General features: G+C 44.3%; 1 protein-coding gene across 1 annotated transcript; it reads left to right on the top strand.

Annotated features, from left to right (window-relative positions):
• Positions 1 to 31860: 31860 nt before the first annotated feature.
• On the top strand, positions 31861 to 121079 carry LOC120916180. Its single transcript, XM_040327013.1, has 8 exons — positions 31861 to 32014; positions 70914 to 70976; positions 76181 to 76261; positions 87544 to 87663; positions 92656 to 92742; positions 113722 to 113739; positions 113826 to 113980; positions 120796 to 121079. The coding sequence occupies exons 1-8, from the start codon at positions 31948 to 31950 to the stop codon at positions 120841 to 120843; spliced, it is 639 nt and encodes a 212-aa protein (XP_040182947.1). The 5' UTR covers positions 31861 to 31947; the 3' UTR covers positions 120844 to 121079.
• The last annotated feature ends 23100 nt before the right edge of the window (positions 121080 to 144179 follow it).

Below are 144179 nucleotides of genomic sequence, written 5' to 3'. Positions count from 1 at the left end.
TGAGTTTTTATATGTGGACGTGGGGAAGAACGGCCGGCTGTCTGATGGGGGAGTTTTCGCGTGGACTGAATTCTACAGGCGTCTACAATCTTGTGGTCTGGAACTGCCATCGGATGAAGACAATGTGGAAGGACTTCCGTTTGTTTTTTTAGCTGACAAAGCTTTTGGGCTTGGACCTCACCTCATGCGGCCTTTTCCCCAGAGGACCCTCACCTCAGAGAGGAGGGTGTTCAATTATCGGCTGGCCAGAGCTCGGAGGGTAGTCGAGAATGCCTTTGGGATACTCGCCAGCCGGTTTCGCCTGTTCCAGACAGTGATACACTTGGCGGAATATAAATTGAACACCATTGTTTTTGCCTGCTGCATTTTGCACAACTTTCTACGCAGGCACTCCCAGGCGTATCTACCCAACATCGGTGCTGAGGCAGGACTACTCTCAGATACCCTTCCTGGGCTGGACACTGGTCGCGCTGGCTTGGCCACCCAATCTGCTCGTGAGGTACGCGACAAATATGTTGAGTACTTCATGGGTCGGGGGGCCATTGCTATGCCTGATCATATTTCTTTCTAATTCGGCCCCCAAAAGAAGGAAATATTCACAGAACTAATAAATAATTTGACCATTGGACTTTATACAGTTGTTTGTCATTATTGCTTTTTCTTATTTTATCTGTCTTCCTGGTTCTCCAACTAACTAGTGCACTTCTAGTGCCAAATTTAGTTCTCCTGTTTTAGTAAATAACCACAATTGCACATTATTCACTCATCTACAAACTGGGTATTGAGCATAGAAATAAGAAGCCACTAATTTTTCATATTTTGATGTCAATGTTTTTATTTTCAGCTTGTTCATTACCCCCAAAAGTAGGGTTTTTATCATGAAATCATGGCTTTAGAATTTTTATTAAACAATTTGTTTGTTATTTTTATTTTTTGGGGTTTTTCATTTATTTATTTTTTTGCCATTTTTTGTTATTTTTATAGTGATTATCAAGAATATAGATCTTAAAAAAACTTTCAAATTTTTTGGTATCAAATATATATATATATTTTTTATATATATATATATATATATATATATATATATATATATATATATATAATTAATATATATTTTTTATTTGTTTTATATATATATATATATATATATATATATATAATGAAAAAAAATGTTTTTGTTTTTATATATATAATTAAAATATTTTTTTTTTGGGGGTTTTATATATATAATTATTATTTTTTTTTGTTTTGGGTTGTTGATTTTCTCAACTTTTTTTTTAAGTAAAAATGTAAAAATGTACAACCAATAGAACTTCCAAAGTTCAAACTTTTCTCTATTCACAACAGCAGTCAGTCATGGTGTGCTTTCACACTGGAACACGCCAACATTTGAAGATGCACACATTCAGTGTTAATTCGCCAAATGTCATTTGTTCAACAGACAAATGGCCACATGTGCTATCTGACATCATGGGTGATCAATGTCTGTGTTTTGTGGGAGCAAACCCTTCCTCTCAACTACTTGAGGATCGAGGAGGGGGTTGTACCCACAAAGCACAGACAATAGATATTCTGTGATGGCAGATAGCACATGTTGGCACACTGTGTGTGCATCTTCAAATTTTGGCGTATTTTATAAAAAATATAAAAATGGTTGGGGGCGGGGGATGGCCGGGGGGGGGGGGGGGTGTTTCAGTCTTTGACATGGCCCATCATGTCTATTATATTTTTAAAATTTTGTTCAATGACCAACATCCTTTGACGCATATTATCCATCTCTGTGCTGCACTCCATAATCTGCTGGATAATTATTTGTGCACTTGCACAAGAAAAATGTGCAACACCATCTTCATCCCCTAAAAACGAAAAAAATGAACAAAAATTACTATTTTGCAGGCCAATCTAGATATGTTTTGCCCTATAAAGCTGGGGTAACACTGACCTGATGGTGTGCTAATTTCCACCTCCACAACTTCTCCGTCTTCGATAACTCCTCCTTCTTCAACCACTTCCCCCTCATCTTCCACGACTCCTCCTTCTTCAACCACTTCCCCCTCATCTTCAACGACTCCTCCTTCATCTTCCATAACTGCTTCTTCTTCATCCATCAATCCACCTTCTTCCAAAACTCCAAATTCTTCTTCCTCAACTTCCCCTTCATCTTCCATAACTCCTACTTCCAAAATGGCTTCTTCCTCCTCTCTTCCTTCCTCCTCTCTTCCTTCCTCCTCTCCTTCGACATCCTCCTCCTCCTCCACATGCCGAGATGGGCGATTTCTGGCGTGTCTGGCCCTTCGTGCCTCCTCCAAATGCTGTCGTCTTCTTTCCCCTAAATAACACAAAACAAAAGGTATACTCATCAGCAAACAGATATTGGAGAGCAGAAATCGCACACATTGCTTATAAGAGGCTTTAATTTATTATCTTTTTTTGTCTTCTTCCACCAAACCTACATTTTTAGCTGACTTCTAGGCCAAGCTCTGATCCTGCCCCTTTTTGGCGAAGTGACACACATGGATGTCCCCCCTTAAACTTTCTTTCTCGGAGACCCTACAAAAAATTGAATATTTATTGTGGAGACACAGGTGCTCTGCATTCCAGATGGGAAAACAGCTGCTTATTATCACTGTTGAGAATGAATCCTGTTTGCCTTTCACATTCTCTTAATTTGATTTGTCAGAAATAGCTTTTACACAATGTTTGCAAACAAAGTTTTTTGCCAGAGAGCCATGTCCAGGTGTGTTGTTCCTGGACCAACATCACATTTCTGAGAAACGATGTGATGTTACGAGGTTTACTATTAACGATCGTTGCAAAAGGTAGGTATTTTCTTTAAACACATACAATTTCAACATGTGTTCAAAAGTACAACCAGGCCAAGGAGGCAGATGTCGAAATATACATGTCAACAAATTCTTGAAGACAATTGCCCCCCCCCCCTAAAAATAAGGACTCACTTTTCTTGAGAATTTTCTTGATCTTCTTCAACTGATGTGGCTCCCGCAGTTTCAAGTCGGACCAACGTTTCCTGAGCTGTTCTTTGGACCTGATGACACCAAACATCTCCTTCATTCTCCTCGCCACCTTGTCCATAATTTGGGCCTTTCTGCGGTTAGGGCTCTTGTATGGCCCATATTGCCCGTCATAGTCCTTCCTCCGCAGTATGTAAACTAACTCCACCATTTCTTCAAAAGCCATATTAGTGGCTTTGTAGCGTTTGGGCCTGGATCAGGACGTTCCTGCCTCTGTCCCTTCACTTGCGGCCTGAGAGCTTCGTGCACGCTCGTGTGACATCGCCATTTTTCCTTCCCACAGTGATTATGGGCGTGGAAAAGAGGAAATGTTCCGTCATGGGCGGTGACGAGGGCGGCGATTCATGCATACGCGGAGTGTATAGAATGAAAACGACGTGTTTACGTAGGTTACGCGGAGACTATTCGAGCGTTTAGAGAACCTACAGAGTTAACGCCATCTTTACGATTCACATTGATTAGGGGCATGGCAAAGGTGACGAGGGCGGCGTTTCATACATACGCGGAGTGTATAAAAGGAAAACGACGTGGTTACGTAGGTTACACGGAAATTATTCGAGCATGCTAATCGAGGAGCTAGAGAGACGAAGGTAAGAAATTACAACATGGGATCAGCAGAGGCCTAGAAACTGGAGAGCCATGGGATGGGGGTTTGGTCTGTTGTTTGCACCCTTTTAACGCTATTATGTATCTTGGGTACCACAATGGTATTTTGTTATCCAAATGCTTTTGGACACATCACAAAATCTAGATGGGAACAATGCTCTACCTCATTTAAATTTTTGTCTGGTGTATTCAGATCAGGCCAAGTATTGTTCTGTGTTGGTTGGACAGAGGTCATTAGGAAGTGTCTTTTATGTCATCAATGCTGAGGGGCAGGATATCTACACATGAAATAGTGCCTTGATGAATGCTCTCATTAATAATAATTGTGTATGGTTATAGATTCCACGTATTTACTGCAATGGAACCAAAGGGTCTGCATGTAAAATCAATGTTTGGTACAACCAATGGGGCAGAGCTGGCCAGCATTTTAGCTACAGGAGACACTGTGTTTGTATTTATATATAGGTCCTAAATTTTGGCCCACATATTCTAACAATGTCAACGCTGAGCCTTTTTTAAATCGTGTTTTCTGTTTCTTTGTCTTTTGTTAATCTAGAATAAAATTCTAAAACTAAAAATCTACAAGAAAAGGATGGACCTACTACAGGGACAGGACAATATCCAGCGCTTGCTGGAGAAATATAGGGAAATGCCCATCCTGTGGGATTCAAGGGAGGCTAACTACCACCGAAAAGAACTCAGAATGGCAGCACTTGAACAGATAGCAACCTACATGCAGACATGGGTTCCAGAATGCACTTCCAACATGGTCAAGGATAAAATTGCCAACCTCAGGGGCACATATCGAAGAGCTTACAAAGCTCACGAAAAACAACAATCAGGAGCAGCAGCAAGACAACCAAAGGAGCCCAAGCTGTGGTACTACAAAGAGATGGCTTTTTTGCGCGATCAAATGGACGGCAGGGAATCTATGTCGAGTCTTCCTTCCAGCCATCCTTCCATGCTACCTTACAGCGGAACTTCCCCAGATCCACACAGCCCTGCAGAGTCCGAAAAAGAGGGGCTGGCTGACAGAGACCCAGATATGCGAGTCTTCAATGATGAGGTATAGTAGTTTCCAAAATATTTCTGGGCTACTAATTATTGTTGGTTTATTGACTTGATATTGTAAAATAAAAGCCAAGCTGGGAAAAAATAACACAAGTCGTGGGCAGACAAATAGGTGTCAGGGATGACAACTGCAGGGGTCAGAAGGACAGTCTGTTCAAGTTAAATGAACAAAAAATAAAAACAGTCTCGAGCATGAAAATGTGTGTGATTTGATTGTGCAAAATATTACAACATGTCCCTTTTTTTGACACAGGAAGAACAGACCAGCCAGGAGGTGGCAGCTCCTCCGGAAAATGTCAGCCAGGCGGAAGGGGTCAGTGGCAGCCAGGAGGAGGCCGGGCCCAGTGGCGTACAGCAGGTCCCCAGGCCCAGGCTCAGCACCACCAGCCAAGTCCCTCCTCTCCAGATGAGGCAACCAGGCCGAAGGAGGCACTTGAGGCAAGTGGAGGACGAGAGCCTCCGCATGATACGGGAGGCCAGTGCATTCATGAGGGCCCCCTCAACCCCACAGAAGCCTACAGTGCCTCCGTGGCTCATGATCTGAACCAAGGGGGGGAGGAGCAAAGGAGACTGGCAAAGGGCCTTATTAATCAGGTCCTTTGGTGGATGGAGAGGGACCTGCTGACCACAGACACTGGGCTATGTGACCCGGCCCGGCTTGCTGAACATCATCCTCCTGCTGCAACATCATCCCCACCTGCAAGGGGCCGTGGACGGGTCCGTGGAAGATCCGCTGTAAAGCAGCCTGGAAGGAAGGTTGCAAGGAAGACGAGAAGGTGATTCCCTGCCTTCCATTTGCTTCCCCACAAAAGTCAACTTGTTTGGATTACCACAGCTTGGGTTCCTTTGGTTATGTGCTGCTGCTGCTGCTTCTGGTTTTTTTTGGGTGCCTCCTGAGGTTTGCTATTTTATCCTTGATCATGTTGTAAATCCAAGTCTGCATGTATTTTGCTATCTGTTCAAGTGCTGCCGTTCTGTTTATTTTGATTTTGTGAATTTGCCAAAATAAATGGCTTTTTGCTTTAATTTCAAACCTTGTCTATTGTTTGTTATACTGTGGGAATTAGGCATGAAACATTAAAAACAAATACAATGGGTCATTTACAAAGGACACAAACTCCTTGGGGGGGGGGGGACATTTGGTGTGCCAACATGGTAAACAATTTAAATTAAAAATAAATAAATTGACATAATAACTTGACCAAAAACCAAAATATACCAAGTACCAAAATGAAAAAAATGGTGACATAACTAGAAACACAAAAAAAAAAAATGAGAAGATGAACATTAACTAAAAATAATATTAATATATACATGTGGAGGACCAAAAAAAAGATGCTACATCTGGGCTAGCAAACATTTTCAAAAGATTACATCACAAGCAACAAATGTCACATTTCAGTATGGGACAACTCAGTTGAAATAGCATCAGCAAGAGAACGGGTTTATTCTAGCAAGAGAACAATGAATAAAACGACGCAATAAACGACACAATAGATCTTTAAAATGACGAATGTGCCATATCCCAAACAAACGCGAGTTTTACCTGAACGAGCGCTCCCGTCCCCTCATTTTGTCTGAGCATGTGCGGGTTTTTTGTACGATGCTTTTGTGTACTAACCAGCGAACATGTCCGACGGACAGGTTTCCAGCGGACATGTTTCTTAGCATGCGAAAAAATATTTGTCCGCTGGGAAACGGTCTGCTGGACAAATGTACGCTGGAAAATGGTACGCTAGGCCCTACACACGACCGAACTTGTCCGCTGAAAAGAGCCCGCGGACCAGTTTCAGCGGACATGTTCGGTCGTGTGTACGGGGCCTTAAAGTTAGTGTACGTGTTATACACCTGTGTGTGTTATACGCCGATAAATACGGTAGTTCCCTTGTACCCCCTTCTACCGGAGAGGAGACCCCCCACAATCCACTGTCCAGGAATCATCCCTTCTGTTTACACATCTCACTGGGAGAGTAATTTTCTCCTCCAAACATGCCTACATACGGGAAAGATTACGGATTCCTCTGGGTCTCTGGATACTTGGAACGTTTGTGATGAGTCATACTTGACCCTGAGGGGTTTACTGCTTTATATGCCAAACACGAGAGTGTGGGGAAATTAATGCTGGTGAGTGTACATCTAATTCGGGTGTCAAGACACAGTAATGAAAAAGTGGTGTGGTGTCGAATCAGTCTATCAACTGAACTTCTGATCAAGAAGATACCACTTTGCCTTTATTGTCTTATTATATGGACTATTTTCATATTATTTTCTTCTCATGTTTGCACAGCACTACTCATTGGGTGTGTAGTACACATCTATTTGTTGTTGTATAACTAAGCACCACTATTTACCTTTTAATTTACACTTGGTAGATCTGGTTTATAATATTGCTGCCTTTTTGTACAGTATCTCACAAAAAAGTGAGTACACCTGACATTTTTGTAAATATTTTATTATATCTTTTCATGTGACAGCACTGAAGAAATTACTTTGCTACAATGTAAAGTAGTGAGTGTACAGCTTGTATAACAGTGTAAATTTGCTGTCCCCTCACAATAACTCAACACACTATTATGTCCAAATTGGGCCCAAAGTGTCAATATTTTGTGTGGCCACCATTATTTTCCAGCACTGCCTTAACCCTCTTGGGCATGAAACACCAGAGCTAAGCTACACAGGTTTCCACTGGAGTCCTTTTCTACTCCTCCATGACAGAGCTGGTGGATGTTAGAAACCTTGTGCTCCTTCACCTTCTGTTTGAGGATGCCCCACAGATGCTTAATAGGGTTTAGGTCTGGAGACATGCATGGCCAGTCCATCACATTTACCCTCGTTTTAGAGGTGTGTTTGGGGTCGTTATCATGTTGGAATACTGCCCTGCGGCCCAGTCTCCGAAGGGAGGGGATCATTCTCTGCTTCAGTATGTCACAGTACATGTTGGCATTCATGGTTTCCTGAATTAACTGTAGCTCCCCAGTGCCGGCAGCACTCATGCAGTCCCAGACCATGACACTCCCACCACCATGCTTGACTGTAGGCAAGACACACTTGTCTTTGTACTGCTCACCTGGTTGCCACCACACATGCTGAAGCAAATAAGTTTATCTTGGTCTCATCAGACCACAGGACATGGTTCCAGTAATCCATGTCAATAGCCTGCTTGTCTTCAGCAAACAGTTTTCATGCTTTTTCGGGAATCATCTTTAGAATAGGCTTACTTCTGGGATGAGAGCCATGCAGACAAATTTAATGCAGTATTTGGTGTATGGTCTGAGCACTGACAAGCTGACCCCCCACCCTTCAACCTCTGCAGCAATACTGGTAGCGCTCATACGTCTATTTCCCAAAGACAACCTCTGCATATGACGCTGAGCACGTGCACTCCACTTCTTTGGTGAACCATGGCGAGGCCTGTTCTGAGTGGAACCTGTCCTGTTAAGCCACTGTAGGGTCTTGGCCAACATGCTGCAGCTCAGTTTCAGGGTCTTGGCAATCTTATAGCCTAGGCCATCTTTATGTAGAGCAAGAATTATTTTTCCAGATCCTCAGAGAGTTCTTTGCCATGAGGTACCATGTTGAACTTCCAGTGGACCAGTAAGAGCGAGTGCGATAACACCCAATTTATAACACCTGCTCCCCATTCACACATGAAAGAGACCTTGTAACACTAACAAGTCACATGACACCAGGGAGGGAAAATGTCTGATTGGGCCAAATTTGGACATTTTCACTTAGGGGTGTACTCACTTTTGTTGCCAGTTTAGACATTAATGGCTGTGTGTTGAGTTATTTTGAGGGGACAGCAAATGTACACTGTTATACAAGCTGTACACTCACTCACTTTACATTGTAGCAAAGTGTAATTTCTTCAGTGTTGTCACATGAAAAGATATAATAAAATATTTACAAAAATGTGAGGGGTGTACTCACTTTTGTGAGATACTGTATGTAATTAAATCTGCGAATTTAGCAGTTTGCCTGGATTTCAGCTTTAACTTACTTAGGACATCTAGTGGTACAAGATGTGTATTACACCCCAATTTACCATTCTATTGTACTAATCATTCCATTCGCACACAAATCTTTGTTAAACTTTTAGTATTGTTACTTAGTCTTGTAATTAACCACACAGATTACTTCAATGTATAGATGCTATAATACAATGAAATTAAATCCGTATTAGGCTTAATTGAATGATAAAAACGTATCTAACACAAGCATCAAGTCTGAAGTTCAAAGATTCAAAATACTGCCACATTTCAGGGCTGGTTCACAGCATGAATTGCACAGGAAAGGATATTCACAGGTGCACTGCGATTTTACCCCATTCATTTGAATAGGCTGAAATCGTGCCAACCACACCAAAAGAAGTGCATGCACTACTTTAAAAACACATAGCAACCTACAATAGTACCATGCGATCCGGTGCTGGCAAGCATGCTTCATTTGTGACCTGCATTTGAGGTTTCAGTAAGTTAACACTGACACTCACTGCAGATTGCAAGGGCAGTGCGTTTTGAATGCGGTGTGGGGGAATGCGGGTTATCCGCACCACGTTCTGATGTAAACTGGCCCTCAAAATCTTTGAAACATGTCAGCACCACTACTTTGAGTTTCGATTCACAAAATGTTTTAAAGTCCTATTCACGTATTGTATGTTACCTCTATATACACGTAGATAATCAAATATAGCACATAGCATGTCTTACAATTGATTTAATTCTAGAGCAGAGAAGGATTAAAGGGGAGTTCCAGCCATTTGTATGTTTATTAAAAGTCAGCAGCAACAAAAAGTGTAGCTGCTGGCTTTTAATAAACAGACACTTACCTGCTCCAGCGCTCCAGCGACGAGCCGGCCGGGGCTCCGCTCCTCTCCCCCCCTCCCCGGCCGGCGTTTTCATTCTCAGTGTGGGCACCCGGCCGTGACAGCTTTCGGCTTCACGGCCGGGCACCCACTGCGCATGCGCGAGCCGGACTGCGCATGCGCGAGCGGCGCGGCTCGGCGCCGCGCCGTGTAATTGGCCAGGAGATCGCCTAGGACCTGTGACGTGTCCTAGGCGATCACCTACAGCAGCCCCTTCCTGAAGGCGATTAAGCTAAGTCGCCTACAGGAAGGAGGAAGTGGGACAGGAAGTCCCACTCTTGCTGAAGCCCCCACTCCCCCCCAAAAAAAATTACATACCAAATGTGGCATGTAAGGGGGAGAGGAGTGGGTTGAGAGGAAGTTCCAAATTTATGTGGAACTACTCTTTAACTACTTCCATACAGGCCTATTTTGGCACTCCTCTCCTACATGTAAAAATCTATTTTCTCTTTTCGTCCATGGACAGACACAGCCTTCACAAGTCTTGACATATGGTTATGTTCCTGTTCATAGGAGAGGACTAGGCAGAACATGTTAGATATTTAAATACATGTTACTTTAACAGAGTTGAACAGCCCCGCCCAGGGGGCGGTCCCTCCTTACATAACCCTCTGCCCTGTGGATAGCAGCTTAGTTTTTTTCTGCCTAGCAGAGGAGAAGGACGTGGCTCCCTTTGGGCCCAGTGCCCTGAAGAAATTTTTTTTTGTTTTATTTTATTTTTGGGATTCTTCTATCAACTGCTGGCTGGGTGACAGGCAGGATAATATAGATCCTTGTTGTGTCCCCAGTCCGGCCATCGAGCGTGAGCAGACCTTAGCTACACGCTGGGTCGGCCACGACATACCCCATGGCTCCAGGGGTGGCCGGTGGGCTTTTTGCTCCAGGGTCCACATATGACTGGGCTGCTTTCTGCCTCACTCACAGTGGACCGGGCCGACATCTACTCCGACTCAGTTGTAGGTCTGTCAGGAACGCACCAGTGGGTCCTCGCATGGACGGGTAAGTACGGTTCCTCCTGCCTCGGCAGGTTGGAACAGCTGGGCATTCCTGGGATTAGGGGGTTCTCCTATCCTCCCTTTCCCTGCTCTCTGTCATTTTTCCCCTTCTGCTCTAAAGGGCTCGCTGCGGCCGGGGCGGACCTGTGGAGAGACTCTGGGTCCCAGTAGGGGACTGTGGGGTGTCAGGCGTCAGGTTTTTTCTGAGGGGAGTGCTCTGCCTCGGGGAAGTCCCTACCTCTGCCTTCTCATCCACATCGAGGTGCTCCGGCTTCATTTTGGCGGCGCCGACGCCATTGTTAGTATGCCTTCTGTTTCTATTGTATTTTCCCATTGGGGGCCATTTTATCATGGCCGCACTGTGGCGCAGGTTGATATTGCGGGCGGCCATTTTCTTGTGGTCGCACCCTTTTTTCTCTGAGGCGTCTGCTGGCCATTTTGGTGTGGGTTTTTGGCCTCTAGTTTTGGCTTCCTGAACGGCGCGCAGCATAATTCTCCTCACAGAGTTTCCTCACACTTGCTGTGTACAGAGGGCGGGCAGCGGCGCTGAGCGGTCTCTTGCTGGGTTGGTGAGTCCCCTGGGCAACCCCCCCCGGTCAGTGAAACAAGGAGGGTGGACTTTTCATGTCTTGAATTGGTCCCTGAGAGCTGTCAGTGTGTGTTATGGAGTCAGTATCTGGTCCTTCTTCCCCAAACATGCCAGAGGTCCTGCACTGACCCTCGTCCGGGTCAGTGCAGGACAGGGCACTTGTCAGTGCGCTTATCAATGCTGTGAGGGACTCTCTTAAGCTGGAAGGTGCAGCTGAGGTGTCTACAGAGCGGTCGGTCTCATTTGGGTCGCACAAATTGGACCGCTCTGTAAAAAGTTTTTCCCTATGTATCTTTCTTTGATGAGTTCATAGATAAGGAATGGGAAAAGCCGCAGAAGGCGTTATCCCTTTGAGGACAGCCTCTTGAAAAAGTGGGCTTCTCCTCCGGTGGTGGAACCCCCGGTCATTTGGTTGAATAAGGTCACCACTCTTCCGGTAGTGGGGACCCCTGCGTTTAAGGACCACACTGATAGGAGGTCCAAGGCGGTGACCCGCTCCATGTTTACCATGCTGAGGTCTGCGTTGAGGCCTATTTTGGCTGCAACTCTGGTGTCTCAGACTCTCACTGAATGGGCAAAGATATTGCACCAGCGTCAGCTCCCTCCTGAGTGTGTAAGACTGGCCGACCAGTTGGTCCAGGGCCTTGGATATGTCTGTGATGCCACTCTGGATGCGGCCCCCTTGATCTCCAGAGCCTCTGTATCTGCAGTGGTATTGTGCGCCGCCTGATTTGGCTGAAATGCTGGTCCGCTGATCAAGCATCCAAAAAAGGCATCCTTGGACATCAAGGACACATACTTGCATGTCCCAATTTGCGCAGGACACCAGAGGTTTCTGCGTTTTGCGATCGGCGAAGACCACTATCAGTTTGTGGCTCTTCCCTTTGGCCTAGCGTCAGCACCAAGAGTTTTCACCAAGGTACTCGCCCCGACTTTAGCTTTGTTGAAACAGCGAGGCATTGCCATCGTGGGCTACTTAGACGATATTCTTCTGAGAGCTGCTTCTGGCTCAGAATTAGAGCTAGATGTGTCTATAGCCAGCCAGACCCTCCAAGAATTAGGTTGGGTGTTAAGCATCCAGAAGTCGGTCCTGGTACCGACTCAGCGTTTGAAATACCTAGGGTTGATTCTGGACTCCTCGGAGGCTGAAGAGTCTCCAGGAGAAATTGCAGACTCTTCATTCTGCGGTGAAGCTGTTGGCATCCTGCAAATGATTGTCTCTCTGTTTTTGCATGCGAGTCCTGGGCCTCATGGTAGCCGCCTTCGAGGCGGTACCGTATGCCCAATTCCACACTTGAGTATTGCAGAGGGAGATCTTGTCCAAATGGAACAAATCTCCGTTGTCTGGATCACCAGATTCAGGTAGGTCACCTAGTCAGAGTCTCTGGGGTGTCTGGGGGGTCCAGTCGGCCCAGGGTTGCTGGACTCTAGAAGAATCCTGTCTGCCGATCAATGTCCTGGAACTTTGGGCGATCAGGCTGTGCCTCTCCTCGGGGAGGTTGCAAGGTCGCCCAATCAGGATCCAGTTGGATAACGCCACGCCGGTGGCTTATGTCAACCCTCAGGGGGAAACACGGAGCTCGGCTGCAGCGACCGAGGTCGCTCACATCCTGCGGTGGGCGGAAAGAAACGTGCCGACTCTGTTGGCCATCTACATTCCGTGCATAGAAAACTGGCAGGTGGACTACCTAAGTCGCCAGATGCTGGACCAGGGGGAATGGTCATTGCATCCGGAGGTGTTTCAACAGGAGGTGGGGCACACCGGACGTGGATCTGCTGGCTTCTCGCCTCAATCGCAAGGTGTCGAGGTTTGTGGCCAGGTCCAGAGATCCCTGGGCAGACCGAGGGGATCCCGATGATTCTAATTGCTCCAGATTGGCCCTGGCGTCCTTGATACGGCGAACTCGTGTGCCTGGTGGCGGATGCACCCTGGCGGCTGCCAATGCAGGAGGACCTTCTGTCTTAAAGTCCCATACTTCATCCTGCTTTACAGTTGCTGGTTTTAACGGCATGGCTATTAAAAGTCTTTCAGACTCATCTCAACCATGCTGAGGGCATGGAAGTCTTCTTTCAAGAAGATCTACCATCGCACCTGGAAGGCCTACATCTCTATGTGCGAAGAGATGGGGTGGTGTCCACGGACATATTAGGTTTCCAGGGTCCTGCTGTTTTTACAGCGTGGAGAAGTTTTCAGAAACTTGCCTTAAACACCATTAAGGGGCAGATTTCAGTCTTGGCTGTGTTCTTTCAATGGCCTTTAGCGGCCCATTTCCTGGTGGGTACCTTTGTGCATTGGGTTCGTCATGTGCTTCCCTCTATTAGACCACTTCTTCCTCCATGGGATTTAAATCTGGTGCTTTTGGTTCTTCAGGAACCTCCCTTTGAAAACATCAGAGAGATTCCTCTCTTGACACTATCTGAGAAGGTGGCCCTTTTAGTGGCCATTACATCGATCAAACGTGTTTCTGAATTGGCGGTCTTGTCTTGCAAGTCACCATACTTGGTCCTCCATAAGGATAAAGCGGTGCTGCGCCCGCAGCCTTCATTCCTTCGGAAGGTGGTTTCGGCCTTCCACCTTAACAAGGACATTGTACTTCCGTCCTTGTGTCCTCGGCGGGCGCATCCTAAAGAGGTTGCGCTACATACTTCAGACGTTGTACGTGCCTTGCGGGTATACCTGTCTGCTACGGCTCCGTTTCCGAAGTCTGACTTGCTATTTGTGTCGGTGTCTGGTCCACAAAAGTGCCTGGCGGTCTCGTCGGCCACCATTTCTCGGTGGATCAGGCAGACCGTCATACAGGCCTATGCTCTTAAGGGGCGGGCACCCCCTTTCCGGTCACGGCACATTCAACCAGGGCAATTGGTGCTTCCTGGGCTTTCCGACATCAAGCGTCTGTCCACAAAGGTGTGCAAAGGTTGATGTGAGTGCATCTTCAGATGCTTCCTTTGGCCGCAAGATTTTGCAGGTGGCTGTTTAAAGTTGCACCTCCTCCGTTGAGAATCTCTGCTTGTTTTGGGGTGAAGTTATTTGTATTTATTGATACTGTTGCCACCCCTCATTTTTTTTACACTGCTTGAGGACGTCCCATATGTCAAGACTTGAGAAGGCTGTGTCCGTCCATGGACGAAAAGACACCACATGATTGATCGTCCTAGTGTAGTTTTCATTGGAGTGGAACTGCCCTGGAGGCATGAACTTTCTCTTAAGTCTAAAGGGGGCTTGTGTTGCCTTTCCGGGTGTATTGGGTTGTGTGTAGAAGAATTGTTTTATTTTCAATGTTCGTTTAAATCTAAACATTTCTACTTTAAAGCCAAACAGGTTAAGTCTATTTGTGAGACAAAATGAGGACCAACAGAGGTAAGAGGACAAAGATCAATAGTCAAGTTAAGCTACATAGAACCACAGATGTAAGCCCAGACCTACTGCTCCAATGACACATAAAGGGTCAAATAATCTTATAAAGCCTCACAACAGCAGAATATGTCCTTTATATATAAACAAATTCAGCTTTAGGAACCCACACACAGCAGAGAAGACATCCATCAAACCACGATACACTAAGGGGAATATGCACAGGCTTAAGTTGCCATAAAAGAGAATAGAAAAAAAAGGCACACCAGTTTTATGCATTATTCTTTGAAATTTCTTTTAAGAGAGAAAGTATTAAAAACTACTCACAAGCATGGAAAGAAAACCACAATGTAACAACAGTCTTTGGCTTATGACAATCCGTCTACTGGTAGCAGTCTCCAGATCCTAGAAAGAGGTTGTGTGAACCACTGCTCTAGGATCTGGAGACTGCTATCAGTAGACGGATTGTCATAAGCCAAAGACTGTTGTTACATTGTGGTTGTCTTTCCATGCTTGAGTTGTGAGTAGTTTTTAATACTTTCTCTCTTAATAAATATATCAAAGGATAACGCATAAAACTGGTGCGCCCTCTTTTTTTCTATTCTTTTTTTTGACTGCTAGGATACCCCTATCCTGGAGGGAAGCAAGGCCTGAGATATTATCCACACGCCCTTTTGACAAAAATTTGACGCTCGGTTGACTAACAATCGTACCATGTGTACGAGGCTTACAAGGTTGAGTGGGCCTTAGGTTACCAATCACACAAAAGCGCTTCCATGCTGGTGGATGACAGAAGGAGTGAGGCTAGATTACACTGGAAAGTGCAAGTGTGACACAGGTCCCTCAAGACCGTAACTCCTTTGGACACCCAGACTACAGGGTCAAGGAGTTGAAAGAGGTGGTGAAGATTCAGATTGTTCCACAGAGGGGTGGGCCTGAGGCGAGCAGTGATTAGAATGAATTAATGGAAGCACCAAGTTCTATTTTATGCCCCGATGGTGGCCCACATGGTGCGAGTAAGCTTACGGAGTCCCTGAAAAAGGGACTGTAGCACTTCATATGAGCCCAAAACCATGGCTTCTACCGCAACTGATGCATTATCCTGTCGCTGTCATATAAGGAATTCCACGCATGCGTCGAATCATTACGACGCATGTGGGGGATCCCTTCAGACGGATGGATCCGGTGAGTCTATACAGACCAGAGGATCCATCCGTTGGGATGGATTCCAGCAGATAGATTTGTTTGGCATGTCAGCAAATATTCGATCTGCTGGAATCCATCCCAGGGGAGAAATATCCGCGGAAACAGATCCGCTGGAGTGTACACACCATAGGATCTATCCGCTGAAACCCATTTGCTGGGATTTTTCAGCGGATGGATTCTATCGTGTGTATGGGGCCTAAGGCAGTCGTTCTCATGCACCAGTTACCCAGATAAGAAATATTCAAAAAAGTTTGTGAGGTCTAAGTCCCCGGAATCTGAAGGCTGTTTCAGGGCAGTCAGACCAAGTCCAGGTGCTTTTTTTATTCCACTAAAAGGAAAACAGAGCATTTCTAAGAAAATATAGAAAGACAGAAAAGAACTTCAATTTTAATTAGGTTAATTTTACTAACGAGCTAGGAGGTAATGATTTCCAAGCCTCCAACCTGGATTTCAAAAGTTGCAGGAGAGATAAAAAGTTTGCTACATCGTTAGCCATCTGAATACCAAGATATTTTAATTTAGTCACCCATAGAAAAGGCAACGACCCCTCTCGGTCCACTTGCGATACAGAGTCGAGGGGGAGTATCTGAGACTTGCCCTTAATTTTGGGACTTGAAAGAACCAAGTGCTCATCCAGAGTCCTCAGGACAGATCAAGGAAATATTTGGACCCTGTAGGAACAAGAGCATGTCATCTGCATATAATGCAACTTTCTTCTCACGTTTATGGAGTACCTAGACTTTAATTTAAGGATTAGTGCAGAAGGCCACTGCAGTAGGTTCCATCATAAGGGCAACAATTATGGGTGAAAGGACAGCTCTGACAAGTGGCTCCTGACCAAAAAATAAGCAGATACCATATGCCATATTTTAATGGCTGCTTGGGGATATTCATAGCCAACTTTAACTACGGCATGACTTTTTCTAAGCTCACTGGATTCTGTGCTTTTGATCACAAGGTGCAGACCTCAAAACAGCACTAATGCACGACAATTAAAGCAGTGATAAACCCAAAAACAGGCATGTATGTAGCGCTACCCCCGTAGCAGCCTCTATAAAGATGCACAGGATTCCTTTTCCCAACAGCTGCCCCACAGCCAGGCACATGGTCACAGTCACTCTTCAGCTCAATGAACAGTCCAGGGGTTTTCTTTTTGCTGTTCTTATTTTTGGTTACCTTGGATGGGGTTATCGAATTGAGTGGAATACTTCAAAACGTCCTCCTCTCCTGCTCTTCCTCTTCTTCAATCAACACTGCGGCAGTAGATGTAACAACTGCTTCCGTGACCATGACTGCTTAACCACCATATAACACAAACAAGGAAGGAAAAAAGGAAGGAGGACACCTTTAAATTAATGTTACAGCAGATATGCATACCATTAGCCTTAATTGAAACCAAACGCAGCCACAGTAGTGTGAACCTAGCCTGAATCTTTATGCTGCTTAAAGTGGTAGTAAATCCTGGAAAAAAATAAAAAATACGGGCCCCCTGCAAAAGGTAATGGCATATTCATTGCATACTAGCACATTATGAGAGACTTACCTGTAAAATGAAGTCCTTCAGTGGCGTGTGGTCACCGCTGACAGAGGTTTTATCTTCACCAGCTTTCCCTTCCATATTTGCAGGCTCCTGCTGTTTGAATTGGCGAGCCGCGACGGTCACTCCCACGCATGTGCATAGGATAAGGTGACCAGATTTTTAAAATGAAATCCGGGGAGATATTTTTTCTTTACTAGTAATGGCAACAATCAGCGACTCTCTGCCCCTCGCCGCCCGCCTCACAGCCTCTCAAGTCTTACTCTTTGGGCCCCGGCTCCCCGATGGGGAGCGGAAGATCTCTCCGCCAGGGAAGGCAAGGAGATAGGCAGGTGGCTGGCCAGGATTTGAGCCAAGGCAGAAGAACATGCGAGCGAAGCTGAATGGGCATGCCCCCCGAAACTGAAGAAATATTCCCTCCACTCCGACCAGCACATGATCATCAGAAAGGGGCACAGATAATGGGAAAAATACAACCCCCCTATGCTAGTAGGCACGGCGGAGCGGGGGTGTATAATTCTATTTTTTTTATTTTAATTCTGCACTGATTGTCTTTGAAATTGCCCCTGCCCCCTATTAAATCCAAACTGGGGACAAAACCAGGGACAGACTTGGTCCGGGGACAGTGTCCTCAATCAGGGGACTGTCCCCTGAAACTAGGGATGTCTGGTCACCCTAGCATAGGAGCCATGATGGTGGCACAAACCCTCCTATCCTACAGACTAGGAGCTGCCATCTTGGCCTCGGTTTGATGTGCACATGTGATCAGTTAGGACACCAACCATTTGATGACTTGACAGTCAATTATCAAGAATATAAGCAAATGTGACAAATCATTCACAGAATGCCTCGAATGTAACTTTTTTGAAAGCAGTTAATCAAAAAGTTTAGTTCTGCTTTAAGTTTGTCTATATTTGAGCACTCGAGGCTTACCCCTAGCCCGGGAAGACAGTGAGGGTCTTGCTGGAGAGAGGCACTTTCAGTGTCACTCAAACCGTCAGGCCAGGGAAACAGCTTGAGAGCCGCTGCCTATGTTCTGCATACTCTTGCATGGTAGCTCCTCCCCTTTCAGCCTGAAGTCCCCCAACTCTTCTAGTCTGCAGTCCTCCACTTCCACTCCTTGACAAGTCCTGTTGGCTGCCTGCTCCTGAGTATTTCCGAGCCTTTCAGAGTTCAGCTGAGCAGTCCCCGAATATTTCCGAGGCTCTCCGGCGCCCCCCACCTCTGGACGTATACAGTATTGCATGCAATAGAAGTCAATGCGGAACAAATTATCTTTGTTTCCATTGACTTCTATGGGGAAACTCGCTTTGATATGCGAGTGCTTTAGATTACAAGCATCCTCCTGGAACAGATTATGCTGGTAATCCAAGGTTCCACTGTAAAGTGGCCAGGGGGTATATAATATACAACATACAGATCTCTGCATCCATCAGTCACGTCCGGTTTGCCAACATTGTTATAACTGTTCATAGACCTGGGCTTGGCAAAGACATTTCTCACCTACCCACAGTTTAAAGTATTAGCCAAGCATTTTCCAAGCTGAATCAGTGTTGGGCCTGATTCACAGGTTGCAGTTTGCATATTGCAGATGCATTTTTTAAACCATTGAAGTCTATGGCACTAAAAACAGAAAAAAAACCTTGCCCTTTCCATAAAATGCACAGATGTGAACTACATCCATAGGAAACCACTGTAGTGGGTTTCTGCAAAACTGAAAACATAAAAAAATGCATAGGTGGGAACCAGCCCTGACTGCATGTTTCTTATTAACTATCAGCATCAACACTCCTTTTCCACACCTAAATACAGTGGAACCTTGGTTTACGAGTAACGCGGTTAAGGAGCGGTTTGAAAGACGAGCAACTTTTTTTTTTTAAATCCTGACTCGGTTTGCAAGTGTTGACTCGCAAAACAAGCAGAATTCAAGCTAATGGGGTGTGCAGTACCGCATTTGACCAGAGGTGCGAGGGCGCCGGTGACACTCGAACGGTTCGGAGCCGTTCAGGAATACTTAGAATCCCTTGGAAAAACGCAGAAACACTTGGAAAAACTCAATTCTTGAGTGTTTCCGAGCCTTTCCCAGGGTTTCCGAGATCAGCTGAGCAATCTCTGAGTAATTACGAGCCTCTCCGGCGCCCCCCCCACCTCTGGCCACATGCGGTATTGCATGCCATAGAAGTCAATGCGGAAAAAATTATCTTTGCTTCCATTGACTTCTATGAGGAAACTCGCTTTGATATGCGAGTGCTTTGGATTTACAAGCATTCTCCTGGAACGGATTATGCTCGTATTTCCATTGTAGAGGGATAGGGTAAAAAAAAGCACATCCAGTCCATATCCCAAATGTCATAGTATGCTGTTCACTGCTAATCTCACAATTTTGTGCCAGTGAATAAACAAACACCCATACTGGCACTGGCCATATTGCCAGTGCATTTATCCAGTGCAGAAAAACACAGGTCAGCGCATGCACAGCTCAGTTTACAGCATCAAAGACGACAGCGAGCGGACAGGTAGGGGCATCTTATTGCAGAAAAAAATAGTACATACCTCTTCTGTAATAAGAACCTGCCTGCTCACTGTTTTGTACAGCGGAACTCCATTTCTGCTCTAACCTCTTTAGGACTGCGCTATAGCCAAATGATGGCTACAGCAGGGTCGCACATTGCCAGGTGAGCGTCTACTGAAGCGCATTGGCAGTGATCTGTGATCACAGGTTGGGGCAAAGAGCCAATCACAGTAGCTCTTTACCATGTGACCAGCTGTGGTAAATCACAGCTGATCACAGTGTAAACAAGATTTGGTGGTTATCGGCAGTCGTCTCCTTACACTGAGAGCGCATGAGAAGCGCTGATAAGCGGCAATCCACACACGGGACAGCTACACTGATAATCAGGGCACTGATCATCAGTGCAGCCTCAAAAGTCCCCACCAGTGCAGCCTCATCAGCACACATGACTGAATGAGAAACAAATACTTATTTACAACATTTTATGACAGAAACTAAGAAAAACTTTTTTTATTTCAAAATGTTTTTGTTTTTCGTTTAGCAAAAAATAAAAAACCCAGTGGGGATTAAATACTACCAAAAGAAAGCTCTATCTGTCTCAAAAAAATGATAAAAATGTAGTTTGGGTACAGTGTTGTATGACGGCACAATTGTCATTTAAAGTGTGACAGCGCTGAAAGCTGAAAATTGGCCTGGGCAGGAAGGGGGTAAGAGTGTCCTGTAGGCAAGTGGTTAAAAAGGAACACCAGACTTACTCGCAGGATCAGCAAGTAATACAACGATGTTACAGTGAAGACTCAGAAAAACAAAGACTGCTGTTTGTTTTTTTTTGCCCAGAGTGCCACTTAACATAACGAACATTAGGTGGCATTGTAACAGGTCATTGCATATTATATTACGTTAATTGCCAGTTAATTCAGCGAATCCTTTTTTGTGTGGTTAAAGTATAAGATGAATGAGGGATGGAGGGAGAAAAAAGAAAAAGAAAGAGGGAGAGAAAGAGATAAAGAAATAGGAAGGGGGGGAAGGAGAGAGAAGGTAGAAAAGAAAGAGGGATGGAGGGACAGCAGGCCGAGATCCTACACCACAATAGAAATGTGTATTCCAGAAAGTTTAACAAATCAGCAGATAAAGATATTTCACCTGGTGTTAGCGCTTCAATCATCCCGGCACCATGGTTGTTATGGTGTCAGGATGACTGAAGCACATTATTACTATTATTACATTGTAATATAAAATTAAATTATTCAACTCACCATAATGCTGAATCAGTGGAACCCCCGGGCGTGTCACCTGCCACCTGATGCCATCAGGTGTCCCCAGCAGAGTCCCTCCTTACATAAGACATTCCCAGCAGAAACCCTCCTTACATCAGGCATTCCCAGCGGAGTCCCTCCTTACATCAGGCATTCCCAGCGGAGTCCCTCCTTACATCAGGCATTCCCAGCGGAGTCCCTTCTTACATCAGGCATTCCCAGCGGAGTCCCTCCTTACACCAGGCATTCCCAGCGGAGCCCCTCCTTACATCAGGCATTCCCAGCGGAGACCCCCTTACATCAGGCATTGCCAGCAGAGTCTCCCCTTACATCAGGCATTGCCAGCTGACTCCTCCCTTACATCAGGCATTCCCAGCGGAGACCCCCTGGGTCGGGGGTGTGTAATTCTATTTTTTTTATTTTAATTCTGCACTGACTGTCCTTGAAATTGCCCCTGCCCCCTATTAAATCCAATCTGGGGACAAAACCAGGGACAGACTTAGTCCGGGGACAGTGTCCTCAATCAGGGGACTGTCCCCTGAAACTGGGGATGTCTGGTCACCCTACCCTTACATCAGGCATTGCCAGCTGAGTCCCCCTTACATCAGGCATTGCCAGCTGAGTCCCCCCTTACATCAGGCATTGCCAGCTGAGTCCCCCCTTACATCAGGCATTGCCAGATGAGTCCCTCCTTTACAGTACATCAGACATTGCCAGCAGAGTCCTCCCTTACACCAGGCATCCCCCAATGGAGCCCCCCCTTTCCTTACATCAGGCATTCCCAGCAGTGGAGACTCTCTCCACCGCCATTACTAAACAGAATGGGACAAAATAGGCGGGGTGGCTGCCAATAGCAATTAAGCTGCGGCGCCGCCCACCCCTGCCCCTTCCCACATCAGGTCACAGACAGACGGCAGCGGGGCGGGAGGTGGTCGTGTCACAGCTCAAAATCTATTGGCAGCCACCCGGCCATTACTAAACAGTAATTGTTGTGGTCTTCGGGAAAATGGCGGCCGGTGGAGATATTGTCTCCGCCGGCAACAGACCTCTAGCCGCGGCGGCGGAAACAAATCTGGAAAATTCAAATTTGCCGGGACATTTCCCCGGGAATGGCAAAATCCGGGGAAAGGGCCCAAATGTCCTAGCAAATTCGGGACAGTTGGTAAGTATGCTGCTCAGGCTTTGTACCTTGATCCTCCTGACCTTATAACACAGCATCCCTTTATGAATGCTGTACCTCTATCAGCTCCTTTCCTCACAGCTTCCCTGCTGCCCCAGCTCTCAGTTTTGCTCCCTCTGTCAGTTCTATTGCAGACATGCACACACTTGTAGGCGGCTTCTCTCTTGTACCCACATGGACTCCTCAGGAGGGTGGAACCTAGAATAAGGTGACCAGATTTTTAAAATGAAAACCGGGGACGTATTTTTTTTTTACCAAGTGACTCAATCTCAATAAGTGACTCAATCCCCGTCGCCACTGCTGCACCACCTCACAACCTGTCAAGTCTTACTCACCGGTCCCCGGCTACTACTCGGTGGGGAGCGGAGGAAGATTACAAAGAAAGCCAAGGAGATAAGCAGGCAGGCGGTTGGCCGAAACTTGAGCCAAGGCAGAAGAACATGCGAGCGGAGCTGAATGGGCACCCGAAACGGAAGAAAAATTCCCTCCGCTTCGACCAGCACACGATCATCAGAGGGGGCGCAGATAATGGAAAAAATACACCCCCCTAAGCTAGCGGCGGAGGGGGGGGTGTAATTCAGATTTTTTTTTTTGCACTTGCCCCAACCCCTGTTCAAATCCAATCCGGGGACAAAACCGGGGACAGACTTGGTCCGGGGACAGTGTCCTCAATCCGGGGACTGTCCCCTAAAACTGGGGATGTCTGGTCACCCTTACCTAGAACCCTAGTCCTAAATCTACAAAAAAAACAGCTCACACCTGTATAGTAAGGGTGCTGGTTGTAACCAGGACCCAGGATTGGAGAATTCATCCCACACAGATCACTACAAAATCTCCAGTTTCCTCCAATGCCCTTGGGGGCACCATTCCTTCCACTGACACCAATGATGGGCAGTATTCCTCCCACTGACACCAATGATGGGCACAATTCCTTCCACTGACACCAATAATGGGCACTTTTCCTCCCACTGACACCAATATTGATCACTATTCCTCCCACTGATACCAATGATTGTCACTATTCCTCCCAGTGACACCAATGATGGGCACTATTCCTCCCACTGACACCAATGATGATCACTATTCCTCCCACTGACACCAATGTTGGGCACTATTCCTCCCACTGACACCAATGATGGGCGCTATTCCTCCCACTGATACAATGGGTCACTATGATTAAAACCATTGATGGGGCATAGTTTACTTCCACTGACACTGGCCATTGTCTGGTCCCCCTAAAGTCTGAAGGCTTAGAAAGTTTAGAAAGTTTGGAGACTCATGCTATATATACATACACACATTCCCCATATATTATGATATTTAACTCAAAATCATCATTGTGACAGTAGGGGGAGCTCAAACATTACTTCTCGGAAGTCTTCTGAAGTTTGTATTTTTAGTAAGAACGCTCGTTTCTCATTCAGCTATGAGGCTAGGTTTACACTTGCCCGCAGTTTGCAGGCTGGTTGCAGATGCAGGGATCACACCTGTTTCCGCAAACGCAGCCAAATCGCGATGCACCCAATTTTTTTTTTTTTAACATTAGATTGATGCTCATTTTGTCAAGGGGAATCGGGTGTTATTTTTTTAATCGAAGCCGTACTTACCGTTTTAGAGAGCGATCTTCTCCGCCGCTTCCAGGTATGGTCTTCGGGACTGGGCTTTCCTATTTGATTGACAGGTATTCGACGGTCGCATACATCGTGTCACGAGTAGCCGAAAGAAGCCGAACGTCGGTGCGGCTCTATACGGCGCCTGCGCACCGACGTTCTGCTACTTTCGGAAAATTGTGACGCGAAGTATGCGACCATCGGAAGCCTGTCGGAAGCCTGTCAATCAAATAGGAACGCCCAGTCCCGCAGCCCATACCCGGAAGCGGCGGAGAAGATCGCGCTCTAAAACGGTAAGTTCGGCTTCGCTTTTAAAAAAACTACCCGATTCCCCTAGACAAAATGAGCATCAATCTAATGTTAAAAATTAAGTTTTCGGGTGAACCTCCACTTTAAAAAGACTATGTGGTTTCTCTGCAGCCACATTTTTAACTAGTTCCCTACTGGGCCAATTCTGCCATTTCTTGCTACATGTAAAAATCATAATTTACACCAATTACTCAGAACCCCCCCATACATTATATATATTTTTTAAGCAAAGGCCCTACAGAATAAAATGGTGGAAGTTGCAATTTATGTCACATCATACCAGTTTTAATAAAAAAATACAATTTAATGTATTTTTAAGAAAAAAAAACCCACAATATATAACCCAATTTTTGGTTAAAATATAAAAGATGATGTTACTCCGAGTAAATAGATACCTAACATGTCATGTTTTAAAATTGCACTCACTTGTGGAATGGCGCCAAACTACGGTACTTTAAAATCTCTATAGGCAATGCTTCAATTTTTTTTACTTGTTAACAGGCTAGAGAGGTCTAGAGCTAGAATTATTGCTCTCGCTATAACATTTGTGGTGATACCTCACATGTGAGCCAAATGACGGCTACAGCGCGGTTGTCCAGTTCTAGGAGGGCGTCTATTGATGGTGGGCACCGGATTTTAGTCTTGCCTAGGGCAGGGCAGCACAAAACCAAAATACACCAATGATGACAGATCCTCTTTATGGAGACATCTGGGGTCTATATATTTATAAATAAAAAAAATTATAAATAAAAAACGCCGGATTGGTTCCCGGGCTCTCCTGTGTGAGAGGCACTGGTGGGTGGCTGGAGGGGGAGGGACATCCCCTCTCACTGCCTGTAAAAGTAATCCAGCAGCTAATCAGCTACTTTTACAAAAAGAAAATTACTGGCTGGAAAAAAAAGATAATAGGATGATGCCTGTAGTTCCAGGCATCATCCCGGCATAGCCACTTCAACCTAAGTACATCCATTGACATCCTATGGTCGGAAAGTGGTAAAAAGCTGCATGATCTTTTTCCTGCAGGAAACGGAAGCACAGCAGCTCATTTCACACATATGCGTTTACTACGTTTGCGGTGCGTTTTTAATATGACATGTGGGGACATTTTTGCTGCGCTTTTAATTGATTTTAATGGGAGGTACATTTTTTTTTGTGCATTTTATTTACAGCACCAAACCTGCAGCAAAAATGCAGCAAGCAGGATTTTTAAAACCTCAACAGATCAGTGTAAAGAGTTCCATAGGAATACACGGTCACCCGTTCTTTTCTTCTCTTTTTTTGGAAGCAAAATGGGTCAAACAGTGTGAAAACAGCTTCAATTTGGGAGCTGCTGACTTTTAATATTAGGGCACTTACCTGTCTAGGAATCCAGCAGTGCCCTCACCCAAGCTGATTTTTCAATCATTCTAGGTGCTGGCGCCGCCATTTTGATTAAAGGAATGGCGCCGCCATTTTGATTAAGGGAAACAACCCCTCCCCCTCCACTGTATAGTATGCACTGTTGGCCGGAGGTGTAAAAAGAGATGCCGGGCACCACAAAACCTCTCCCCACACCACTTTATAGCGGGCTGGAGTCCTCTCATGACTGTCTGCCTCTGAATGCCTCACTCCTGGCACATCGCTCAACTGCAACGAGAGAAGGAGCGGAGCTGACAGCCTGCTCCATGGAGACAATATAAAAATAAAAAAACAACTATTTTACTTCACGGTCTGCACCCCCCTCAATGTGTGGCACCTGGGGCGGACCGCCCCCCTGCTTCCCCCCGTTGGTACACCACTGGGAGTGAGTTACAAGCGTTTTGGATATCCACCAAATACTGCAGCATGAAAACCATTGGTATTTGTACTGTCAAAATGATGTACTATTATGTGTACCGAGGCTATGCGTGAGTTGGGATTAAACTCTTTTTATTACAAGTTACAAATCCTTTAAATTTCAGGTTTTGAAAATGCCCAAGGCCTTGTTTACATTCACACTGTTCCCTACTTTTCAGATGGGAATGGGTCGCAGGTGGTGCGTTCCATATCGAACGCAACAGTGGGGATAATTTCACCACGATGCACAACATTGCGGCCACAGAATATGTATACCCTCCCTTTGCCACCTTTGCAGCTTAAAGTGGATGTAAACCCGATTCATGAAATTTGAGCTGGACACATATATCTGCAGTATTTTTTCTCTCATCAATGAGCTAAGTCCCATAGCTCTCTCCTGAACTGTTCCTCTGTTATCAGCCAGATAACTCCTGACAAATTCTCGGACACTTTAGACAGAAGCAGCCTGAATCTGCAGTCTGGGGAAGTTGTTAAAATAGATTAGCAGGGAGCAGGTTCTATTAGAAAACACCTCTGATGCCGCGTACACACGATCGGTTCGTCTGATGAAAACAGACCGTTTTCATCAGACGAACCGATCGTGTGTGGGCCCCATAGTTTTTTTTCCCATCAGTGAAAAAACTTAGAACCTGTTTTAAAATGATCTGATGGTTAAAAAAACGATAGAAAAAAATTAAAGTCTGTGGGGAAATCCATCGGTTAAAAATCAACGCATGCTCAGAATCAAGTCGACGCATGCTCGGAAGCATTGAACTTCATTTTTCACAGCACGTCGTTGTGTTTTACGTCACCGCCTTCTGACACGATCGGTTTTTTAACTGATGGTGTGTAGGCAAGACTGATGAAAGTCAGCTTCATCGGATATCTGATGAAAAAATCCATCAGACCGTTTTCATCGGATGAACCGATCGTGTGTACAGGGCATTAGAGTCTCTGCCTATGATGAGAGGGGGTATGTGCCTTTCCTCCAATCAGCAATGTTAGCTATCTTGGCTGTATGCCCAGACATTACACAATGTGTTAACCAGGAAGAGAAAATCTCCTAACACAATCTCAATTTTCTAAACAGTATATAAATGTGAAGACAGCAGATATGGATGTAAAACCTATGTAGGGAGATTTGGTTCATCTCTGTGTATCATCTGAGGCTGTTCACTTCACTAGGTGTATGGAGGGTTTACATCCACTTTAAAGCGGTTGTAAACCGCATAAACTTTTTTTTTGTTTTTAAACCTGCAAGGCAAAAGGCATAATCGGCTAGTATGCACCGCACACTAGCCGATTATGAAATACTTACCTCGGAACGAGGTGAACACCACTTACCTGGTCCACGCCGAGCAGGATGTCATCTTGCTCCGGCGTGTCTTCCGGGTATCGCCGCTCCAGCGCTGTGATTGGCTGGAGCAGCGATGACGTCACTCCCACGCGTGCGCGCAGGAGATTTAAAATCGGCAGGGTCCGGCGGATGCCGGTCCTTTCGCCGTGGATTCCCCCCCTGAATCATGCGCATGCGCATTGCGAGGGGAATATCTCCTAAACCGTGCAGGTTTAGGAGATATTCTCCTTACCTACAGGTAAGCCTTGTTATAGGCTTACCTGTAGGTAAAAGTCAAAATAGTGGGTTTACAACCACTTTAAGGCACAGGTAGCTGTGGTTAGGAAAAGCACATTTATTCATGTTATACATATTCTGCTGAATTTTCAGTAAAAGTTATTTCAGCCTGGTCTGAAATTATTCGAGTGGTGCATGTTGGGTTTTGGTGTATTCCTAAAGAACCTGGGTCTGTTAAAGCACTATGGGGTTTGCATAATACCACTACATAAGGTTAACTTTAAAGGCAAATGAGAGGCGGGAGTTGTCATGGGTAACCGAAAAGGAAGAACAGGTACAGCAATCAGCTGTTTGGCATGGTACCTAGATAGGTGACAGGTTCTTCCAGTGGTGGCTGGTGTGAAAAGTTTTTGAGGGGCGGCAAACCGTATGCCACTCCCTCCCACTCAATCTACCCCCCCCCCCCTAGGTCGGTTGGTTGGTCAGTCGGTCACTTATCCCATCACCAGCGACTTCCCCCTGCTCGGTGGCCGCCTTCCGTTCTCCATAACCGGCTTCTTGTTCTCCTGCTCTCCACTGCGGCGGCTTCCGCTTCCTCCCTCCTTGGCAGCCAATCGGGAGCCTTCTCTCAAAACCGCTTCTGATTGGCCAGATTGAGGATCAGCGTTTCAACAGCGAATATTCCATGGCTCTAATCAGGTGCTTCAAAAAAATCCCCTGCCGCTGTAATTCATGCGCCTGGTGACCCAAAAAGGGGCCGGACACATGAACAGGGGGTGGCCAAGGCAGCCATTCATGCTACCTATAACCATTTGGCTCCCGGGGCATGGCGCCGAGTCCTGCATTTAGCGGCTACGGACACTGAATGCTGGACACGGAAGTGCGCCCGCAAGGTAACCCCCTTGGTCAGATCGCCTCCCAAAGGGGGCTATCTGATGCGGGGAGGAGCCGAGAGAGCCGTGGGACCCCAGAAGAGGATATTTGGGGCTGCTCTGTGCAAAACGAACTGCACACTGGAGGAAAGTATGACATGTTTGTCACTTTAACACATTTCTGCTGCTTCTGACTGCATTTAGCCCTGTTGGCATTGTATGCACACAAGACCTTCTCTAGTCAAATGTACCTATTTTTTTTCCCTAGCTAAGGTTCCTTCATCTGTGGTGGCTTCCCATGTCGCTTGGGCAACAATAGCTTGTCTATCAGCCTTTCAAAGGACCAATTCGAAATTTGAAGTTGGATTGAGTTCAAACTTTGGAATTGAGACATGAATCTGAGTTCGACCCAAATTTGTATACGAGCAGCACTATTCATAAACAAAAATCATCTCCCATTGACTTCAGTGCAAAATAAAGAGTGTAGAATATAAAAAATGTGAGTCAATTTAAATGTTGTCACATTCGCTTATATAGTGGGTATAGAAAAGAATCACCCCCTTTAAAATAATCACATTTTGTTTCCTTGCAGCCTGAAATAAAGACAGACACAGTTTTTGTTTTATCCAGCTGTATTTACCCAGTGCAACTTATAACATCCAAGTGAAAGATATAACACCAACATGTCAGAATTTTTATTTATTTTTTATTCAAAAACACAATCAGTGAGTTGGAAAAAGGAACACCCCCTTGTTTCAGCATTTTGTTGAACCACTTTTTGCTTTAAAGGGGTTGTAAACCCTCAGGGTGGATTCACACTAGTGCATGTGAATTCCAGCTATGTTATCTCTGCAAAAAGATAAGAGAGCTGTTCAGCAGATCATCTTCGTTTTAGCTTGCGAATTTGGAGACCTGGGAGAGGGGAGGGGGAGGGGGGAAGTGTATTGAGTAGAATGAGAGAAATCCTGAAGAGAAATGAACACATCGGCGAATCAGATGCGTACCCATAGAAGATAATGGGCCTGAATTCGCACCTGAGCCGCACCGCAATGCCTAGAAATCGCACACGTTTTTTCGGCAATGCGCAGTGCGAATGGATCGCACATATGTGAACCAGCCTCATTGAAATTAATGTATTTAGAAATGTTCTGCCAATTGGATGCGGTTTAAGCCGCACTCAATACGCATAGGTGTGAACCCGGCCTCAAGGTTTTTCACCTTGTTGCATTCCATGCATTAAGGTGAAAAACTTCCTGTGATGCAGCTGCCCCCCAGAGCCCCCCTTTTACTTACCTGAACCCATTCTTTCCAGTGACGAGACAAGCACACCAGCTCCAGCTGTTGTCTTGGGTCCTGATTGGATAGATTGATAGCAGTGCAGCCATTGGCTTCCGCTGCTGTCAATCAAATCCAATGACGCAGTAGCCAGGGGCAGGGCTGAGTCCTGCTGTCTGTGTCAATGGATGCAGCAGCAGGACACAGTGCCCCTGCGACTCTTCAATCGGGGAACTCGGGAAGAGGAGGAGCCAGAAGCGCTGCTAAGGCACCCCAGAAGAGGAGGATCAGGGCCACTCTGCAGAGGCGCATTGCCGACGGTATTACCGCGGTTTCCCATTGATTTCAATGGGAAGGAGCTGTATAGGAGCGGTATAGGAGCTCCAAAGATGCGGCTAGCAGGTCTTTTGGGGCAGTCCTGCTTCAGTGTGAAAGCCTTCGGGCTAAACCGCCTGAAAAACCTGTCAGTGTGAAAGGAGTGTTGTGCAGGAGAAGAGAGAGTGATAGTCTGTAAGCAAGTGTTGTGCAGAAGGAGTTTGAACAAGTGTCTTGTATAAAGCTTTAATAGTTCTGTCCCAAATTGACTGTTCAATTCCCTCAATAAAAATACAAAAACAAACATGTGGACTGTTCATCGACTCATGGTGATTGGGACGTGAATACTGGGCTGGGCAGGGTGACAGGTGGACCACAACTTTCACCAGGGGTATCACTACATTAGTGATTCTTTTTTTGATTTAGATTTTTTTGACATGCTGGTGTTATATCTTTAACTTGGATGTTATAGGTTGAGTAAATACAGTTGGATAAAACATAAACTGTGTCTGTCTTCATTTCAGGCTACAAAGCAACAAAATTTGATAATTTAAAGGGGAGTGATTATTTTCCATACCCACTGTAACTATGTTACCACAAGCTGCATGGGCTTATATACTGAAGGGGGTAGATTCAGAGAGAAGATACGTCAGCGTATCTCCAGATACCCCGTCGTATCTCTGAGTGTGCAGGGTCGTATCTATGCGCCTGATTCATAGAATCAGTTACGCATAGATTTCCCTAAGATCCGACCGGCGTAAGTGTCTTACACTGTCGTATATTAGGCTGCATATTTACGCTGGCCGCTAGGTGGCGCTTCCGTATATTTACGCAAGGAATATGCAAATGAGCTAGATACGCTGATTTATTTATTTATTAAAATGCTTATAAAACACAGCGCAGTCTTACACACGTGCCTCGATGCGCTGGCGGGATAAATACAGAACAGAAAAGGGGCAAAAACTACATCGACCAAACAAGTGACAATAAAACAATAACAATCAGCGAATAAAAAATATAAAACATACAAAGCTAAATATATAAAATTTTTGAGCTATCAGAATACTTAAAATTTAAGTCACCCCGAAAGCCTGGATATATAGCCAGAAACGTACGTCAGGCCGGCGCATTTTTTTACGTCGTTTACTTTAGGCTTTTTTCGGCGTATAGTTACCCTTGCTATATGAGGCGTATCCTATGTTAAGTATGGCCGTCGTTCCCGCGTCGAGTTTTGAAAATTTTATGTCGTTTGCGTAAGTCGTTCGCGAATAGGGCTGGACGTAATTTACGTTCACGTTGAATGCAATGACGATTTGCGGCAGAATTTCGAGCATGCGGACTAGGATTTTTCTTAAAAAACTTCAAATACGCGGGGTCACAGTTAATATGCATAAAACACGCCCACATCATCCACATTTGAATTAGGCGGGCTTACGCCGACACAGATACGTTACGCCGCCGTAACTAAGGGCACAAGTTGTTGCTGAATACAGAACTTGCGCCCTAAATTACGGAGACGTAACGTATCTAAGATACGTTACGCCGGGCGGATAGATAGACCATTCTATCTGAATCTAGCCCAAGGACTGTATCTTCAGACACTGGCAATATTGCAATAACTAATTTAGTTGCCTACAACTTCTCTACTATATCTGCTAAAAATACACATGACGCAAAGTCCTAGAGATTTTTTTCAGCATCTTGTTAATTTTTTAAGCAGAGCAGAGTCAATAAAAAGTTAAACTAATGGAAACTAATTTCCACAGTAAAAAAAAAAAAAAACATCTGTCTTCATATTTACATGGACATTTCTATTCTTTTTTTTCCTCGCATGATGCAACTACTGTGTACTTTACAAAGAGTTAAGAGTAGGTTTTACCTATTCTCAGATTACACCTGTTCATATCCTTGCCAGTAGGATACACAGACGTGGTAAGAAGGTATTTGTCAAGCAGGTGCCGGACTCAGCCTTTCTACCATGGCGGAACCTCACTATCTCTACTCCTTATTACTTCTAGTTCTGCTGAGTGTCCCATTTGTTCAAGGTAACAAGTGTGTGTGTGTGTGTGTGTTGTACAATTTGTGATACAGGTTGCATCAAGTATATAGAATATGTAGCACTTCGCAGAATATGGATTCACACAGTTATTTCTACACATTAGATGATATTTTCTAGAAAAAAAAGTAACTCTTGCCTAGCTGTACCTGGATTTGGAAAGAATGTAGCATAGATGTAGATCTGTACTAGAAACAGAATGTAGAATAAAGTAGGTCTATAAAAAAATTCTACTTCTACAGGAGTTTTGTGTTTTGCATGTAGAAGCAGCTCAATGTTATCCTAATCTTATCCTATAGGTGTGCGCAGCCTATTGCATTAGGGTGTGCACCCCAAAGTTCAAACACACATGTACACCACCTGCTGTCACAGGAAGGGGGCTCTGGTGGTGGGAGAAGGTTAATTGGGAGCATATTGTGGTACACCCTAAATACAGGTGTAACGTGTTCCTAAAGTTGAACCTAGACTTTAATATATTGGGGGCATTTACACTTGCCACTGGCACCCCCAACCACCTGGTGCTGCTCCTGGATAATGCTAATGCACATGGGTTGAATAGGGTGTGCCCAGGCACACCCGGCACACCCTGTGCGCACACCTATGAACCCCCTATATTTCCATGCACATTATGACAATTAGAGGCATATTAAGCTCAGCGTTTAGAGGCAGAAAAAAAACCTTCTGGTTTGCGTTTCTGAGAGCAGTTTTCTGGCAGAAAATGACACTGGATACTCTAATGCCGCGTACACACGAAATTCCGCCAAGAAAACCGTGGATTTTTTTCAGACGGAATTTTGGCTCAAACTTGTGTTGCATACACACGTCACACAAATGTCTGAAATTCCGACCGTCAAGAACACGGTGACGTACAACACTACAACGAGCCGGGAAAATGAAGTTCAATGATTCTGAGCATGCGTCGAATTGATTCCGAGCATGCATGTTTTTTTGCGTATCGGAATTGCATACAGACAATCGGAATTTCCTTCAAAAACTTTTCTCATCGGAAAAATTGAGAACCAGCTCTCAATTTTCTCTTGGCGGAAATTCCGACAGAAAAATGCCGATGGCACCTACACACGGTCGGAATTTCCATATCGGACTTTTCCTGTCGAAATTTCCGAGAGTGTGTGTGCGGCATTAGGCTCTTTTAGACTGCACTGGAAGTGCAGTCGCTGTAGATCCGAGGGGGACATGCAAGGAAAATATAAAACAGCATTTTTTATTGTATATGATTGGATGATAAAACCAGCAGAGCTTCCAAGATCTCCTAAACTCCTGTACAAAAATGGTCTATATGCAAGTTTTTTTTCTGCCATAGGAATTGGCGTTTTTTTTTTTTTTAACCCAGTGTGCATGGACCTTTATGAATACAAGTACAAGCAATCAATTTTGCATTGTTTTCTGCTCTGTTTTTCAATGTTTTGACATTTGTTATCAATTAGCTAACCATAAAGTTATCATGTGGGGTGTTTGGCCAAAACCTCAACTCATGATCTTTGAATGGGTCCACACTATCCTAATTTTTTAGCCAGGAGCACAAGCAACACCAAAATACCGTAATTACATGCATAGTAGTTACATACGTAGGCCATAAGGTTTAATAAAGACACCCATCCATCCAGTTCAACCTGAGTATGTGTGTGCGTGTTTATGTCAGTACCAATTTCTACATTCTTGTGCAAGTGCATCTCATAACATTAGAATATCATCAATACGTTTATTTATTTCAGAAATTCAATTCAAAAAGTGAAAATCTTATATTATATAGATTACACACAGAGTGATATATTTCAAGCATTTTTCTTTTATTTTGATGATTTTGGCTTACAGCTAGTGAAAACCCGAAATTCAGTATCTCAGAAAATTAGAATATTACATAAGACCAATAAAAAAATAAAAAATAAATAAAAGGTTTTTAATACAGAAATGTTGGCTTACTGAAAAGTATTTCCATGTACAGTATAGTATGCATTAAATACTTGTCCGGGGCTCTTTTTGCATGAATTACTGCATCAATGCGATATGGCATGGAGGCAATCACTACCCAGGTTTCTTGATGCACATACTTTTCAGTAAGCCAACATTTCTGTATTAAAATCCTTTTCTTTTTTTTTATTGGTCTTATGATAGTGGCTTTCATCTCATCTGCTGTGTTGGTTCTGGTGTCTTTCATCTTCCTCTTGACAATACCCCACAGATTCTCTATAGGGTTTAGGTCAGGCAAGTTTGCTGGCCAATCAAGCACAGTGACACCATGATCATTGAAACAGGTATTGGTACTTTTGGCAGTGTGGGCACGGGCCAAGTTCTGCTGGAAAATGAAATCAGCATCTCCATAAAGCTGGCCGGGAGAGGAAAGCTTGAAGTGCCTTAGAATTTCCTGGTAAAGGGCTGCGCTGACTTTGGACTAAAACACAGTGGACCAACACCAGAAGATGACATGGCTTTCCAAATCATCACTGACTGTGGAAACTTCACACTGGACATCATGCAACTTGAATTCTGTGCCTTTCCACTCCTCCTCCAGATTCTGTGGCCTTGTTTTTCCAAATTAAATGCAAAATTGTCCACAGTCCCTGAAGACTAGGGGAGCAATGTCATCTGCTGGTGTTGGTCCACTGTGTTTTAGCAAGTCCAAGAGGGCGCAGCCCTCTACCAGGAAATTCTAGAGCACTTCATGCTTCCTCCTGCTGACCAGTTTTATGGAGATGCTTATTTCATTTTCCAGCAGGACTTGGTATCTGCCCACACTGCCACAAATACCAATACCTGGTTTAATGATCATGGTATCACTGTGCTTGATTGTCCACAGTCCCTGAAGACTAGGGGAGCAATGTCATCTGCTGGTGTTGGTCCACTGTGTTTTAGCAAGTCCAAGAGGGCGCAGCCCTCTACCAGGAAATTCTAGAGCACTTCATGCTTCCTCCTGCTGACCAGTTTTATGGAGATGCTTATTTCATTTTCCAGCAGGACTTGGTATCTGCCCACACTGCCACAAATACCAATACCTGGTTTAATGATCATGGTATCACTGTGCTTGATTGCCCAGCAAACTCGCCTGACCTAAACCCCACAGAGAATCTGTGGGGTATTGTCAAGAGGAAGACGAGACACCAGACCCAACAATGCAGATGAGCTGAAGGCTGCTATTAAAGCAACCTGGGCTTCCATAACACCTCAGCAGTGCCACAGGCTGATCGCCTCCATGCCACACCGCATTGATGTAGTAATTCAGGCAAAAGGAGCCCCGACCAATTATTGAGTGCATACTATACTGTACATGGACATACTATTCAGTAAGCCAACATTTCTGTATTAATAATCCTTTCTTTATTGGCCTTATGTAATATTTACATTTTCTGAGATACTGAATTTTGGGTTTTCACTAGCTGTAAGCCATAATCATCAAAATTTTAATAAATAAATGCTTGAAATTAGACATGTGCAGACTGGAATATTTTGTTTCGTTTTTTCGTTTTCGTTTGGAAAATAAATTTATTTAGTTACTCCCGAAAATCGTTTTGATTTATTTCGTTTTTCGTTGGGGAATAGCTTTCGTCCGAAAATCCAATAATACTTGGTTTCTGTCGAATGGTCAAAAGAATATTCGCCGGAACGTCGAATCTTTTTGGTTTCTGTCGAATGGTCAAACGAATATTCGACAGAACGTCGAATCTTTAGGTTGAATCGTACATTTCCGTTCGAATATTCCGCCTACAAGAATTCTAATGTTGTATGACTAGTAATAATGTCGAATCTATTCTCTATAATGTCGAATCTATTTTCTCATAAATCGAAATCTATTGTCTGTAATGTCTAATCTATTATTTCTATAGTGTCGAATCTTTTCTCTATAATGTCGAATCTTTTCTCTATGGTGTCGAATCTTTTCCCTATAATGTCGAATCTCTCTATATCGAATTTTTACCGCAACAAAAACGAAAATAAAGCATTTTTTATGTCGGATCTTTCGGTTTTCGTTTCTTGCACTTTCGTTATCGTTTGTTAAAACGATAACGAAAAAGCCCAATTTTCGCACGAAAATGCATTCTAACTAAAACGAATGCACATGTCTACTTGAAATATATCACTCTGTGTGTAAAGCATCTATAGAAAAAGAAGAAATGGCTGCACATCCAAAGTTTCCAAAAGTGCCTTTTATTGCAGACGGTCAAAATACAACAGGGACTTCTTTTTCTCAAGTTTTTACATTGGCGGGCCGGGGCTAGCACTCCTACTTGGTTCCAAACAGGGTATTCCACACACCTGAAGCAGCAGATTCTTCTTCTTTTGTAAAGCCTTCATATACAGTAAAATATATGAGTTTCACTTTTTAAATTGAATTACTAAAATAAATGAACTTTTTGATGGTATTCTAATTGTATGAGATGCACCTGTATATTACATTCATCATGAAACACATCTAAAGGTTTTTTAAATGTATCTACACTCCCCACTGACACCACCAACTGTGGAAGAGAGTTCCACATCCTTATTGCTCTAACAGTAACACATTGGCGTTCATTTACTAAAGCTGGAGAGTGCAAAATCAGGCTCACTTCTGCATAGAAACCAATCAGCTTCCAGGTTTTATTGCCAAAGCTTAGCTGCCTGAACAAGCTGAGGTTAGAAGCTCATTGGTTTCTATGCAGAAGTGAGCCTGATTTTGCACTCTCCAGCTTTAGTAAATAAACCCAATTGACTCTGTGGGGTTTATTTACTAAAGGTAAATAGGCTGTTCTCTTTGCAAGGGAAGTTGTACTTTGCCAGGGAATTTGCCCCAGAGCTTAGTGGATGAGGTGAGCTTCTGCTGGCTTCCAATTTCAAGCATTGTGCAAGCAAAAATGCTCTTTTTTTATTTCCTTGCACATGACTTGAGCTCTGGAGAAAATTCCTTTGCAAAGTGCAACCTCCCTTACTTTTAGTAAATAACAGCTGTGTACTTAAAGCATGCACAATCCTTACTTGCATAAAGCTAGCATGTGTGCAAAACACTAAATGGGCCTCATATTAATCACACAAATGAAAGTGACAAACCCTTATTTAATCTAATCTAATTTGCACCATGCAGAACAACAATACTGGCACCTGATGACTTGTTTAAAGAGTAACTCCACTTTTGTTTAGACAAAAACATTCCCCTCTGGGTGACCTATGTACATTGCAGGGCTTTTACCAAACTTTGCTCCAGATTCCTACCTCCTTATCAGCTGCTGCACCCGCAGGGCTCTAATGAGGAAAATTGCAGGGTGTGCATCCCTTCAGACGTGATTTCCTATTGGGAGTATCTCACCAAAAATGACATTTTTGTTTCAGGGGATGCCTGAAATCTGACTTGTATATTAGGCAGACTTCTGGGAAAATCAGTGAGCCAATCACACAAGCAGGAAATGATGTTTCTGGCGGCGTTCTGTATACAGAACACCTCCAGGTAGCCATGTTGCATTGCATTTTACAGAAAATTACAGAGCTGCAGTTTGAAAAGGAAAGGTACTTTTTTTCTAATAACATTCAATTTCAATATGACTTGTGACACAACTGTATAAGTTATATTATTATTATTTTTTCCGACTAAAGTGGAGTTACCCTTTAAGCAGAAGGTAGTGTAGCATTGTGTGCTGCGTGTACAGTAGTAGAACGTTGTTACAGCTTCTAGTGCTAATATTATTACCTAAAACTCGCTTTACGGGAGTAACTACATACTGGGTGAGTCAGGGTTGGAACCTGATATAATCACGATTTCATACAGATAAAACATGCAAGTGTTGTTTGTTTTATTAAACTCTTTCCTTATACAGTCAAGAACATTACCAAACCATCAAAGCTTTGAAATATTAAACCATTGAACTTTCAGTTCAAATGAACTAAAAAATACATTCCAGACATGACACTGAGGCCCTGTACACACGACCGAGTTTCTCTGCAGAATTCAGCCAGAAACTCGATCGGAGCCGTATTCTGCAGAGAAACCCGGTCGTGTGTACACTTTCGGCCGAGGAAACCGACGAGGAACTCGTCGTGCCAAACAGAGAACATGTTCTCTATTTCCTCGTTACTCAATGAGGAAATTTGGCTCGCCGAGATCCTCTGCGGCTTCACAAGAAACTCGACGAGCAAAACGATGTGTTTTGCTCGTCGAGTTTCTCGGCCATGTGTACGGGGCCTCACATTTGTAAAATGTTTTGATAGTTCCCATTTTAAAACGTATTCCCAGTAATCTGTTAGGATCTAGAAATATAGCCGTTTTACATGTTGTGCATGTTGATGTAGTTCATGTGAATGTTGAGGGACAACTTCTGTACCACCTACAGCATACTGTATATGTAAAAGTTTTAGGAGGTTCTAACCACACATATTTGAGAATAGGGTTGTAATTATTGAGAAGATATTTTTGCTTCACACATTAATCCCATTAAATACTACTGTAGATATCCTCTGGTCAATACATCCTCTGCATGAAATGTCTGATAATTAAAAAAAAAAAACAAGGATGTATCACAAGGAAAATAATTGTTAACATTATATACAGTATCCTGCGTTCTCTTTATGCATTTATACTTGTACATACTCAAGCACTCATTTGTGAATAGTTATACTAGTTTGTCATTTGTAAAAATGTCTATATTGGGTTACGAAGCCCTGTTTTAGGTTTAGGGCTCCTTCGACGGGCCACCACTGGGTAAAGGGGTTCAGGGATCAGGCGTGAGAAGGATGGTTTTTAATGTGTGGAAGAAATTTCCACACATAACATTTCCACACATAAAAAAGTTGTAAGTTTGTTTTTGTACACAAAGAGCTTGTAAGCGTAAAGCGTGTCCTCATTCTGTGCTCTGGATCCTGCTGTTTGTTTATCTACAGCTTGACGTCTGTCATTGTGTGGCTCAGCATAGCATGAATTACAGCTCATTTACAGACTACAGATTTGCTTGTGGTCTCAATATTTCACTTCAGTTACCTACCTGCATGTCAGCTGTCACCACCAATAAGATTCTATTCACACCTAATGCCGCGTACACACAATCATTTTTCGGCATGAAAAAAAACGAAGTTTTTCGGCATGTAGAAAAGACGACGTTTTTCCAACTTCATCATTAAAACGACGTTGCCTACACACCATCGTCTTTAAAAATGCTCTAGCAAAGCGTGGTGACGTACAACACGTACGACGGCACTATAAAGGGGAAGTTCCATGCGGATGACGCCGCCATTGGGGCTGCTTTAGCTGATTTCCTGTTAGTAAAAGACGATTTGCGCTTTTCTCTCTGTTACAGCGTGATAAACATGCTTACTCCATTATAAACGGTAGTTTTACCAGAACGAGAGCTCCCATCTCATAACTTGCTTCTGAGCATGCGCGGGTTTTAACGTCGTTTTAGCCCACACACGATAATTTTTTACAACCCGAAAAACGACATAGTTTAAAACGTCGTTAATAAATGCAGCATGTTCGAAAACAATTTTTGACGTTTTTCAGAACCGGAAAAATAATGTGAAGCCCACACACGATCATTTTAAATGATTTTTTTTTAAAACAACGTTTTTTTCATGCCGAAAAATGATCGTGTGTATGCGGCATTAGTGTTTTTTTTTATTTTAGCTCAAAGCTCCAATATGCTTAAAGGGGTTGTAAAGGATTTTTTTTCCCCCTAAATAGCTTCCTTTACCTTAGTGCATTCCTCCTTCACTTACCTCATCCTTCGATTTTGCTTTTAAATGTCCTTATTTCTTCTGGGAAATCCTCACTTCCTGTTCTTCTGTCTGTAACTACACACAGTAATGCAAGGCTTTCTCCCTGGTGTGGAGAAAGCCTCTTGAGGGGGGAGGGGGCGAGCAGGAGTGTCAGGACACCCACTAACACACAGCTCCTTTCTCTATTTGCAAAGTAGCGAGTGTCCTGACTTGCCTGCTCGCCCCTCCCCCCTCAAGAGGCTCTCTTCACACCAGGGAGAAAGCCTTGCATTACTGTGTGTAGTTACAGACAGAAGAACAGGAAGTGAGGATTTCTCAGAAGAAATAAGGACATTTAAAAGCAAAATAGTAGGATGAGGTAAGTGAAGGAGGACTGCACTAAGGTAAAGGAAGCTATTTAGGGAAAAAAAAATTCTCCTTTACAACCCCTTTAACTTTCAAAATCCTGTGCTTTTCAATTGCCACCCTGACCTGTGCATTGTGTCACTTGAAGCTTGTGGCTCAAAAAAGTTGCGTGATGAACTTCTGTTGAGCTTTTTGCCCCAATAGACTACAATAGGAACACCTGAAATATGAGTAAAAAACATGCAAAAACATGTGTTTTTCCCCCTAGTAAACAGCTTTCCATTAGCCAAAATGGATTAAAAAAAGAAAGAAAAGCAAAAATGCCTGCAAAATATCTCAAAAACCCCTGTACCAGTGTTAACCCAGCCTAAACCAATCTGAGGGCTGCAGGTTCATGCAACAAAAAAAGCGTATACTATGTAATGGGCGTTCTTAATTGAATTACACATAATATTCTCCAAAGTCTATGCTTACTACACTAGGTGCATAATTATTAGGCAAGTTGTATTCTTGAGGATTCATTTCATTATTGAACGACTACAGTGACTCTCGGTCAATCCAAAATGTTAATAAACCTCAAACCTGAATATTTAAGAAAGTAAAAGTGAGGCTTTGGCTTTCTTAGGAGAATATCTATGTGTGCACAATTATTGGGCACCTATTAGACCCCTTTCACACTGAGGAAGTTTTCAGGCGTTTTAGCGCTAGACATAGCACCTGTAAAGCGCCTGGAAACTGCCTCCCATTCATTGTAATGGAGGCTCTCACACCCTGGCGGTGCTCTTGCGGGACGTTAGAAAAAGTCCTGCAAGCAGCATCAATGAATGGGCAGCGCTTCCCAAGCCCCTGAAAAGAGATTTGGAAGCACCGCAACACTGGAGGTTTTAACTCTTCCTTTGAGGTTAAAGGTGCTCTGCGAGCGGTTGGAAAGCATTGCAAAAGCGCTGCTTAAACAGCGGTAAAGCCCTGCAAAAACGAGCAGTGCTTTACCACTAACGGCCGGCACTTTCAGTGTGAAAGCAGCCTTATGGCCCTCACACACAATCCGAAAGTTCGAACGACAGATCGTCCGACTTTTTTCGCTTAATAGTCGCAAGTAGAAATTGAATAGTTTACTAAAGTGACGAAAATTCTCCTAAGACAAAAAAAAAAAAAAGATTGTGTCGTCGTGTGTTGTAATGTATTTGTATTGTATTTTCGGACAACAACTATACTGACTAAATGAAAATCGTACGATCTGAAATCGTACGAGGAAAAATTTTTCGTGCTTGTCCAATCTAATAATATCGGATGAATTGTCGTGATCAGCTCTCGAAAAGCTCTGTACTAATGATCCGATTATCGTATGATTGCGTCGAAATCGGTATTCTTTGTACGATTTTTGGATCGTGTGTTTGGGCCATTAGTGTGCACAATTATTATGCAACTAAATGAAAAACAAAATGTTCCCCATCTCACTTGTTTATTTTCATCTGTTTAGGTGAAAATAATAAACAAACAACTCAAAATTTACAAATAAACATTTAAAAAAAAGGCCAATGTAGCCACCCTTCTTTTCAATACCAGTCATAAGCTTTCCATTCATGGAGTCTGTTAGTTTCTTGATCTGTTGATGACCAACTTTTTGTGCAGCAGCAACCACAGCATCCCAGACACTGTTCAGAGAGGTGTACTGTTTTCCTTCACTGTAAATTTCCTGTTTCAGAAGGGCCTGTAAGTTCTCAATAGGGTTTAAGTCATGTAAGGAAGGGGCCATATCATTATTCTTTCATCTTTTGGGCCTTTACTGGCTAGCCACGCAGTGGAGTACTTCAGTGCATGTGATGGAGCATTGTCCTGAATAAATATCATGGTCTTCTTGAAGGATGCAGACTTTTTCCTGTACCACTGCTTGAAGAAAGGGTCTTCTAAATACTGGCAGTAGGTTTGGGGTTGATCAAGTTATTTTTGAGTCCATCTTCAACCCAAAAAAGGTCCAACTAGCTCACCTTTAATAATACCAGCCCAAACGAGTATGCTACCTCCACCTTGCTGGCATCTGAGTCAAATTAAAGCTCTGTGTAGGTTACTGATCCAGCCACAGGCCCCTCCATTTGGTCTGTCAAGAGTGAGGCCTCGTACACACGACCGGTTTCCACGGCAGAATCCATCAAGAAACTTGGTGGGAGAGCTTTTTTGCCAAGGAAACCGGTCGTGTGTGTACATTTTTCATCGAGGAACTCGACGAGCAAAAAAGAGAGCAAGTTCTCTTTTTCCTCGACGGGAGTCTGAATTTGCTTGTCGTGTTCCTCGTCGGGCTGGTTTTCGACGAGAAACTCGAGCGTGTGTATGCCCTTGCGATTAGCTTAATCGCCTTTTCACAGCCCCTCCCTGTAGGCGAGCACCTGTCCAATCGGACGGCGACGCGCCGCTCACGCATGCGCACTGCCGCTCGCGCATGCGCAGTGGGTGCCCGGCCGTGAAGCCGAAAGCTATCACTGCCGGGTGCCCACACTAGTAATGAAGACGCCGGCCGGCGAGGGGGGGCGAGGAGAGGAGCCCCGGCCGTCGCGTCACTGGAGCCGTGGAGCAGGTAAGTGTCAGTTTATTAAAATCCAGCAGCTACACTTTTTGTAGCTGCTGACTTTTAATAAACTTAAAAAAAGGGTGGAAAACCCCTTTAATATGGTTCCATGGCAGTCTCCATATTTTGGAGTCGTTGCTAGCTAGCAAAATATTAACCTATGAAATAAAATGCTCTAATGTAAGCTTACATGTTAGGCCCCTTTCACCCGAGGCGAAATCCGTCCAAGCGGATCCACCTGCTCAGAGGGGGATTGCTCTGCTGATCCCCTCTGAGCAGGCAGATGACAGGTCCACATCCGTTCCGCTATACAGATCGGACACGGACACAGCCCACTGCCCTCTATGGGGTGATTGGATGGAAACGGACTGCATGTCCTTTTCCATCCGATTGTCATCTGATCCGATCTGCTGGACTGATGGAGAATGTATCCCCATCCATCTATAAAGTAAAGGGTTCTTGCGCAAAATCTAAACACACTCAATAAAATCGAAATTAAGGACAGTGAATGATCAAAAAATAAGTGTGAACAAATAAAGTCCATATAATATCGATATCGTGCCAATGGTGAAGGATCATATAATATGCACTGGTACATATTCATTTGTGCACTGGTACTGTATGCATTGGCACAATATTTATAATATATGAATTTCATTTATTTACATATTATATGATCCTTCACCATTGGCACAATATCGATATTATATGGACTTTATTTGTTCACACTTAGTTTTTGATCATTCACTGTCCTTAATTTTGATTTTATTGAGTGTGTTTAGATTTTGTGCAAGAACCCTTTACTTTATATATATTTTTTGTGCATTGTAATCACTACTAGTTTTTGCTGCATTTTCACTTTTGTCACTGTTGACATTTAATACTCACAGTAGCGCGAAAGACATAATTTATTCATTATCCCCATCCATCTGTTTTTAGTGGATTTTATCAGATCGAATGCTGGCGAGTGTGAGTGGACACATGTCCGCTTACATCTGCCGCCCCATAGAGAACAATGGGTGGTTCCGCTGGTGTGAAAGGGGCCTTAGTGATAGAGAAATCTATCAGGAGGTTCTTTGTTTGAGTATTAATAGTGGCGTCAAGGCGAAGAACTTGTTTTACATCTCTTTACAGTTACAGGTATACAAGCGTGAAATTTCCATTTCCATTGTGTGCATAAGTTGTTGTTTAAGTATGTACGGAATAAGACTGAAAATTAAAGACTGTCAAGTGATGACAAACACCTGGTTCAATATATAAATTCTCTCCTAAAGTAGAACTGAAGGCAACACTTTTATTTTTAATTTTGAATAATAAGAGGTGTTTATAACCTTGGCAGTTTTTTTTAATTTTTTTTGCCACCCGTTACCCATTGGGGAGATTTCTGTTTACACCCTGCCCCATAGCTAAAACAGGAGGTGAGAAGAAATCCCTCCAAATTGATGGAAACCCCCAATAGTCACCAGTATCACCAGACAGTATCCTCATTGGAAAATGTCCACTATTTCTTGGTGACTACCAACATTTGGGGACTTTCTTTCAGTTTCAATTTTAATGGGCAAAAGGACAAATAAGGTGACTCTCTCATACAGTGACACACAGACAGCAATGCAAACCAGACATGACAGGTGATCTAATCCCTCTCCACTCTATCTAAAACTAAAAAAATATTTTTGTTTGCCTTTAGCTATACTTTAAGCGCTTTTGTGTTGTAATAGCAGTGTGCAGGTTCTTACAGTGTATTTTATTTCTGTAATCTTTGAATGTCACAGATAATGTATTTTAATAACTGCATGTAGTTAATATAAAAACATATTTATTTTTTAATTTTACATGCCCTTATATTTTCTGCACATTTATATGCAGACCAAGATGTCTAGAAAAAAGTGACATAGACAGGGTTGTGATAAAGTTTAGCTGCCAAGGCATGAAATATGTCATATTACTGTGCTACCACTGGCCAGTACTTTACCTATGCATAGCCTAGGACTGTAGTTATCATTTTATAGCAATACAGACACCTCCCTGAGGCTAGTGTCTCTTCATTTAAACCTCTTGGAACTGCCATCAAAATATCCAAGGATCATTGCTCTAATTTTAAGGGAAGACAGACACCATCCTCTGATTAGTGTCTCCAAATTTAGGTCTCTTGGTGCTGCAATCAAAATACCAGAGGGCTGTCGCTTTAATACTATAGAAGGACAGTGGCCTCCTTTTGCCTAGTGTTTCTGAATTTAGGCTTCTTGGCACTGCTGTCCCTCTGGCTAATGTCGCCATGTTTGGGCCTCCTAGTTATATAATACAATTATGTGAGGGTTGTAGCTATATTTTAATTAGGCTGCTGTCTGTAAGCAAAGCTTTTTGTAAAAGAACAAAATATAAATTTACAGGAAAATATTTGCTGCCAAAGTATGCAATTCCTGAAATGCATATGCTTGCTCCTTAAAGGGGCTGTAAAGGTACAATTTTTTCCCCCTAAATAGCTTCCTTTACCTTAGTGCAGTCCTCCTTCACTTACCTCATCCTTCCATTTTGCTTTTAAATGTCCTTATTTCTTCTGAGAAATCCTCACTTCCTGTTCTTCTGTCTGTAACTACACAGAGTAATGCAAGGCTTTCTCCCTGGTTTGGAGAAAGCCTCTTGAGGGGGAGGGGGCAAGCAGGAGGGTCAGCACGCTCTCTACTTTGCAGATAGAGAAAGGATCTGTGTGTTAGTGGGCGTCCTGACTATCCTGCTCGCCCCCTCCCCCCTCAAGAGGCTTTCTCCACACCAGGGAGAAAGTCTTGCATTACTGTGTGTAGTTACAGACAAAAGAACAGGAAGTAAGGATTTCTCATAAGAAATAAGGACATTTAAAAGCAAAATCGAAAGTTGAGGTAAGTGAAGGAAGAAGCTATTTAGGGAAAAAAATGTTTACCTTAACAACCCCTTTAACGCCATATACTGCTTAACCACCTTCTGCTCGGCCACTGCACATAAGTGGCCAGGTGGGAGCAGCTTTCTACTGGGAGGACATACCGGTACATCCTTGGAGTGTTTGCTTTCCAAACTGGGGTCATTTTGTTGGTGTTTCTACTGTCCTGGTGCTCCAGGGCCTCTATAAATGTGATAGGTAGTCAGGAAATTAGGTGCATAATGTATCCTTCTTAAAAGCTCAAAGTTGCTCCTTGGATTTTGGGCCCCTCCCTGCAACTAGGCTTGATCATCAGAAAGGGGCACAGATAATGGAAAAAATACACCCCCCAAGTTAGTAGGTGTGGCAGAGCGAGGGGGGGTGTAATTTAGATGTTTTTATTTAATTCTGCACTGACTGTCTTTGAAATTGCCCCAGCCTCTGTTCAAATCAAATCCAGGGACAAAACCGGGGACAGACTTGGTCCGGGGACAGTGTCTTCAAACCGGGGACTGTCCCCAGAAACTGGGGATGTCTGGTCACCCTATCTAGTGAGCGTGGGGGGGGGGGCAGAACAGAGAGTCAGTGACTGACAGTCTGCAGCTCTCAGCTCAGGAAGCCCTAAAAGCCAAGCGATCAGTGGTGTTAGATCGGTTCTCAGTCTTAGAGGCTCTGGGGGACAGATGCAGCATCAGAGCGATGCTGCATCCACCATGGTAAGTATGATTCTACAAGAAAAACTAAACCCATACTTCTCTTTTAAACCTAACTGCTATTTTGGGTATATATGCCAAAATGGCCCTAGATAATATTGCTTACCACAAGGATATGGGGCTGCTGGGAATGTGTGTTTTGGGTGCAAACATTTACTTACTGATCACAAACTGTGCTGATGTCAGTATATTACCTATCCTTATCTGTGGCTTGTAGCTCTAATTTTATGGGAAGACAGACACTTCCCTGTGACTACTATCTCTGCATGTAGGCCTCTTGGTGCTGCCATCATAATACCTATGTTCTGTAGCATTCATTTTTTTATGAAGACATCCCCTTGTGGTATGTGTCTCTGTATTTAGTCCTGTTGTCACAGCCATCAAAATACCTGGTATTGACAACAGGCTTTTTACTAGAGGAAACGCACCCTGTGGCTCCCCACTCTGCATGTAGACCTGTTGGCATTTCATGCAAACACACCAGTTTCTGGTCAAATGACAAGACAAAAGTATTTGGTAGCTACTACTTCTGACAGTCAAAGTAAGCCTAGTATTACAAAGTGAAAACATATATTGTAGCTGCTATTACCATACTTGGCAACAGTCCAGTTTTTCTTGTGAAAATCCAGATTTTGGGACCCTTGTCCCGATCGGAGGCAGTGCCAATTAAAATCCTAGGATTTCGCTTTTGTCCCAGGATATCAGGACTGTTTTTGGCACCGGAGCTGCGTCAAAAATATGACCACGAGATCTCTTTCCATTTTCCCCTGGCTCTTGGCTCAGATTCGAACTCCACCCCTCCAGCCCTCTGCACTGCAGCTCCTCCCACTCTCCCTTGAAATGTTATTCGGCCATCTATCACCCCCGTGCGCGCCCCCTGTTTTCATGGTGTTGTAGTGAGACAGTTTTCCCCCATAAAAACAAGAGGTGGAGATTAGGAGAAGCTGGAGCGCAGTAGGCTGGAGGGGCTGAGTTCTGATCTCAGGCGAGAGCCAGGGGAAAACGTTTTTTTGGGGGAAGCCGATTTCGGCACAACAGGTGTTGTGAGAGGCAGAGCCAAGAGACTATACTGCACCGGGAACACCTGATCTAAGGAGGCACTCGGCTGGGGACACCTAATGCAAGGAGGCACTCCACTGGGGACACCTGATCTAAGTAGGCACTCCGCTGGGCATGCCTGATGTAAGGAGGGACTCCGCTGGGGATGCCTGATGTAAGGAGGGACTCCGCTGGGGACACCTGATGTAAGGAGGGACTGCGCTGGGGGCTCTCTCCTTCCCTCCTTATTGCTTTCTTTCACCCTCTATCTCTTGTTCATCTCAGACTCGGACCACACCCCCTTGAGCCTCACCCCATTTAATCCACGCCCACTGTTTTGTTTAAACCACGGCCATTTTTTGCTGTAATGCACTGCGCGTGACACATTTTTCTTCTCCCTCTACACCACGCCTTAAAATGAATGCCCCCCTAATTATAATAAGGCTCCACCAACAGACGAAAAAGTGTTTGTATAAAAAAATGTAATGTTGGCAACTATGTATTACTACCAGTAAAAAACCTCAAGTAATATGAATCAAAATAAAAGTAGACTGCAATGCTACTGTTGTGTGCAAGCAAAACTAACTGTAAAAAAATAAAAATAAGAAGAATTCCGCAGTGTAATTTGTGCTGCCAAAATACACTGTTGCTGAGGCTGTCTCTGAAAACTGTGGTTCCACTGCACTCCATACAGATTTAGGGGCCCAACATAACTGCAATTTAAAAGATTTGTGTATTTTCCATTTCACTATTGAAGCCACATTGAAAATGCCCCTCCCCTACTGTACTCCCCCCCCCTCCTCAGGTGTCATTTACGTGACATTGACTTGCTTGTTAGTCCTTCAAAGGACCATGAGTTACCATCAAAATTCACCTAACATTGAGTTTTAAGGCATTTCTAACTGCATCTTGTCTTTTTCACCTGCATAACATGTGCTTTGATCATATAGTTTCATGATGTCATTTGTTGCCCTGTAGGCATACCTCCCAACTTTCTGAAAGGATAAAGGGGGACACCTTTTAGCACACAGTTTATAGACAAAGGACATGTCCATGTCACCGATCACGTTACACAGACCTAATATGCAGAAAATGATTGGCTAAACTACACAAGCGCTTTTTAAATCTATTTTTCCTTTATATTGGCTCTTCAAAATAACAAATGCAGTAAAACAAAGGTTGGATAAAAAGTTAAGCGCAGCATAACACTTTTGCTAATAAAATTGTAAATGAATTATAGAGATGCACACATCAGATCAAAAGAAGGGGCACCTAAGCCTGCACTAGGGACCAAGAAATTTGGTCTCAAAAGAGGGGCAGTCCCTCTAAATGAGGGACAGTTCATAGCTATGCTGTAGTCACAGCCTATAGTGGAGTAAATCTTCACATTCCTATTTCAACAGTTTCTGTTTGAGTAGAAATGAGTATGAGCTCTTCGAACAGGACTACACAAGTTCTTGCATGACCTCTGTAGTGTGAGAACCACTTGCTTTAAAGAAAGTACCTACTGTATGCCACAACCCCTGAGTCTTTCTGGGTCCCTAGTCTCTCTAGTTGACCGTCTAGTGATCAGGTGGGGACTAAACAGTAATTATATCTGACACAGACACAAGCAGGCAAAGGAATTGAAGACACAGAGAGAGTTCACAATGCAGCTTGAAGATTTTTTTTGTTTACATTAACACTTCCGCATTTGAGATGTCACAAGTAGTGGATGGCAAGGCATGCACCGGATACCGTGTGACCATGAACAGGAAGTTGTCTTGTCCCTTTGCAATAGAAAAATAATTACATAGGCATGGCACTACAAATCGCAGCCACAACATATGAGCTCATTATTAAAAGTTAAAGGGTTACTAAGAGCAATTTTTTTAAATGAAAATATTAAACATGGTATGCTCACCTGCTCGGTGCAATTGTAGTGGAAAGAGCTGCCCGAACCTCCTTTAGTAGGGTCCCCCGCCAGCAATCTTGGCTCCTCCTCTTCTCCATGTGCCAACCTAGCAAGTCGATTACTTTGGGGGCACACGTGTGTAGCACCCTCTAGTGTGTGCTAATGTGTATAGTTGTAGTGTAGAGATAAGAGCCAGGCCTGGGTTAAATCTCAGGGCTGAGTGACTCAGAGAAGCTGGATGACTTAGCAAGCAGCATCTCTGGTGACTCCACCTGCTCTCTAGATTTTGGAGAAGTTTCCAGAAGTAGAGAGTGGAGTCTAAGAGGAGCTGCTTGTAGTAATGATGAGGGCCCTAGCCCATCAAAATGGGTTGGCAGAGGGCAGGCACCTCATAAATACTCATGGGTCATGCCAGCAGGGGCAGTCAGGTGGAAGATAGAGAAGGAGTGCTGAGGAGGCTGAAAGTGGCCATTGAGGGTGCCATTTAGTCTGGGAGGGGGGTAACCTTAAGTTTTCCAGAGAAGACTAGTGAGTGAGCAGTCTGGGAGGACTGCTGAGAGAGAGAGAGTGTCAGTCTGGGAGGACTGTGGAGAAGTAGCCAGGAGGGCTAGTGAAAGGGACAGCTGCAGCCAGGCAGGCTGGCAGTGCCTAAAGAGGTGGAGCTGGGATCAGTAGTCACAGGGATTTAAGCTAGACAATGGACCTTGCTACACAACTAAGGGGCCCAGGTCCCTTCCTGTAAAGGGCTTTTGCTTAGATCTGGCTGACTGTCCAGTCAGATCCACTAAAGTGTCCCAGCTGAGTTTTTCTGCAAGCAAGTGTGCTGGAGGAAGTGACAAGTGTATATAGACTGTACATAGGAGACGTCTCTGAAGTTGTTTAAAGACAAGAGGGCATCTCATAATACCCCTATTTCCTATCCAAGTTAAAATCCCTTAAATTGATTGTAAAGTTATTTTTTTTAAATAACAAACATATCATACGTACCTGCTCTTAGCAAGGGCTTTGCACACAGCAGCCCCGATCCTCCTTATCTGGGGTCCCCCGGTGGCGCTCCTGGCTCGTCCTCTTCATTGGGTGCCCCCTCGGAGAGCTTATTTCCATGGGGGCACCCATGCGAGCTTGCTCCCGTGTCTTGCTGCACTGTGCGTCCATTGACACAGACAGCAGGACTCAGCCCCGTCCCCTGACTCCCGTTTCACCGGTGTTAGTTGACAGCAGCGGGAGCCAATGGATCCTGCTGCTATCAATCTATCCAATGAAGACCCAAGACAGCAGCTGGAGCTGCAGGGCTCGTCCTTGATGCTGGAATGATCTGGTTCAGGTAAGAATAGGGGGGCTTTGGGGGGCTGCTGCAGAACAGAAGGATTTTCACCTTAAAATGCATTAAGGTGAAAAACCTTGAGACTTTACAACTCCTTTACATAAACGAAAAAAAAACAAAGTACTGAACTGTTTTCTGACTCTGGGAGACTGAAAATTTGGTGTGCCTGCCTGTGCAGAACTTTGGTCTCCCCCCGCTGTTTATATAATTTTAAATTGTGCCTTTGAAATGGTATTTTCAATCGAGAGATACCTCCTTCGATGTGCGCCATGGCTATGTCAGCCCAGCCGATTGGTAAATCAGCTTTGGTGCTATGACGTACAGCAAATGTACTGCGGGGGGTGCCAGGGAGTAAGGCAGGAGCCCCAGGGCAGAAGGACAGGCATAGGGAGGCAGCAAGAGTGGCATGTGGAGAATCAAACAGGGCTGGTGCAAAGATTTTTGACACCCTAGGCACAACCTCATTTTTCCACACCCCTTTTGGCTCCACCCCCTTTGCCTTGCCCATGTATACCCAACCTTTTTAATGAAGCGCCCATCAATGCAGCCTACCAGCATCCATCAATGCAGCCTCACCAGCGCCCATCAAATGCAGCCTACCAGCGCCCATCCATGCAGCCTCACCAGCACCCATCAATGCAGCCTACTAGTGCCCATCAATGCAGCCTACCAGCACCCATCAATGCAGCCTCACCAGCACCCATCAATGCAGCCTACTAGTGCACATCAATGTAGCCTACCAGCACCCATCAATGCAACCTACCAGCGCCCATCAATGCAGCCTCACCAGCACCCCTTAATGCAACCTACTAGTGCCCATTAATAAATGTTTGCTTGCTTCCATTAATTCGGGATTTGGGACACAGACACAGTCCTCTGCCGCCACTGCGCCTCTGACACTATGTGTGAACAGAGCGGCGGCTGCCTGCTGATGCTGAGACTTAGTTGTTTGTTGCCAAGAGAAAAGGAACACCAGTGGCCGGGCGCCTTTAGGCAGCAATGCGCCATAGGCGGCTGCCTAGTTTGCCTAGTGGTAGCACCGGCCCTGGGAGCAAATGCTCTCCATTTCCCTCCTGTAGCCACTGAATGTCTGTGGGAAGGAGAGGAGCGTTCAGCAGCTGCATAACACCGCCCACGTATTCAGGCATACAGGGGGTCCACATGGTCCGAGGGCCGGGTTGCAATGGTGACGTCTGTGACCCCTGAATGTACGCCCCTGATAAAAAGTACTGTATTTATTGGCGTATAACACTCACTTTTTTACCCTGAAAATAGAGGGTAAACTGTGCCTGCGTGTTATAAGCAGGGGGCTGTGGAAAGTATTTTTCCTGAAATTTCCCTCTAAGGCCCCATACTCACGAGCAAACATGTCTGCTGAAACTGGCCCGCAGGCCAGTTTCAGCAGACATGTTTGGTCGTGTGTGGGCGCGAGCGGGCCGAATTCCAGCAAACATTTGCCCGCCGGGCCTTTTCCCAGCAGACAAATATTCCTGGACTTGTTTTAAAACAGTCCGCTGGAATTCAGCCCGCTCGGACATGTACGGTCGTCAGTACAGACCTACCGTACATGTCCAGGCGCCCGCCGTCCCTCGCATGCGTCGAATGACTTCGACGCATGCGTGGAAGCATTTTAAAGGCGGGCCGCCCACGTCGCCGCGTCATTGTCGCGGCGACACCGCGTCATCGACGCGGCGACACCGCGGACACGCCCCGCGTATTGTTTACGCGCGGACTTCTGTACGATGGTGTGTACAACCATCGTACAGAAGCCCTCTGGCAGACATGTATGGTGGAAACGGTCCGACGGACCGCTTTCACCATACATGTTTGTCCGTGTGTACCCGGCCTTAAAGTTACACTGCGTGTTATACGCCTGTGCGTGTTACACGCCGATAAATACGGTATTTGCTGCAGGAAAGGGAGAGTTTCTTTGATTTATCTGTAAGGGGTCATTCTGACAGGCGCTGGCACCTGACTTGCACGCAGGCTGCCTATGTCATCCGCCCCTAGCTGTATGCAGGTATTTTATAAAGGTTGATGCAGACACTGCCACGTGTCATAATTTGACAGCCAAAGAGAAGCATCTGCAAGGTCCTGAGCACATGTGCATTCCAGAGCGCGCAGCTGCTTCTCTTCCACACTTCTCCAAATTCAAAACCAGCAAACAAAATTGGGTGAAGTTTAGCTTTAAACAGATCAGGAATGACAATCCAGTATATTTATTGTACGTATTTGCCTTCCTTACAAATCCCTGTAAGTATGTGTACATGCTTACACTACCTGGGCTGTTATAAAGTTCATATTTAAAAAGAGGGTGTGCATGCTTGTTTAGGGCAATGGGTGTAACCAGAGGCTTGCAGAAATAAAACTGAAAACGACTCCTTGCACTTAAACGCATTAGAACTACTCTTCTTATTATTGTGCCTCAGGTACAACCAATGTGTGTCAACACTTTAAATAGCCACTTTGTCTAGACTTTGTGTCATTTAACCACTTCCATACCAGGCACTTACGCACCTTCCTGCCCAAGCCAATTTTCAGCTTTCAGCACTGTCGCAATTTGAATGACAATTGCGCGGTCATGCTACACTGTACCCAAATGAAATTTTTATCATTTTGTTTCCACAAATAGAGCTTTCTTTTGGTGGTATTTGATTACCTCTGCAATTTTTATTTTTTGCGCAACAACTAAAAAAAGACCAACATTTTTGAAAAAATTAAGTTTTTATTTTTTTCTGTTAATTTTTTTGTAAATAAGTAAGTTTTCTTCTTCAATTATGGGCACCGATGAGGTGGCACTGATGGGCACCAATGAGGTGGCACTGATGGGCACCGATGAGGTGGCACTGATGGGCACTGATAGGCGGCGCTGGTATGCTGCACTGATGGGCATTCATAGGCAGCACTGATGGGCAATCATAGGCGGCACTGATGGGCACTCATAGGCAGCACTGGGCACTCTTTGGCGGCACTGATGGACACTCATGGGTGGCACTTATGGGTGGCACTGATGGGTACTTATGGGTGGCACAGATGGGCACTGATAGGTGGGCACTGGGCATATATGGGCACTAAGAGGTGGCACTGATGGACACTGGGTGGCACTGATGGACACTGAGGGGTGGCAATGATGGCATTGCTGGGCATCATTTGAGCCAGTGCCCATGTTGCCAGTCAGTGCCCATTTGTGGGCACTGATTGGCATCGATTGTGTAATTTTGTTTTATTTTTTTATTGGTGTTTTTTTTGCTCTATTGAGCACCAGGGGGGAGAATCCCTGGTGGTCCAGTGTTGGCATCCGAGGGGGGGCTGCGCTGATAAACAATCCGCGTGAACCCCCCCTGTCAGGAGAGCCGCCGATCGGCTGTCCTCTACTCGCATCTGTCAGACACGAGTGAGGAAGAGCCGATTAACGGCTCTTCCTGTTTACATCGTGATCAGCCGTGGTTGGACATGGCTGATCACGTGGTAAAGAGTCTCCGCCGGAGGCTCTTTAACGAGATCGGAGATGCAGGGTGTCAGACTGACACCGCGCATCACCGATCGCTGCGCGCGCCGCCATGAAATCCTGCAGGACGTCAATAGACGTCCAGTAAGGATTTCACAACCACTTCCCGGACGTCAATTGTATATTGACCGGGCGGGAAGTGGTTAAGCTCAGATTGTCAAAGCTTTAAAGAGACCCAATATATATATTTTTTTAATTGAGTAAGACAGTAAATAAATATACTTGTCTTTTATTAAACATCTCAAAGATTTAATTAGCAGCCTATTTGTGTATGCAATAATGTATCATCAGGCTAAGAATAAATCATATAGCACATACAGAGTAAATTTAATTAAATATTAACTAAATAAAGAGTCATGGGTTTTCTTACTTCTGCAATGAATGCTGGGCTGCCCTCAGCACAGGCTATGCACAGGACAATTATGATGCCACTGCTACTTTTACAATTTAATATCTGGCTTTGCAAAGGCATTTGGTGCACAAAAAGGGGATTTATAAAATTTGAGGCTAATAAAGAGGATCTTCACTGCATCTGAGCACCACACACAAAAAACACTATTTAATTCATTTTTAACCACCTCCTGCCTGTCGTATAGACAAATGATGGTGGCGGGGTGGTTTACCTGTTCTGGGATGACGTGGCCCAATTTCACAACACTTGCGTCCCTGGGACACGCCGCAACCCTGATCTCAGTAAACAGCCGATGACGAGGCTCTTTGCCCATGTGATCAGCCGTGTCCAATCACAGCTGTAAACAAGAAAATGCCGGTTACCGGCCAATCAGTGCCTATTAGTGATGCCAGTCAGTGCTACATTTCAGTGCCTGCTCATCAGTGCCGCCCATCAGTGCTGCCCATCAGTGCCCATCAGTGCTGCCTATCTGTAAATTTTCTTTTTTTTTCTTCAAAATTTTGGGTATTTTGGGTATTGGGTATTTCTGGCCAGGGCCATCTTGAGTAAGGAAAGATGATTCATGTAGCATTTACTTCCTGGAATTCATGTTCCCTTAGCTCAAGCATACATGCAGGAGAGTATGCTTAGCTGAGAAAATCCCACCTCCTCTCCTCCCCTCCTGAAGACTCCTGGGATGTATAGCATTTGCCTAGGAAAGGAACCAGGAAGTAACTAAAGAAATGTTAGAAAAAAAGTTTAAAACGGGTACAGTAAATATGATATACTGTACTTTCCTATCTATTTATTAATGATAGCAGCATGACGATCAAAAATAATCATTGTTGATTGGGAGAGTGAAGTTCCACTTTAAGGAATATTTTTTATAGACAAGTGTTTTGTGCCTGGAGTTCAGGTTAAGTAGCTTTCTGATTTTACAAAGACCAGGAACACTTTTTTTCCAATATCATCTACAACATCATATGCCGGTGATATAGTATTGTGTTATTATCACAATACAGTCCACTTGGTTCACGCTAATTATTCCACCAATCTTTGAAAACAAGGGTAAAACAGCGTCCCACAGTGGGCTCTGGGAATGTGATGTACCTGGAATGAAGGATGCCAGGTACAAGGAGATGTATAGCTAGATTCAGGATGGCGAGCGCATAGTTGCGGCGGCGTAGCGTATGGCATTTACGCTACGCCACCGTAATTTAGCGAGGCAAGTACATGATTCACAAAGTACTTGCCTGCTAAGTTACGGCGGCGTAACGTAAATCGGGCAGGCGTAAGGGCGGCTAATTCAAATTTGGCTGAGGGGGCGTGTTTTATGTTAATGGGGCTTGACCTGACGTGATTGACGTTTTTTTGGAACGGCGCATTCGCCGTCCGCCTACATATCCCAGTTTGCATTGCGGCTAAGTACGCCGCACGGTCCTATTGATTTCGAAGTGGACGTAAATTACGTAAATCCCTATTCACGGATGACTTACGCAAACAACGTAAAATTTTCGAATTTCGACGCGGGTACGGCGGCCATACTTAACATTACTATTCCATCTATTAGATGGAATAACTTTAGGCCTGCTAATGCGTTACGTAAATGGCGTATCTGTACTGTGTCGGCCGGGCGTACGTTCGTGAATAGGCATATCTACTGATTTACATATTCTACGCCGACCGCAATGGAAGCGCCACCTAGCAGTCAGCCTAAAAAATACACTTTAGGATACGAGGGTGTAAGACACTTACGCCGCTCGTATCTGAGCCTAATTTAAGCGTATCTGGTTACCAGAATACGCTTAAATTAGCGCCGATGCAAATTCTGACTTAGGCTGGCGTATCTACTGATACGCCAGCCTAAGTCTCTCTGAATCTAGCTAGTATTCTTTTGAACAGTGGCAGCCCGTCCATTAGGGGGTGCAGGGACACTGTCCCCCTAATCCATGCGCCCGGGCCTCTAATCTACATGTAGGAAGGGCACCGGATGCATGGATTCCAATGTTTTTTTTTTAAGCACATGATTAAAGCCTGAGGCTCTAACTGGCTGGAAAAACAGGAAATTAGAGGAAATCCCTCCAAAGTAATGGAATCCCTAGTTGTCACCGGTGTCACCAGAACTAGTGTCCTCATTGAAGGATTTCCCCTCTATTGCTGTTTTGCGGGTCAACTCAAAATTTGGGATTTTCTTTCACTTTCAGCGGTAGTGGTAAACAGAAAAAATAGAGAGGCCAAAAGAGGGACAGCAATAAAAAATAAAATAAAAATGAATAAGTGTTCTAATCCCTCTCCACTCTATACAAAACTAAAAATAGAATTTTGCCTTTAGTTATAACTGAAACCAGTTTTGCAACTTTGGTATGAGTTAGTAAAGGGAATATCAATTGATATCTTTTTTATTTATTTTTTTGTATTAGAGGAAACCTGACCCAAAATTGTTAAAAACAAATTTCTTTATTAAACTTTAAGTGTATGTTTCTTGCAATTTACCACCACCAAAGGACAATGCAAAATAAATGATTCTACCGCTGATTGCAGCGATAGCACATATCTGTGTAGCACTACCCCCGGAGGAGCTGCTGGTTATTTTTGGGTCTGCGCTTGGTGACAAAACCCTCCTGTGACACACCTGGTAATATGATGAGAGTTGGGGACCCCAGTAGCTTGTGGGGAAACACAATGGGGTTTATTTACTAAAGGCAAATCCACGTTGCACTACAAGTGCACTTGGAAGTACAGTTGCTGTATATCTGAAGTGCATATGCAAGAAAAATAAAAAACAGCACTGTTGCTTGTATATGATTGAATGATAAAATCAGCAGAGCTTCCCCTCATTTCACAGCTTCTCCTCAGATCTAAAGCAACTGCACTTCCAAGTGTACTTGCAGTGCACATGTAGTGCAAAATGGATTTGCCTTTAGTAAATCAACCCCAATGTCTCATTACACAACAACAGATTATGCAAATAAAAGGGGTTACCTTAAATGGAAGCAGGGGTCAAGTCCTGGGAAAAAAAGTGTTGGAACTCCCACCCAAGATCCACTTCCCCACCAAAAAAAAATGATACGCTCATATGCATAATTGCTAAACCGCATGTTTGTCATTGTTCCCAGGAGACATTGCAGGGGTCTGCCGCAAGTTATCGCGGGTTAAGTTATCGATAACTCGCGGCCGACCTCCGCAATGTCTCCTGGGAACAATGACAAAAGCTCCCAGGAGACATTGCGGCATCGAGGAAGTGACGGAATACCCGCACACTATCCGATGAATCCATATACAGGAAGCGGCCAGTAACATAAAGGATTACTAAGGTTCGCCTGCCCCTGACAGTGACTCGAGCTGGGCATCGCCGCTTAGTGAAGGATTGGCTCAGGCGGCTCGGCTGCTCTCCGCTGCTCTAGTCCTGCAAAGGGAACTGCGTTCCTGCTGTGAAAAAAGTGCAGGAACTCCGTTCCCACGCGTTCCCGCAGGACTTGAGCCCTGGATGGAAGGATCTTGCAGTATGAAAGATAGGCTTCACACAGACTTCAAGATAACCAAATCAATGCTTTACTTAAAAAAGAACAAAGAACATAAGCAAACAGTGACACTATTTGCAGATCCCTGCAGTATCAGCAACAATATTAAGGCTTTAGAAGAAGTTAGGCTGCAACGTCAAATAGACCTGTGTGAGCACACAGCAAGGGGGGACTCCTTCAACAGAACATATACATTGAAAGGCCCTCTTGTCAAACCTCACCCAGCTCCTTGCCTCTTATACATTACAATATAAAGTAGTAGAACTGGTCAAAGTAGTAGAACTGATTACTCGGTCAACGAGCAATGCAACGAATATAGTGAATATACAATTTTAAATAGATAACCCTAGGGAATTATGGCTATAGCTAATTAGGATGGCCTGGCGTGCCAGGCCAAACTTCAGTACAGTCTCCTGTTAACAGTTCGTGCACTTGGTCGTTGGCATGCGATGGCGCGCTAAGAACAACTTGTAATCCAGAAAGTTAAAAGTAAACTGCTAAAGTTTCCTGGATAGTCAAACCATAAAAATGGGTGTGAGCGATCCGCCCTTCCGCAAGACAAACAGTACTTTCAGGCAAGTGCCCGTCTCACCCAACTGGTTTAGGCCTTGTCCATCTACGGCACACCGTCCAGTCGATCAGCAGACTCTGGTCGCAGGGTTAATGGGATCTCGTCCGATGGCTCCGGTAGAAGCTCCGTCTCTCCATCTCAAAGCCGATCCGCCCGGGCATATGTAGGCCTCAACTGCGGCCTACTTCTCGTGGAGACACCCCATGACAGTGTCCTCCTGGGTTGAAGAGGCGGTCCCGAGAGAGCGCGCCAAACACGTCCTCTTCCTTAAAATACCTCCTTTAGCAGGCGGTGCGGAAGGCAAAGCATCCTGGGGTGGCCCAGCTGCTTTCTTTATAATGTAGTTCATTACAGGCCAGGGCAAATGGAGTATCTTCTCCTTCTGAACTCAATTCCCCAACATTCACTGCGGTACCAGGATGAATTGTAAACAACAGGTGGTTCTAAACCAACTCGGCCACAGGAGGGAGCCGAGATCCTTCACGGTCAGCAAAGGTAGTCTTTTTGTATCACATCAGAAAGGGCAATACCCCGCTACATGTGTATGTTATTTGTTGTTTATACTCCTAGTAGGACCCAGAAACAGTAGTGCACATTTTTATTTATTTTTATCCTACCTAAAATGCATTGGCCCAGATTCAAAGAGATCTGCGCTATATTTGCGGAGGCCCAGGGCAACGATTTTGCCCTTCGCCCACGCAAATATTTTGCGCTGCTCTCGATTCACGGAGTAGTAGCTCCGTAAATTGCGAGGGCGCGCCGGCAAAATTGCCCGGCGTAACCGCGCGCAATGTAAATGATCCCGCGGGAATCATTTAAATTAGGCGCGCTCCCGCACCGAGCGTAGAGCGCATGCTCCGTCGGGAAACTTTCCCGACGTGCATTGCGGCAAATGCCGTCGTAAGGACGTCATTTGCTTCAAAGTGAACGTGAATGGCGTCCAGCGCCATTCACGAATCACTTACGCAAACGACGTGAAATTCAAATTTCACGTCGCGGGAACGGCGGCTATACTTTAGCATTGACTGCCCCTACTATTTGAAGGGGCAGCCTTACGCTAAAGATGCCGTACGGAAAATCCGTACCTTGCGTACGCAGGGCCCGTGCAACATTGTGAATCTGCGTAAGTATGCAATTTGCATACTATACGCTGACCACAATGGGAGCGCCCCCTAGCGGTCAACGCAAGAATGCAGCCTAAAATCTGCGTGGCATAAGAGCCTTATGCCACTCAGATTTTAGGCTGCAGTCGGCGTAACGAGTTCTCTGAATCAGGAGAACTCGTTACGCCGGCGCAAGTCAGCAATTGCTTACTGAATCTGGGCCAATGACACTAAATCCAACTGACACAAAGCCCTCGTTCATACATAAGTGTTGTAAAATCGCAACTTTTTGAAGTGCGATTCTTCCCTGCGGTTGTGGGTGAACACCAGCGCGTTTTTAATGCGGTTTAACAGCAGCTTTGTTTTTCTTTCTCTATCTCTCTCTGCAAAAGCCATTGTAACCTATTCTCTATGATAAAGCCAGTGGAACATGATCACTATGATAAAGCCATTCAAACCTGATCTCTATGAAAATCACATTGGATTTTCACGGTTCCCATTGACCTCTATAGGATGCAAATCCAAACCGCACAGTCCAAAAATGCACTGCGATCCTCCCGCGTATTTCTGAACAGCAGCCATAGGAAGCAATTCCTTTTCACTTGTAATGCGAATTTGCACTCTCAAAATGCATCCAATGGGTGAGCCAGGGCTAAATTAAAAAAAACGTTTTAGTTGTAATTTTTTTCCTAAAACACACTCATTCTGACTGTGATCTTTGACCCTGACCTTGACACTAACCCTGAAAATTACCCATATCAAACCCTGATCTAGCCATTTTATTTTATTTGTATATATTTTTTTCCGGGTAATTTACATAGCACCATCAATTTACACAGCGCTTTACACATATACAGTACAGGGAGTGCAGAATTATTAGGCAAGTTGTATTTTTGAGGATTCATTTTATTATTGAACAACAACCATGTTCTCAATGAACCCAAAAAACTCATTAATATCAAAGCTGAATATTTTTGGAAGTAGTTTTTAGTTTGTTTTTAGTTTTAGCTATTTTAGGGGGATATCTGTGTGTGCAGGTGACTATTACTGTGCATAATTATTAGGCAACTTAACAAAAAACAAATATATACCCATTTCAATTATTTATTTTTACCAGTGAAACCAATATAACATCTCAACATTCACAAATATACATTTCTGACATTCAAAAACGAAACAAAAACAAATAAGTGACCAATTTAGCCACCTTTCTTTGCAAGGACACTCAAAAGCCTGACATCCATGGATTCTGTCAGTGTTTTGATCTGTTCACCATCAACATTGTGTGCAGCAGCAGAGGCGTTGCTAGGGGGGTGCGGGGGGTGCGGCCCGCACCGGGTGACACCCGCTAGAGGGGTGACACCCTCCCGTTTTTTTTTTTTTTTTTCTTTAAATTTTTTTTTTTTTTTTTTTTTTTAGCTGACATGCCCAGCACTGCTGGGCATGTCAGCTAGAAAAAAATTTTTTTAAGAAAAAAAGCACCCCCCTAGCACCCACCAGAGGGTGACACCAAGAGCAGGACAGGAGGGGCGTGAAGAGATGAGTGCCGGCTTATGTCTGCCCGATGGCAGTTTAACATCATGTACACAAATCACTGCCAAAGTCAGACCCTGAAGAGCACTTGCAGAGCTGCAGTGGGGTGCCGAGTGCAAGAAAGCTCCCTGTGTGCCTCCTACACTCGGCACTAGTAGACATCTATTACACTTCTCTATCAGGAGTAAACTCCACTGGACAGATCATTTCTAGTCCCCGCCTCTGTCATGATGTCATTCAGAGGCTGGGACAGGAAGAGAGGCACCGCGAGGGAGCTGCATGTTGCTGTTATTAGGTAAGTGAGCAGTGACATACAGAGCAGAATGTATTTGTAATGTTGCAGTGACTCAGCACTTTCTCAGTGCACTGACTGGACTGGTTACTGTCTTGAGAACTGTGGTGGGTTTTGTCAGTGGGTTTCAATGAACTAACACTGCCATTAGCTAGTAATGTGTAGCATGAAGGGGTTAATGTACTGACACTGGCCTCTAATTCAGTATGAGGTGTTATTGAACACTACCATTGATCTCAAATGCATTAGTAACCAGTAGCAGTTAATTAAGCCCTTTGTGCTGCATTAGTGGCCAGTGTTAATTAACCCATTCATGCTCTAATACAAAGTGGTTAAATAACACTGACCACTAATAAAGCACAAAAGGGTAAATTAACCAGTTCCCGACCCCCGCATGTACATATACGTCCACAATATGGCACGTACAGGCACATGGGCGTACACGTACGTCCTCGCCTATTAGCGGGTGGGGGGTCCGATCGGGCCCCCCCCCCCCCGCTACATGCGGAGGTCGGGTCCGCTCGGGGAGCGATCCGGGACCACGGCGCGGCTATTTGTTTATAGCCGCTCCGTCGCGATCGCTCCCCGGAGCTGAAGAACGGGGAGAGCCGTGTGTAAACACGGCTTCCCCGTCCTTCACTATGGCGGCGCATCGATCGCGTCATTCCCTTTATAGGGAAGACACGATCGATGACGTCATTCCTACAGCCACACCCCCAAACAGTTGTAAACACATACTAGGTGCACCCTAACTCCTACAGCGCCACCTGTGGTTAACTCCCAAACTGCAACTGTCATTTTCACAATAAAGAATGCAATTTAAATGCATTTTTTGCTGTGAAAATGACAATGGTCCCAAAAATGTGTCAAAATTGTCCGAAGTGTCCGCCATAATGTCGCAGTCACGAAAAAAATTGCTGATCGCCGCCATTAGTAGTAAAAAAAAAAAAAATAATAAAAATGCAATAAAACTATCCCCTATTTTGTAAACACTATAAATTTTGCGCAAACCAATCGATAAACGCTTATTGCGATTTTTTTTACTAAAAATAGGTAGAAGAATACGTATCGGCCTAAACTGAGGAAAAAAAATGTTTTTATATATGTTTTTGGGGGATATTTATTACAGCAAAAAGTAAAAAATATTGCTTTTTTTTCAAAATTGTCGCTCTATTTTTGTTTATAGCGCAAAAACTAAAAACCGCAGATGTGATCAAATACCACCAAAAGAAAGCTCTATTTGTGGGGAAAAAAGGACGCCAATTTTGTTTGGGAGCCACGTCGCACGACCGCGCAATTGTCTGTTAAAGCGACGCAGTCCCGAACTGTAAAAACACCTTGGGTCTTTAGGCTGCATATTGGTCCGGGGCTTAAGTGGTTAACACTGGCCACCACTGCATTAATGATCAATGGCAGTGTTAAATAACCCCCTTGTGCTGAATTAGTGTCCAGGGTTAATAAGCCCCTTCATGCTGCAGGATTTAAAATAGCCTAATGTCACTGACCATCTATGCTGGGGGCTATTATTGTAGCTACTGCACCAACCCCTTGTGCAGCCAGAGTCAGACCAGTGACACTAATGTGATGCCAGGGAGCTACTGTAAGAAGCAGCAGAGCACCTCCCAAGAAGGTACTTGGCATCATACATGGACACAGACCTATCTTCAGATACCGTCCTCTCACTCTCTCAGCCGTCCTCTCTCTCTCAGCCGTCCTCTCTCTCTCAGCCGTCCTCTCTCTCTCAGCCGTTCTCTCTCTCTCAGCCGTTCTCTCTCTCTCAGCCGTTCTCTCTCTCTCATCTGTTCTCTCTCTGCCGTCCTCTCTCTCTCAGCCGTCCTCTCTCTCTCAGCCGTCCTCTCTCTCTCAGCCGTTCTCTCTCTCTCAGCCGTTCTCTCTCTCTCATCTGTTCTCTCTCTGCCGTCCTCTCTCTCTCAGCCATCCTCTCTCTCTCAGCCGTCCTCTCTCTCTCAGCCATCCTCTCTCTCTCAGCCGTCCTCTCTCTCTCAGCCGTCCTCTCTCCTAGCCCCCACCTCTCTCTCTCTCAGCCCCACATCTCTCTCAGATCCACTTTCTGACCACTACCCTTTCTCCCAGCCCCACATCTATCTCAGCCCCCTCTCTCTCTCAGCCCCCTCTCTGTCCACCACCCTCTCTCTCAGCCCCACATCTTTCTCAGCCCCCCTCTCTCTCAGATCCACCTTCTGACCACTACCCTTTCTCTCAGCCCCTCTCTCAGCCCAACCTCTCTCACTCAGCCCCCCTCTCTGTCCACTATCCTCTCTCTCTGCGCCCCTCTCACTCAGCCCCCTTTCTGTCCGCTACCCTCTCTCTGAGCCCCTCTCTCTCTCAGCCCTCTCTCTATCCACTACTCTCTCTCTCTCTCTCTCAGCCTCACCTCTCTCTCTCTTTCTCTCTCTGCCTCATCCCTCTCTCTCTCTCTCTGCCTCACCTCTCTCTCTCTCTCTCTCTCTCTCTCTTTATCTCTCTCAGCCTCACCTCTCTCTCTCTCAGCCTCACCTCTCTCTCTCAGCCTCACCTTTCTCTCTCAGCCTCACCTCTCTCTCAGCCTCACCTCTCTCTCAGCCTCACCTCTCTCTCTCATCCCCACACCCTCTCTCTCTCTCATCCCCACCCTCTCTCTCATTCTCTCAGCCCCACCACTCTCTCTCAGCCCCACCGCTCTCTCCCTCTTTCTCTCAGCCCCACCTCTCTCATCCCCTCTCTCTGTCCACCTCTCTCTGTCCACTACACTCTCTCTCTGAGCTCCTCTCTCAGCCCCTCTCTCTGTCCACTACCCTCTCTCTCAGCCCCACCTCTCTCTCTCAGCCCCTCTCTCTGTCCACTACCCTCTCTCTCTGAGCTCCTCTCTCTGTCAGCCCCTTTCTCTGTCCGCTACCCTCTCTCTCTGAGCTCCTCTTTTTCTCAGCCCCCTCTCTGTCCACTACCCTCTCTCTCTCAGCCCCCTCTCTGTCCACTACCCTCTCTCTCAGCCCCACCTCTCTCTCTCAGCCCCACCTCTCTCTCTCAGCCCCTCTCTCTGTCCACTACCCTCTCTCTCTGAGCTCCTCTCTCTGTCAGCCCCTTTCTCTGTCCACTACCCTCTCTCTCTGAGCTCCTCTTTCTCTCAGCCCCCTCTCTGTCCACTACCCTCTCTCTCAGCCCCACCTCTCTCTAAGCCCCCTCTCTCAGCCCCCCTCTCTCTCTCTCTCTCTCTCTCTCTCTCTCTCTCATCCACACCTCTCTCTCTCTCTCTCTCTCTCTCTCAGCCTCATATCTCTCTCAGCCTCACCTCTCTCTCTCAGCCCCCTCTGTCCACTACCCTCTCTCTCAGCCTCACCTCTCTCTCTCTCATATCTCTCTCAGCCTCATATCTCTCTCAGCCTCACCTCTCTCTCTCAGCCTCACCTCTCTCTCTCAGCCTCACCCTTCTCTCTCTCTCTCAGCCCCACCTCTCTCTCTCAGCCCCACTTCTCTCTCTCAGCCCCACCTCTCTCTCTCTCTCAGCTCCACCTCTCTCTCTCAGCCCCATCTTTCTCTCTCTCTCTCAGCCTGACCTCTCTCACCCAGCCTGCCCTGTACCACCCCAGCCTGCCCTGTACCCCCCCAAACAGCCCTGTGCCACCCCAGCCTGCCCTGTACCACCCCAGCCTGCCCTGTACCACCCCAAACTTTCCCATGCCACCCCAACTTGCCCTGTGCCACCCTAACTTGCTCTGTACCACCCCAATCTGCCATATGCTACCATAACTTGCCCTATGCACCCTAACTTGCCCTATACCACCCACAACTACCCTATATCACCCCAACATGCCCTATACCACCTTAACCTGTCCAATACCACCCCACGACACCAACCTGCCACTATACCACTCTATACTACCCTAACCTGTCACTATACTGCCCTATACTATCATTTACAGGGGCTGGTTTGGGGTGCGCCCCATTCCCGTGCGCTGCCTGCTTGGTGCTGGGCAGCCTAGACAGAGGGGGGTGACACCATGTTTTACCGCACCGGGTGACACCAACCCTAGTGACGCCACTGTGCAGCAGCAACCACAGCCTCCCAGACACTGTTCAGAGTGGTGTACTGTTTTCCCTCCTTGTAAATCTCACATTTGATGATGGACCACAGGTTCTCAATGGGGTTCAGATCAGGTGAACAAGGAGGCCATGTCATTAGTTTTTCTTCTTTTATACCCTTTCTTGCCAGCCACGCTGTGGAGTACTTGGACGCGTGTGATGGAGCATTGTCCTGCATGAAAATCATGTTTTTCTTGAAGGATGCAGACTTCTTCCTGTACCACTGCTTGAAGAAGGTGTCTTCCAGAAACTGGCAGTAGGACTGGGAGTTGAGCTTGACTCCATCCTCAACCCGAAAAGGCCCCACAAGCTCATCTTTGATGATACCAGCCCAAACCAGTACTCCACCTCCACCTTGCTGGCGTCTGAGTCGGACTGGAGCTCTCTGCCCTTTACCAATCCAGCCACGGGCCCATCCATCTGGCCCATCAAGACTCACTCTCATTTCATCAGTCCATAAAACCTTAGAAAAATCATTCTTGAGATATTTCTTGGACCAGTCTTGACGTTTCAGCTTGTGTGTCTTGTTCAGTGGTGGTCGTCTTTCAGCCTTTCTTACCTTGGCCATGTCTCTGAGTATTGCACACCTTGTGCTTTTGGGCACTCCAGTGATGTTGCAGCTCTGAAATATGGCCAAACTGGTGGCAAGTGGCATCTTGGCAGATGCACGCTTGACTTTTCTCAGTTCATGGGCAGTTATTTTGCGCCTTGGTTTTTACACACGCTTCTTGCGACCCTGTTGACTATTTTGAATGAAACGCTTGATTGTTCGATGATCACGCTTCAGAAGCTTTGCAATTTTAAGAGTGCTGCATCCCTCTGCAAGATATCTCACTATTTTTGACTTGTCTGAGCCGGTCAAGTCCTTCTTTTGACCCATTTTGCCAAAGGAAAGGAAGTTGCCTAATAATTATGCACACCTGATATAGGGTGTTGATGTCATCAGACCACACACCTTCTCATTACAGAGATGCACATCACCTAATATGCTAAATTGGTAGTAGGCTTTCGAGCCTATACAGCTTGGAGTAAGACAACATGCATAAAGAGGATGATGTGGTCAAAATACTCATTTGCCTAATAATTCTGCACTCCCTGTATTGTACATTCACATCAGTCCCTGCCCCCGAGGAGCTTACAATCTAGGGTCCCTAATTCACATTCATGCACATACTAGGGCCAATTTAGACAGGATTTTCCTTATTTTTCTTTTTAACACAGACTTGTTGTTTATGTTTTTCTCCTCTAGCAAGGGAAGGTACAGTGAGAGATGGTCAAACACAATAATTTTTAAGTTGGTGAAATGGTTTGGTACAGAATTACAGCTTTAAAGTGATTGTAAACCTCAGGCCCCGTACACACGACCAGTTTCCTCGGCAGAATTCAGCTTCCGACCGAGTTTCTGGCTGAATTCTGCCGAGAAACCCGGCCGTGTGTACACTTTCGGCCGAGGAAGCCGACGAGGAGCTCGGCGAGGAAATAGAGAACATGTTCTCTATTTCCTCGTTGTTCTATGGGAGCTCTCTCCCCGCCGAGCTCCTCGGCGGCTTCAGTGCTGAACTGGCCGAGGAACTCGATGTGTTTGGCACGTCGAGTTCCTCGGCCGTGTGTACGGGGCTTCAGACATGAAATATGAACAAAGCATATGCTTCTATAGTGTGTAATTTCTGTCTGCTGCCTCGTTCCTCTGCTATCATCATGAATCACTTCTTTTTTTCTGAAACCAAGAGAAAAAAGGTGATGGGGGAGGATTCTTTAGTTGATTGACAGTCTCATCTCTGTTCCTGTGTGCAAGGTTGTCCCTTCCTACACCGCTTTGCAGTGTGTAATTTCATCTCTCCATCCCCTTTTTTTCTGAAAGCTCAGACGAGCTTTATAAATTGTGGACTTTGTACAGATGTAGAGACGACTGCAGATAAACAGGTACAGCTTATTTAGGAGGATTTGTTTCATAACTGTGTATCACCAGAGGTTAGTCACTTTATATGGGGGGTTTACAACCACTTTAACCGCTTGCTGTCCACAACCTTTGTAAATGGCTTAGAACTGAAATGGTTAAAACAGCTTACAGCTTCAACAGAAAAAAAGAAAAAGGGGGGTGGCTCCCCTGCTCACTACATATCAAGATACTGTACAGAATATAAAATCCTAGCACAGTAGCCCATTTATTGCGGTCTCACCTATTTGATGCGGTCTCCGCTGGTCAAATAACAATGCAAAAACAAACCTACCTTTATCCGGGGGGTCTTTATATATTCTCCCCGGTGGGTTTGTTTTTACAGCTTCAACAGCAGCCATGAGCTTGGAGCTTGATTTAGCCGGAACCTGGCTATCCAGTAAAAGAGCAGACCGATCACTTCTGCGGTACTGTGAAGGGGCTATCCCACACTACACCCCATACCCCACCCATTGCCATGGTTTCTGGGCTCTCCCATTCCTCTGTGGAGAGCACGCTCATGGTAAATGATGGCAAGTGGGAGCAGATCTGGAAATATCCATTACCTGATCTGCTCTGTGAACCCAGAAGGCCTCAGCTGTGAGCCTTTCTGGGTTCAGAGCTGTCAGAATTCAGTCTGAAATGGTAGGTAACATCTGGATGGGATATCATAAAAAAAGTACGGTCATTGGCCATAGCAAGCGGTCAGCTTCTATCTTTCATTTTTTTCAAACGGTTTAGAAAATAAAAATGTTAACAGCTGATTGACTGTGCTTGAGTTGAATCATAGTTCTTCAATCAAGGTATCCTTTAAAATTTGGCATCATTTTGGGGCACCCCATTCTAAAATGAAAAAAAAAAACTATCAGTAATAGTTTTGCATTATGCAGCATCATCAACATACGTAGGACATAGGTGACCAGGTGTCCCGAATTGCCCAGGACAGTCCCACATTTTGCAGGTCTGTCCCGAGCACATTCATTCCAGGACAATACAGTGTCCCGGAATAAAACTGACACAGCCACCCCCCGCGCCAATCTGATTCCCCAAAAAAGGCCGCCACATCACCACTTTACTCACTGACAGTACTTGTCCTGGCCGGGAATGCCTGGAGGAGCACAATCCCACCCCCTGCTTGTGATTGGAGAAATCATAAATCCCGCCTCTTGTGTCCAATCACTATGCCATGATTCGTTACAGCACAAGCTGATTTTTGGGAAGGGGGGGGGGGGGGGTGTCCCTGAATGGTAGTTTGGAAATGTGGTCACCCTAGTAGGACACCCAACATTAGGTGTGATTTGTTCTTACAAAGCAGTATACCTCTGCACATTGGTACTGACTAGTATTCCATTGTGGCCGGGCAAATAAGGAGGCACACGCCTGATGTCCTCATTATTAACCAATGACATTATCAGATGTTAGGATGCCAGTCGCTGGCCTGCATATTGCCCAAGGATGCAATGCTGCACAATAAAAACCTCTGACTTTGTAGAACAAAATTGCAGGATTGATATATTTGCTGGCTTGTTAAAGTGATTGTAAAGCTATGTTTTTTATTAAATAACAAACATATCATACTTACCTCCACTGTGCAGTTAGTTTTGCACAGAGTGGTCCCGATCCTCGTCTTCTTGTGTCCCTTTGTGGCTCTCGCAGTTCCTCCTTACATTGTATAACCCCCTAGGAGAAGCGCTCTCCCAGGGGTTACCTTGCCGGCACTCCCGAGTCCAGCATTTGGTGTCCATAGAGGCCGAATGTAAGACTCGGCCCGGAGCCCACATCATTGGATTTGATTGACAGCAGCAGGAGCCAATGACTGCGTTGCTATCAAGCTATCCAATCAAGAGCCAAGAACCCCGGGCAGAGGAAGAGCGCATCTCCGTCGTGGGAAATTCCAGGGCTCAGGTGAGTAAAACGGGAAGGGGGGGGGGGCTGAAGGGGGCCGGTCACTATAAAAAGTTTTTTGTGAAAAAACACGAGAGTTTACAACCCCTTTAATAATTTTTAGCCAATTTGGGGCAATTTTAGGCATTTTGTCAGGGCACCCCTGAAGAACCCAGAAGGCACCCCATGGTGCGATGGCACTCTGGTTGAAAAAGGCTGCTATAGATGCATGGATAATCAATAGACCAATCGATATTTGAATGCTTACTGTGACAATCCATTCTCATTTCAAGAACAGAAATGAACACAAATTGGAAAATGTTCTAACTGTTTGTAGGTCAATAGTTTTTAAAAAAAGTGAAATGCGCTAGGCCAGGGGTGCCCAACCAGTGGCCCGCGGAGCCCTCTGATGTGGCCCACGACCTCCTGCTCTGACATGGCTGGTTGAGCCATAGACCTCTGTTATTACCTACGGTTTGGTGCTCTTTCAGAAAGTGCACAACACCGGCAGGATATAATAGAAGTCTATGGCAAAGTGCAGCTAACTCGCAGGAAAGCTACAAGTGCACTGCTCTGCACCCACGGGGGTGGTAAACCACAGCGCATCAGTGTGAAAGCATCCTTAGGCCCCATTCACATGATTAGTCTGACCCAATCAGACCCTCCATTCACCTCTATGGGGAGTGGAAAATGTAAACAGACTTGTGTCCGTTTACACCCGCCTACATTTAATCCGATCCGCAAAAAAAAAAAAAAAACACAGAAGAGGCAGATCGGAGGGCCCATGGAGTCGAGTGGGCTATGTCCGTGTCCATTCTGCATATGCGGAGTGTAGCCCACGACCAGTTACTCGCGACCCGTGGCCCACGACCAGTTACCAAGCCGCTTAAGTGGCCCTCGCTCTTCAAAAGGTTGGGCACCCCTGCGCTAGGCAGTAGTGATAGTAGTAGAAATCAATTGAAAAAAAAAAAAGAAAAGTTCAGATACAACGATTGGGCCACCGAATGTTAGATCAAAAAACATTTCCGTTTTTGTTCAAATTGTTGTTAATTTTTCTACTTATCTAAGGCCAGCGTCACACGCTTTTTATTAATTCTCCCATTGTCAGTTATCACTGCAGCTGGCTGTTACAGTGATGATCAAAGAGAGCTACTGGATATTTTATACAGACCATGACATTGGCTGTCATCAAAATGATATGAGCAGTTGTGGTGGACTAGGACTGACATAATAAGTATATGGGCTTCACTAAAGTTTTGCTGGGTCTACTCTACATGGTACTCCCTTAATACCCAACTGGTTAAAAACGCAAACTCAGTGGATAGAAGATCAATTTAAAGGGCTCACCTAGAAAACTAACATTACTCTGACAACATTTCTCCTTTTTGAGGAGGGTTATTGGCATGTTTTTATTTTACATTTTTGTGATATTTGCCACCTTTACTATTGCCCCAAACATCCTTTACAAGCCAAATATAACATAGGGGGTGATCTGAACACTACTGTGCTTCAACTACATTTATTGATATTTAACAATGAATTATTTTTTATATTCCTATGTTAGATCCATTTTAGTTATTGTTCTTTTTCTATTTGTCTCTTTTCAGGTCAAAACACTTCTAAAGCAACAGCTCCACAAACATCCCACACTACGATCTCAACAAGTACAAGTAATGGACACTAACAATAAGTGAAACCTTTAGAAACAGATATTCCAGACAGTTATATTTGTTGAACTTTATCAATAAAACATGTTTTTTGCTTGTAAAAATGTATTCAATATACTTATAGACATATAGGGGTCGATTTACAAAGGCAAATAGGCTGTTGTGCAAAGAAAATTGTCCCCAGAATTTAGTAAATGTGGTGTACAAAAAATACCCACATGCACATGATTGGATGATGGCAGCTAGCAGAGCTTCACCTCACTGATTAACCACTTGCCCTCTAGAAGGTTTACCCCCTTCATGACCAGGCCATTTTTTGCGATAAGGTACTGTGTTATTTTAACTGACAATTGCGCGTTTGTGTGACGCTTTACCCAAATAAAATGTATGCCATATTTTTCCCAGAAATAGAGCTTTCTTTTGGTGGTATTTGATCACCTCTGCATTTTTTATTTTTTGTGCAGTGAACAAAAAAAGACAGACAATTAAAAAAAAAAAAAAATACATATTTCTTACTCTCTGCTATAAAACAAATTAGGGTTGTCCCGATACTAGTATCGGTATCGGGACCAATACCGAGCATTTGTGCAAGTACTTGTACTCGCACAAATGCTCCCGATGCCAGATCCAATACCTGGAACCGGAAGTCGCCAGAGCGGAGATCGGTCGGGCAGCAGCTTATCACGGGGGTAAGCTGGCCGGGGCAGGAGTGCAGGGCGCCGCCGCATATTCCTTCCAAAACGGTGACCGAAGCAGTCACATTCGGTACAGGAAGTGACGTTTTGTGTCTCCGTCGGAAGGTAAACTCCCATCTTGGTACACCATGCACTCGGCTGCAGTAAGCTAACAGCGGACATCTTGTTACACCCAGCTCAATATGGGCATTGCAGTATACTTACTAGAAGTTAAATGACATTAATGATGAGAGGAAAGGAAGGATTTTGCAATGCTATATGCCATATAGCATGGCAAAATCCTTCCTCTCCTCTCATCATTCATGTCATTTATTATGCAATTGCCAATCAGTGCTGCATTTCAGTGCCTTCCCATAAGTGCCCATAAGTGACATCAGTTCCATCTATCAGTGCCACCTTTCAGTGCCCATAAGTGGTATTGGGACAACCCTAAAAACAAATCCAATAAAAAATTGGAAAAAATCAATTTAGGCCAATATTTATTCTGCCACATATTTTTGGTAAAAAAAAATCCCAATAAGCGTAAATTGATTGATTTGCGCAAAAGTTATAGTGTCTACTAACTATGTGATAGATTTACTGAATTTTCTTTTTCTTTTCTATTAATGGCTGCAGTCAGTGACATTGCAGTGGACAAATTGGACACTAATGACTTTTTTGGAACCAGTGACACTAATACAGTGATCAGTGCTAAAAATATGCACTGTCACTGTACTAATGACACTCTCTGGGAAGGGGCTATCACCAGGGGGGGTCAAAGGGTTAAATGTGTGCCTAGGGAGTGCTCACTAAATGTGGGGGAGGTGCTTGTACTTTGGGAAGGCAGAGACAGGGCCACTATCAGGAGTTATGGGGCCCCTTACACAGCTTCAGGCATTGGCCCCCTGGAGCAGAGAAGCGGGGGCCCCTTTACAAAAAAAAGAAATAAAGAAAAATATATATAAAAAAAAAAGGGGTAGCCATCCGGGGGCCTTGGGGACCTCTGGGCCCTTTAATAAAAAGAAAAATAAATAAATAAAATATATATATAAAAAATATATTTTTTTTTTATAAAAAAAGGGGGGTTGCCATCTAGGGCCCTGGGGACCTCTGGGCCCCTTAATAATAAAATATATATAAAAAAAAAAAGAAAAGAAATAAAAAAATATATAAAAAAAATATTTTTTTTTATAAAAAAAGGGGGGTTGCCATCCGTGGCCCTGGGGACCTCCGGGGCCCTGTGGACCTCTGGGCTCTTTAATAAAAAAAATATATATAATAAAAATAAAAAATAAATAAATAAAAAAATATATATAAATTTTTTTTTTTTATATAAAAAATGGGGGGTTGTCATCTGGTGCCCTGGGGATCTCTGGGCCCCTGTGGACTTCTGGACCCTTTAATAAAAAAAAAATATATAAAACAATTATAAAAAAATAAAATAAAAAAATAAAAATGAAAATGGGGTTGCCATCCGGGCCCCAGGTGTACTGCCTGTACCCCCCTGATGGTGGCCCTGGGCAGAGATCTGTGTTTCTGCTTTGTAGGAACACACGATGACAGCCTTCCCCTTTCACAGAACGGCGATCTTGTTTACATAGGCAGATGTTTCCCAAACGATTGGTGGACATTGCATCTGCCAGACCCACTCATCGGTTCCTGCTGTGTCCAATCACAGCGGGAGTGGGTCGCCTGTGGCTTGCTGTGTGCCCCAGACCCAGAAGTGCAGTATCACGTACAGGTATGTGATTTTGCACATGAGAGACGCCTTTCTGATATATACAGTATACGGTTAGCAAGCGGTTAAACTCTGGGGATAATTCCCTTCCAAAGTGCAACTTTCCTTTTAAAGAGAACATTATATTTGCGCTTTAGTAAATCAACCCCATGAAGTGCTTAATAATACCAGGTTTATTGTATATTGATATCACAGTTAGACCTCCTTTACATGTGAGTATGTCTGTGAGAGGGTGGTGTTTGTCCACACGGGTATGGTTGCCACCTCAGAACCTGTGTAATTCAAATGTGTCCAGGTTTAAAGGGATGAATTTGACCTCATCACACAGTGGGGGAGATTTACTAAAATTGGTGCACATAAAATCTGGTGCAGCTGTGCATAGTAGACAATCTGCTTCCAGGCTTTATTGTCAACGTTTATTTGCATAAGCTGGAGTTAGAAGCTGATTGATTGCTATGCACAGCTGCACCAGATTCTGTGTGAACCAGTTTTAGTAAATCTCCCCCCAATGATTTTTTTTTTTTTACTTCCTAATATCTTTTGTCCAACTCATTGTTATCATAAGTAAAATTGAAATTGTAGATACACCAGTAGGCAAGGTCATTTTCAGGAAAATAAACAATAGAGATGAGGTCCACATTCTTGCAGGAAAACATCTGCCTGTACTCTGTGGCCCAGATTCTCGTATCTGGGCGTAAAACTGTGCGGGCGTAACGTATCTGCTTTACGTTACGCCGCCGCAAGTTTTACAGGCAAGTGCTTTATTCACAAAGAACTTGCCTGTAAAGTTGCGGCGGTGTAGTGTAAATCCCCCGGCACAAAGCCCGCCTAATTCAAATGAAGCGGGTAGGGGGTGTGGAGCATTTAAATTAGGCGCGTTTCCGTGCCGAACGTAATGCGCATGCGCCGTCCCTAAAATTTCCCGACGTGCATTGCGCTAAGGACGTCATTGGTTTCGACGTGAACGTAAATGGCGTCCAGCCCCATTCACGGACGACTTACAAAAATTACGTAAATTTTTAAATTTCGACGCAGGAACGACGGCCATACTTAACATTGGTTGCCACTCATATAGCAGGGGCAACTTTACGCCGCGCAAATCTAACGTAAAGGTCGTAACTTCACTGCGTCGACCGCGCGTACGTTCGGGAATTCGCGTATTTTGCTAATTTGCATACACGACGGGGAGGCGACACCTAGCGGCAAAAAAAAAATTGCATTTAAGATCCGACAGCGTAAGAGCCTTACGCCTGTCGGATCTAATGGATATCTATGCGTAACTGATCAGTCGCATAGATACGACGGCCCAGATTAGGACTTAAGACGGCGTACATTGCGTTGCGCCGTCGTAAGCCCTTTGAGAATCTGGGCCTGTGTCTCTAGTACATTTTGGGCAATTCTCATTTAATATTTTTTTTTTTCCTGTTGCCGGCCAATTTTACATTACTGTTTCACCTGTGATCTAATTATTTGGCATTGGTACAAGAAACCAGTTCAATTGGCAGCCAACATGCCCACGCCATGACACTACCACCACCATGCTTCACTGATGAGGTGGTATATTTTCAATCATGAGCAGTTCCTTTCCTTCTCCATACTCTTCTCTTCCCATCGCTCTGGTACAAGTTGATCTTGGTCTCATCTGACCATAGGATGTTGTTCCAGAACTGTGAAGGCTTTTTTAGATGTTGCTTGGCAAATTCTAATCTAGCCTTCCTGTTTTTGAGCTCACCAATGGTTTACATCCTCTGTATTCACTGGTGAAGTCTTCTCTTGGTTGTTGACTTTGACACACATACACCTACCTCCTGGAGAGTGTTCTTGATCTGGCCAACTGTTGTGAAGGGTGTTTTCTTCACCAGGGAAAGAATTCTTCGGTCATCCAACACAGTTGTTTTCCATGGTCTTCTGGGTCTTTTGGTGTTGCTGAGCTCACCGGTGTGTCCTTTCTTTTTAAAGATGTTCCAAACAGTTGATTTGGCCACACCTAATGTTTTTGCTATCTCTCTGATGGGTTTGTTTTGTTTTTTTCAGCCTAATGATGGCTTGCTTCACTGATAGTGACAGCTCCTTGGATCTCATATTGAGAGGTGACAGCAACAGATTCCAAATGCAAATAGCACACTTGAAATGAACTCTGGACCTTTTATCTGTTCCTTGTAAATGGGATAATGAGGGAATAACACACACCTGGTCATGGAACAGCTGAGCAGCCAATTGTCCCATTACTTTTGGTCGCTTAAAAAGTGGGAGTTACATATACAAACTGTTGTAATTCCTACACCGTGCACCTGATTTGGATGTAAATACCCTCAAATTAAAGCTAAAAGTCTGCAGTTAAAGCACATCTTGTTCGTTTCATTTCAAAACCATGGTGGTGGTGTATAGAGCCAAAAAGATTAGAATTGTGTCGATGTCCCAATATTTATGGACCTGACTGTATCTCCACTATAAAACACCTGTAAACAAAATGTAGCTAAACGCGAGTTACCATGTTTGCAAGCTGTTACAGGCATTTGGCATTTCAAATGCCTCTGAACATCTGTCCTGAAAGCATTTTTTTGCTTTCCAAAAAATGCTTCTAAACTCAACTGCCTAGAAACGACTATAAACGACTCAGTGTACATGTGCTGATAAGATAACAGAGGAGAGTTCAGGGGCAGCTGAAAAAAAACACCCAACTGCTCCTAAACGTCCGTTTATCAGCAGCAGTGTAGATGAGGCAGTGTTTTGCTAATTCATAATGCCAATAGTGTTGGAAAGATGTATGAACATATTTTTTTTTTTCTTGCCAGATAATGCAACAACATTAACATCCAATTCTACCACAAGAACAGACACCACAACGCATGCTTCCAGTACTTTAACAAGTGGAGGTAATTTATGTTGGTCACAGGACTCAATTCTTCATTCTTTGTGAGCCTGTGTCCTGTTTAAACAAATACCTAAACCAGACCTTTCAAGTAACTTTACAGGTTTGCATGATAACTTTTCCTGACAAACAAACAAAAATAGTGTAATTGTTCAAACAAGCTCTACCTTTTTATTATTAGCAGCTTCCCGTCCAGCCATAGTACCAAAAAATGTTGGTTGTTGGATTTTTTTACACACGATATGTGCACAGCAGTATTTCAAACTAACATGTCTGCGCTGTGAAACACACTATAAGTGAATATTAAATGTGTAGAGGGGGGGACCGGGCACAGGTGACAGGGAACATGTGAAACAAAACGTGATGTTTACAATAGATGGCAATATATTGAACAATACCTCAGTACATATTGGACATACACATATATAACTAATAAGAGTCCAGAGAACAGACTTGGTAAGTTTGATGATAAAAAGTAAAAACAAGTGTTCAGTAGAAGGAGACCCCGCAGCCAAATATGGTGAAGAAAGATAAGCTGTACACCTTGAGAAAGTCCACAAACACCTCTGGTGATCCCAATAGCTCACCTTAGGTCAGGCAGAATACACCTGATAGGGAAGCCTTAGTAAATGACAGTCTGGTCTTGATGGTAGAGATAGCTCTTACGATCCAGGTCAGTACATGCAAAAAAAGGACATACAGCAGGATGGTGTAATATTGATGGCACCAAGGGACCTGGCACAAACCACACTCAGATGCACTCACATGAATAATAAAGAAAGAGGGCTTATCTCCACGAGCAGCGAGCTCGTCAGTGGTCTGCTTCTCCTCTCTCTCCAGTGCACATGGATCACAAGCTGGGGATGCTAGATGGTGCATACGGCAGTGGAATACAGCATACGGCTCGTACAGCAGTGGGATAACCAAGACAGTAGGGAAGCAGAGCACATCGCATAATCCGGTATAAAAAGGAAGGGTTTATTAAAACATCATAAAAACAACTCACATTTAAGTTGGTGTAGATGGCATATATCCAGAGGTCTAGAGGTCCTCCAGCCTACAATTTTATACCGGATTATGCGATGTTCTCTGCTTCCCTACTGTCTTGGTTATCCCACTGCTGTACGAGCCGTATGCTGTATCCCACTGCCGTATGCACCATCTTGAACATCTCACTGAGCACTGTTTAATCCATCATCCAAAAATGGAAAGAGCATGGCACAATAGCAAACCTACCAATACATGGTCGTCCATCTAAACTGACAGGCCAGGCAAGGAGAGCATTAATCAGAGAAGCAGCCAAGAGGCCCATGGTAACTCTGGAGGAGCTGCAGAGATCCACAGCTCAGGTGGTAGCAACTATTGGTTGTGTGCTCCACAAATCTGACCTTTATGGAAGAGTGGCAAGAAGAAAGCGATTGTTGAAAGAAAGCTATAAGAAGTCCTGTTTGTAGTTTGTGAGAAGCCATGTGGGGGACACAGCAAACATGTGGAAGAAGGTGCTCTGGTCAGATGAGACCAAAATGTAACTTCTTGGCCTAAAAGCAAAACGCTATGTGTGGTGGAAAACTAACAGTGCACATCACCCTGAACACACCATCCCCACCGTGAAACATGGTGGTGGCAGCATTATGTTGTCGGGATTCTTTTCTTCAGCAGGGACAGAGAAGCTGGTTAGAGTTGATGGGAAGATGGATGGAGCCAAATATAGGGCAATCTTAGAAGAAAACCTGTTAGAGTCTGCAATAGACTTGAGAGTGGGGCAGAGGTTCACCTTTCAGCAGGACAACGACCCTAAACATACAGCCAGAGCTACAATGGAATGGTTTAGATCAAAACATGTGTTAGAATGGTAGAGTCAAAGTCCAGACCTAAATCCCATTGAGTGGCAAGACTTGAACATTGCTGTTTACAGATGCTCTCCATCCAATCTGAGGCCTCATACACACGACCGGTTTCCTCGGCAGAATCCATCAAGAATCTTGGTGGGAGAGCTTTTTTGCAGAGGAAACCGGTCGTGTGAACGTTTTTCATTGAGGAAACTGTCGAGGAACTCGACGAGCAAAAAAGAGAGCAAGTTGTTTTCTTTTTCCTCGACGGGAGTCTCAACTTCCTTGTCGTGTTTTTTGTCAAGCTGGTTTTCAACGAGAAACTCGAGCGTGTGTATGCTAAGAAACCCGCGCTTGCTCAGAATAAAGTATGAGACGGGAGTAAAGGTAGCATTTGTAATGGAGATAACACATATTTCACGCTGTAACAGACTGTAAAGTGCAAATCGTCTCTTACCAAACTTTTACTTAACACGCAAACACATGAGATTAGCAAAAGCAGCCCCAAGAGTTGTGCAAGTGGAATCGAACTTCCCCTGCCGTTGTATTTGTTGTACGTCACCGCGTTTGAGAACGAGGAGATTTTGTCTTGACCATGTGTACGGAAAGAAAGCTTGTCGAGTTTCTCGACAAGCCTAACAAGGAACTCGACGAGGTCGTGTGTACGAGGCCTGACAGAGCTTGAGCTATTTTGCAAAGAAGAATGGGCAAAAATGTCACCCTCTAGACGTGCAAAGCTGGTAGAAACATCCCCAAAAAAACTTGCAACTGTAAATGCAGCAAAAGATGGTGTAACGGACATATGCATGCTGCCGGGACAGTTATAATCTTCATGCAGGGGGGACTACAAGGAACTGCATGGCTTGTCACAATTGGATGTACCACATTGTATTCTGAGCTCAAATTGTTTTAAAGGTTAATTGAATTCTATTGAGAAAGGAATGTGCCTGGCCAGAAAATGTTAAGTGGTTTGCGGTGCCGAAGCGTCTAGAGACTGGTCAAGTGATTAATTCAAGGAGATGTCATTGTTTCAGGGGGTCTGTGTTGAAGCCCCCTACTGGGTGAAGGGGGGGGCGGAAACTGTCATTGTTCTTGTAACAGTTGTAAGCAGATATAAGCAGGTGAAATATGCCAAATAAAGTGAGTCTGCTTGACCCTTCAAACGTAGCCCGTCTCGTTTCTTGGAAGGGCGTTCGATGGGATATATCGGCGGTACCTGCATATCGCAGCTTGCCAGGGAAAAGGACGTCTCCAACGGCTAAGACCCTCTCACCAGTGGGTAGCCGTTACATTGGTTGGCAGCACTGGGATGGTCCTTTTATCCAAAGAGCAAGTGCTGAATGGAGTCGCAGTACGCCAGGCTGAAAAGATCCACACTGAAAGATTTATTAGAGAGTCGTGGTAGGAGCGCCAGCAACAGACCACGGAGGGAGCTGATAGCTGACCTGCTGTAGCTGGACGATATGGATGGATCCATGGAAGGAACGGAGCCCCTTGCACCGGTCAGCGAAGAAGATGTAATTACTGGGATTGTACAGCGGAGATTATCCTTGTATCCAGAAACGTCCGTGGAACTAATCAACCAGCTGTTCCGGGAAGCAAGGGAAGAGATACAAACGAAGAGGGGACAAGAACTGGAACTGGTAAGAGCGAGACAGCCCATTACACCTGCAGTTCCTACCCCCCCACCTGCTGCTACAGGAAAGAAAATACCGTTCACTGCATTTAAAGCTTTTGTAGAAAGTGAGGAGGAAATAGATGGATATTTGGCGGACTTTGAGAGGCAGTGCTCACTACACCAGGTACCACCAGACCAATGGGTCATTATTTTGTCGGGGAAATTGTCGGGCAAAGCCAATGAAGCCTTTCGGGCTCTCGCTCCAGAGGATATTTTACAATATCAGCAAGTTAAAAAGGCGCTGCTAACCCGATATGCCGTAACGCCAGAAGCCTACCGCCGGCGCTTCCGGGAGTCCAAGAAGATGGCTGTGGACTCCCACATGGAATGGGCCAACCAGTTACAAAGGGTGGCATCCCTTTGGGTCCAATGGTGCAAGGCCAACACCGGGGAGGAAGTATTGCAGCTGTTCCTAATGGAACATTTCTTCCAAGACCTGGCCGCAGACATACAAGACTGGGTACGAGATCGCCGTCCCGCTAACTTAAACGAGGCGGCTCGGCTAGCAGATGAGTACGCGGAGACAAGGAAAGTAAGCCAGGGTACTATGCGGCTGGCTCAGAAGGTAGAACCGCGTACTCCAACCGTCACCCCACGCCCAGAGTTTCGGGCTCCAGTCCCACCACATCCTCAGGGGCCTAGCAACTACCCCCGGGATTCGCCTAGGGTGACGTGCCATCACTGCAGCGACACTGGACATATTGCTCGTTATTGCCCTTTGAGAGCTACAGATAACAACTGGAGACGCACAACACCCAACACAGAGGTCACTCCATCACGTCCCTCTGCGGCCCACTGCCTGGAGACCGAAGGGGGCCCTGAGGAATGTCTGGGAATTTGGTATGAGGCAGACCCAATACAAGCGGCCTCTCCGGATAACCGTCAGCATCACCGTCAGGAGGTACGGGTGAATGGACAAGTAGCACAAGGCCTAAGAGATTCCGGGACTACTATCACTCTGATTCAAAAACATCTGGTAAAGCCAGAGAACGTGTCCACTCGCACAGTTGCCGTCCGGGTCGCAGGGGGTGCTGTATTTCGCGTACCCACCGCCCGGGTGCACTTAGACTGGGGGGCCGGGTCAGGAAAGACCACAGTTGGTATCATGGACAACCTACCTGCCGAGGTGGTGCTGGGCAACGACATTGGCCCTCTGACTTCGGCTTATTTACCTACACCTGCTGCTGCTTGTCCCGTGACCACCCGCGCTGCTGGAATCAACCCGCTTGCTGCTGAGAACCGGGTAAGACTACCATCCCCGACATGTACTGTAGATCCGGCACAATATCACAGTCTAAAATGGGAATGTGACAAGTTGGCCAGTGAGAAATCAGAGATGCAACGACACTATGTCATGTATTATGAGATGTCCCGTGGCTTGAACATTGAAATGCACAAACAGGCGGAAATTGTCAAAAGATTAAATGGGATTTGCATCCAGGTGGTGCCGTATTTGTCCCAAGAGCATCAGCAACAGGTTTTGGGAGCCATTGAGAGAGCAAAGCAAGTGACTGTTCCAGAATTGAATTCTATTCTTCACCATCAGCTACCGACCTGGTAAGCCAATGGGAAGGCCGACGGACTGTCCAGGCAAACTAAACAGCAGACCGGACATCCCCAAGTTGATCCGAAAAGGATCAATCCGGGTCTGCCGGAGTGTTCCACAAAAGGGGAGTAGTGTAACGGACATATGCATGCTGCCGGGACAGTTATAATCTTCATGCAGGGGGGACTACAAGGAACTGCATGGCTTGTCACAATTGGATGTACCACATTGTATTCTGAGCTCAAAGGGTTAATTGGACAAGTCTCTTTCATTGCTGAATGCTAATGTTCCCTTCGCATAGCTAATGAACTCTCTCTTGTGTAGGTAACAGCCTCCTGTGAGGTGTATGCTGATGGGGATTATGTGTGAGTGATTGTTTTAAAGGTTAATTGAATTCTATTGAGAAAGGAATGTGCATGGCCAGAAAATGTTAAGTGGTTTGCGGTGTCGAAGCGTCTAGAGACTGGTCAAGTGATTAATTCAAGGAGATGTCATTGTTTCAGGGGGTCTGTGTTGAAGCCCCCTACTGGGTGAAGGGGGGGGCGGAAACTGTCATTGTTCTTGTAACAGTTGCAAGCAGATATAAGCAGGTGAAATATGCCAAATAAAGTCAGTCTGCTTGACACTTCAAACGTAGCCCGTCTCGTTTCTTGGAAGGGCGTTCGATGGGATATATCCGCGGTACCTGCATATCGCAGCTTGCCAGGGAAAAGGACGTCTCCAACGGCTGAGACCCTCTCACCAGTGGGTAGCCGTTACAGATGGTTCTACAAAGTCCTGACTCTGAATACATGCACACACTTTTCACATGTTTATTTGTAAACAATTTTGAAAAACATTTATAATTTTCCCTCCCCTTCACAATTATGTGCCACTTTTGGGCCCTTTCACACGGGCGGATCAGTAATGATCCGCCTCCGTGTGTCCGTAAAGCTCAGCAGGGATCCTCCGTAAAATCCCCACTGAGCCGTCGGCTGACAGGGCGGTCCCCGCACACTGTGCAGGGACCACCCTGTCTTTCCTCCGCTCTCCCCTATGGGGGGATCGGATGAACACAGACCGTATGTCCGTGTTCATCCGATCCGATCCGCCAGACGGAAGAAAAATAGGATTTTCTTCCGTCCGAAAAAACTGAGCTTTGCGGAGGCGGGTGATTACGGGGGTCAGCGGATAGTCATCCGCTGACACCCGCAATCACATAGGGACCAATGTATGTCCCGTTTTCATCCGCAACGGATGGATGAAAATGCGGACATACGGTTCGCACATGTGAAAGGGTCCTTTGTGTTGGTCTATCACATAAAAGCCCAATAAAATACATTTAACTTGTTTTACGTTTTTGGTTGTAACATGACAAAATGTGGAAAATTTCAACAGGTATGAATACTTTTTCAAGGCACTGTATACATGCAATATGCCAAAATTGTGTTTCTGCAGAGATCTATGAGTGCACCGCTCACTCCATATGCTACTGAAAATTCCAGGACTCCTTGTTCTCTTTTACACTGAGGATAGTTCTTGGCTGTATGTTTGGGATCATTGTTCTGCTGCAGAATAAATTTGGGGCCAGTCATTTATTACAAGTATTTATATAGCGCCAGCAATTTACTCAACGCTTTACATATATATATATATATATATATATATATATATATATATATATATTGTACATTCACATCAGTCCCTGCCCTCAAGGAGCTTACAATCTAAGGCCCCTAACTCACATTCATACATACACATACTAGGGCCAATTTAGACACAAGCCAATTAACATACCAGTCCAGCATGTTAATCGGGGCCCCACGCACAAAAAAAATATGGGGGTTCCTGCTAAAGTATATACCACTCCCTTATTCCTAATGAGGGTATGGTGTAGATGTTAAAGCGGGAGTTCACCCGAATTTTTTTTTTTAACATTAGATTGATGCTCATTTTGTCAAGGGGAATCGGGTAGTTTTTTTAAAATCTAAGCAGTACTTACCGTTTTAGAGAGCGATCTTCTCCGCCGCTTCCGGGTATGGTCTTCGGGACTGGGTGTTCCTATTTGATTGACAGGCTTCCGACAGGCTTCCGACGGTCGCATACATCGCGTCACGAGTAGCCGAAAGAAGCCGAACGTCGGTGCGGCTCTATACGGCGCCTGCGCACCAACGTTCAGCTACTTTCGGAAAATCGTGACATGATGTATGCGACCGTCGGAAGCCTGTCGGAAGCCTGTCAATCAAGTAGGAACGCCCAGTCCCGCAGCCCATACCCGGAAGCGGCAGAGAAGATGCATCTCTAAAATGGTAAGTACAGCTTCGATTGTAAAAAAAAGACCCGATTCCCCTAGACAAAACGAGCCTCAATCTAATGTTAAAAAAAAAGTTTTTTGGGTGAACCTCCACTTTAACCACTTCCCGCCCGGCCTATGGCCGATTTACGTCCGGGAAGTGGTTATGAAATCCTGACAGGACGTTCTCGAACGTCCTGCAGGATTTCATGCCGCGCGCGCCCGTGGGGGCGGGCATCGCGGCGATCGGTGGTGCGGGGTGTCAGTCTGACACCCTGCATCTCCGATCTCGGTAAAGAGCCTCCGGCGGAGACTCTTTACCACGTGATCAGCCGTGTCCAACCACGGCTGATCACGATGTAAACAGGAAGAGCCGTCGATGGCTCTTCCTCACTCGCGTCTGACAGACGCGAGTAGAGGATAGCCGATCGGCGGCTCTCCTGACAGGGGGGGTTAGCGCTGATTGTTTATCAGCGCAGCCCCCCCTCGGATCGCCACACTGGACCACCAGGGATGCCCACCCTGGAGCACCAGGGTGGGCAAAAAAAATAAAAAATGTCAAAAAAAAAAAAAAAAGTCAAAAAAAAAAATAAAAAAAAAAAAAAGCATAAAGAAAAAAGATGCCAGTCAGTGCCCACAAATGGGCACTGACTGGCAACCTGGCAAAAATAAGTGCTGCCACCCCAGTGTCCATCAGCGCCACCCCAGTGTCCATCAGCGCCACCCCAGTGTTCATCAGTGCCACCCCACAGTGCCCATCCATGCCCAGTGCCCACCTATCAGTGCCCATCTGTGCCACCCATAAGTATCCATCAGTGCCGCCCATCTGTGCCGCTTATGAGTGCCCATCTGTGCCGCCCATGAGTGCCCAGTGCCGCCTATGTGTGCCCATCAGTGCCGCCTATGTGTGCCCATCAGTGCCGCCTATGTGTGCCCATCAGTGCCGCCTATGTGTGCCCATCAGTGCCGCCTATGTGTGCCCATCAGTGTCGCATACCAGCGCCGCCAATCAGTGCCACCTCATCTGTGCCCGTCAGTACTACCTCATCGATGTCCATCAGTGCCATCTCATCGGTGCCCATTAGTGCCGCCATATCAGTGCCCGTAATTGAAAGAGAAAACTTATTTACAAAAAAATTAACAGAAAAAAATAAAAACGTAATTTTTTTTCCAAATTGTCAGCCTTTTTTTAGTTGTTGCGCAAAAAAAAAAAAATCGCAGAGGTGATCAAATACCACCAAAAGAAAGCTCTATTTGTGGGGAAAAAAGGACGCCAATTTTGTTTGGGTACAGTGTAGCATGACCGCGCAATTGCCATTCAAAGTGCGACAGTGCTGAAAGCTGAAAATTGGCTTGGGCGGGAAGCTGCGTAAGTACCTGGTATGGAAGTGGTTAAGGGGACCGCTTGCAAGTATCCCCAATAAAACTGTGGTGTTCTCCCAAATTCCATAAAAGGCCTTTTGTTTTTGGCTTGAATTTTATGTAGGGAATCCAACAAAAAAAAAAAGCATGGGGTCCCCCCAGAAATCCATACCAGACCCTTATCTGAGTATGCAGCCTCACAGGCCAGGGAAGTGCTTCATTTTCCATCGCTTGCCATAGCAAAAGTCAAGTTTGAAACCTTGTGCTCCTCTTCCCTCATTGTCTACACAATAGCAAGGGAAAACCAGAAGAGAGTTACAGTGCAGAGGAGCAGTTCTTTAGATCTATATAAACTTCTTGTTCCCACAGCTGCTGGGCTGATAGGTTGTGGGAACAGAACCAAAAACCATCAGAGACGAGAAAAGCATTTTTCCTCTCATGTGGATCTTCTTTCAGTTTTAAAACAGATGCTTCTGAGATGATGTGTTGCCGCGTAGACAGCTACTGGTATCTACATAACTCGTACTCTGAAAGGCTTCGCTCTACTTTTAACATGAAAACGTGACATGTACATACCATAAAAAAGTAAATACATCTTTTGGGAATACAAATACAAATCTTCAATCAGCTCCCATTTCCACTCTCTTTGGTTGCAGCTCTCAGGGACACATCACAGGTTCCAGAGGGCTGTGAGATCATTCACAAAGCACAGCGCAGCTCGTGCATGTGCAGTGGGAAGCTGGCTGTGAAGCCATAAGGAGTGGCTTCCCTTAGTAAACATGTCGGTGCTAGGGAGCCAAAGATTGGTGAAGAACCAGCCCTGATGAGGGTGGCGATGGATGCTTGGCAAAGTAAGTGTCCTCTTTTTTAAAAAGTCAGCAGGCACAGTATTTGTAGCTGCTGACTTTTTCTTTTTTTCATACAGCCTGAAGATCTTGCTCACATAGGGCCAGATCCACATACATGTAAACCGGCGCAGTGTATCAGAGATACACTACGCCGCCGTACCTTACCTGGCGCATTTTCCAATCCTCAGCAATTTTGCGCTGTAAGTTACGGCGGCGTAGTGTATTTCTGGTGGTGGATTTGAAATTGGGCGGGTTTCATTTAAATGAAGCGCGTTTTAAATGAACTGCGCATGCGTCATCCCGAATTCCCGCCGTGCATTGCGCTAAATGACGTTGCTAGGACGTCATTTTTTTAACTTAGACGTGAGTTACGTCCATCCCTATCCCTATTCAAATTTAGACACGGGAACGACGGGCATACTTAACATGGCAAGCCTATCTATACGCCGAAAAATACCAGCTTTAACTATACGTCGGAAAAAGCCGACTACAGACGACGTTAGAAAATGCGACGGCCGCGCGTACGTTCGTGGATCGTCGTAACTCGCTAATTTGCATACCCGACACGGAAAACGCCACCCAGCGGACGCCGAAGTATTGCATCTTAGATCCGAAGGCGTACGAAGACGTACACCTGTCGGATCTAACCCAGAAGCCGTCGTATCTTGTTTTGAGGATTCAAAACAACGATACGACGTGGGAAATTTGAAAGTACACCGGCGTACTTCGTCTGTGGATCTGGCCCATAATAATGACTAACTGATCATCCAGAATATGTGGCAGATCAAGTATACAGTTGCTATCCTCCAGTTAGTGATGATATAAGCAGCCACCATTTTGATTGGCAAAAACAAGGCAAAATCTTACTTTATGTGGGAAAAGGGTATACCATTTATACTACTGATTTAAAGGGGTTGTAAAGCTTTGTGTTTTTTCACTTTAATGCATCATATGCATTAAGGTGAAAAAACACATTGCACTCTCGGGCCCCCCCCCCCGTTTTAATTACCTAAGCCACGAAACTCTGTGGGCTCGTTCCTGCAATGGTTTCCCCCTGCTTGAGGTGGCTCGTCATAGGAGATTGATAACAGCGCAGCCATTGGCTCGCGCTGCTGTCAATCACATCCAATGACGCAGCGTGCCGGGGGACGGGACCAAGTGATACAATCGGCAGCTATAGCTGCCGGCTGTATCACGGCAAGCTAAGCCCCTTGGGAGAGAGCTTCCTATGAAGGGGGTTAGCACTAGCGGGGATAAAAACTGAAGTCATACAACCCCTTTAATAAGTGGGCAAGGCTGAAGCCTCGTACACACGACCGAGGAACTCGACGGGCGAAACACATCGTTTTCCTCGTCGAGTTCCTTGTTAGGCTGTCGAGGAACTCGACAAGCCAATTTTCTCCATTCCCGTAAAGGAAATAGAGAACATGCTCTCTTTTTGGCTCGTCGAGTTTCTCGACAGTTTCCTCAACGAAAATGTACACACGACCGGTTTCCTCGTCAAAAAAATATCTCCCAGCAAGTTTCTTGCTGGTTTTTGCCAAGAAACTCGGTCGTGTGTACGAGGCCTCATTGCAATATTGATTTTGTAAACAAAGGTGCAGTTGTCCTTTAACCACTTGTCCTATAAACAAATATCAGTTTTGAAATCCATTTTGCAACATCTATACCAATCGTCAAAACATTCAAGTAATATTTTATTCAGGGGGCGCGGCAAGTTTATTAATGCATTTACATGTGCTTTTTTTCAGCTACCAGCCATATACCCACTGAAATATCCAAAGTGACACAGACAGAACACAGCACTAGTACAATTAATGCAACAAGTCCACATGCATCTGAATCTACCACTAATCACACCAGTAGTACGGGTAAGGAATATTGCATAGACATTTACGTTATCAACAGTAAATAACAGGAGGGCACAAAATCAATCATACTGTTATTTGTAAAAAAAAAAAAAACTCCTGGCATTTAGCTATTAAATATAGTAATAAGGAAACATTTATTAGACTGTAACATGGACCAGCTCATAAAAGTCTGCTGTTCAGTTAGTTGTAGCAACAGTAAACTTGTAATAACATATGCTGCATCAAAATTCCATGGGTACGCCAAGTATTTACTTTTTTTAGAAATCCCTTCTTGTTAATACAACCATTAAATTACACCTGAACACATAAATCATACAGGCAGACATTTATAGCCTCCTGGGATTTTTTTTACCCAGTACAGTCTTCAGAGCTTACAAATTAGTAAAATAAAATAAAAATTCAAGCTGAATAATGGTCAAATTGTAAAAAAATATATTAATGTCAACATTGCATTTCAACTATTTCTAGCCTTCTCCTATTAATCTGTTCATTCCTGAGGTTTGTAAAGTTGTGAATATTAAATCCCATGAAGTCTGTGATACGTATTCACTATGCCCTATAAGGCCCTGTACACACGATCAGACATGTCCGATGAAAACGGTCCGCGGACCGTTTTCATCGGACATGTCTGCTGGGAGCTTTTGGTCTGATGTGTGTACACACCATCAGACCAAATTCCCCGCGGACAGAAAACGCGGTGACGTGGCGGCGGCGATGATGAAGCGCCGATGTGCGTGAACCAGGAAGTTTAATGCTTCCACGCATGCGTTGAATCACTTCGACGCATGCGGGGGATTTCGGTCCGATGGTTAGGTGTACTAACCATCTGACATGTCCGACGGACAGGTTTTCAACGGACAAGTTTCTTAGCATGCTAAGAAACTTTTGTCTGCTGGAAACCTGTGCGCTAGGCCGTAAAAATGTCCGCTAGGCCCTACACACGGTCGAACATATCCGCAAAAACTGGTCCGCGGACCAGTTTCAGCGGACATGTTCGGTCGTGTGTACAAGGCCTTAGTGGAACTGCAAAGTCGCATGACAAGTCGTACCCCATGACTTCCAATTGGTACCGTTCATATCTGTGTGACTTCAAGTCGCAGCAACTTCAAAGTAGCCCCTGCACTACTTTGGTCCTCAAGATCACACAGGCACTCCCTTAAAGGGGTTGTAAAGGGAAAAAATGTTTTGCCTAAAATTAATGTCTGCAAGGTAGATAGACAGAATAGTGTAATGATTCTGTTAAAAAATGAGTAAATACCTATTAAATTCCTTCATCTATATCACCTCCGGCATTCTAGTTTCTGTTCTCTAATTCACTTCCTGGTTTGCATCGTTCGTTCATGTAAGAACTACATTTCCCAGTATGAATTGTGGCACACCCAGTAATTCACACCTCCTTTAAGTCTCTAACACGCAAAGAGCGTCCTGCCATACAGATGTAGTTCCCAGGAGGGGGTGAGCACGTTACTGATCACCGCAGTAAACCCTCCCGTCACGGTGGTCAGTAAAATCAGACAAGCAGGAAGTGAAAAGAACAGAGAAGAAATAGAGCAACTTCTGAGCAAAAACTAACAATGAGGAAGTGAAAAGAGGAATGTCTGCAGGTAAAGGATGCTTATTATGAAAAAATGTTTTTTCCTTTACAACCCCTTTAAGTTGCGTCAAAGTCGCACAACTTTCAAGTTGCACAAGTGTGAAAGGGGCCTGAGAGGAGGAGTTTCAGGAGGCAAAGTCAGTACAGAAATAACTGCTTGCAGGCAGCAAGGCACCACCACCATGGTATATGTAGTCCTTAGAAATTGAAATTAAACAGAGGAGAAGCTGCAAAGCATGCTGGAAATCCAGGAAGTTGTGTAAAAGAGATGGCCAGCACAACATGAGGTTTTTCAAGTTATTAATAAAAATGGCACAAAAGGCAAAACTATTTATTTTTCATTTTGGATAGAGTTATGCCGCGTACACACCATCGTTCAAAAACCCGTCGTTTTTCACGTGATTCCTCTCCAGCCTGACTTGCATACACACGTTCATGCAAAAAAAACGTCCGACCAAAACGCGGTGACGTACAACACGTACGATGGGACTATAAAGGGGAAGTTCCTTTCAAATGGCGCCACCCTTTGGGCTGCATACTTGATTCTGAGTATGCATGTTTTTTTCCCCTTGGAAAAGCATACACACGACCGTTTATCGCGACAAGAAAAAGACTGACGTGAAACACGCTGAGAAAAAAGAGAGCTGGTTTCAATTTTTTGCAGGCAGTTTTTTCGTTGAAAAAAACTGCTAGGGTACATACACACGACCGGTTTTCACGACCAATGTAAAAAATTGCAGTTTTCTTATCGTGAAAAACGGTCGTGTGTACAAGGCATAAGGGAGAGTTATAACCCCTGTCAGATTTTTTTTTCATCTGTGTTCAAATATGGATTTTTCCGTTCACTTCCTGTTCCATAGCCAAAACATGAAGTGAAAGGAAATCCCTCCAAAGCAAGAGAATCCTGGGGGTTTTACTTTCACTTTTGATGATAACGGTAAGCAGGACAAATAGGGAGGGTGAATGTCCCTAACGGGGACACAGGCAGCTATAAAACCTGACAAGAGTTATTATCTTGCCGCTATATCCAAGAAAAAGAAATGTCTTTAGTGACACTTTTAAGTGTTAGACTCCTTTCAGACAGGCATTCCGATCATATCTGCCTGTCAGTTTTTCAGGTTGACCTGATCCTAAAATCCATGCATTCCTATGGACAGGTGGGTGTAAACAGACTTGCGTCCGTTTACACCCCCTTACCTCCTGTTCTGATGAGGCCTGCTAAAAAAATGGGAGAGGACTCCGTCCATCTAACACTCCCCTCTGCCCAGACTGAAAATGCTGCTGTCCAAGGGTGCCGCCTGTGCTCCTTTAACCACTTCCGGACCGCCGCACAACTATATACGTCGGCATTTTGAGGAGGGATATCTCTGTTATGGCAGCAGCTAGTTGCCATAACCCAGGTATCCTCGTCGTCAGCCGGCGGTCTGGTTTCCGATAATGGTGGTCTCTGTGGTGGATTCACCGCAAAATTACCATTATCGGTGGCGGGAGAGGGCCCCCCTCCCGCCGCTCTCCCGTGCCCTCTGCCGCTTACCTGAGCCATCGGTAGCGACGGAGGCGACCAGGTCCTTCTCCTTCACGGGTATGGATACGAATGAGGGGAAGATGGCCTCCCGCCAATCTCCATACCATAGCAGGGCGGAAGCGACGTCAAAACGTCACTTTCGGCTCATAGCTCTTAAAGGGACATTTTTTTTTCAAATTACCAAATTATTATTATTATTGTATTGCATTTTAGTCCAAATATGAGATCTGAGGTCTTTTTGAACCCAGATCTCATATTTAAGAGGACCTCTCGTGCTTTTTTCTATTACAAGGGATGTTTAAATTACTTGTAATAGGAATAAAAAGTGACACAATAAAAAAAAAAAGAGTAAAAAATGAAAGGTAAAATAAATAAGAAAAAAATATATATTTAAACGTGCCCCGTCCCAATGAGATCGCGTGCAGAAGCAAACGCATACGCGAGCAGTGCCCACATAAGAAAATGGTGTTCAAACCACATATGAGGAATCACCGCCATCGATAGAACAACAGCAATCATTCTAGCCCTAGACCTCCTCTGTAACTCAAAACATGCAACCTGTAGAATTTTTTAAACGTTGCATATGGAGATTTTTAAGGGTAAAACGTTGTCACCATTCCACGAGCGGGCGCAATTTTGAAGCGTGACATGTTGGGTATCAATTTACTCGGCGTAACATTACCTTTCACAGTATTAAAAAAATTGGCTTAACTTTACTGTTGTCTTATTTGTGTATTTTTAAAAAAAAAAAGTGCGCTTGTAAGACCGCTGCGCAAATACAGTGTGACATAAAGTATTGCAACGACCACCATTTTATTCTCTAGGGTGTTAGAAAAATAAAGTGTATATTGTTTGGGGGTTCTAAGTAATTTTCTAGCTAAAAAAATTGTTTTTAACTTGTAAACAACAAATCTCAGTAAGAGGCTCTGTCCTTAAGTGGTTAACCAGAGCGGGGGCAGTCTAATAAAAGAGATGTGTTACTGACCAGATCACCAGGTGAAAACAGAGTGGAATAGGAGAAAAAAAAATGCAGCCACCAAATGTAATGATTGATAAGCATGCAATACATTATGGGCTAGATTCAGGTACAGCGGCGTACCTTTTGGCCGGCGTAGCGCATCTCATATGCGCTACGCCGATGTAAAACAGTGAGCCCAGAACCGTATTTTCAAAGATCGTTGCGCCGACGTAGTGTAAATAGGCCGGCGTAAGGCCGCCTAATTCAAAATAGGCAGGTAGGGGGCGTGCCTCATTTAAATTATCCGTGACCCCATGTAAATGAATGGCCAATCGTACGGCGCATGCACGCGCATGCTCAGAATCATGTCGCATATACTCTCTAAGAAACGTCGGCGCAATGCTTTCGACGTGAACGTAACCTACGCACAGCCCCATTCACGTACCACTTACGTAAACGACGTAAAATTTGACGGCTGTTCCGACGTCAATACCTTAACATTGCCTACACCTCATATAGCAGGGATAACTTTACGCCGGACGTAAGCCATACATAGGGGTCTTCAAAGATGATTCTGAGTGCAGGGGGATTTACTAACTATTACATGAGAAAGTGTGCGCCAACTTCAACTGATACACCAACACTCCAACTGACTCCAAAACAGGGCACATCTGCAGGTCATAAGTTGTTTGTTGTTATAGTATGGGCATATGAATGCAAGGGGAAGAGGAAATGAGGGAAAAGGGAGCATGTTTCCACTATGACAAGGGATTTCCCTTTACATTAGAAGTTCTCTTCATTGTGCATTTCTTTAAGTTTGTCAACTATATATAATATCTTAAGCTTTCCAAACAGTCAGTTATATATGGATGCAGATACTGATTGGATTCTAACATGTAAATAAATAATTCACAGGCTCGACATATACAACTAATAAGACCAATACCACCACATCCTCCTTTAACACCCTGCATCCGGACAATGCTACACAAACAATAAATGGTGAGTGATCAGCAGGGGTGTCATCTTTTATGTTACACGCCCTGCATTCTGTTACGCTAATCATTTTTTTTTACAAGCTTCTACAGTGTTTATTTTACAAAGATAACATCCAAGAATAGAAAAATGCATTAAAAAACACAGGTCCCACAATGTATGATTTTTTTTTCCGTGAACCAAAAAAAATACACATTGTAGAAAACTAAACATACTAATTACAATACAGTGTGTAGCGCCTGTGTACTTTGTAGTACGGGTGCTAGTTAAATTTAAGGGTAGATCAGAGTGTAGTTAAACTCTGATCCAGATTGTTAAATGCAGAACAGGGTCTCTGTCTCAGCTTGGCTGTGCTGTGGGCTTATTCTGTTGTACTCGGGTGTTCTTCCAGCCCCAGTGCTGCAGGTGGCAGCAGTGGAGTCAAGGTTTGGGTGCTCTTTCCCAGCAGCCAATCAGGAGGGTTTGTCCTCGCTGTGCATGCTGGGGAGGGGTATTTATGGGGCGGACGGCAGTGGTTCTGGGTCTTCTTCGTCCAGTGTGGCATCCACCTTTAGGGTGGCAGCATCACGGTGCCCCGGCGTTATGGCCTACCTGGCCTGGGCGTGTGTGCCACGTGGTGTTCCCGGTTCCGGGGCCATGCTGGCCCGGAGCATCTGAACAGTGACGGGGACCCAGTGAGTGACTGGGTTCCCACCTTTGAGGATCCAAAGCTGTACTGCTGTTAGGTGGGGAGTCAGTCTGAGGAGCACCATTGAGAGACTGGCGGTCCAAAAGGGCCTGGACAAACCACCGGGCATTGAGGTACCCGGACACTGAGGGATTAACCACCTGTCAGTCGGTACCTGGGCGACAAGTTGAAGGAGATCCATGCGTAACTCATCTAAGGAGAGATATCTCCAATAATTCAATCCAGAGAGGACCTGCTGGGAGTGGCGCATAGAAGGGTTACGTTTGGGAGCAGGACTGTTTCCTGTTATCACGCCTGAATCTGCTGTTCTACATTCTTCTTTAACTTTACTTTCCTCACCATAAGTTTACTGTTTTTACCCGGCTGGGTAATAAAGAGCACTGCAAAGAGCACCTGTCTGGACATTCCTTTACTTCTAATATATGCAATACAGTATGCAACATTCACCCCTAGGAATTTCGAAGGAGCCATGAGGTAATATGTCGCCCAAAAATCCAGCAGCTCCTCCGGCGGTAGTGCTACAAGTGGAACCTCAGTTTAAGAGTAACTTGGTTTAAGAGCATTTTCGAGCAACTTTTAAAAAAAAATTCTGACTCGGTTTGTGAGTGTTGACTCGCAAGACGAGCAGAATTCAAGCTAAATAGGTCTGCAGTACCTCATTTGGCCTGAGGTACGGGGGGTGCAGAAGCCGAGCAGGGCCGAAAATAGGCCTGCAGTACCTCATTTGGCCTGAGGTACGGGGGCGCAGGAGTCGAGAAAAGCCGAACACTGGCCTGCAATACCTCATTTGGCTGCATTCGGTATTGCATCCCATTGAAGTCAATGCGGAACAAATTATTTTCGTTTCCATTGACTTCAATGGGAAAACTCGCTTTGATATGCAAGTACTTTGGATTACGAGCATACTCCTGGAACGGATTATGCTCGTAATCCGATGTTCAACAGTAAATCTTTTTTTTACAGCCAGGTTTACACTGTAGCATTTGAATAGGCTGGTCTACCTGTGGGAAATGCAGGGAAAAAGTCCCTGACCCTTTTTTAAAAACGCAGCCGCAGAGAACCGCATAGGGCTACAGCATTATGCAGTTTCAGCAATGACTAAACACTAAGTGTAGTGTGAAACGCGTCAGCTCCTGTTGGTATGCTGTGACTTGTAGAGCTGTTTTTTATTTGGGATTTTTTTTACAATAAAGGCAAACTTTTTTGTTCGGAGTGCGGCTGTCCAGAAGAATTCTTTATTTTGTCTTGCAATTATGCAGTTTCATGAACCTGAGAACATGCTGTAGTTTCTGACGCCTGGGGGTGCCATTTAAGAATTAATGGTATCCCCACAAATCTCTAAAGAGCAGAGTATTTTTCCTGCAGGTCAGGGAATAATTGCAATTTTCACGTGGACCCGCTACTTTGTGAACTTATCCTACATGGGAGTTCCCTGAGCAAACCATTATTTATTTATACAGAACTGTAGAACTAAGATAACTACTACATAACATTTGTATTTTTTACTTTTTAGCCTGGTTGCTGTATTTTGGAGGACTCATTTGTTGTGACAATAAAAATGACCTTATATCTGGACTGATTCCTACAGCTTGGCACTCTCCTCTTTTCTCTTAACACAAATAAGCTATCCTAGAGGTTTCGGTCGGGCTACCCTAAGGCACCAAAGAGCAACTTCAATACAATAAGTATTCAATCTATAAAACCCTCAAAAAATTTGCAAACCAGTGTTTGACCACCCCAATCTCCTTACGTTGGCAGTCAATGGAGAAGTGACCTCTTACAATGGTATTTAGTGAAAAGGTGCATTTCAACATTTGTATGAAAAACACATGCACAAATTGAAGAAGTGCCAGACCAAAAGATAAAATATTCTAAATGTATTTATTAGTTTGTACAAAAAAAAAAACCAAAAAAACCCAGCAAATTAGTTTCAGGGGTCAGAAAAATATCCCCCTTCACCAGGACTTTGGTTAAAATAGGACTCTTGAATGGACTCAAAATAGAGCTTTCCTGTATGCATTTGTGCAGGGAAGCTAATAACTGGATCAGGAGTAGGGATGAGCCGAACACCCCCCTGTTCGGTTTGCACCAGAACTTGCGAACACACCAAATGTTCGTGTGAACTTTAGAACCCTGTTAAAGTCTATGGGACTCGAACATTTGAAATCTAAAGTGCTAATTTTAAAGGCTAATATGCACGTTATTATCAGAATAACTTGCATATCAGAATCTGGAAGACCCCTTTAATAAAGGGGACCCCCAGATCCTGCCCCCCCCTATGTGAATTGGTAATGGGGTACATTGTACCCCTACCATTTCACGAAGGAAGTGTAAATAGTTTGAAAAAAACACACACACACACCGTAGAAAAAAGTCCTTTATTAATAAAAAATAAATAAAAAAAATCCAGCGGTGGTAATCCACTCTCGGTCCCGGCTTCCTGCTCCAACGTTGTCTGTATCCAGCGACGGTCGGTGATCTCCGGTCCAGCGATGAGAAGATCCATCCATCCAGAGCGCAGCCACGCCGACCTCCTCTATCCGCTGGACGCAGCCCAGCAATGATTCGGCTGAAGCTGTGACATTTCTTATATAGGGGTCTTCCAGATTCTGATAAGCCCCCTGCCCGCAGACCCCCACAATCAACGGGCAAGGGTTGTGGGGATGAGGCCCTTGTCCCCATCAACATGGGGACATCCTTCCCATGTTGAGGGCATGTGGCCTGGTACGGTTCAGGAGAGGGGGGGCACACTCTGTCCCCCCCTCTTTTCTGCGGCCGGCCAGGTTAACGTGTTCGGATAAGGGGTCTGGTGTGAATTTTTGGGGGAACTCCACGCCATTTTTTTTTATTTGGGGTGGAGTTCCCCTTAAAATCCACACCAGACCTGAAGGGTCTGGAATGGATATTTGGGGGGAACCCCACGTCATTTTTTTTTAATTGACGGCGGGGTTCCCCTTAATATCCATTCCAGACCTGAATTTGGGGGGAACCCCCACGCTATTTTTTTTATTTTTTATGAATGAATTCTCTCTGGATTGCCAGAGCCGACAATTCATTATAGCCGCAAGTCCGGTTTTAAAAGACTTTTTTTCCTTTCAGAAATGACACTTTGTGCAGGGACAGTTCTATGTACTGGAAAAATGCGCTATTTCACATGCTAACTTTACACCCCCCTAGGTACGAAATTTAAAGGAATATTTCACTTTTATTGTTTCACTTTTAGCATTATTAAATTCACTGCTCCCGAAAAAACGTAAGTTTTTAAAACTTTTTTTGCATTGATACCCTGGGACAGGACCCAGGTCCCCAAACACTTTTTAGGACAATAAATTGCATATTAGCCTTTAAAATGAGCACTTTAGATTTCTCCCATAGACTTTAACAGGGTGTTCCGCGGCTTTTCGAATTTGCTGCGAACACCCCTAATTGTCCGTTGTTCGCTGAACAGGCAAACAGGCAATGTTCGAGTGGAACATGAGTTTGACTCGAACTCGAAGCTCATCCCTAATCAGGAGAGTTTTAACCTTAACTTTATTTTGAAATAAAGTACACAGTGAGCACTATTTTGGCCTATTTGTGTTTCATATTTCTATGCACACCATGAAGATTGTCCTATTGAAGCATATGGTCTGTGTGGGGAATCAGGAAGGATAGGGAGCATAATGTGTTTTTTACCCTTTGTGGGAAACAAGCCTGTGAGGCCTCGTACACACGACCGAGAAACTCCACAGAATCCATCAAGAAAATTGGTGGGAGAGCTTTTTTGCCAAGGAAAGCGGTCGTGTGTACGTTTTTCATCAAGGAAACTGTCGAGGGACTCGTCGAGGAAAAAAGAGAACAAGATCTCTATTTCCTCGACGGGAGTCTCAATTTCCTCGACGTGTTCCTCGTCGGGCTGGTTTTCGACAAGAAACTCGAGCGTGTGTATGCTAAGAAACCCGTGCATGCTCAGAATAAAGTATGAGACGGGAGTAAAAGTAGCATTTGTAATGGAGATAACACATTTTTCACGCTGTAACAGACTGAAAAGTGCAAATCGTCTCTTAACAAACTTTTACTTAACACGCAGTAACATGAGATTAGCAAAAGCAGCCCCAAGGGTTGTGCCAGTGGAATCGAACTTCCCCTGCCATTGTATGTGTTGTACGTCACCGCGTTTGAGAACGAGGAGATTTTGTCTTGACAGTGTGTACGCAAAGAAAGCTTGTCAAGTTCCTCGACAACCCTAACAAGGAACTCGTCGAGGAAAACGATGTGTCTTTTCCGACGAGTTCCTCGGTCGTGTGTACGAGGCCTGAGACCTTATTTAATGCAGGAGCTCATTTAATGAAGGTGAGCAGACAAGTGTGACACGAGGTGGAGATCTTTACTCTTGGAATGTATTTGTTTAAGAGCACTGCATGGGTCACATGAGGAGTCAGCTTGTCATTTATGAACGATTATGTTTCAACACTGAGAGAGTGGGTAACCGCTCAAAGAGAACCAGGTAATCTGATTCCTGTGGTCCGAGCCAAGGGTGCAGGCAGTGCAATCAAAATGCAGGTTAGGATGAAGGAAAAAAGCTGGGACAGCCGCACTCCAAAAAAACTCCTCCTTTAATTAAAAATCACAAACTGACGTTTCGCACTATGCCTTAGTGCTTCTTCATAGCTATGAAGAAGCACTAAGGCATAGTGCGAAACGTCAGCTTTTCTTTTGTTGTGCTGTTTTTTGCTGTGGCATGTATTTTGTGATTTTTAATTAAAGGAGGAGTTTTTTTGGAGTGCGGCTGTCCCAGCTTTTTTCCTTCATCCTAACCTATGTTTCAACACTGATTTAAGTGGAGAAATCATTTCACTGTTGACACTTTAAAGTAATTATTTTGCATTACAATTTTCTGTAAATGTGTATTATATTTATTAATGTGCCACATGTATTATTTTTCTATGCACATCTGATTTCTGCACAAGTAAATTTGTGGTGGTTGCAAATTGCACTGTATATATTTTAAGTTAATTAATTTTCTGTTAATTCTATGTGATAGGTGTGCACATAATTAGATAGCGCTGCACTGATTATTGTTTATTGTTATTAATAGGAGTGGAGTGGAAACACTGTTACCGTGCAGGTCTGCTGTTCTTCTACTGGTTTACATAATTGTGCAGATTGGGTTTAATTTATGTGGGTAGCAAGATTCTCTACAGCTGCATCCCCAAGTATTGCAGAAGAATCCAAACATTCCTTTAAATAAGTTGAAACTGATTACTACCTTTAGTATATGCAAAGCTGTGCATACGCAGCCAGCAATTTTATACACTGGTCTTGCGTCTTTCATTCAGCTTCTATGTGCCCTTTGGGACCTTTGATGTGTGATGTGTTGACCTCTGTATTCTTTGGCTTGAGGCACTTTGTGATCGTCTCTCATTGGGACTTTCTGTGCCTGTGCTATGCTTCCATCTCACCCACTTTCTCACAATCTCATCTTAAATGTAGACATACACATTATTAGCTAGATTCAGGTAGGCAGGCGTAGCGTTGCGGCGGCGTAGTGTATCGTGTTTACACTACGCCCCTGTAAGTTAGCGAGGCAAGTACATTATTCACAAAGTACTTGCCTCCTAAGTTACGGCGGCGTAGCGTAAATCGGGCGGGCGTAATGGTGCCTAATTCAAATTCGGCTGAGGGGGCGTGTTTTATGTTAATAGGGGGTGACCTGACGTGATTGACGTATTTTACAAACGGCGCATGCGCCATCTGTGTACATATCCCAGTGTGCATTGCGGAAAAGTACGCCACACGGTCCTATTGGTTTCGACGTGGACGTAAATGACGTAAATCCCAATTTACGGACGACTTACGCAAACGACGTAAAATTTTCAAATTTTGGCGCGGGAACGACGGCCATACTTAACATTACTATTCCAGCTATTTGATGGAATAACTTTAGGCCTGAAAGTGCGTTATGTAAACGGCGTATCTTTACTGCGTCGGGCAAGCGTACGTTCGTGAATCGGTGTATCTACTCATTTACATATTCTAGGCCGACCGCAATGGAAGCGCCACCTAGCGGTCAGCCTAAGAATTACACTTTAGGATACGACGGTGTAAGACACTTATGCCGCTCGTATCTGAGCCTAATTTAAGCGTATCTGGTTTCCAGAATACGCTTAAATTTGTGTCAGCGTAGATTCCGAGTTAGGTCAGTAGATTCCGAGTTAGGTATGTATACCTTCATACTATACACCATCTTTGTATCCTTTTTGCTTGGGTCTATAAACTAACAGGTCATCTCTTGAGCCCCTTGTGTCTGCTGGTTCTTTTCAGGGGCCCTGGGTGTCAAAAATTGGCTGGTCTTTACTAACAATGCTAACCCGTCTTAGTAGAAATAACCCCCTGAAGAAGACAGTTGAAACATGTTGTAGTCTACTTTGCCATATCATTTTTTTGACTGATGGGGTTTCTTATATTACAATACCTGTCACAGGAATATCTACAGTGCCTTGCAAAAGTATTCACCCCCTTGGCTTTTTACCTATTTTGTTACGTTACAGCCTTTAGTTCAATGTTTTTTATAATCATATTTATATAATATATAACATAATTATATGTGATGGATCAGAACAGATCAGTTCAGATCAGAACACAATAGTCTAAGCTGGTGAAGTAAAATGAGAAAATTAGATACATAAAAAAAATTTCAGAAATAAAAAACTGATAATTGGCACGTGCATATGTATTCACCCCCTTTGTTATGGAGCCCATTAAAAGCTCTGGTTCAACCAATTACCTTCAGAAGTCACATAATTAGTGAAATTATGTCCACCTGTGTACAATCTAAGTGTCACATGATCTGCCCTTACATATACACACCTTTTTGAAAGGCTCCAGAGGCTGCAACACATAAGCAAGAGGCACCGGTAACCGAACACTGCCATGAAGACCAAAGAACTCTCCAAACAAGTAAGGGACAACGTTGTTGAGAAGTACAAGTCAGGGTTAGGTTATAAAAAATATCCAAATCTTTGATGATCCCTAGGAGTACCATCAAATCAATCATAACCAAATGGAAAGAACATGGCACAACAGAAAACCTGCCAAGAGAAGGCCACACACCATAAATAATGGACCGGACAATGAGGGCATTAATCAGAGAGACAGCACAGAGCCCTAAGGAAACCCTGGAGGAGCTGCAGAGTTCCACAGCAGAGACTGGAGTATCTGTACATAGGATGACAATAAGCCGCACGCTCCTTAGAGTTGGGCTTTATGGCAGAGTGGCCAGAAGAAAGCCATTACTTTCAGCAAAAAAACAAAATGGCACGTTTTGAGTTTGCAAAAAGGCATATGGGAGACTCCCAAAATGTGTGGAGGAAGGTGCTCTGCTCTGGTCTGATGAGACTAAATTAAAACTTTTTGTCTATCAAAGAAAACGCTATGTCTGGCGCAAATCCAACACATCACATCACCCAAAGAACAGTCCTGATTGTTTTTCAGCAGTCGGGACTGGGAAACTGGTCAGAGTTGAGGGAAAGATGGATAGTGCTAAATGCAGGGATATTCTTAAGCAAAACCTGTACCACTCTGTGTGTAATTTGAGGCTTGGACGTAGGTTCACTTTCCAGCAGGACAATGACCCCAAACACACTGCTAAAGCAACACGTGATTTAAGGGGAAACATGTAAATGTGTTGGAATGGCTTAGTCAAAGCCCAGACCTCAATCCAATAGAAAATCTGTGCTTAGACTTAAAGGGGTTGTAAGGCTTTGTTTTTTTTTGTTTTTTTAATAACAAACATGTTATACTTACCTCCACTGTGCAGTTCGTTTTGCACAGAGTGACCCTGATCTTCTTCTGGGGTCCCTCAGCGGCTGTCTCGGCTCCTCCCTAGAATAGCTAACCCCCTTCATGGAAAGCTCTCTCCCAAGGGGGTTAGCTTGCGGGCTCGCTCCAGTGATACAGCTATAGCCGCCGACTGTATCACTCGGCCCCGCCCCTGGCACGCCGCGTCATTGAATGTGATTGACAGCAGCGCGAGCCAATAGCTGCGCTGCTATCAATCTAGCCAATCAATGGCCAGACCCCGTTTGGAAGAGGACATTGGGGGACGTGCACAGCAGGTGAACGGGCTCAGGTAAGTAAATGGGCGGGGGGCTGGGTTGGGGGTATAGGATGCATTAAGGTGAAAAAACACGAACCTTTACAACCCCTTTAAAGATTACTGTTCACAAGCACAAACCATCCAACTTGAAGGAGCTGGAGTGGTTTTGCAAGGAGTAATGGGCAAAAATCCCAGTGGAAAGATGTGGCAAGCTCATAGAGACGTATCCAAAGAAACTTGGAGCTGTGATTGCCGCAAAAGGTGGCTCTACAAATTATTGACTTTAAGGGGGGTGAATAGTTATGCACATTGGGGGTTATCCACAAAGCCGCGGCGCAACGTAACTTTTCGGATTTAAGTTACTCCGCCGCAAAATTCCCAAGTTAGGTGCCGATCCACAAAGCACTTACCTGGAATTTTGCGGCGCTGTAACTTAAATCCGTCCGGCGCAAGGCGTTCCTATTCAAATGGGCGAGTCCCATTTAAATTAGGCGCGCTCCCGCGCCGGACGTACTGCGCATGCTCCGTCGGGTAAATTACCCGACGTGCATTGCGCTAACTGACGTCGCTCCGACGTCATTTGCTTAGACGTTAACGTAAATGGCGTCCAGCGCCATTCACGGACGTCTTACGCAAACGACGTAGAATTTAAAATTCGACGCGGGAACGACGGCCATACTTAACATGGCTTAGGACAACTAGGGCTTAGCCCTAGTTTTACGCGGCGGAACTCGACGTAAACGACGTAGATTTAGAGCGTCGGGCCCGTCGGAGCGTTCGTGGATCGCCGAAACTGGTCATTTGCATATTCTACGCCGGCCTCAATGGCCTCGCCACCTAGCGGCCGGCCTAGAATTGCATCCTTAAGATCCGACAGTGTAATTCAATTACACATGTCGGATCTTCGTCCTAACTATGGGAAACTGAGTCTGTGGATCAGTTCCATAGTTAGGACCAGGGATACGACGGAGTAACAGCAGTTACTCCGCCGTATCTCTTTTGAGGATCTGGCCCACTGACTTTTTCTGTTATTTTGTCCTATTTGTTGTTTGCTTCACAATAAAAAAAAACATCTTCAAAGTTGTGGGCATGTTCTGTAAATGAAATGATGCAAATCCTTTAAACAATCCATGTTAATTTCATGTTGTGAGGCAGAAAACACGAAAAATGCCAAGGGGGGTGAATACTTTTGCAAGACACTGTATGCACATGGATATACAACTTTTAAATGAGTTTTAACATTGTGTTAGATTTTACATGATTGTACAATAAACTTTTTTGTATTTTAATATAAATTTGTCTCATGGTGTCTACAAAGTCGCATCCATAGTACAATTTTCTCTGTCATTTCATTTTGGGATGTGTCACCATCTAGTTGGCATGGAGGGTCACTGGCACAATTTATTCTTGCCTCTTTCCTGTCATATATTAGGGCGACCAGACATCCCGGTTACTGGGGACAGACCCTGGATTGAGGACACTGTCCCCGGACCAAGTCCGTCCATGGTTTTGTCACCGGATTGGATTTGAACAGGGGCTGTGGCAGAATTATTAAAAAAAAATCGGAATTACACACCCCCGCTCCGCCGACCCTACTAGCTTAGGGGGGGTCTATTTTTTTCCCATTATCTGTGCCCCTTTCTGATGATCATATGCTGGTCGGAGTGAAGGGAATATCTCTTCAGCTTTGGGTGCATGCCGATCCAGCTCCGCATGCATATTCTTCTGCCTTGGCTCAAGTCCCGGTCAGCTGCCTGCCTGCTTATCTACTTTCCTTCCCTGGTGGAGTAATCTTCCTCCGCTCCCCACCCAGTAGTAGCTGGGGCCCGGAGTGTAAGATTTGACAGGCTGTGAGGCGGGCGGCAGCGGCGACAGGCAGAGAGTCGCTGATTGCCCCCATTATTAGAAAAAAAAGTATGTCCCCGGATTTCATTTAAAAAATATGGTCACCTTACCTTATATGCCGAGTATGTGCTGCTTTATTGCAGTTTTTGATTGACAGGAAGATTTTTTGTGATGACTTGTTTTGCTGTATTTGAGAAGCTTTGCCATAATAAAAGAATACAAAAGAAAAAAAAAATTGTTGAAACTTGCAATCATCATTGTTTTTTTTCCACAGAGCAGACACATTGCTTTAGCTTTTTACCTTAACTGACTCTTGTTAATAATAAGACAAATGAAAGTGACATGGGCATAATTATTGGCACCCCTTAGAAGTTAAAACATGTTTTTGGATTTTGCTGATCTTCCAAAAAGACTATTCACTGTAATTAGTATCAGGCCTCGTACACACGACCGAGAATCTTGTCGTAAAAGAAACGCCGTTTTCCTCGACGAGGTTCTTGTCAGGCTTTTCGAGAATCTTTTCAAGCTTTCTTTGCATACACACTGTCAAGACAAAATCTCGTTGTTCTCAAACGCGGTGACGTACAACACGTACGACGGCACTATAAAGGGGAAGTTCGATTCCACTGGCGCCACCCTTGGGGCTGCTTTTGATAATCTCATGTTACTGCGTGTTAAGTAAAAGTTTGGTGAGAGACGATTCGCACTTTTCAGTCTGTTACAGTGTGACAAATGTGCTATCTCCATTACGAACGCTACTTTTACAGAAGGTGCGCTCCCGTCTCATACTTTATTCTGAGCATGCGCGCATTTCTAAGCACAAACGTGTTTCTCGTCGTAAACCAGCCCGACGAGAAACACGACGAGGAAATTGAGACTCCCAACAGGAAAAGAGAACATGTTCTCTTTTTTTCTTGTTGAGATCCACAACAGTTTTCTTGATGAAAAACATAGGCCTCGTACACACGACCAAGGAACTTGTCGGAAAAGACACATCATTTTCCTCGACGAGTTCCTTGTTAGGCTTGTCGAGGAACTCGACAAGCTTGCTTTGCGTACACACGGTCAAGACAAAATCTCCTCATTCTCAAATGCGGTGACGTACAACACATACAACGGCAGGGGAAGTTCGATTCCACTGGCACAACCCTTGAGGCTTCTTTTGCTAATCTCATGTTACTGCGTGTTAAGTAAAAGTTTGGTAAGAGACGATTTGCACTTTTAAGTCTGTTACAGTGTGAAAAATGTGTTATCTCCATTACAAATGCTACTTTTACTCCCGTCTCATATTTTATTCTGAGCATGCGCAGGTTTCTTAGCATACACACGCTCGAGTTTCTCGTCGAAAACCAGCCCGACGAGGAACGTAGTGAGGAAATTGAGACTCCCTTCTCGTCAAGTTCCTCGACAGTTTCCTCGATGAAAAACGTACACACAACAGTTTTCCTCGGCAAAAAAGCTCTGCCAGCATTTTTCTTCATGTATTTTGTCGAGGAAAGCAGTCGAGGCCTCAGAGGTGATTTCACAAGTTAGTCAATTAGCCCACTTTAGTGAAGAAACTCACCACTGTGCGCAGCACAATGAATATAGAAAAAAAAGAAAGACAGGCAGGGAGATTTTTGACGAGAAAAGGAAGAAAGTAATAGAAAGGTATGTTAAAGGTAAAGCTTACACATCTATCTCTAAAGGACTCCTGTGAACACAGCTGCCAACTTATTCAAGAAGTTTGCGCAGTAATTTTTTCAACTCAGAGCAACTTGATACACTGCATCGTGCAGGCCCGGATTTACTCCCTTTGCCGCCCCAAGGCCGGGTCCTTCAATGCCGCCTACACCTGCGCAGTACAGGGGGGACATTATCCACCGCCAAAACAGACAAAATGACATTGAGAACCGGGGGGTTGCTGCTGCCGAAAATTAAATTGAGAGCCATCTCACCTCCTCTTTCCTCTGTTTTCTCTCCTCTCACCATCCGTGACATGACAGGGGGAACTACGGAAATTAAAGTGAAAGTGTTCTCTCCTCTCAGCCGCAGTGCCGCCCCTGCACCCACTGCCGCCCCTAGGCCTTGCCTTGTTGGCCTTGTCTGGAATCCGGCCCTGGCATTGTGCCCACTGTTGTGAACAGATATCAATAGGCTGTAATTTTAAGAAAACTTAAACAATACCAAAAGCTGATCACAGCACATCACACTGTCCGGCACACAGTGCACACCAGTGGCTGTGCAGTATGGTTCTGGTATAAACAATCCCTTCATTTGAATGGTGGAAAAAAGAATCAAGGAAAATTTCAAAACAGATCATGGCTGACCTCCAAGATTAAAGGACAATATTAAGACATAACATGCGTCATTGTCTGAATATTAGTGCCCTTCATGGTAGAAGGCCTACATTCTAAAAGCTAGACACAGAAAAGCTAGACTGGAGTTTTGTAAAAATGCATGTTGACAAGCCACGGCCTTTCTCTGAGAATGTCCTTTGGAAAGATAAAACAAAATAAGATCATTTTGGGAATACACCAGCTCTGTATTCACAGAAGAAAAAATGATGCTTCTAAAGAACCATTCCTTTTGTAAAACATGGAGGAGGCTCCACAATGTTACAGGATTGCTTTGCTACTTCTGGCTCCAATCTGTGGTGGACCCTATAGAACCAGAGGATTACCAAGGCATTCTGGAGCAAAACAAAGAGAATTATAGAATAACGAATGGTAAATGCCATTTATTTGTGTCAGATGGAACCTGCTTTACAGCAAATTTGGATTCTTTGGGGGTACCAATAATTTTGACATCAACTAGATGTTTTTCAGCAGTTAAAAACTCTTCTAGCTATTTAAAAGGCGCATTTTCACACCCCAACCTGGAGGAACACAAAAATACTGCCCTTGTTCACCCAGGTGAGTATGTACTCCCCTGTGGGTAACCAAGAAATAATGGCAACTGATGAATAATAGAGAGAGGAGATGCGCTGGCAATGGTAGTAAAAGATCCAGTTCAGAAGTGATTGATAAGAAGATATTTTACTATGTCTAAAGCCAGAGGTTTATGTATTGCAATTGCTGTCATGTCTTTTTACTTCTGTATTAAGAGGGCCATTGTTAATAAAGTTAGGAGTTTAGTGATAAGATCCCCTAAAACACATTCATTTGGAGATCATGAAGAATGGAAGAATGGTGCACAGAGCCATAAAAAAAATATATATATTTTTTTCAATATGACTGCAAGCTGAGTAAACTTAACCAGGATCATTGTGTCAAACTGTCTTCTGTTATTTCCCAGTCCCCAATGTAGTGGTCACACTGCCATTTCCAGAAACCCAAAGGTGGTTAACCAGGTGGCAACTACAGCAGGTGAGAGAAAGCCTGCCTAACATGAGGAGAACCCATCGATACAGCTGGTGAGGAGGCAGAAGACAGGAGGCACACAAAAGAACACAATGGACACCCCCCTATACACTGATTACAGTGTTATCTTAGGTCCTGTTCTCTGGTATAAAACTTGGTATACACTAGTAGAATTTTTTTGTGAATTTTTTCATTTAGTGCCGGTTCACACTACCGCGACTTGGCATCTGACTTGTGTCACCCCAAGTCGCGCAACATGAGAAATTCAATTGAAGTGAATGAGAACCGTCTTAATGTTCACTACTGAAGTCTCTCCGACTTTAGAAAAGGTTCCTGTACTACTTCAAGGCGACTTCAAGGCGACTTATAGGCAACTTGTACCCATAGATTTCAATGGAAGTTGCCTCCAAAGTCGGATCACATCTTAACTGAAGCAACTTTACAGGAAAAGAAAATAGTTTACCCAGGCAAACCCCTCCCTCCTACAGAGCTGATTATTCTGTGACTGGCCACAGCCAAAGTCGCCTGTCCTGGAGGCAACTTTAAGTCGCGTTGTAAGTTGCTCTAAGTCGCGCTGAAGTCGCCTTGGAAAGTCGCGCTGTAAGTCGGGTTGCCCCTGTGTGAACCGGCACTAGGAACGTTTATTTGGTGTTCATTTTTTAAACAGTAACAAGAAATTTCGAAGGAGCAGGATGGAAGTTTTTTCTCCAACAAAAAATTTGCTAATAGTGTATGTGGTTTTCATGCAGTGAAGTTGAATGGTGAAAAACAAATGAAATTTGGATATACATTCGAACGACATTTATCAATCCATTAAGAATTTTCATACACATTTTTGTTTGAAAACCAACTAGTATGTACCCTGCTAGAGTGTATGAAAGGATTTCTGTGTGGTTTTTACTCCAGACTAAAGCAGCAATTTTTTCCCTTCCATTACAGATAGAGGGCCAGATTCACCAATAATTACGGCGGCGTAACGTATCCCCTTTACGTTTACGTATGCCCTTTATGCCGCCGCAAGTTTTCGGCATAAGTGCTTGAAACACAAGCAGCGTAAAGCCGTCCGGCTCAAGCTCGCCTAATTCAAATGGGGCGTGCACCATTTAAATTAGGCGCGTTCCTGCGCCGAACGTTCTGCGCATGTTCCGTTAATTTCCCGCCGTACTTTGCGCAAAATTACGGCGCCCCGACGTGTTTTTTGAACGGCTACATGCGTTACGTCGTTTTGTATTCCCGGACGTCTTACGCAAAAAAAATAATATTTGAAATTCGACGCGGGAACGACGGCCATACTTTAACATGGCTGGTCTAAATCTAAGCGATGAAATAGCAGGCTTAAGATTGCGACGGGAAAAACCGACTAGCGACGACGTAAGAGAATGCGACGAACGCGCGTACCTTCGTGGATCGCCGTAAACAGCTAATTTGCATACCCGACGAGGAAAACGAGGCAAACTCCACCCAGCGGTCACCGAAGTATTGCATCCTAAGATCCGAAGGCGTACGAAGCCGTACGCCTGTCGGATCTTAGCCAAAAGCCGTTGTATCTTTGTTTGTGAATTACAAATAAAGATACGACGCGGCAAATTTTAAAGTACGCCGGAGTATCAGCAGATACTCCGGCGTACTTTTTCTGTGAATCTGGCCCAGAGAACTTAGATACATATGAGAAATACAATAAATTATTAAACTTTTGAATGATTAAGACAATTATTGTCTTAGTGGTTATCGCTGCATTTTCTAGTTGAAAAATGTGATTGTAGATTGATTTCAAGGATGCTTTGATAAAACTATTTACTATTTAATCAACAAGCTGTGTTTTTATCATATGGTCTGAAAATACAGACTGGTGTCTCATTTGCATTTCTCCCTAAACCATCACTCCAGTAATAGCTGAGGCATGGCATTCTATTATCACCAATGGGTCAGTCCAGCTTTTCTCCCTTCTTTCAATGTGTTTATTTAAACTCAACCAAGCATAGCAGGGACTCTTTAACCTCCCTGGCGGTATGATTATGTCAGGTTTTTGATGCTGACAGCGGTACAATTGTTTTGCATGGAAATTTGGCGTTTTATATTGTAGGCCTGTAATTCTTAGGAATAACTCACTTAAATCTGTCCAAACAAGAGTCTAGTAGACATCTCGGGTATGATAAAGTTTGAAACACAAAATCATTAATTATAATATAATAAATAACTATAAATAATGATAACAAATAATAATATAATAATAATACATGTTATTCAATAATGTAATTAAATCAAAAACACTGAAATTTGCTCAGTTGCAGAATTGTCGTCGTCATTACTTTCAGTGTTTGATGATGAATTTCCCCACAAATCGCTATCGCTCAATTCTGCAAGTGATTCTATTTATTATTGCTGTTTTCTAGCTGCTCTAAAACCACTTTTGACATAAACTGACACTTTTTGGTTGCTATGGACAATCTCCAGTTTCCAGGCAGAAAGAACTGTATTTATAATATAAAACTGCATGCAGGACACCGGGCAGACCACTAGGGACAAAGGGAGTGTGTAATTATTGTATACAGTACTGTAATCTGTAAGATTACAGTATACAGTATGTGTACTGTGTTTTTTTTTTTTTTATTTGGCGCCGATCTCCGCCCCCCGTGCATCGTAACGTTGCAGGGAATGGAGCTCAGCGGCACTCGGGGCACTGTGTGAATCGAGCGAGGAGACAGCTTGATCACACAGCGGGGAGACATCTCAGGATCCAGGGGACAAGGTAAGTAAACTCCGCCTGGATACTGTGATGCGATCCCGAGTCCGGCTCAGGGATACCGCTAATGGTACTGGATTTCCACCTCGACCCAGACTCAGGATTACCGCTAGGGAGGTTAAAGTGGAATTCCGGTCAAATTATAACTAAACCTAAACCTTCTCCCATCCCATTCTTACTACCCTGTAAAAAAAAAAAAAACATATCTCTATTTACCTATTCAGAGAGCACTTCGGTCCCAGGGCCAGAGTCAGTGTAGAGAAGGGCAGCCTACAGTGGATGTCCCATAGTAATTCTATGGATGACGTTCTCGTCCAGACTCTGCAGCCATTGTTGCTGCCTCTCCAAGCCGGCACTGGGACCTGTTCATACGACCAGAACAAAGCAGCTTCAGAATAGATAAGTGGTACTGATGGGCACTGATGAGGAGGCACTGATATGTAGTATTGATGGGCACTGATAGGCGGCACTGATATGCAGCACTGATGGCCACCGATAGGCGGCACCGATATGCAGCACTGATAGGAGGCACTGAAGGGCACTGATGGGCAGCACTGATGGGCACTGACAGGTGGCACTGATGGGTAAGTATAGAAATCTTTTCTTTTACAGGGTAGATAGAATAGTCTTAGAATGGGGGGTAGGAGTAGGTTTAGGATTAGTTAGAATTCAACTGGAATTACACTTTAATGGATACAGCTCTTTGCTACTTGGTTGTCAAAATGATTGGACTATTACCAGTCTTATATAATGAGGTTGATTTACTAAAGGCTTATAAGCTGCTTACTTTGCAAGGGGATTTTCTCCAGTGAATGTAGTGAAATTTCACGTTGAAAAGAATATCCAATCATGTGCAAGTTATATAAAATAAAAAAACAGCTTTTTTTTTTTACTTCTAACACATGATTGGAGAGTAGAGCTCCACCCTGTTCACTAAGCTTTGGAGATAATTCCCTTGCAGGCAGACAACTGCACTTAAAAAAATTATTAAAAAGTCTAGTTGCATTTAGTAAATCAGCCCCCCTGTCTTCAAACATGCCAAGTAGTTCAGTCCTTCCTGAATTACAACTACAGCTTCTTGACATGTAAAATATAAATCTTTAATCAATATTTGATCAACAGGAAATATAATGTTAAAGAAAAATGTTCAAACGTAACCCCTTCCCGCCAACACTATACATATATGGAGCCTCACTGGCAGGGCCCTTTGAACGAATTAGGGCGCCCCAAGCAAAATAGACATGGAGCCCCCCCCCCCCCCCCCCCGCACGCACATCGCAGAACCACAGCAAGCGGAAAACCAACAACCAGGTGGATGGAAGGGGTAATGGTGGGGCAAGATGAATCACTAGTGCCCCAGCATAGCATGAAATATAAAAAAGGGCTCCATATGGTGTAGATCAACCAATGAATTTTATTTATAAAAATATCTTACAAATCAGTGTAAATATAGCCAAGTTATCACAAAATGGTAAAATATGAATAAAAGCAATGTGGAAAGCATAAAGATGCCAGCATCTTTATGCTTACCACATTGCTTTTATTCATATTTTACCATTTTGTGATCACTTTCCATTTACCCGGCTGTGCCAGTGTGCCAGTGAGCTCTCTTCTTTCTATTCACAGTCACTGAGAGACTCTCACCATATTTCTAGCATCATTTGTTACAACTTGTGATTGTGTTTTTATTTTATTCACAATTTCTTTTACATATTGTCACCAGTGTAGTGCAACGTCATCATATGACGGCTGCATTTAATTTTTTTTTTTTACATACTGGTGACAGCATGTAAAAAAATAATAATAATCCTTTTTCATTCAATTCTTTAAACTCTTTTAGTAAAAAAAAGTAAAACATACTGTAACCAGAGTACTGTAGTTTAGTGTCATCATAGTGACATAGTAAAAGTATAACAGAAAGGCAGCCTGCCCCACTGTGTTAAGTTTCACCAAGTAGAATTTTAATGAGAAAAGTATACTGGCCAAAAGGGCTGGTCTTGGAGAGAGAGAGAATAGTGGCTGCAAAAGGAAAGCAAGGTTGAAATGATAGATCCCCCCCATGTTTTGTTCTATTCTCCCCTTCTTACCTGTAGCGTGGCCGAGCTCCTCTTCCTCCTGTCAGTCAGGTGTCCTGCCGTATTTTCGGAGACTCGGCGTCACGCATGCGCAGTACAAGGGGGGTCCTTATCCCCCGGGCAGAACTTATTCGGCAGAACACCGGCCGATTCCCTGCGCTACAGGAGATTTAGTTTCCTGTTCCCGGCCGGACTGAAAGGAAGTGAGCACTCAGTGTGCACTTCCTGTCAGTCCGGCCGGGAACAGGACACTGAATCTCCTGTACCGCGCGGTACTTGGCCGGACTGACATGAGGAAAGAAGAGGAGCTCGGCCACGCTACAGCCTGGAAAGGGGAAGTTGGGGGCCCCAGGCCAGCTCGGGGGCCCTAAGCAATTGTTTGCTTTGCCTGTCCTGTAGCGACGGGCCTGCTCACTGGACCTAGATTTTTCCCCTGGAGCTGCATATATGTGTATCTGTATTTGTGCTGGAAGCACGCCGCACATGCACATACTAACGATCAGGACCCGGAACTCCCGGTTTCGGGGTCACCTGATCGCTGTGATAGCCTTTGTTTGGCTATCACAGTGGTCAGTCACAGTGAAGCCAGCACCTATGTTTTCTCTCCCTTATTCTGAATAGAGGGAAGAGATACATCGTATCTCTCTCCTTGCTTTCAGAGAGGAAAATAAACAAAACTGTACGTAAAAAAAAAAAATAATACTTGGATCAAGGTTTGATCTAGGTCAGTGCCAGGGTTAATGTTTGGGTCAAGTAAGGGTCCGGCTCAAACGTCAGGGTCAGTATACTTTGGGCAGGATTTCCTAAAAAAAAATATTTTTCAATTAATATCAGTGTCAATTAGTGTCACTGTCGGTGTGTTTTAAATAGGATAAAAATTACACACTTTTGTTTCTGGGCTGTACTGTGGGTACATACAACAACTTATATACACATATGTGGTATCGATATGATCGTCAGCAGAAGAATAATTTATTTTGGGTTGTTCTTTGGTGGTAGGTTATAGTAGTAGCAAAAATGTACAGCTAAATTTAAAAACAATATTATTTGTTTTACTATTTTGGGCCAATTTTGCTTTGATAATAATAATAAAAAATCAGGAGATATCCATTCCCATTTACCACCAAATAAAAGCCTTATTTGTGCTGAAAAAAAGTATAACTCACCTGGATGCACAAAGTAGTTGTGATGACATGTACAGTTTTACTAACGCATGTCAAAGTTTAAAAATTGTGCTTAGGCAATAACATTTGTTTTACCCTTAGGCCCCATACACACGATAGAATCCATCCGCTGAAAAATCCCAGCGAATGGGTTTCAGCGGATAGATCCTATGGTGTGTACACTCCAGCGGATCTGTTTCCGCGGATATTTATCCCCTGGGATGGATTCCAGCAGATCAAATATTCGCTGACATGCTAAACCAATCTATCTGCTGGAATCCATCCCAATGGATGGATCCGCTGGTCTGTATAGACTCACCGGATCCATCCGTCCGAAGGGATCCCCCTCATGCGTCGTAATGATTCGACGCATGCGTGGAATTCCTTATATGACAGCGTTGCGCACGTCGCCGCGTCATAATCGCGGCGACGGCGCGACACGTCATCGCCAGAGGATTTCGGCGCGGATTTCAATGCGATGGTGAGTACACTCCATCGCAGAGAAATCCGCTGAAATCCTCGAGAGGATTTATCCGCGGAAACGGTCCGCTGGACCGTATTCGCGGATAAATCCTCTCGTGTGTATGGGGCCTTAGACGCAGAGGGGTTAAAGATATGCTGAACACTCCTTCCAAAATTTAAACAAACAAGGATGGCTATGTAGTAAAATACTAGACAATTATTAATTCTGGTTAATGGTAAATTAAGGCAGAATGTTACTTTAGGAAAGGCACCAGCTTTGGATCCACCCGATCTCTTAGAAAGACACTAATAATGATTACATTGAGCAAAGAGAAGCCACCCTATTTGCAGTGTTTTTCTTGTACGGCACCCACTAACTTTTTTCAGTGCATTTTTCATGCTTAAATATTGTAGTGTTTTTTTGCTGACACTAGGTGGCAGCAATGTAGTACGAAATAATAAAAGCAAAACTAAAAAAAAAATATATATATATATATATATATATATATATATATATATATATATATATATATATATATATATATATTTTACAAAGTACTAATACCTCTGCCTTTATTTATTTATTTCTAGGGACATCTATTCCAGCAGGTATGATTTTTAAATGCTACAATATGCATGCTCTTTGTTGGTTCTGATAAAATATATGGAAATAATGTACTTTCTTATAATTACAGGTATTCCAGCAAACAAAGGCCTGTCAGATAATCCTGGCCTAATAGCTGTACTTTGTATATTTTTTTCGATCCTTGCCATTGTTATCGTTGTGTCTGTTGTGAAGTTCTTCCGGAAACCTGGGCCAGGATTCGAAAAACTGGATGAGGTTCCAATGGTAAGGAGACAAACTGTAAATAATAATTCCAAGTATTGATTTTAGGCAACCTTAAATAAACCAGCATCAGGCAGCCATCTGACTGGTGCACAAATTATATTAATTGACCTATTAAAGTGGTTGTAAACCTTCAGGAACAACTTTCACCTACAGGTAAGCCTAGATTAAGGCTTATCTGTAGGTGCTTGAAATATCTCCTAAACCTCCACGGTTTAGGAGATATTTGCAATGTCCCCGAACGAAGGCCTCTTCTGCGCATGCGCCGACTTGAAGGGGTACGCTGTGCCATTTCAAGCTGGGGTCATGCCGTGACAGGCAGCTCCTGCGCACATGCGCAGGAGTGACGTCACACGAGTCTGGTCAGTCACAGAGCCGGAGTTTGCGGCCTCGGAAGGAAGAGGGGTGAAGAATGGTCATTCGCTGTCAGCGAGGAAGACGGGGACATCGCTGGCTTCTCCTACAGGTAAGTGTCACATAATGGGCTAGTATGCGATGCATACTAGCCCATTATGCTTTACCTTTGCAGGGAAACAAAGAGGAATTAAAACCCATAAGAGCCAGTTTACACAGGGGCGGCACGACTTTGGGGGTGACTCGGCAAGGCTATCTCAAGACGACTTCAGAGGCGACTTGCAAAATGACTTCTGTATTGAAGTCAATGCAAGTCGCCCCTTGTCCCCCCCAAAGTCATACAAGAACCTTCATACAAGAAGAGTCGCTCCTATTAGAACGGTTCCATTGAATAGAGCGGAACGCAACTTGTCAGGCGGCTGAGTCACCTGACGAGTCGCCCCTGTGTGAACCGGCTCGCAGGGTTTACTTCCTCTTTAAATTGATACTAATGTCTCAGTTTTTTCTTTAAAAATAACAAACATGCTATATTTACCTGCTCTGTGCAGTGATTTTTGCTCAGAGCAGCCCGGATCCTCCTCTTGTCGGGTCTCTGGCCGGCGTTTCTGTACCCTCCCCTCTGCCGAGTGCCCCCCACAGAAAGCAGCTTGCTATGGGGGCACGGTTCACCCCCACCCCATCTCTCTCCTTATTGGCTCACTGAATTTGATTGACAGCCATTGGCGCCACACTGCCATCTCAGCCAACGAGGAGGGAGAGCCCTGGACAGCCAAGACACTCCTGCAACATCGCTGGATCGAGATGGGCTCAAGTAAGTATTAGGGGGGCTGCTGCACACAGAAGTTTTTTTTTATCTTAAAGTATAACTAAATGACATTTTTTTTTTTTTTTTTTCGTTTTGGACAGAGTGGAGGGGGATTAAAGCCCTGTCAGTTTTTATTGCTGTCTGTGGCCCTATTTAGGAGATTCACCCTCTCTATTTGTCCTGTTTACCATTATCATAAGTGAGAGTAAAAAGAAAACCCCAATTTTTGGGTTGTCCCCAGAAAAGTAATAGATGGAAAATCTTCCAATGGAAACACTAGTTCTTGTGAGCTGAGGGTCCTCAAAAAAAATCCTTTAATTTGCAGAGATATCCGCTCTCTTCCTGTTTGGCTATGGGACAGGAAGTGAAGAGAAATCTCATCAATGGGACAGAGATGGTGAAAAAATAATCTCTTACCCTCCCTTACCATATCCGAAATGAAAAAATAAGTTTTGCCCATAGTTCTACTATAAAAAAAAAACCTTCTGCCTTTAGAACCACTTTAAATACATATCTCTAGGTAGTTTGGGTCCCTTCGTAGCTCAGAAACCTACGGTTTTGTCACTGCTCTCTATTCCAATTTATGCCTATGGGTTCATTCACGCTCATGGGCTCTGAGTTTGGGTTCATACACCCGTCCATACATGACTGTCAAACATGACTGTGTGTGTAACTCTGTACGGCTGATGCGCTCCTGTTCTCTTTCAAATAGGCTGCTTGCACGTAGCTCAGTGGTGAAGAAAAAACGAAACAAATGTCTCTGGCCTCTGTACAGGGCTGCACACCCATGTGGATGAGCCCTTCGACGTTACATGTGTAGCACTACCCCCGTAGGAGCTGCTGGTTTCGTTTTGGGCTGTGCACCTTACCTCGCTCTTCGTTGTCTAGGGGATGAGATGAGAGTCTAAGAAACTTCAATGTCCACACAAGTTGTAAATCCCTTTTCTGTCAGGTTTTATTTCACACAAACTTGTATAGGTAGAGAGACAGAGGGTCAGGGGAAGGTTCAGGCACACAATGCAGATCACTGGGGAACTTCTATGGTTTCAAAAGTCAACTCACCACTTTCCTCGTGATAGGCCTCTCTCTCCGGCCTAGCAGCCGGGATGATGCACGGACAAAAATAATACAGTCTCTGTCACAGACCTTTCTTTCAGAGTAGAAATATAGGGAAAGATTCACGTAGACTAGCGTCGGCGTAACGTATCGTAGATACGTTACACCGCCGCAAGTTTTCATCGCAAGTGCCTGATTCACAAAGCACTTGCAATGAAAACCTACGCTGGCGGCCTCCGGCGTAAGCCCGCGTAATTCAAATGGGCGTGTGACATTTAAATTAGGCGCGCTCCCGCGCCGGACCTACTGCGCATGCTCCGTTTCGAAATTCCCGCTGTGCTTTGCACGAAGTGACGTCAATTTTTCGAACAGCGACGACGTGCAACGTGCGTAGCGTACTTTCGTATTCCCGGACGTTTTACGCAAGACAACAAAAATTTTAAATTTTGACGCGGGAACGACGGCCATACTTTAAACAGCACATACGTGTGCTGTCCAAAGTTAGGGCAGGTCAAACGACACCTAAAATTGCGACGGGAAATTATACTAGCGACGACGTACCGAACGCGAAAATCCTTTGTGGATCGCCGTAACTGCTAATTTGCATACCCAACGCTGGAATACGACGCAAACTCCCCCCCAGCGGCGGCCGCGGTACTGCATCCTAAGATCCGACAGTGTAAAACAATTACACCTGTCGGATCTTAGGGCTATCTATGCATAACTGATTCTATGAATCAGTCGCATAGATACTCTGAGGCCCCGTACACACGGCCGAGGAACTCGACGTGCCAAACACATCGAGTTCCTCGGCCAGTTCAGCCCTGAAGCCGCCGAGGACCTCGGCGGGCCGAGAGCTCCCATAGAACAACGAGGAAATAGAGAACATGTCGTATCTCTCAGGCCCCGTACACACGACCAGTTTCCTCGGCAGAATTCAGCCAGAAACTCGGTCGGAAGCTGAATTCTGCCGAGGAAACTGGTCGTGTGTACGGGGCCTGAGAGATACGACGGAGTATCTGAGATACGACGGAGTATCTGAGATACGACGGAGTATCTGAGATACAACGGAGTATCTGAGATACTCCGTCGTATTTCCGCTGTGAATCTGGCCCAAAGTGTTCAAGAATCCTCTGCCACATGATTTAGTACCCGGATCTACAGCCGTACAGTTTAGAGCCTTTAAGCCGACCCGGCAACACTGTAAGGCATCATATAATACGCTGCATCCTCCAATAAAGTTACCAGGCCTCTCCCGAGACACCAGCCTTCCGCTTGGTCCTCTCCAGGACAGGTCCTCCCCTGGTTTTCTTCATTGAGTGGCTTCCTCCCGCAGGACAGACTGCACAGGATCACCTTCAAAGTGCAGGCCCCAGTCAAGACGACTGGGCCTACCTGGCAGTAATGCAGCCTCGGGCCAACGTGGTCCCGGGGCTGAAAATGGACCATCACATGCCTTGAGCCAGGAGGGCCACGAGGCACAAAGGGACCTAAGAAAATGGCATCTGCCCCTCAAGTATCCTTCCCCAGCATGCCCAGTGAGGAGACCACTCCCACTGGGCTGTTCCCGGGGAAAAGACACTCAATGCACTCTGGCTTGCCTGTGTTCCAACATTGGCCTGTGGTGGTAACGCCACCTATAGGCAAACTATGGGAAAACCCTCCAAGCACAGCCATAGCTGGAACAGAGGCTGATTTAGCCTTAATCACCAGAGTCTGAGCTAACTACCAGTTGAAACACCCACTAAATTTAAACATAGCGCCTGGTCATCGCGTAAAAACTGCAAATATGTGCGGTCCCTGATGCAGCTGTGTCCTATGGTTTTGCACACTGCCAAGCAAAGCTCACATTTAAATGTTTAAATGCAGCTGTGGGTACGGTGATATTGGTTCCTGTAGTGCTGCGTATAGATGAGTACAATTTAAATGTGCCTTTTTAGACATCCATGTGACTGGGCCCTAAAGTAGAACTGCAGGCAAACAGCTAAATATGCAATTAAAATACACAAAGGTCAACTGATCTGACAAAGGATTTCTAATTCTGGGCAGCCACGTATAGAATCCTATATGTACTGCGCTATCAAAAGCACAGCCAAAGTCAAAGCATTTTCTTTGAAAGTATACAGTGTGGTGTTATGTCCCCAACACACTGATAAGTAATCTGCTCGGCTCTCTCTGTTATCTCATCCTCTCAGCATTTTCCCTGATAGCACATATGCATTCAGCGGAACTTGATTTGCCAAGAGTCGCAAACCCGCCCCCGCCACCTTATCCCTGTCTGAGTATGCAAAGGGATGACAAAGGCTGAGATAAAACAGATATTTATGCTAGGTGTAAATAAAAATACTTTTATTTTTAAAGGAATATGCAGCCACAATAAATGGTGCTTTTTACATTTACCTGGAGCTCAGCTTTAAAAAGGAAGCATGGCCAAAGCTTTTTTTTTGGCCATACTTCTCTTGTGGGTCACAGCAATTCACTTACTTTTGTTCTCCTGTTAACCTGACATCTAACAGCTGACAAGGTAGAGCCACTCCAGGCTCTGAAAGGACCCCAACAATATTGTCGGGATACACCTGGCTGCCTTTTTTGACAACTGGTTCCACCTCTCAGCACGCAGCTGTACCCACCCCCACCCCAGCCCTGTGATCCAGTGGGCGCTGGAGGAGCAGAGCAGAGAGCAGCAACTAACAGTCACTCAGCTCTGAGCAGTCTGAGAACTGAGGGATAAGAGGTTAAGTGATCACACAGTTCTTGGTCTAAGACCCCTTTCACACTGAGGCGGTCTTCAAGCATTTTAGCACTAGAAATAGCCTCTAAATAATACCTGAAAACCACCTACCATTCATTTCAGTGTGTCTTTCCACACTGGGGCGGTGTGCTTGCGGGATGTTAGGAAAAGTTCTGCAAGCAGCATCTTTAGAGCGATTTGGGAGCGCGGTTTACAGCACTCCCAAAACACCCTGCCTATTGAAATGAATGGGCAGCGCTTCCAAAGCCCCTGAAATGCGGCCCAACTCAGACGTTTTAAACCCCTTCTTTGGGATTAAAGCGCACCGCTAGCAGCCGAAAAACATTGATTAAAACGAGCGGCGCTTTAGCACTAGCGCGGCTGCAGCCCCAGTGTGAAAGGGGTCTTAGAGCCAACATAAGACAAATGCTGCATGAAAGTATGAATGTTTTTTTTTTTTAGTTTTCAGTGCTGTTGCATTTTGACTGACAATTGTGCGGTCATGGGACGTTGTACCCAAACAAAATTGATGTCCCTTTTCCCCCACAAATAGAGCTTTATTTTGGAGGTATTTGATCAACTCTGCGGTTTACTATGTTTTGTGCTATTATCAAAAGAGGAGGGACAAGTTTAAAAAAAACAATATTTTTTACTTTTTGCTATAATAAATATCCAAAAAAATAAATAAAAATTTCCTCAGTTTAGGCCGATACGTATTATTCTACATAATTTTGGTAAAGGTTGCAGTAAGCGTATATTGATTGGTTTGTGCAAAAGTTATAGCGTCTACAAAATAGGGGATAGATTTATGGCATTTTTATTATTATTATTTTTTTACTAGTAATGGCGGCGATCTGCAACTGTGACATTGTGGCAGACAAATCGGACACTTTTGACACATTTTTGGGACCATTCCCATTTATACAGCGATCAGTGCTATAAAAATGCACTGATTACTGTGTAAATGTGACTGGCAGTGAAGGGGTTAACACTAGGGGGCGATCAAGGAGTTTAATGTGTATCCTAGGGAGTGATTCTAACTGTAGGGGGAGGGGACACACAAGGGGAGGAGAATGGTCGGTGTTCCTCTGTACTGGGAACACACCATCGTTGTAACACTAATGCACATGATAATTTTTCGGGTTGTAAAAAACAAAGTTTTTTAAAAATGTCATTCAAAACGATCGTGTGTGGGCTTCAGAGCATTTTTCGGGTTCTGAAAAACGTAAAAAAAAAATTGAACATGCTCTATTTTTTCAGGACGTTTTAAACGTTGTCATTTTTCGGGTTGTAAAAAATGATCATGTGTGGGCTTTAACGACGTGAAAAACCCACGCATGCTCAGAAGCAAGTTATGAGACAGGAGCGCTCGTTCTGGTAAAACTACCATTCATAATGGAGTAAGCACATTCATCACGCTGTAACAGACAGAAAAGCGCAAATCGTCTTTTACTAACACGGAATCAGCTAAAGCAGCCCCAAGGCGAATGGAACTTCCCCTTTATAGTGGCGTCATACGTGTTGTACGTCACCGCGCTTTGCTAGAGCATTTTTTTTCACTATCGTGTGTAGGCAACGTCGTTTTAATGATGAAGTTGAAAAAAACATTGTTTTTTCTAGAGGCTGAAAAACGTTGTTTTTTACAACCCAAAAAATGATCGTGTGTACGCGGCATTACACTAGCTAACACTAGCCTTTCCCCTTAAACCTCAGCTTACATTCTTCTTCTCTTCCAGTATCCTGTTTGCCAAAGACCTTTCCGTTCTGTGCTGAAAAATACCAGTGCCAAAGTCCCCGTATCAGAACAACAACATACTGTATGTGTGCTATTTATATCATTTGATTTTTTAATTCTTCTATTTTTTATTACAGAATGGCATGAACGAAGAAGCTCCTTTTGCACGTTATCCTCCGAAATAGTGCAAAAATGTAAAGCATGTTTTTCCTGTAAAGTATGAAGATTGAATTCACAATTGTTTTTGGCAACAAAAAGCTGAGTTTGTTTTTTTTTTTTTTTTTTTTTTTTATTGTGAGTATGCTATGCTGATTAATGCTTTTTTGTTTATTGTACATTACATTTACAGAACAATAATCAATAAGAATACTGTTTTTATTTATTTTCATCTGTAATTTAATAAATTTACAGATAGCCAAAATTGTCATGTTTTCTGACTAACATAAGCACATATCTGATTACATTGGTATTGGAAAAATAAATAAAAAACCTGGCACAAGAAGAAACATACATTAAAGCGGTTGTAAACCGCATAAACTTTTTTTTTTTTCCCCAAACCTGCAATGCAAAAGGCATAATAGGCTAGTATGCACCGCATACCAGCCTATTATGAAATACTTACCTCGGAACGAGGTGTGTACCACTTACCTGGTCCACGCCGAGCAGGATGTCATCTTGCTCCGGCGTGTCTTCCGGGTATCGCCGCTCCAGCGCTGCGATTCGCTGGAGCGGCGATGACGTCACTCCCGCGCGTGCGCGCGGGAGATTTAAAATCGGCAGGGTCCGGCGGATGCCGGTCCTTCAGCCGTGGATTCCACCCTGCGCATGCGCCGCCCGCATTGCGGGGGGAATATCTCCTAAACCGTGCAGGTTTAGGAGATATTCTCCTTACCTACAGGTAAGCCTTATTATAGGCTTACCTGTAGGTAAAAGTCCAAATAGTAGGTTTACAACCATTTTAAGTACCGTATATGTTGTAAAAGGCTGTAGCAATGAAAATGATATTTTAGCCATATTTCACAGTTCTGAATGCCAACAACTGAAGTTGAAGATCAATTGCCTATGTTGCTCACAGGCAATAGGGATCCTGCTGATGCAACATACATGCAAAGTGAAACTCCTTTCAGGCAGCATATTGTGCACTAGATACACACCCTATTGTTGAAAAGTACAATATAGAGCCTTTTTTGGTGTATTTTAATTATATTACAATATTATGTGGACCCTATTTCTTTGCCCTATGTCTTTAAAACCTCAAAAAAAATCTACAAAATACATGAAAGATATAAGGAAACGTCCTCAAATGATTTTTGTATGTTTTTACACTTTTTGGTGAGGATGTCATTTTTTATAATCACAGTATGCGTGATCCAGGTCACTAAAACAATAACACAAAAATAAATACCCCAAATATAGGTAAAAAAAAAAATTGTAAATAAATCAGCCTATTAAATTTATTATTATTATTATTATTATTATTATTATTATTATTATTATATTTTAATATATTTTTGTTGCCCACATAATCCCAACTCTAGAGGTTTTCATACTTTCAAAAAACTTTTTTTTTGTGTGTGTTTCAGTGTGTTTTGTTATTTGAGCTTTTTTTAGACAACAGGGAAAAACCTGGTCAAAACAGCAACTTTAATGCTTCGTACACATGACCGGTTTTCCCGACGGGAAAACTGCCATGTTTGCATTTGGTCGGGAAAACTGGCCGTGTGTATGCTCCATAGCAGTTTTCCCGACAGGAAAACTGCGAGCAAAAAAATTAGAACTTGTACTCTTTTTTTCGGCCGCGATTCTCTGCGCTTTTTTGCTCGGCAGTTTTCCTATAGGAAACACTGCGAGGGAGCAAGCATACACACGGCCGGTTTTCCCGACCAAAGCTGTCATGGCAGTTTTCATGTCAGGAAAACCGGCCGTGTGTACACAGGGAAAAGAAATCAAGCAGGTTCTCAGTTTTCCCGGTGGACTTTTGACCGCCGGGAAAACCGATCGTGTGTATTAGGCATTGCACTTTTATTACTGGGTGAAAGCCTGTGGTACTGACTGATTTTGGAAGTTACTGTTTGCACTCTGTGGGGTTTATTTACTGGAGAGTGCAAAATTCGGTGCAGCTCTGCATAAAAAACAGTTAGCTTCTAACTTCAGCTTTGACAGTAAAACCTGGAAGCTGATTGGTTTCTATACAGAGCTGCACCAGATTTTGCACTCTCTAGTTTTAGCAAATCAACCCCACTGTTTTTTTTTTCTATAGTCTAAAACCCTTCAAACAACATATAATACTGGGTAAAATAGCATAATTTATTTATTACTTATATTTTTATTATACTTATATTTTTTATTTTTACTTTTAGTTAACTGAATGAATGGATTTTACTATTTATGGATATTCATTGTATTTGTGACTGATAAGGCCCCATGTCCTCATTTTACTTCCACAGAGTGTATTCAAGGGGCTATGCTTACATTTAAGGCCATTGATAAAGAAGCCCAATTAGTAAAAATCATTTTACGAAGAGAGTTCTTCATCAGTGGCCTGGAATATAAACACAGGTCATTGATTATATATTCTAAGAAGGTAAAATACAGACAAGGTGCCTCATCAATCAGAAGCACAGTGGGTTGATGCTAAATAGTAAATCCAGTCAGAACCCCTAGAGGGCTAGCGATGGGGGCTAGAACCCCTTTCCAGGTTTTTTCCTGTCTGTCTGGTTAAACTGTTGTCAGAAGAATGGGAAGTGAGGGTATTTTCCTTCGACTTGAATTTGTTACTCCTCTTCACTCTATCCAAGACTAGGAAAATTGGCTTGACATACAGATACTGTATATCAGGGCCGTCTTAATAGCATCATTGACCCCTGGGCAAAGTAATGCTCTGGGGCCCCTACAATGGAGACAGTGCAGGTAAACAGACATCAAGTAGGTAGGAGTCAGACAAGCAGAGTTTCTTCTTTTGGGTGGAGCTCCGCATTAACTTCATGAACAATCATTTTGTACAGCAAAGAAACAGTGGGAAAATACTACATACAGTACAATGTACATAAAGTAACAAAGCTGTCCTGTGCATATAATATATCTGCTAGATTGATGCCTCCAGCACTATGGCCCCTCTACATCCCAGATATCCCCCCAGCACTCTGACCCCTCTACACCCTAGATATGCCCCCAGCACTCTGACCCCTCTACACCCCAGATATCCCCCCAGCACTCTGACCCCATCTACACCCCAGATATCCCCCCAAGCACTCTGACCCCTCTACACTACAGATATCCCCCCAGCACTCTGACCCTTCTACACACCAGATATCCCACTAGCACTCTGACCCCTATATACACCAGATATCCCACTAGCACTCTGACCCCTCTACACCCTAGATATTCCCCCCAAGCACTGTAACCATATACCATAAAATATCCCTTGCATTGTGACCCCACTACATCCCTGATTCCCCCTCAGCATTGTTTTTCCCCATACACCCTTAATATCCCACAGCACCATTATTCCATTCATGTAGTACCCCCTTTTCAATTGGAGATACAGTGCATGTAAACTTTTGGCTCTGTGTCCACCTCCAGCACTGCACTCACCTATACCAATCATGCAGGCAGAAGGAGGGGCGGAGGAGGGAGAATCCGTCTGGGCATTCCAAGCTTTTCGGTGCAAACAGTGCTGGACAGCTGGGCTCACCATCCACAATGCTACTTCCACAGGTGGGCTCTCAGTGCTGCCGACTCAGCAGATCCTACTCCAGCTCCTACCCTGCAGCCTTTGAGTCCCGGGCATTCAAGCTGCATGGGGCGGGGTCAGAGCATCACTGGCACTCCCTGCTGGCTGTGAAATAATAGGTATCATTCTGCACCACATGGCGCACCACTGCCAGTCTGCCTCCCCTGTGTATCCATCACTCTCAGTGCCATCATGGGTCCCCCAATTTTGGGACAGCATGGGATCAAGGACAAGCTGCTTTGGGGAAAGTGCAGGGGCCCCCCATACAGCTGGGGCCCCTGGGCAGTGCCCAGGTGTGCCCTCTCATTAAGACAGCCCTGCTGTATATGCCTGTATATAGATATATACAATTGTTTTAGGTAGGCGTAAAATGCTGTAAATTAAGAATGCTTTCAGAAATATAAAAAATAGAAGCGTTAAAGTGGTTGTAAACCCTTTTTTTGTGACTTCTACCTATAACTCCGTGCCGTTTCTTCCCTAGCCTGTGCCGTTAATGACGGCTCCCGTGCACATGCGCAGGAGAGACATCACGCGACTCCGACGAAAATCAGAGCCAGAGTCAGTGGCCCAGAAAGGAAACTTCCCACAGGTGTTATGTAATTATTTTACCCCCACTGACCACAAAGACTGAGGCATTTTCTACTCCACTGGCAACAGTCCGGCCCTCCTAACGTCTGAAGGATAGTAAACTGGCCCTTTGTTTCGAAAGTTTGGCGACCCCTGCCTTAGAAAATGAATAGGAGTGCATCAGCTGTACAGACTCACCTACACAGCCAAGTTTGACAGATACACCAGGACAGGTGCATAGACCTGGACATAGAGCGTGTGTATCAAGGTCTATGCACCCTTCCCCGTATGCCTGTCTTACCTGGTGGTGCAGGTGAGGTGAGGCCATACAGTTGATGAGCTCCCATTCGCTTTCTATGGTCTGCCTGCACGCAGCTCAGTGGTAAAAAAAAAGGTAATAAACGAGGCAATTGAAATATTTTATAGGATATGTAAGTAGAGGAGAACAGTCCTTTCGTTACAAACATACAAAGAAATCCTTGCTAATCCACATGATCAATGCTTTGTGTTCTGGTTCATTGGATGGACACTTTGCCTCCTAGCATGAAGTAACGGTTTATTCGTTTGAAAAGACTGGAAGAGATGGAGTAGCCGATCCTGACAGCCCAAGATAGAATCTCATAATTTACCACAACTTGGGCGTGCTGGATGCATGATAAAACCACGGATGCATACAAATGAATTCGACTTTGATTTAACCCCTTGACGCTGACATAAAACATATATACGGCTTTACTGGACTGGGCTTTTTGCCATGGGCCACATATATACATACCTTTCTTTGTGCTGGGAGCGCACTACACAGCGAGCTCCCAGCACAGAGACCAGGAGGCTCACAGGGAGCCCCGGGTCCCGTACTAATAATCAAGGCCTAGAACACCCAGTGCTGGGTCATCCGATTGCTGTGGTAGCCTCTGATTGGCTACCACAGTGATCATTCACTGTAAAGCCTGCCCCTGTGTTTCTCTCTCTGTGAATGAAGAGGAAAAAACAACTGTGCGTAACAATGAAAAAAATAAATAATAAATACCTAGAACAAGGTTTGATTTAGGCCGGTGCCATAGTTAGTGTTTGGGTCACGTAAGGGTCAAATGTCAAGGTAAGGGTCATGATATTTTGGGCAGGGTTTTTTTTTTTTTATTTGCATTAGTGTCAGTTATGCCCTGTACACACGATCGGACCTTTGTCCGACCAAATTCACATCGAAATTCCGACGGAATTCCATCCGAGAAAAAGAGAACATGTTCTCTATGTAATCTCCAATGGAATTCATCAGAATTTCAGATGGAATTTCTCCGATGGGGCATACAGACGGTCGGAATTTCCGATGGAAAAAGTCCATCTGACTTTTTCCTTCGGAAATTCCGATCGTGTGCACGAGGCCTTAGTGTGAAGCCTCGTACACACGACCGAGAAACTCGTCGTAAAAGAAACATTGTTTTCCTCGATGAGTTCCTTGTCAGGCTTGTCGAGAATCTTGTCAAGCTTTCTTTGCGTACACACTGTCAAGACAAAATCTCGTTGTTCTCAAACGCGGTGACGTACAACACATACGACGGCACTATAAAGGGGAAGTTCTAATCCATTGGCGCCACCCTTGGGGCTGCTTTTGCTAATCTTGTGTTGCCACATGTTAGTAAAAGTTTGGTGAGTGACGATTCAGTCTTCGTGCTTTCAGATCGTTTTCTGCGGTTCAGTTTGTGCTTGTGGGTCCGTATCTTGTCTTTCAGGGCGTGTGGTCAGGTCGTATTTGTTTTACAGTACGTTCCTGTCCGCTTGTTTCGTTTTTTTAGGTCGTTCTTCATAGGACTTGCTGTTCTTCAGTGCGTTCTGTTTAGTTCGTTCTTATTAGACATTTGTTTCTAGCCATATTGCAGGCACCTGCTCGTCGTAGACTTTGTGTTATGCAGTCGGTGTGTTGGTCTTATTGTTTTAGGCCTAGACGAGGCCATGAACAGGGTGAGGAGGCGTTCATGGACCAAGAATTGGTTGCTCCGTAGGAACCAATTCTCTCATATGCCTCTGCTGCGGGAGATCCAGGAGAATAATCCTGATGATTACAGGAATTTCCTTAGGATGTCTGACCCCGTTTTCCAGCACCTCTTGGCTTTGGTGTCGCCCTACATCACCAGGCAGGACACCGTTATGCGGGAAGTCATCAGCGCTGACCAGAGGCTAGTTGCCACGTTATGCTATCTGGCAACTGGGAGAAGCTTGCAGGACTTGAAGTTCACGACAGGCATCTCCCCCCAGGCTCTGGGCCTCATAATCCCAGATACCTGTTCTGCTATCATACGAGTTCTGCAGGACGACTATATGAGGGTAAGTTTTCTCTTTTAATATCACATTTAATGAATTTAATGTATGCTAATGTATTGTATTTATTTCCTCCTTCCCTAATTACCATGATTGTAATATGCTGTGAATGCCCCCTTTGTCCCCATGCATGCTGTAAGCTTTTAATGCCCCTTTTTTGGCCTACATGCATATTTCCCTTCACTTATCTCCCCAGCATGCTATCCTGGGCCCAAACACACCTAGCCTAGTCACTTCCCAATGTATTTTGTAAGATCCATTGTAGTGCTTTACCCCCCCCCCCCCCCCAAATGTGTTTTAAAGTATAGGTTCACCTTTTTTTATTTATTTTTTGAGGTCCCAAACTCATCTAGCCCCCCCCCCCTAAAATGTTTACAATGGTCCATCAGAGGGGGTGAGGAATGTGATAATTGGGCCTTATATTTTTGTTTTTAAATGCTCCTTAACCACTTCAGGACCGCCTCCTGCACATATATGTCGGCAGAATGGCACGGCTGGGCACAAGCACGTATATATACGTCCTGTACTTGTACCCAGCCGTGGGTCGCGGGCCCGCGACCCGGTCCGAAGGACCGGGACCGAGGGTCCTGCGGACCCGATCGCCGCTCGAGTGCGGCGATCGGTCCCCGGAGCTGAAGAACGGGGAGAGCCGTGTGTAAACACGGCTTCCCCGTGCTTCACTGTGGCGGCGTATCGATCGCGTCATCCCCTTTATAGGGGAGACACGATCGATGACGTCACACCTACAGCCACACCCCCCTACAGTTGTAAACACTCACACAGTGAACCCTAACTCCTACAGCGCCCCCTGTGGTTAACTCCCAAACTGCAACTGTCATTTTCACAATAAAGAATGCAATTTAAATGCATTTTTTGCTGTGAAAATGACAATGGTTCCAAAAATGTGTCAAAATTGTCCGAAGTGTCCGCCATAATGTCGCAGTCACGAAAAAAATCGCCATTAGTAGTAAAAAAAATAAAAAAAATAAAAATGCAATAAAACTATCCCCTATTTTGTAAACGCTATACATTTTGCGCAAACCAACCGATAAACGATTATTGCGATTTTTTTTACCAAAAATAGGTAGAAGAATACGTATCGGCCTAAACTGAGGAAAAAAAAAATTATATATGTTTTTGGGGGATATTTATTATAGCAAAAAGTAAAAAATATTGCATATTCAAAATTGTCGCTCTATTTTTGTTTATAGCGCAAAAAACTAAAAACCGCAGATGTGATCAAATACCACCAAAAGAAAGCTCTATTTGTGGGGAAAAAAGGACGCCAATTTTGTTTGGGAGCCACGTCGCACGACCGCGCAATTGTCTATTAAAGCGACGCAGTCCCGAACTGTAAAAACACCTTGGGTCTTTAGCCAGCATATTTGTCCGGGCTTAAGTGGTTAAAGGGTCACTAAAGGAAAAAACATTTTTAGCTGAAATGACTGTTTACAGGGTATAGAGACATAATAGTTAACTGATTCCTTTTAAAAATGATTAAAAATAGATAAAAAACAATCATATAATGTACCTACAGTTTAGTTTCGCTTTTGCTGTTGTTTCCTGGTTCTCTGATGTACAGAGACAAAGAGCCAATAGAGGGCAGTAATGCTTTGTAAAACGAAACTGGATTGGTGCTGACACACAGTAATCACACCTCCTTGATTAGTCACCACAGTGAGAAATCTCCCAGTACTGTGGTGATCAGGAAACAGACAACCAGGAAGTGTCCAGAATAGAGAGGAATTACAGCAACATCAAAGCAAAAACAAACAATGAGGACATGAAACCAGGACTGCAGTAAGGTAAATGAAGCTATTTAGCTAAAAAAAAAAATCCTTTAGTGACCCTTTAAAATAAATGTTAGAATGATGTTGGCCAATAATGTTTATGTATAACCTGCTTGCAATGTTATGTGCAAAAGTAATTTTTTTTTCTTGTTTGATTCCACAGCTTCCGTCCATGCCACAGGAATGGCAGACTGTGGCATCGGAGTTTGCTACGTGTTGGGACTTCCACAACTGTGGTGGAGCCATTGACGGGAAGCACGTTCGCATCGTGCCACCACCCCGTTCTGGATCCCAATACTACAACTACAAGGGGTTTAATAGCATTGTGCTGATGGCGGTGGTGTCAGCACAGTACGAATTCCTGGGGATGTGGGGAAGAAGGGCCGGATGTCGGATGGGGGAGCCTTCAGGAAGACGGAGTTTGTGCTTCGTCTCCAGAGTGATGATCTTGCATTGCCACCAGATGCAGAGAATGTGGAAGGACTCCCCTTCGTGTTTCTGCCTGATGAAGCCTTAGGACTGGGAAAGCATCCAATGAGGTCATTCCCAAAGCGGACCCTCACCCCAGAAAGGAGGGTGTTCAACTACCGGCTGGCCAGAGCCCGAAGAGTTGTGGAGAACGCCTTTGGGATGATGGCCAGCCGGTTCCGCCTGTTTTTAACCTCGATACACTTGGCGGAATATAAATGAAACTACATTATTTTTTGTTGCAGCATTTTACACAGAGACCGTCTCCTACATATATGGCCACAGTTGGGCCTGAGGCCGGACTTACCTCAGGTGTAATTGCCTTGCCGTGCTTAGAACATGCCCGTACTGGCTTGTCCCCCCAAAGTGCCCCTTGCAGTCCGGGATATGTATGTAGAGTATTTCACGGGTAGGGGGGCCATTCATATGCCAGCCAATCTGTAACTTTATTATTTTAAGCCAAATCTTAAAAAAATCTTTTGAAATTAAATTTTTGATGTCTTGCTTGTGTTTATTTTAGCTGTCTCCTAGTTTTTCTAGTGTACTACTTGTAGTGTCAAGTGTGTTTTCATTATGAACTAACAACCATTTCACAGGTAACACCAAAACTAAACACATCAAAAGTTCTAGGGTATTTAAGAAAAACAAAATATAACAATGTAAACCGCTAGGCAATAACTCAGACATTGTAATTTTTTATTAAATTGGCTACCTGCCCATAGTAAGATGGGGGTATTGTCACCCCTGGACAAGCCAAAATTTGAAGATGCACATAGTCTTTTTAGGTAGAAAAATGGGTATTTCCCTCCTGATCCCTACTGTCAACATATGCTATCTGCCATCATGGGTGATCAATTAACGTGTTTTGTGGGTGCAACCCCTTCTTCCTTTCACCTACTTGAGTTGTAAGGAAGGGGTTGCACCCACAAAACATGGACATAGATATCCCGAGATGGCAGATTGCACATGTTGACCCACTGTGTGCATCTTCAAATTTTGGCTTGTTAGAAAAAGTGCAAAAAATTGGGTGTAAAACTGGGAACAAACAAAATGGGGTTTCTTAGTTTCCCCCCAAGTCATCAATTATGTCCTTAAAAGTTTTCTCAATAAAGGCCATTTTTTGTTTGATGACATACATCTCCCTACTGCACGCCTTGATTTGGAGGAGTATATTTTGGGTCCTGGAATGTGAAGATCGAGGCCTTTCTTCTGCCACATGATCATCCCCTAAACCAAAAAAGGGTATTAGGAAATATGCAGGCCTACATCTAGTATTACCTGAATCTGTGGTGACAGATACTGACCTGTTGTAGTAATTTCAACCACTTCTCCTTCCTCCACATCCTGAGATCTGTGTGGGCGGTGAGGTGTTGGTGCCTGGCGAGGAGGGCGGTGAGGTGTTGGTTCATGGTGAGGTGGGCAGGGAGGTGTTGGCTCCTGGCGAGGTGGGCGGTGAGGTGTTGGTTCCTGGCGAGGTGGGCGGTGAGGTGTGGGTTTTCTGGGCTTGGAGGAGTGGTGTCCTCCCAGTCTTCTGTCCCCTATGTACACTTAGCACACACATATTTGAGGGCAAAAATAGGAATATTAAACATTGCTTGGAAGTGGGGTACAAGTGTCTGTTTGGACAGTTACAAGCAGAAGACATGTTTTGGCAAACACTATTCTTGACTACTCACCTTTTTGGGAAGTTTCACACATGTAGACACCCCAAAAATGCACAGGAGCACCTGTGGAAGGTCACCCTAAAATGGTTGTTCTGGTGGCACACACTAGTGCTCTTGAGTGCAGATGTGTAAACAGCTGCTGAGTGTCCTCTCCTTTAGCCTGATGTAATTTTGATTTGAATTCTAGTTACAAACACATCAGCTAGACACCTATGTAAACATATTTCTTAAATATAATCAGGCCTATAAAAATGTATTTAACCCTGTATCTTCAGAAAACATTGTATGTAGTGGACGAACGGATGTGTCTGAAACGACCGTTATTTTCTAAGGTCCTATATGCAAAAGCAACAACATGGAGCAACATGCAAGTTCAGAAAAACAATAATAATAGGGACACAGGAGAAGTACTTACTTTTTTCAAGCATTCTCTTAACTCTCCTTAATTGTTACGGCTCCCTCAGTTTGAGGTCTGACCACCTCTTTCTGAGCTGCTCCTTCGATCGTTTCACCCCAAAATGACGATTCAGACTTTTTTGCACTTTATCCATAATTGTGTCCTTCCTTAAATTAGGGTGGGTATAGGGCCCATGCTTGCCATCGTAATCAGACTTTAGTAAGATGTCCACCATTTTCGCGTAGGACATGTTAGATGCCTTGTATCTGCTCCACGTTTCTGACGTTTCCTCATCAGGCTCGGGGCTTGTTGTGTCGTCGTTAGACAAATTTATAATTACAGACACCTGCTCATCTGACTCTACCACATCGTCTTTTCTGTATGGTCTAGGCCTAATTTCAGATACCTGCTCATCTAATTCCTCCACGTCGTTGTTTTTTGATGAACTAGGCCTAATATCAGACACCTGCTCATCTAATTCCACCATGTCGTCGTTTTCTGATGAGCTAGGCCTAATATCAGACACCCACCTGCTCATCTAATTCCACCATGTCGTTTGCGCGCCGAAAGAGAAGGGGCGGGGAAACATCGAGTAAGAACGTCATGGGCGGGCGACGTATGCGGAGTGTCACACATGCGTAGTGTATATAAAGCTTAACACACATGTGTCGTACCTACTTCGGTGTGCGGAGGAAGTCGTTAAAGCGACGAACGTGTGAACAAAGGTATGATTTGAACTTGGGACATCAGTGGCCTATACTGCAAAGAGATTGATGGGCTATATGGGGATAAAGATTACTATAGTTTATAGACTGTGATTGACATTAGTATATTTGTCTTTGGTTTTGTCTTGCAGAAAATATGAATCCATTCAATGAGAAGGAGTTCCTTGGGGAATTTATTGACGGGTTAAGAGAGCTGCCTGTTCTTTGGGCGATAAAAGACCCCAACCACCGGAAAAAAGAGCTAAGGACAGCAGCACTGCAGAGCCTGCTCCGATTTGTGCACACTGGCATGCCCCATGTAACAACTGAAAAGCTGGACACTAAAATTGAGACCTTGAGAGGCACATACAGGACTGAGAGTAACAATGTCCTGGCTTCTCAGAGGTCTTAAGCAGCAGCAGGGCAGGTATATGTACCATCCTTGTGGTGCTACAGCAAAATGTCCTTTCTTGACGACCACCTTGAATCAAGGGCATCACTTTCCAGCCTTCCCCCCAGACAACCCTCCAGACAACCCTCCAGAAAAACTTCCAGACTTCCCTCCAGACTTCCCTCCAGCCTTCCCTCCAGCCAAGCCTTCAGCCTTCCCTGCAGCCAAGCTGATCCTTCTCAAGAGCAGGGATGAGCCGAACACCCCCCTGTTCGGTTCGCACCAGAACTTGCGAACACACCAAATGTTCGTGTGAACTTTAGAACCCCGTTAAAGTCTAAGGGACTCGAACATTTGAAATCTAAAGTGCTAATTTTAAAGGCTAATATGCAAGTTATTGTCCTAAAAAGTATTTGGGGACCTGGGTCCTGTCCCAGGGGACATGTATCAATGCAAAAAAAAGTTTTAAAAACGGCCGTTTTTTCGGGAGCAGTGAATTAAAAAATGCTGAAAGTGAAACAATAAAAATGAAATATTACTTTAAATTTCGTACCTAGGGGGGGTGTAAAGTTAGCATGTGAAATAGCGCATGTTTCCAGTACATAGAACTGTCCCTGCACAAAGTGTAATTTCTGAAAGGAAAAAAAGTCTTTTAAAACCGGACTTGCAGCTATAATGAATTGTCGGCTCTGGCAATTCAGAGAGAATTCATTCATTAAAAAAAGAAAAAAAAGCGTGGGGGTCCCCCCAAATTCCATTACCAGGCCCTTCAGGTCTGGAATGGATATTAAGGGGAGCCCTGTCGTCAATTAAAAAAAAAAATGATGTGGGGTTCCCCCCAAATATCCATTCCAGACCCTTCAGGTCTGGTGTGGATTTTAAGGGCAATTCCACCCCAAGTTGAAAAAAAAATGGCGTGGAGTTCCACCAAAAATTCACACCAGACCCCTTATCCGAGCACGTTAACCTGGCCGGCCGCAGGAAAAGAGGGGGGACAGAGTGCGCCCCCCCTCTCCTGAACCATACCAGGCCACATGCCCTCAACATGGGGAGGATGTCCCCATGTTGATGGGGACAAGGGCCTCATCCCCACAACCCTTGCCCGGTGGTTGTGGGGGTCTGCGGGCGGGGGGCTTATCAGAATCTGGAAGACCCCTTTAACAAAGGGGACCCCCAGATCCTGGCCCCCCCTATGTGAATTGGTAATGGGGTACATTGTTCCCCTACCATTTCACAAAGGAAGTGTAAATAGTTGGAAAAAACACACACACACACCGTAAAAAAAAGTCCTTTATTAATAAAAAAAATTGAAAAAAAATCCAGAGGTGGTAATCCACTCTCGGTCCCGGCTTCCTGCTCCAACGCTGTCTGTATCCAGCGACGGATGCGGGTGATCTCCGGTCCAGCGATGAGAAGATCCATCCATCCAGAGCGCAGCATCGCCGACCTCCTCTCCCCGCTGGACACAGTCCAGCGAATGACGCGGGTGAAGCTGTGACATTTCTTATATAGGGGAGGCGGGGCCAATCGTCACGTGATCCCGCACCCTCTGCTACGTCACTGGGGAAGCCCAGCAAGGGGGAAGACTGGGCTTCCCCAATGACATAGCAGAGGGTGCGTCAGAGGGGGTGGGGTCACGTGACGGGTGGCCCTGCCTCCCCTATATAAGAAATGTCACAGCTTCACCCGCGTCATTCGCTGGACTGTGTCCAGCGGAGAGAGGAGGTCGGCGTGGCTGCGCCCTGGATGGATGGATCTTCTCATCGCTGGACCGGAGATCACCCGTCGCTGGATACAGACAACGTTGGAGCAGGGAGCTGGGACCGAGTAGATTACCAGCGCTGGATTTTTTTTATTTTTTTTTATTAATAAAGGACTTTTTTCTACGGTGTGTGTGTGTGTGTGTTTTTTCCAACTATTTACACTTCCTTTGTGAAATGGTAGGGGTACAATGTACCCCATTACCAATTCACATAGGGGGGCAGGATCTGGGGGTCCCCTTTGTTAAAGGGGTCTTCCAGAATCTGATAAGCCCCCCACCCGCAGACCCTCACAACCACCGGGCAAGGGTTGTGGGGATGAGACCCTTGTCCCCATCAACATGGGGACATCCTCCCCATGTTGAGGGCATGTGGCCTGGTACGGTTCAGGAGAGGGGGGCGTACTCTGTCCCCCCCTCTTTTCTGCGGATGGCCAGGTTAACGTGCTCAGATACGGGGTCTGGTGTGAATTTTTGGGGGAACTCCAGGCCATTTTTTTTTCAATTTGGGGTGGAGTTCCCCTTAAAATCCACACCAGACCTGAAGGGTCTGGAATGGATATTTGGGGGGAACCCCACATCATTTTTTTTTAATTGACGGCGGGGTTCCCTTAATATCCATTCCAGACCTGAAGGGCCTGGTAATGGAATTTGGGGGGGACCCCCACGCTATTTTTTTTTATTTTTTATGAATGAATTCTCTCTGAATTGCCAGAGCCGACAATTCATTATAGCCGCAAGTCCGGTTTTAAAAGATTTTTTTTCCTTTCAGAAATTACACTTTGTGCAGAGACAGTTCTATGTACTGGAAACATGCGATATTTCACATGCTAACTTTACACCCCCCCTAGGTACGAAATTTAAAGTAATACTTCACTTTTAGAATTATTAAATTCACTGCTCCCGAAAAAAACGTCAGTTTTTAAAACTTTTTTTGCATTGATACATGTCCCCCGGGACAGGACCCAGGTCCCCAAACAATTTTTAGGACAATAAATTGCATATTAGCCTTTAAAATTAGCACTTTATATTTCTCCCATAGACTTTAACAGGGTGTTCCGCGGCTTTTTGAATTTGCCGGGAACACCCCTAATTGTTCGCTGTTCGCCGAACAGGCGAACAGGCAATGTTCGAGTCTAACATGAGTTCGACTCGAACTCGAAGCTCATCCCTACTCAGGAGCAAGGTGAGTCTTTTCAGGAGCAAGGGGAGCCTTCCATCCTGGAGGAAGACCCGGATTTGGCTGTCTGGAGCCAGGTATAGTATTTTAAATTAATTTATTGTGGAAAAAAATGCAGAAACATTGATGATAATATGTAAAAAATATCTAATGTTTGATCTAAAAGTGTTTTCAATATCAATAGACAGTAGTGGCCCAAAAAGTTGGGGAGAAAAGAATGAAAACCGCTGGGGTCAGAATGATTGTCTTTTCTATTTATTTTCAATCAATTTGCAGCAGTCAAGAGCTTAAAATTATTTGTGATTTTTTAACCCAAAACTCAACCTGTCCCCTTTTTAAACACAAGAGGACATCAGCCTGGACGAGGGTCTGGAAAGTGTCAGGCAGGAGGAGGCTAGGGTGAGTGGCAGAGAGGAGGTGGCAGGAGTGAGTGGCACAGAGGAGGGGGCAGGAGTGAGTGGCACAGAGGAAGTGGCAGGGCTAAGTGGCAGCACAAGTTGCCAGGTGCCTCCCATCCGCCAACCTACAAGAAGGACCAGGAGTGATATGAGGGTGAGCGAGGCAGCACTGGCCCTGATTAGAGAGGCACAGGCCACCCTCCAGCAGCCTACCACCCCTGAAGAGGGCTATGGCACCCTCGTGATGGCCAAAATGAGCCAAATGTCTGAGGAACAACGCCTCGTATTTGAGCCCCTCTTAATAAGTTTGATGAATAAGGGGGTGAGGGGGTTACTTACCGAGGACACGGTCATTTGTAGCCACAGCCATCCTCCCCCACCAGCTTATTCTCAACCTCCTCCTCCTCCTCCACCTTCATCTTCTCAACCTCCTCCACCTTCATCTCCTCCACCTTCATCTCCTCCACCTTCATCTCCTCCACCTTCATCTCCTCCACCTTCATCTTCTCCACCTTCTTCTCCTCCACCTTCTTCTCCTCCACCTTCTTCTCCTCCACCTTCATCTCCTCCACCCTCACCTCCTTCACCTTCATCTCCTCTACCTTCATCTCCTCCACCTCCTCCACCTTCTTCTCCTCCTCCTGGCACACGAACACCTCCAGAGGCACAGGCTCCAGCCAAGCGGAGAAGGAAGGCTGCAGAGAAGGCTGCAGAGCAGGCTGCAGAGAAGGCAGCAAGGAAGGCTGCAGGGAAGGCTACCAGGAAGACCAGAGAGTGATGGCCTTGCTTCAAGGTGGTCTGACAGAAGGCAGCCTGCTGTAGTACCACAGACTTGGGACATATATCTGACCTGCTGCTGTTCCTGACCTCTGGGAGTCCAGGACCAGATTGGGCTCCCTCCTGTATGTGCTTCTCAATGTCCCAATTTTAGTGTCCACACACAGAGTTGCACAAATGGCAGCAGGTTCTTCAGTGCTGCCTTCTATTTATTTTATTTATATTCTTTACCAGAATAAATGGTATTTTTTTCTTACAGTTCATACTTGCCTATGTGTTTTTAATCAACCCAAAAATTTAGCTTGTGAGTAGGCAGGTTAACTTTAAAAAAAATACAAAAGGTCTAATTATAAAGGGACAGATCAGATAAGACCAAACAATAATGTTACAATGGTGGTATCTTGACACAACAAAATAAAATAAAAAAACATGGAGATGACTAGAAATTAAATAATAATTAAAAATTAAGATCTGTATTTAAAAAATAAATAAATATCTGGCTGTATAAATTATAAAAAAATATTCATGAGAGCAGCATGAAAAATGTTACAAAAAGTTAATTAGAACTCTGTGTGAATATCAGCAACAAAAGAAGACCATTATTGTTCATTTTTGGACCATTATAAAGATGATTTAAATGCGCAGCATTTAAACGATGCAATCATTTTTGCAGCGTGACGAATGTGCTATCTCCATTACGAGCGCTACTTTTACCGAAGGTGCGCACCTGTCTCATACTTTATTCTGAGCATGCGTGGGTTTCTTGTCGTAAACAAGCCAAACGAAAAACCACGACAAGGAAATTGAGACTCCCGACGGGAAAAAAGAGAACTTGTTCTCTTTTTTTCTCGTCGAGTTCCACAACAGTTTTCTCGACGAAAAACATACACACAACCGTTTTCCTTGGCAAAAAAGCTCTGCCACCAAGTTTCTTGATGGATTTTGTCGAGGAAAACGGTCGGGTGTACGAGGCCTCAGTGTGTTTTAGGTAGGACAAAAAAAAAAAAAGCAAAATGTGCACTATTGTTTCTGGGCCGTACTGTGGGTACAAATAACAACTAACATACACATATGTGGTATCGCTGCGATTGGCAGGAGCAGGGTAATTTATGTTTAATTTGGGTTGTCCTTTGGTGGTAGGTTATGGCAGTAACAAGAAATATACAGACAGTTTTTCTTTGATAATAATAAAAATCAAGAGATATCAATTACCATTAACCACTAAATGAAAGCCCAATTTTTCCTGAGAAAAACATGGTATAATCTACTAACACATGTCAAAGTTTCACAATCGTGCTTAGGCATTATTATTTGTTTTACCCTTAGGCGTGAAGGGCTTATGAAGTTTATTAAGCTGAGGTTCTGAATGGGGTTGTCCATGATCTCAATACTAGGTTTTTCCTTGCACACATGTTCTCATCGCTCCACCTTTGAAAACGGTTGATGGATTGAAGTCATATCGATTGATTGGCCTGGCAGAGAGGACTTTTGTCCTTTGATGTTACCCACAGCCTAACAGAACACTACAACCACTTTTACTGATCTTCCTTTCCTACTTTTAGCTTCTTACTTTACCCTTCTCCTCCCCATGCCAACCCCCATCTTTTTTTTTTACTTTTGTTTCGTTATTTTGGTTTTGTTTTGTAACAGCCTGTAAGCAATGTGGCTTGGACGATTCATTTACGGTTTGTCTTACTAGGCTGGAGATGGCCCATTGATTGTCTTGAGGACTCCCACACTTGTGCTAGTACCGTGAAGGGGTCCTGCTTTGATATAATGTTCTGTTTTTGTTTTTGTTTTGGTATTATGTTATGTTTTTGTATTGGTATTATGTTATGTTTTTCTTTTTCTTTTTCTTTTGTTACAATGTTATGTTTTTCTTTGGGTAGTATGTTATTTTTTTTTTTTGGTATTATATTATATTTTTTTACTTACTTTCTAATAAAAAATATTATGTATCAAAAAATGTAGAGGAGAACAAGTTAATGGAAAGTATTATAAGGACAGGTAGACATTTTTTTTTTTTTTTTATGTAACAATGATTCATATAACTATAGATTTCTTCAAATACATCCATTTTTAGTATCAGAAAGATACAAGTTGGTGACTTGGTTCCCTTCCTGTCTCTTTCTCTTATTGTGGTTTGATTTTTAATCAAGCCATAAAAGCAGAATCCCACACAATAAAAGTAAACAGTTCCTTGAATGGCTTCCTGTCAGGCAGATGTTAATGATGCAAATAGCGTGCTAATAAAATATTGACATTATGTTCAGTGGTTCAAGAATTTTACAGACCTGGCTGACTTAGTAAAGTTCCAATTGTCTCTGTAAGCTGCTTAGTGCAGCAAGCTAAAAATGTAGGAATTTACCCACATCAAATTCATTAGCAGCTTAAAATAAGAAGCGTATTAACATAACAAGCTGTACACAGATTTGATTACCGATACCATTTTCTGTAATCAACATGTTTTTTTTCCAGGGATTTTTCCATTAATGAGACTTGATTTATTTAGTTTAGTAATTTTCAAAGTGCTGCTGACCTATTGAACATCGCTAGAGAGTACATTGAACCATTCATAGCAGTTCTTGTCCCCAAAAGAACTTACAGTCTGATATGGTTAGAACAGTTGACACACACTGTTTATTCCAGCGGTAAGAATCTTCAGATAGGTGTGTGCAAATAGCAGTTGTTGTTTAGCCCATACATTGCAATGACAGGCTAACGATGGCCGCAGCTATTCATTATTGTTTGTACAGTCAGGAATTACCAGCGGTTACCAGATGATCGTGGCTACATGTATTCTGTCTGCATCCAGCCACAATCACTGTGATAAATCATAAATATCTGCGTTCGCTGTCAGCCTGTCATTGCATTTTATGCAGCTCTTCACACACATCTGTCCTTCCAGATGTGGGAATCCACAGATTCCTACCGCTGCCATATGCAGTGTGTGCTAAATGTTCATGTGAATGGACCTTAACTGGTTGATTTATTAAAACTGGAGAGTGCTAAATCTGGTGCATCTCTGCGTAGACACCAATCAGCTTCCAGGTTTTATTGTCAAAGCTTAAATGAACAAGCTAAAGTTAGAAGCTGATTGGCTACCATGCACAGCTGCACCAGATTCTGCACTCTCCAGTTTTAGTAAATCAACCGCTTAAGGTCTACAGGACATGAATAATGGGAGGACACTAAAGCACCTAGAAGAAACCTACATTGATATAGGGAGAGCCCACAATTTCTTCTAGGAGGGTATCTTTGGATATATTATTAACCTCCTGAGCGGTGTTCCCGAGTCTGACTCGGGGTGAGATTTTTGGGCTAAAATCGGTAACCCCGAGTCAGACTCGGGCTTGCCTCGCTGGATGTACAGGGAGTGTTTACTTACCTTGTCCCTGGATCCAGCAATGCCACCGCGCTGTGTGAGCGAGCAGGACCTCGCTCGATTCACACAGCGTCCTCCTGTGCCGCCGATCTCCGTTCCCTGCGACGTTACGACGCACGGGGACGGAGAACGGCGCCAAATTCAAAAAAGTAAACAAACACATTACATACAGTATACTGTAATCTTATAGATTACAGTACTGTATGTAAAAAAACACACCCCCCTTGTCCCTAGTGGTCTGCCCAGTGTCCTGCATGTCATTTTATATAATAAAAACCTTTTTTTCTCCCTGCAAACTGTAGATTGTCCATAGCAACCAAAAGTGTCCCTTTATGTCAAAAATAGTTTTAGATCAGCTAGAAAACAGCGATAATAAATTATAATCACTTGCAGAATTGTGCGATAGCGATTTGTGGGGAAATTCGTCATAAAAAAAAAAAATAATGACGACAATTCTGCAACTGAGCAAATTTCAGTGATTTTGATTTGATTACATTATTGAATAATTTTTATTATAATTATATTATTATTATTTGTTATAATTATTTATAGTTATTTATTATATTATAATTTATAATTTTGTTTTTAAAAAAATGTCATACCCGGGATGCCTACTAGTCTCTTGTTTGGTCAGATTTAAGTGAGTTATTTCTAAAAATTACAGGCCTACAATATAAAACGCCAAATTTCCTTGCAAATAATGGTACCGCTTTCAGCATGTTTTTTCTGAAAGAATCATACCGCCAGGGAGGTTAAAACAGAACTTTATTTTTTTTCTTTTTTAAAAAGTACACATTAAAGCTGAATTTCAAGTAGATGTAAAAATATGATCTAATGCAAGCAAATAATGTACAATAATCTAGTGAACTTGGTTGTGGCCTTGTATCAGGCTCTTGTAATCCCCTATTCTTCCTGTAATCCCCTATTATTCTTGTAATCCCCTATTCAGCAACAGGGGAAAGAGCAGGGGAAGAGCTAAGGATCCAATCAGATGTTCTGCTTAGGTATGTGCTGGCAAAAAATATGCTGACAGGAGAAAAGAGCAGAGTGATAGTAAGATGTTCAATTACTCTCCAGTCACAGGCTAAAGCAGTGTTGACAACCATCAGTATTTTTACTGGCAGCCAGTAAAAAAACGGGCACTTTACTCCTGCCAGTAAACGCCAGTGACAGGAAAAGGTTGCTAGTTAAAAAAATTGCTGAGGCGCTCGGCACGGAAGTACACATACACAGTTCTAGTCTGGAGCTGGCCAAGACCATCTGAGCGCCTGTTACAGTGTGATCGGACGGCGCCGGCAGGAGGCGGGTCTGGTGGAGGCGGTTCCTGAGCTTGTCGTGTGATGTCATGGTGCAAGGAAGCTGAGGTGAGAGGCCGGAGCCTTGTGTGCAGGTCTGCGGGATAGAAGCAAGACAAGCCAGGAGCAGGACTGTCGGTGCTGTTTGGACTGGAGTGGACTGAAGGGACCACCTGACATGGAGAGAGACTGTCACTGTGACTCAGGAGAGAACGTGTCATGTTGGTGAGGTATCATCAGGGCTCAAGTCCTGCGGGAACGCGTGGGAACGGAGTCCCTGCACTTTTTTCACAGCAGGAACGCAGTTCCCTTTGCAGGACTAGAGCAGCCGAGCCACCCAAGCCAATCCTTCACTAAGCGGCGATGCCCAGCTCGAGTCACTGTCAGGGGCAGGCAAACCTTAGTAATCCTTTATGTTACTGGCCGCTTCCTGTATATGGATTCATCGGGTAGTGTGCGGGTATTCCGTCACTTCCTGGATGCCGCAATGTCTCCTGGGAGCTTTTGTCATTGTTCCCAGGAGACATTGCGGAGGTCTGCCGCGAGTTATCGCGGGATTTAGAAAGAACTTGCTTAGGTTGGTAGGTTGGCAACACAGGGATGAAGTCAGGGAGGTGACCTGCTTTCGACCCTTACTGCAGAAGAGAAAAGGCAGGTGACCAGCCTAGTTTTCCAGACTTACCAACCCAGTAAGTTTTAGGACTATAAAGATCGTAATACAGGTCTTTTAACAAGTAAAACTGTTCCCCAATATAGATGTTAATGGTGTCTTTAGCTGTTTTTTTACAGTTCAACTTTAAAGACCCACCAAAAATGATCTTGGTACCAGACCATACTGTGTATAACCATTTTGAACCACCTTTTATTGGGAACTGTAGCAATCCCAGCTCAACTTACAGAACAACCATTACCATGTTGTTGCACTTTCCTTGATTTATTATTATGTTCTCTAATAAAATTTGAGCTTAGAGAGAGAAAGAGAGGTGCAATTTCAGGGCCATGGGGTGATGGATTCTTGATGATTTTGCCAACAGTTATAGCTAACCAAAAGAATGAATAGGCCCAATAAAATTCACCTGCCAGTGAAATATCTGTTTTGACAGGACTAATCTTTAATAAGTTGTACATTTGCCTTTGATTAAGGTATACAATAATCAGTTTACATCTCGATGGCCTTTTTATTACATGTGGTCTTAATCCATATTGCTAGCAGCTAACAAGTAAAATTGCCTAGAAATAGCCTATTGTCTAATGTACCATGTTCATTTCCTGGTATCCGGAGCCCATTCCCCTGTATATTGCCACCTTCTCTGACTGTTTTTTATATACTTCCACCTCCCTGAATCTAGAGATTACAGAGCAGTTATATAGTACTAAATCCCTGGTGCTAGTAAGGTGTATACTTTGCCATTCTGGTGTGTTGTGTTAATGCGCATAATATAATATGTAATGGTAAGCATGCATATACCGCGTTGGTAAATCTAAGAAGAAGTAGCTGCCAAAAAAAAAATCAGATACATTGTACACCATGAATAAACCAATATTTGCCTTTCTAAAAAGTGACACGTAAATATCAAAGGGCAAAAAAATATGAAATAAACCTAAACCCCATCATGTAATATATTTAAAAATAAGTAAAATATAAAATCTCAGTGCAGATCACACTGCATTACATTCTTTCCCGGCCTTGGTGGTCGGGAAAACTGTCAACGTGACTTGGAAGTGACCTCATACACATCGCTTCTGGGTCAAGAACAAGATACAACAAGGGTAATTTACTCTCTCCTATCTATCCAATGGCACCCTCTGTGTCCATCCCAGGCCTGCAGATGGGCAAACAGAGCCTGGAATACATAGTGGGGGCACGTGTGGGGGGGGGGGCATTTTACCGGGGTGTGTGCAAGCATTTGGGCGGCAGAAGAAGTGCTTCAACTGGGTCAGTGGGGAGATCACAGTTAAAAAGTACGATCAGCATATCGTAATCTCTCCACTAAAAATTTGTTGCCACATGGCATGACCACCTCCTCGAAAGCACCATCCATCACATCATCAAAAGTGTATACTAAGGCCCAGATTCTCAAAGGGCTTACGACGGCGCAACGCCATTTGCGCCGTGATAAGTCCTAATCTGGGCCGTCGTATCTATGCGACTGATTCTTAGAATCAGTTACGCATAGATATCGATTAGATCTGACAGGCGTAAGGCTCTTACGCTGTCAAATCTTAAATGCAATTTTTTTCCCACCGCTAGGTGTCGCCTCGTCATTTTCCCCGTAGTCTATGCAAATTAGCTATTTACGCGAGATTCCCGAACGTACACGCGGTCGACGCAGTGAATTTACGACATTTCCGTAAGCGTAAACTTACCCCTGCTAAATGAGGGGTAAGTTTACGAAGGTCCGTCATATGCCATGTTAAGTATGGCCTCGGGACAGCGTCGTCTTTTTCCCTCGGTTACGTCGTTTTACTAAGTCGTTCGCGAATACGACTTTACGTCAATGACGCTCACGTCGGCGTCATTGATGTTTTCCGTCGTGAGCTGGAGCATGCGCACTGGGCTATTTTTTCACAGTTCGATCGGCGCGGGGCCGCGCTTAATTTGAATACAAGCCGCCCCCTTTGAATTACGCGGCCATACGCCGGGCCATTTACACTTCGCCGCCGCAAATTACGGAGCAAGTGCTTGGAGAATACGGC

This window comes from Rana temporaria, chromosome 1 (genome assembly GCF_905171775.1).
Source record: "Rana temporaria chromosome 1, aRanTem1.1, whole genome shotgun sequence".
NCBI lineage: Eukaryota > Metazoa > Chordata > Amphibia > Anura > Ranidae > Rana > Rana temporaria.
This window is presented reverse-complemented; position numbering and strand designations above follow the sequence as displayed.

What these genes read in the sequence shown, in the direction of transcription:
- LOC120916180 (XM_040327013.1), top strand. Translation starts at nt 31,948, where the DNA reads ATGGCGGAACCTCACTATCTCTACTCCTTATTACTTCTAGTTCTGCTG. An exon ending in TACGATCTCAACAAGTACAA is followed by an intron (nt 70,977 to 76,180) that starts GTAATGGACACT and finishes TTTTCTTGCCAG; the next exon opens with ATAATGCAACAACATTAACA. An exon ending in TAATCACACCAGTAGTACGG is followed by an intron (nt 87,664 to 92,655) that starts GTAAGGAATATT and finishes AATAATTCACAG; the next exon opens with GCTCGACATATACAACTAAT.